The following is a 144,179-nucleotide window of genomic DNA, read 5'->3' as shown; positions in this document are numbered from 1 at the left end:
GAGGACAACATGCTGTTGGGAAGCCAGTGAAAGAAGCACAGTGAAGGCATACAAAGGACAAATGACGAAGATGGGGAATAGGATGGTGCTGAGAAGGCAGTGGTTGAAGTTAGGGAGATAGTGCAAGAAGAAAATATAAAAAGCAGCCCAAGGTTCACTGCTGTCACACCCATGCATTTCTGTATCACCTCCTTGCACAGCTTATCCCTTCCCACTGCTGTTCAATTCCCCTGCCCTCAGCCCTACAGAATTCCTTGCTCTGCCACCTGCAGGTCCCTGGGAAAATTCTTCTTTCCTATCTCTTAATCTGTGAATCATTTTCCAGGATGCGCCTCTCACCATCAGGTAGGTAGTATGAGAGGTGCTGGAACCTGTTCTGAGTGAAAAAGCCAGGGAAACAGGGAGCCTGTAGAGCTCCCATATCTACTACAAAGGAACTGCTTATTTAAAGCAGTGAGGCTGTTAGCAAGTCCCTTGCCCTCATCTTGTTTTGAGCTACCTTAGGACTCTGCGTTGGCTGCTGCTGTATAATCTGGCCATGCCCTGTCTAATCCCTCAGCTGAGCACAGGGACAGGCTCAGTGTGCTCGATACACACTGTGCAGTAACCATGATTGCACAGTTCTGCTGTTCTTCCTTATGTTAGCTGAGTGAAGAGGGGCATAGGACTGTTTGAATTTGTATCGTTCTCTCCTAGATGTAAAAATGTATTTGATGTGTCTGTTAACGACAGGGTTCAAATGTATTTGATATTTGGCACAGGGACAAAAAAATAGCAGAGGTAAAAAGGAAATAGAAATTTTTGTCTGAAGCAAAGTCATTCCCCTTAATCACCTGTAATTATGTATCTAACAAATATTTCAAACAATAATAGGCTGCATTTTGAGAGTTCTATAAAGGTTATTGGTAAAGAAAAATATTCATAAACATTGTGGTTTTAAAAGACTGAATGCATTTCAATGAAAGATATGCATTTACTGCCTCAATACCATTAAAGTTTGCTGGGTAAGAATAAATATCCAGTTGCAATGTGTCAAGCACATAAATGAGAAGGATTGTCATGCATCTGAAAAAACTTCATTGTTCTGCTCCTTCTGAAATAAATGACAAAAATCACAGAGTAATTTGCATAACTTGGAGATTAGAAATGTATCTCTTTATTCTTATTAATATATTTGCCCTTCTTAATTATAAAGATTTGAATCTTATTTTAAAATAATTTCCTACAAAATATTCTTGGGGATAGAAGCTGCATGTTAATTCAGAATGGATTATTTGCCTAACCTTACGAAACAGATAAATTGCTTCTATTTGATAATAGCCAATTTTTAAAAAAGTTTTTAGACTATCAGGCAAAAATACTGATGCCTGTATAGGAAAAGGGGACTCACATCTAGTTTAGCCACTTTTATCTGTCATGCATATACCTTTACATACAAGATTTACTTTTCTGTTGATGTCAGTTACACTTTACTGTATGTAAAAAAAATAGACAATACAGAATTTTAGATAAACTTTTTCCATATTTTTGTAAAACTCTTAATTTGGTTCAATGTCAGTTCTCCTGTGGGTCTGTAAAAAAAGGATCTTAACTGATTCACCCGGTCACAGAATAGTTTGGGTAGGAAGGGGACCTCTGGCGATCATCCAGTTCAATCACCAGCCCAGGGTAGGGGCAGCTACAGCAAGTTGCCCTCCTCTGTGTGCAGGCACAGTGTAAATATCTGCTCAAATGGAGACCTCATAACTTCGCTTGGCCACCTACGCCAGTGTTTGATCCCCCTCACAATTAAAAAAAAAAAAATTGTGCCTTGTGTTCCAATGTAATTCCATGTGTTCCATCTTGTGCCATTGCCTCTTGGTCACTACTGAGAAGAACCTGTCTCTGTCATCTTTTTTTCCATCCATCAGGTATTTAAATACCTTGGTAAACCCTTCTGATCCTTCTCTTCTCTGGGCTGAACAGTCCTTTCTCTCCCAACATATCCTCATATGAAAGATGCTCCTGTCGCTGTTGAGCAGCTAGCAGAGTAAAGAAAGCACCAGTTCTCAGTGGCAAGAAGGAATGATCTTTATTGTTTTGATTTCATCATATATAGAGAGTTTTCAAAAGTCACCCAGATTGGTCGGTCAGAAGCCTTCCCCCAGGCCTGATTGGCCAGGCCTGCACCGTCCAAGTTCTGGGACACTGTTCCAACAACATCCAAACTTTATTTATAAAACACAAGAAGAATTCTCATGGGAAAAGCCTGTGCTAGCCACATGCTCCAGTCCCTTAAACTTATTTGTTTTCTTTCAGTGGATTCACTCCAGCAAATCCTTGTCTTGCACTGGGCATTTAAGGGCCCAGATGTGGCCTCCCCAGTGCTGAGTTGCAGGTACAATAGATTCACTGGCAGATTCATCTGATGAATTCCAACAGGTTGCAGATAACTGAGGACAAAATCTCTGATTTGGGAGGAAATCTGAAGACTGTTTTAAGAGAAGAAAGTTAATGCATTAAATGGGAGGAAGCAGGACACATCCAAACACCAGTGGAACAAAATAGGATGAACATGCCTATACAATAAAGGAAATGAGTGGCAAGCAAAGCTTCTAGAGAGACCTTCATGCTCCCAGGAAGCCCTGGCTTCCACCCAAAGAAAGCCATTTTATCTGTCTAGGCGGTCAATAAAAACAAGACGTGGTGTGTCACAGCAAGTATCAACAGGTAAGCTTTGACACAGTGTAGAACACAGTCTGTTACTTAAATAAATAGCACCATTTCTGCTCTGTTCCCTGCACAGAATTCTGTCAACATTGCACTCAACTATTTTTTTTTCCTATGAACTGTAATGACATTAAAATAAACTCCAGATTGTCTTTACAATTTTGAGCTCGTTACTTCCCATCAGGGTAGTATGTTTAGTCATGGCAATGTCTCTGAATCCCAGCAAAGCAGAAAAGTGGGGTGGAAGATACTTTATTCTCCTTCTGTCACAGGACAGTTGGTTGCACATGTAGACTGCTGTAGTAGATGCAAAGTAGTTGTAAGAAACCTAACAAAATATGAAATACAGGCTAGAAATAAAAATCAGTAACTACTAAATTTGTCATTCTTAGGGGAAAAAATTCAAGTACACAACATTTGCAATACCAGTTTTATTCAGAATCCCCAAGGTACAGTAGTACTATTGAAAATGTCTCACTTAGGCAAGCTTCACTGCTTTTAAAAGGCAGAGAAAGTCAGTGAACATCTGGCTGAGATCTATTATCAACCTAATCCTTACACTGCTTTTGTCCCCTCATTCAGTTATCCAGTGGCTTCGTCTTCTTAGCAATATCTCCGTATCTTTGGTCTCCATAGGCTTTTCCATCTTCCTGTGGCAAAAAGGATGTGGATTCAAATGCCAGTATTCAATGATAAGAACTAAGTGTGGGTGCCATGTATAGATCCTTGAATTTCAATGTGGCTGACAGTTGGCAATTGGAATATCAGAAATAATGATGGGAACTGGGATGTTAGCAGTAATATAATTTAATTGATTTTATGATCTTAACTTAGGATTTACAGAGGCAGCTATATGCCAATGATTAAATGGATCTCTGCTGCTTTGTAAAAGTATTTACTTTCTATTTACAGACAGTGTTTACTTAGTATGGGGTTTTGTATCTGATAAGTCTTCATATTTTTCTTTAAAACAATCCTTCCTTCCCTAAAGAATGTAATCATGATCTAGTGGTGTCTGCATGATCAAATTTTAATCTAGTTAGTTTTGTTTATTCAGCTATTATAGCCTATCAAAATGAGATCTCGAGTAGAGCAATTATTCTAAAGGAAGATTGTCTAGCTTTTAAAAACTGATATTGCATATATTCTACTTGTTATTTGGAATTTTTATTATCTTGGGCATCTGCCTGGACTTTGACAAGCACAATCATGAATCAAATGACACAATAAATAATATTGCTATTTGATGGAGACGAGAAAAACAGAATAGCCATAATTAATTCCTAAAGAACAATAACAATTCGTAGTCTTTTTCCCTGTGGAGGGTGTGTGTGTAAATAGCTCCCTCTCCTGCAGTTACTTGCACTCACAGTTTGAAATTATTTGGGATTACTGGAAAGCATTGTTTCAGAATAAGCTGTTGTGGTGTTAGTGGTTAGCTGTGCCTCGTGCTGCCAGACCCTCGCTAGCCATGCTGGCCTGGTGCTGCCAAGGCTCTCTGACAGTCCTGTACTTGCCACTCTTCCATGAGAGTAGCCACTCAGATTATTGTGTTTAGAACAGAACATTGAAGAAGTCCTTCATGTAATTGTTCTAATTTTTCATACGTGTAGGTGCATGAAACAGTCAAATTATTTCTACAAGCAGGGAAATTTAAAAAAAAAAAAGGATTTAAAGTGTTTAGGAGATTGTTGGATACAGTGACGGCAGATACCACAGAATTACACAGATCCATAGGGTGAAATAAAATTAATGTAAACTTTGACCCTCACAGTTTTTCTTCAGTAAAGTCATTGGATAAATTTACCCTGAATTTACATTCCTAATGATGATGAGGTTTTTAGTTGACTGCTCATGCTTTTGAGGTAAGAAAGTTTTTTTCTGTCCTTTAAGGAAAGCAAATCCTGGTTAATAGTATATGCCAAGTCTTAAAATTTTTTATGTTATTGGCAAAATCCTGTAGGTATTCAGATATGAAAACTTTTATTTGAACTTTTTTTCTGTGCTGAATTTTGTCACTCATCTCTCCCTACTGCATCACTATTTTGTGTGATGTATAACAGCATTGCTTTCCCTGACAAAGCAAAAGAAATCAAGACTGAGAAAATAAATATGTCACATCTTGGAGGCAGAGCTGAAGGAAACCTTTCAGAAACAAGTTGGTTTCATTTAATTATTCTAGGTTCTTCAAGATAAAATCCATCATATTTTTATGTTCTGAGGTTATAAATGTCTATTTGCTGAGTGTACATGAAAATGAAACTTTTGGATTTAGCCTGAAAGGACAGAGATTTAAGAATGTCCTGATCAATGTGCTGAGATTGTTTGATGCAAGTCCAGAAAAAAACATCAGCTGTACGATTGATGCAGCCCATTCAGTGACTGGTGAGACAAATTGTTCTGCTGGCCAAAGAGAAGTTTGGGTCAGAAAGGTCTACCTCTGACATATTTTCTTATGATATTTCATTTTCAGCTTTGCCAACCACTTGACAAGTTAAACTCCCTTTGTTCTGTTATAAAATAGTGAGTTCAAAATGAAGATCTGGACCCATAGGCAAATTGGGCCATTATTTAAGGTATTACAAACTTGCAGTATCACAGACTGTTGTACCATATTGGGGTCAAATAATTTGCCTGAAGACAAATGTTCATCCCTATTGCACACACCTTGCACACTGGCCATGGGTAGGTGCCACAATTTCCAGTTCTAGATGACATCAATAAAATATTTTGTACTGTAATGTATTGTTTGGGTGAATTCCAGTTGGAAAAGATTGAAGTCAGCTAAAAGCAGTTACAATGTAATTGTAAATAGAATTTGTACTTGGTGGTAAGTATTTTTAGTGTGCTTTCTGGCTGCCATGTTTCCTGTTTTTATTTATCAGATACAAATTTTGGGAGAATAGGTACCTCTTCTCCCACATCACAGGATGACTTCATGAGTCTTCCTGTCTCTTTGTATTTGTGGGTGAAAACAGTTTTACTTTCTGAGCTGTGTTTTGCTACCTTTCCTTTGCCACATGGCAAATAGGGAGTAAGCAGATAAAAGGTTACAGCTGATTGGTCCTGATGCAAAGGAGATCTCCTACGCTGACTGTATTCAAGCAAGGCCAATTGATTCTTGCAGATTTTCAGTCTCTTAGGGTTGGCTTAATTATCATGATATCTGACACTAGACTTTCACATCAGGTTCAGATTTCCTTTCTACACATTCAGGCACCTTCATACCTTTCTTTGCATATACTCATTGGCTTTTTATGCTACTTTTTAACCCTCTGGCTTTGCAATAGCCATTTTCCTGCTTCCCTCTCATCCTAACTGCAAGCCAAATCCCATGTTGCAGAATAACATTTTAAAAAATGGATCAGAAGGCTCTGATGACCTTCTCTTCCTCCAGTTCAGTTCTTTCATGGGTCATACCAAAAATCAGCAGATATCTAATGCCTAGACTTGACAGCATTTAGAGGAATATCTAATTCATTAATGTACATTAAGAAAAGCAAAAGAAAATATTTTTTTTCATGATTTACTTTTGTCTGTTAAGTTTTAGTTCTTGGTTGTTGCTGCAAAGATGTCCTGTCCTCTGTTTGGTGCCTGCCGCACATTGAGGTCTCTTGTGACCACCCAGATGGCAGAGCCACCCAGAGAACTTCCCTGTGTGCCTATCTCCATGCTGGCACAGCAATGAGAGATGTGGCAGCTCATCTCCTGGGGAGAACATCCCTTACTCTTAGCACCTTGCAATTTAAAACCATTTTACTGTAATCTTGCACTGAAAAGTGGAGCACCCTCCTTTCCCCTATCAGTCTGCATGTGAAAATTGCCTTGTCAGACAGTAGATGGATTGAACTCAGGTGCTTCCAGTTCTTTATGCTGGTTTGGTCCAACAAGGTCCAACAATGAGGAATTGTGGCTGGACGAACCATTTCTTCTTGTATTTACACCATTTCTGTAATAGAGCTTAGGTAGTAGGTTGTGCAGTGACAAGGTTTATGAAGGTAAGGCAGGGAAATATGGCATTGATATGTCCCTGGAGTGTCATTTGAGACACTGTAGGATACTACCCTGATGCCAGTCACTATTACTAGCACCAGCTGCAATTGAGGATCTCCTGTAAGTTTTGTATTTTGTAAGTATTTATAAGTTTTGCTAACCTTTGGCTGATGTCTTTGACACCTAAGGGCATCATCTAAAATGAAACAGAGCAGCTTTGTGTGGGCACCAAATTAACCTTAGTTATCTGAGGTGAGACCTTGTGTGTTTAGTGCATGGGTAGTCACCTCTGTTTAGATATCCGTGGTCTGGACCTGAATCCTTCCCCACATGTGTTGCAGCTTACTTCCATGTCAATTTAGTGACTGCTTTTAAAAACTATACTGTCTAAATCTGTGTCCCACATCTGGAAGACTAAGTTTAAGACAGTGAAGCCAAGGGAGAGAAGCAGGAGCAGGAACAGTTGAGAGACCTTACCATGGACTTTCCCACTCCAGCTGGCTTCTCTCTATGCTGCTGAGGGGAAAGCTGAGTCTCAGGGCAATGCTGGCCTACGAGGTGCTGTAAACATCTGACAGTACATGTGTCTTGGAGCTACAAAACCCTGAAACCATTGGAAGGCATGGGAATGGTTGCACCTCCCTCCAGTACAACTACCTTTGCCTCTCAACAGGACTTCAATGGGATATTCGGCTTATTTTTCCCACTCTCCCCTGGGGCAAACACATGTGCTGTTGCATCTGCTTAAATAAACACACTTTCATTAAGACAACCAAATAGTTAGAAATTGAGAGGTTATTTGGGTTGAGCATTTGATTTTTTTCTTGTTTAACAGCATATAAAAGAAATGCAAGCCCATAAAGTACATTTAATTGCCAATTTGAAGTGTACAACAGATTTGTGCTAGTCCTACCATGAGTTTCTTTAGGCTGACATTTCCAGGTGATTGCCTGTTACCCACCCTGCTGCCACCAAACCATAGTGTGTATTTCAGTATTTAGTGTTTTCTTTATATATAACACTGTGACTTGATGAATACAACACCACAGTTTTTTCCATGGTGCTTATAGGCTGCTGAAAACACAGATTATTCTTTGGCATGAGCTCTGATCATTCTTCTAGACAGTACGTTTTCAGATGCCATCTTTAATTTGTGATATTAATACTGAACTTGATCACCGTTCAGTGGTTTTACTGAAGTATGTACATATAGATTGGTGAAGTATTTTTTTCTAGAGTATTGAAAGCTCTCCAGGCCAAATTGGAATCATAAACTTAACCACAGTATCTGTATGACATGAATATGATTTTTGCTTATGAAATTGCCTTGGAGGTTTACTTTCAAAGCAAATTGAGTGCATTTCCTCTGCTTCATGCATTTAGCTCTGAACTATGTGGGGAATGACTCGGCAAGTAAGTGTTTTGAATGAGCAGCAGTGAGTGTATTCTGAGAATTGTTTTTTTTCCACGTCAGCACCCTTCTAAGGAAGATGAACTATTTCAGTGAATTTTACTAAAAAATTACATTTTAAAATTATGAACTAATTAGTTAAGACATACACTACTTTTTTGAGGAAAAAGAAGCCTTTCCCAGAGTGATAGCTTAGTTACATAAAGTACCCTTTCATTTTATATTAAAATGGAAAGATAGACCTGTTACACAAAACTTGGACCACTACTATTAATTATCGGATTTCAAGATCACCTCTGGCTGTTAAAAAGATTTATATTAATCTGTACTTGATAGATTCAGAAGGATTAAAGGAGTGAAGGAGAGCGAATAAAAAGAGAACATCTTCCCGTCTTCATTGTTAGATGACCTTGTGCCATGGTACGTTTAAATTGCTTACTTCCTATAACTCTATAAAGTTCTGTGTTTTCATTTCTGGATTAGATTGAAGTGTCAACAGTTTTTGATGAATTACACTAGTAATATATGTTCATGTTCTTCTTTGCTCTTTTTTATTTATATATGTCCACTATAATTTAGTTCACCTAAAAAAGGTTTTAGGAAAGATTTTTTTTTAAATTAAAGTTTTAGCAAAGTATTTTTCTCAAATGCCTTTATTATTGTTCTGAAGAAATAAAATGTATGTTCAGCTGTTTAAAAAAACCTCAAATGAAAAGTTATTGTCAAATTCCCTGGTTTTCCATGTTCTGAAATTCAGAATACTTTATAGAAAAAAAAAAGAGTTGTGCAAAAAAAAAAAAAGGACAAGTTATTGCAATTAGTAATTTAAACCTTTATGTTTTAACTTGATCTGTGGGAAACACTACTGAAATAAGGTCTCCTTGCTAGAGCAAGGGATTATTCTTACCTTCAGGACTGGGGCCTTATTTATTTATTGCTGAAAGGTGCAGAGGGGAGCAGAGAGCTTTAAGTGCTTTACTTCCATTATTGAAGATTCTCACTGATGCAGAACTTGAAAGCAAATAAAATCAAGACGCATTTATATACAGTATGTGTGCTACTGACTGGAATTATAAAGGATGAGCCATACATGCACCCGTTTATAGACTCACATCAGAAGGGACAGAAGTATCTCTAGTCAAGTGTATTTTATGCTGATTAAGTGAGATTATTAGAGTTAAGTTATACTATTAAATCTGTATATTTTTCATGTTAAAGTTGTATAAAGAGCAACAGCTCTGATGTGTTCAACCGCAGTGAACATTTTATGTGTAACCAAAAGAACAAAGTAATTTACTATAACCATCAATAAAGGACAAGTTTGTATTTCTTCTTTAACATTGAGATTTTAAATGAAGATAGTTGTGTTGTTTTCAGGTTTTGTTTTGTCTTAAAGAAAACTCCAATCTGAGATAAATGTTTATTTTTCTGAAAAGACAGAGTGAGCTCAGAGATAGCTGAACACAGGAAATCTGTTGTTGCAATTTTGATATTGTGAAAAATACTTATAAAAAATCAAATAAAACTTCCAAAACTTCCAAATATTTTATATATATTTTACATATTTCCTTATTTTAGGGGTAGTCATGAGGGAATTAACTGCACTATACCGTATAGGGAAAGTGGTACCTTATGATATCTGTTGTATATGGGTCTCATAGTTTTCCCCACCGGCTCACAGGAGGGTGAGCACATACTACAGTGAGAATAAAAACACCCATAAGTTATAAAGGGTTAAGTATCAGAAGAAGTTTTATATCAGCACTTACTGAATCTCATGAATAACAAGAGCTTTTTGTATCCTTGTCAAACCAGCCTACACTTTCTCTTGTGGCTTTAAGCGGCTTCTCTGACTATTATATTTCTGTATCCCACTGTGTGCTGTGCCATCTCAAACAGAACTGGAGCTGCAGCTGTAGTTCCACTACAAATGCTGATAAGGAAGTACCTGCCCTCCTATCTGTTGTTTCTAAATACAACATTTGATTGACTGGATCGGTTCCTCAAACTGAACAGTATTTCTCCAATGGCCACCTGTCATTTAACATTGTTATTACTGGCTTTGGCTGTGTTATATTTTTCTTTCCAAAACAATAAAGAATCTTGATTGAAAAAATATGGGATCAAATTTGCTCACAAAATCTAAACTAAAGTGATTAAAGTAACAGCACTGTCCTATGCAATTTTTTATTGTAGTACAAATAGAGGACTAAATTAGGAGATGTAATCTTCTACTTTTAGCAAAAGATTTCCTGTTGTGGACTTCACTGATTAATACTAGAGGTAGTGTAGTTTTTATGCTGATTACTTGTCTGTTGTTCTGTTTCTTCTTCCAATTGTTTTTAAATTGCAACCATAGCTTTCTGACAGAAATATATTTCCATGGAGAAAGCACATAGGATGGTTTGGCTCTAGGAACACCACTTTGGACAGGTCAAAAGCCAATTGCTCCATTCCTAGGAAATGAGTTAATAAAGTCCTGTAAGACTCTATCAAGTAGATGTGAACGATGATAGTTGCTAATGCTGTAAGCTGTGATGCTGCCAAGATAGTACAAGTCCTCTGACCTGAACCACACTGTCTTATTTTGGTAGTATGAGCTTAGGTTGTTAGCTGGGGCATGGAGAAGGGTAGAGGCCAAGGACTGGCTTGGGGAGGAAGATCTGCTTAGATTTCCTCAGTTGTTGGTGGAAAGACAAAAAGAAGTGTTATTAGAAGGGTATTCTTCACAAGGGCCCATGTCAACAGTCTGAAGTAAGAGAGAGGAACACTCTGGCATGGTATCTTAACTGTAGATAGTTATCATTTTTCAGGATGCTTCTTGGGATGTTTTTGGCCAAGGCCAACTAGTTGTCCATCCAAAATTACACTCAAGGTATGCTTCCCATCTTACTGCATGAACTAGCCTGAAAGTATCCATATGTCCTTCTAGAACTGTAAATATATCTTCAAGCCCAGTGCCTCCTATAATTTCTAATTTCCAACTTCTGGAAAATGGAGGTGGAAAGGCAGTGAAAGAAGCACTTGCGTGAGCATCTTGCAGTGTCTGCTAAGGATGATATGTGGTTACTTTTCATTTACCTGGGATGATCTGAGAAAGGTGGGTGTGAGATAGGGATAGCAGGATTATCTTTCTCCTTGGGTGTAGTAAATGGAGGAAGCCTTGTCTAAAAACAAGTGTTTCCAATCATTTTATTGTTTCAAACCTTTCAGGAGTGGCAAACTCAGCTGTGAGGAAAAGGGCTTGAACCAGTGCATGGTATCATGCTGCTTTGGTTTCACCTCAAAAACCTGCTGCTTTCTTTGTAGAGTTTTTGTTACATCTGCTAGGCATATACTCTGATATTAGCCTATTTCTAATACAATGTCATTATCTGCTTGCACTTTTTGTACCTTTGTGTGCATTTATCTTAAATTAATTGTATGCATTTTCTGTTCTCCTTCTGCATCTGACATTTTACACTGCTTATGTATCCTCTTTATTTATCTCTCAATATCTTTTTCAATCCCTTTTCAATGTTTTTATTTGCTGTGGTCTTTTTCTCCTCCTAGTGTACAGATTGTTGGATGATACGTATCACCCTTGGATATGCTGTAATTGCTTTCTGAACAGTTTCCATTTCCTCCGTGTCCTTCCCTCCTCCCACTCCTCCCATTAGACGCTTAACCCACTGGATTGCCTCCAGCACTTCCCCATTCTTCTATTTTCAAAGTCCTTGGGGGTTCTTTATTCCTCTTGTAGGTTCAGTCTGCAGTAATGAATCCAACTGGATTATGGTCATTAGTGAGTCCTCCACCTCTGTCTCCTAACAGCTGCACTGCTGAAAGTCAGAACTTTTGTCTTTTTTTGCCACCTTTTAATACATTGAGGATATAGTACATGACTGATACTTGATTTATTTTTCTCATTGTGTCCCTGTTCCTGTGTGTCTGGGTAGCTGAAATGTCCTCTTATTAGTTTTGACATTTTTCTATATTTCATAATCTTCTTGTTCTTTCTGATCCTACTTTTTTCTGGTTTATATCCAGTCCGTACTGCCACCTTGCTCCCCCTATTGCCTCGAATTTTGAGCTATGATGATCCCTTCAAACAATCACAAAAACTTTTGGCTTCTTCAAAGTTTTTGCCTGTTGGAAAGAAAGAGTTTTGAACTAAGCCATTACTACCTGAGCAGTGCCTGCCTTAGCAGAGCACATTCCCCTGCCTGCAGCTCCCTCCCACAGCGTTCTTGGTGCTCTGGTCCCAAATCAAGCAATTAAGCACATGCTCAACATCAGTCACATGAGGAACACCATTAATTCACCAGGACATACATGCCTAAAGCTGGCACAAGACTAAATGCTTTGCTAAATCAAAATGTTGAAGCCATGATTTTAATGAAGGCTGTACATCCCTGAGACATGAAAGGTGCTCAGTAACTTGTTCTGGTAGACATTCGGTCATGGAGGCAGAGAATTCAATCTCACATCCAGGTCTTAACAGCAAGCGTGTCTGTGTGCATTTGCATACACACACAATTGCAGGGAGCACAGCTCTGTGTTTGAGAATATCAAGCACATTGTAAAAGCAAATGTAAAGAATCTAGGCCTTATTCATTGCCTGTAGACGCAGTAAAAAATTCCCATTGACTTTAGTAGGCTCAGTCTGGGGACGAAAACACTGCAACAGCATTTATCAAACAGCTCCATACCATGGACATATCTCTTACTGCAGTCTGACTCTACCCTGCCTTACACTCACTGTATGTACAAACTTTAGAGAGCAGTGGGTTGACTTAGTGTCTTTTTTCTGGGTTATGTTAATGCCTGAAAAAATATTTAATGAAGCATTTAAAAATCATCTAATTTTCCTAACCTTTATCCTATCTTCTGCTCAGAGTCTTTTAAACGTTACAGTGATAATCCTACTGAGCATTTAGATAATTATGTACCAGCCTTTTCCATCATAGATGACTTAGCAAACAGTGGGTTTGCCTATTGTATTTTAGTTGTAGGGTGAACATTGTCAAAATTAATATCCATATGAGACAAGGATATTTATTCTAATCCATGTCTTGTAGTTTTCAATAATGTTTTAAAGAAAATTAAATCACCTCTGAAAACTGAATTCTCAGGGTGAAATTGCATATTGTCATAGCCATGATGTGTCACATTCATTTTGTTACAAATGAATATATCAGCTTAGATTTATTTTAGCATGGCTTATGCTTTCCAAATTCAAGTTTTAAAGGTTCACTCTGAATAGTCTTTCAGCAAAATGCATCTGGAGAGACAGTTGGATCTCATTTATAAGCCTCTCTCCCTTTCTGCCTTATGCCATAATAAATGTTCTCAACTATAAGATTTTAGATGAGATCAATTGTACTTCCCGCTTTATCCCCTTTACTACTGACAAGTTTAAAAAAAAAGATGATTTCTTTTTCACAGCTTTTAAAAAGGGAGGACTCACTTGATTCATTTTTTAAAGTATATAATTTAATAGTCATGAATTCCATCTGTAGGTTGGCATTTATTACAACAAGCAAAAATAAGGGGACTGCTCACATCACAGCTTCTTTCTTTCACTGCCAAGAACTATTTGCCATATCAAACAAATTTGTTTCCAAACTTTTATATTTTAATATGTTGTAGTTTTTAATAGTTATCTTTGACAGGTGTCTGCAAAAACTGAAGTCCTGAGATGAATGAAGAGCTCTTGATGCAAAGTATTCATTTTTTAATAATTCTGGCTTGTGGAAAAAATTAAATCTTTGTCTTTGCATTAAATTGCTTAAAATATATACTATTCTTTTTAAAATTAGGTAATTTACATCTCATGGCATGATGAATAAGAAAATCCAGATGCAGACATTTAATGTTTTCCAGCCCTAGTAAGGTTGTAACAAAGAGGAGGAAACATCAGATCTTCTGGGACACACCATAAGAGATTTCATGTCCAGGGAGATCAGTAAGAAGCTCACTGTAGTGTCTGACTGGGATGGAGTTAATGTTCTTCAGCAGCCTGTAGGGCCTTGTGCTTTGCATCTGTGGCTAAATCAGCGTGGATCACATACCCAGTGTGTGTGGCTAGCAGTGCTCCTGCAGCAGCAAGGCTCTCTCCTGTTTGTTGTCTCTCACCTCCTCCCTATTCCCCCAAAGGTGAGTAGGCTGAGGGTGGGCAGGAGGGGGCACAGATCAGGAAAAGCTGACCCCAACTGACCAAACTGACCAAACCAAAAAGGGAAATAGTGAAAGATCGCGTTTTTCTGTGATTCCCGTGTAATCCCATGAAAACTTGTGGAAGTGTTGTAACAAAATAAAATAGTCTAGAATGGAAGGTGGCATAAAAAGCAGCAAGACCTTCACAATATTTGCTTTGCTGTTCAAATGCCAGTGCCCTACATAAATGTTCCTCAACTTCCAATATTGGCACTATGTGATAAGATGTATCAACAAATTGTTAAATGCTAACTAAGTAATGAAAGATTGTATGAAGGAGATCCAAAGGTATATCCCCCAATGACAACAACATGTCTGTGCTTTGTATGTGAGGCCATCACTGAACAGATTGTACTTTTAAAATTAATAGTTAACCAAGAGATATATAACTTAACAACACATTCTCTAAAAGAAAACTGGAGGGGGAAAGAATCCCTGTTATATGATGACAGGGTTCATTTTCCCAGGCCATCAGCAGAGTTTTAATGCTCTTTAGCCCTCATTGCAAATATCCAAAATCCTGTTTGCACATTCATTCAGGGAGGACTCTGCCCAAGCAAGTGAGGTTCCTGAAAGAGATTTTGTCAAGCTCTGACAAAATGTTAGCTAAGAGTTAGTGTGCAGTCCTTCTTTACCATGAATGGGGAGGTGCCAGTTGGCATCTTTCTAAGGGAAAGAGGTTTAGCTGCACAATGAGCTTTCTGAGATATCCAGAAATACAACATAGAAATGGGAAGAGGGCACAATCAGGTTTCTTCATTGCCAGGTCAAAGCCCTTTCCCTCTACTCATATAAATAAAGAATCTCTCTCTTGCAGATGAGTACCATAATGGAAAAACATCTCACAGTGTTTTTCCTAATCACATAAATAAGTATAATATACATCCCTGTTGACTGAAATGTCAACTTTATCCAAAATGGAATATATTTCGTATTTCTGATCATAATACAAAATTAATTTAATTTCATGTCAATGACACTGCAAGTGTGGAATGATTCCCTTCTAATAGAACCACAGTCACAGTTTTTAAGGCAGATTCATCAGAAGTCAATGTCATAGAGGTAATGGTGGTGTAATAACATCCAGCAGGTGGCCTGGAGAAGGAACTGCGAGGCATGGGGGAAACTACTAAATTGCCATCCTCTTCAATAAGAACAAAAGGTGGAAAGGGAGCAGGGAAGGGGAAACTTGCAGCAAGTGTCTTTCTGTTGAAAAATGCTGCCAGCATTTCTTTTAAATTTGCTACCAGTAATTGCAGTAAAAGAAAGTGCTAGAGAGACCATGGGGGGAGGGGGGTAAACTGTGTCTTAAGGAAATACCTTACATTTAAGTGATGTTAAATAGAATTTAATGTAAGAAGGTGTAGAAGCACTTTCTCCTGAGCAGATCATGAAAATACTCCTTGATAAAATCTTACAAAGCATTTCCCTAATTTCCCTTCATGCAAGGATATATGACTTGGCATCTCTTGATAAAAAGAGGAATGAGTATGAGTGTTGAGTGTTCACAAGGTCATTAGTCATTTTTAAATGACGATTCAAATATGGTTTATTTGTTAAGAGAAGGTAGAAAGATTTATGCCACCTATTCTGCCTGGGGTTTGCATGCCACTAATATAGTTAACCCTCAGCTCTGCTGCATGTGTCCAGGTGGTTTGTAACTCTGACAGGGAGAGCTGGCACGGGAGCTGGCTCTGTGCACAGGCTGTTGGTTCAGACACTGCATGATCACAACTGCACTGCTTCCAGGGTCAGCACTAGTAAGTCAAAAGCAGTTTTAGCTACTTCTCCATGGCTGATTGATCAATTCATGACTCCTGCAAGCCTGAGCCTGCTCCTCAGAGTGAACCGAGAGTCCTGGGGTGCCTGTTTCAGAGGCAATTAAGTGTCCCTCAGCAGAATCAGCCAGCCTCATTTGCTCTGGCTCAGTCCCAGCGCCCCGCTGAGCGCCACAGAGCCAACCTCACGGCTTTGCATCATTCCTCCCAGGGCAGTGAATTCCAGGAGGCTTATTAACTCCCTCAGCAGCACTTTGGGAGCAGACAGAGCCGGCTCAGATCTGCGGCCGTGTGCCAGAAGCCATTGATCAGAGGGTGCTACAGGGCACAGCAAGGAGTCTGAGTCTCTTCTGTTCCCAGCTCCATCTCATGCCGAATGCTGGCTGACTTCAGTGGGGCTTCTTCAGTATCCCAGCACTGTATTTCCTACTAATCATATTTTGGGGGATTGACATTAGTTTGTCTTGATTTACCCCAGATAATAGAGAATTCAGCTGTAATATTTTTTGAGCTTCCCTCATTGGCAGATGGAAGAGAGAATTTTTCCAACGGCGGTTGCTGGGTGGCTTGACAACCCTATAGTGATCTCAGCCCTAAAGCCTATAAAGTGGGAAATATGAGTTATGTTAACTGTACATAGGCCATACAGCCCAGTATTAAGTTTGTGCTATTTAATCCGATATTTAAGAAGCCTGCTGCTATTAGCAAAGACTGCATGTGAGAATTACCCCCAGGGGTGATCAAAGGCACACCTAAGGTGGACACGGAACAGGTAAGAGGAGTGTCCCACCCTCCTCTTTGATACTGCACACTCTGCAAGAGGAGGCAAAAACTGTCTGAGCTGGGTGTGGCAGACAACAAATCTGCTGCTTTCCACTAAGTGCATGCAGGTGTCAAAAAATAAAGCAAGGTACTGTATCAGCTATTCTATGCAGCCCCTGAATGCATCAAAGATCTGTAGGTCAAGAAGGCAAAGTGTATCCTTCTATTTCTTCTTTTCCCTGCCTTGTGTTAAGGGAATACTTCTTTCGTGTCCTGCCAGCTCATGAAAGCACAAAGAATGAATTTATGTGCTTGTGAAAAAAACACTTCTGGTAATACTTTCTGAAGCCTTAAAATGAGCTCCCAAATTGGTCTTTTATGTGAGTAAGTGCTGTCAAAGTTACAGAAGTGCTTTTTGGAGCAACTGTTGTGTAGAAACCTGTCGTAGTAAACACTCTTTTATTTCTGTTGCTTAGTTTTTATGTTGTTATGTGCAATAGGGAAGGTAATAAGAAAAGCAAAAGAATAGCTACTAGAACAATTATGACATTTAAAGAAAAAGGAAAACAGCAGTGAAAATGTAGCTAAGAAAGCTTATTTGGTGTCTGTACTTGCTTGCAAATATCCAGTCTATGCGTAACTCCATGAAAGCAGTCACAACAGTTGAATCACTGTCAGCAAATCCCTATTACTATGCAAAAAAAGGGAACAAAATAGTTATATTAAACTGAGACACAAAACCAATTTCTTCACCAATACAGGACTCGGAAAAAAAAAAAGAATCCCACTTTTTTCTTGTCTCAGCCTCACAACTGATTTTGACTCGAAGTTGGATTAATTTGATGATCTAAATCAAATAACCATCAACTTGCTGATTTATTTGCAACAGTATTTTTAATTTGTTTGTTGCATTGTCTCAGTTTTAGTTGAGTAATAAGTAATGGTCTTTATGTCTTAATGTGTTTGTTAAATCTTTATATTGCAATCTAAATTTCTTTTAATATGCAATAAGGAAAACTGTAGAGAGTAATTTATTCTTTCAAACTCTATCTGTTTCAGCATGTCAAGACTGAAATATATCAGCTATAGTGTTTGTGTACCCATTATTTCTCATCCTTGTAATGAAAATTTTCAAAAAAAAAAAAGGAACTGAGAGAAAGGAATTCTTAGTCTGGAGAGAAGAGAAAAAGTTTTCAGTGAAGAAAAAGATATCAGCAGACAAATAGTTAACACAGATGGTTTTGGGGAAAATCCCCTCTCACAGGAAATAGACAATACATTGGAGATGCTGAGATGGCAGTAATTAATTTGACAGGGCATATAGAATCAGAATCACAAAATCATAGAACAGTTTGAGTTGGAACGGACCTTTAAAATCACTTAGTGATTTTAACACCCTGCAATGATTTCATGGAACACCCTTCCACTAAATCAGGTTTGTCAGGGTCCAATCCAACCTGGCCTTGAACACTTCCAGGGATGGGACATCCACAGCTGCTCTGGTCAACCTGTTCCAGTGCTTCAACCACCCTCACAATAAAGAATTTCTTCCTCACATGTAATCTAAATCTCTCTTCTTTTAGTTTAAAACCATTAAAACAATTGCCCCTTGTCTCATCAATATCTGTCTCTCTTTTTTAGAATACCCCTCAGGTACTGGAAGGTGCTATAAGGTCTCCCCAGAGCATTCTCTTTTCCAGGCTGAGCAGCCTCAGCTCTCTCAGCCTATACTCATAGTAGAGATACTCCAGCCCTCTGACAATTTTTTTGGCCTTCCTCTGAAATCTCCATAACTGGTCCACATCTTTCATGTACTGAGGACTCCAGATTTGGACACAGTATTTCCACTAGGGCAGAGTAGATATTTAAGCTAAGTTGCTTAAAACACAGAAGGAGAAATGGACTTCTCCCAATAGCTATTATGAGTTTGTTATCGTTAACTTAGGCAGTAAGTATTAAAGACAGTTTTTGTCAGTGGATATCTCTGAGAAATGTCCCTTTATGTATTGTTGGCCAGGCGTGGCACGTGTGTGATTCCTTGCAGTTAGTGCCAGCTGACCTCCAGCTCTGTGCATGCTGGTGCCATCAGGAATAACCTCTTATGATCTGGATAATAAACTGGCTTTTAGAGCATTGCCCCCAGGCTTTTCAATGACTGTCCTTATTACTAACAAGTGAATGTACTACAAGTGGATCAGCTGTTAGCTGAGCTTAGCTAATTTGGACCCATAATGGGTCTGACAGAGCTGCTCGGTGCTCACCAGCACCTCCCACAGCCCATGCAGAAGTCATGGAAATGGTAGGAACCTGGTGCAGAGCAGAGCTGCCACAAGTCCTCATCATGGGTGTTCCCTCCGAAAGTAACTCCAGTTTTCTTCAGCAATTGCTTTTATTGTTGGTTTTTGTTGTTGGTTTTTGTTGTTGGTTTTTGCTGGGGGGTGGTTTTTGCACTTTAGGCACTGCTGGAGCTAAAAAAACGCAACAAAATCCACAGCTCTCCAGTATTAGAGGTCATCAAACTTATTTCAGCATTGGCTGTTTGAGTAGGCTGAAGAAGAATTTGAAAAGGAAAATAACTGAATGCAGGGAAAGTCAGGAGAGGGTCGATCAAGGAATGACCGCAAGGAAACCTCTTACCTTTTCTGAAGATGTATTTCTAGAACATGTTTCTCTGGCAGTTGAGTGTTTTTGTTTGTTTTCCCTGAGCAGGGCTAAAGGTTGATCATTTAATGATCTCTGCAGAAGTTTCACCTGTCTTCATCTTTCTCTAAACCTAGACTATTGAAATAATATATCTGATAGTAGTTTCTTTGTATACAGAAGTGGTTAGGTCAGTTGCTATTACAGAGCAAATAAATGTAATAAAGTCAAAGCAAAACAAAGGAAAAGCTGAAAGCTGAGTGCTGCATTAACCTGCCATGCTAGCCCAGATCCTGAATGCAATCTTAAAATTAAAAGGTATCATTTGTCTGACTGTAATTATATATGACTAATAGCAGAAATTTATTCTTGGTCTCATTCATTTTGGATTATCCCTGTTTGTAAAATGAGCAATTGAAAGGACCTTGATCAAGGAATATTTTAAAATTGTTTGCTTTTTAATGAGAGACGAGAGATCAAACGGTAAGCTAGTTGTACCTCAGTGAAATGAATATGTTAAGGGAGTGCAATGATTAGGGAGATTTTTATCTGTGGAGAGGAGAGAAATCTAAAACTGCTCATTCAGATTCCAGTCTACTTCACCTGTGCCACTTAGTGAGGCAAAGGCTTGATTTTAAATTTGGAGAAAATCTGCATTAATTTAAGCTGACTGAAAGGCCACAGTGGGGGAATTTTCTGTTTTGTTTATTGTTTATTGTAAATTCTTGATTGGGTTAGATCTAATAAATTGTGCAAACAATCAACACGTATGGTCAGGTAAAAAGAGCAGAATATTCTCAGTGTTTCACTGACACGTGCAGTTAGGTGGCCCATTAGTACTGTTATCGTGTGAGCAGCTGTCCCGTGGGAACGTCAAACAGTGAAATCTGCATTTTGACCTAACATAGCACTGAGTCACTCACTCAGACAGAGAGCTCCATAATCCCCTAAACCACTCTTGCATGTATCTTTAATATCAGTCCTCTCCATAGCACACTCGTACTGTATGTTATATTTTATGAGTAAATCTTCCAGCCATGGGAATTTACAATTAAAATAACCTTCACGTTGAGGATATTTCTAGTATCAGCTCTGTCCCTCATTATCCTACTTCTGTTTAAGCCTCTTAGATGGGAAATTGAAATGGTTAGTTGTACGTGGTAAAACAAGGGAAATCTATTTTCATTTTCAAATGATGAAACTTTCTGGTGCATTGGCTGGGACTAAACTTGAGGGTGGTAAATTTTCAGCATGGTATGTAGGGATTTAGCTACACGACTCATTAACATTAATTCCCATCTGTAAATAATTTTGAAATACTTTAACCAGCAGGGGAGCTATTTCATCTTTTATACTTAGCTGATTGTAAAAATGTATGCTGAAACCATCTGGCCTTAGTGCTTTTTTGGACTTCAGGCTTTTAATAGCCAGTCTGATTTCCTTCACTGAATTGGGGTTTTCTAATCCCTGGCTCAATTCTCCTTCCAAACTAGGCAATACAGCATTGCTATTTGTTTGTCAATCAATCCCTATCTCACCAATTGAGATGAATAACAGAGTTGCTATAAAAACTTAGGAAGGCTTTGGGCCTAATTCTCACTCATGCTAAAGTTACTTTACACTACTCCGGTTGCTCATTTACCAGGTGTAAATGCAATTTACTGCCTGAGCAATATAAAGCGACTGTAACATAAATGAGAATCAGGTCCCCTATGTTCAGAGCAGCTAACAAATTCAAATTGCTGAGTACTATTTTCCCACAGGAGCTAGTGTACTAGAATTTCAATGCATATAAAGAATGCAACAAGCCAATTAAAAATGAAGATATTAAACGAGAAATTGAATGGTTATTTCTAAGGTCTGTTTATAGATGGCTGATCCAAACAATGAGACTGACTTAGCCTGGCTGTTTCAAATACACCAGCTTCATCTAAAGTTCAGCCCTGCATGCTGCTTGGAGAGCTGCCACAGGGCATGGAATGGATTATCCTTATTACTTGGAGAAGGAGAGCTACATTTCAGAGGGGCATGCAGGGCTCCTTGACTCACCTGATAGCATTTCCCTCCCTGGGACTGTCTCTGAGATTCTACAGTTATTAAGTAGTGATGCACAACTGTGTTTTGATAATGGGTGTATGAGGGGATAATGGCAAAATAACTTGAAACTGCAGCTACCACAAATGCCAAAGAAGACATTGCTACCTCACACCTTTTCCAATACTTGAAGTAATGTTTTTTATTGCCTAAAATCTTAAAAAAATTGTTTTATAGTGCTCTGTAATGATAGTGATGATCTGAGCCAATGCTGGTCTGTAGTAAGGAATATATTTGATGGCAAGTAGACTGTGGAGTGGGCTGTTCCAGTTTAGACAGAGGTCAGTCATCCCCATGTTCTTACGCCTCTTACACCTCTCCTGCACCTGCATACTCATATCAGCATTAATACCCACTTTGATGCGAAGCCCACATTCCTGTCCCTCTCCTCCTTTTCTTCTGGTCTGCTGAAGACACTTCAACAACCCACATAGTGATAAGGAGTTGTTCTGTCATGGAAATCACAGATGCAAGGAGACTGATTTGTGATTTGCTAATACATGATACCGGATGAGCCAAAAGTAAATTGTCCTCTTTGCTCTGTTCACTACTTCAGACCTATAAATCTGTGTCTATTCTTCTCTCACCAGCTGCTAATCAGCTGATTTCAATCCTACCTTCACCTTGCTGAAGAGCACAGAGAATGTATTGTAGATACCATCTTATACAAAGATTAATAGCCTTCTGTGGTTGCTAAATAACAGCCTGGTTGCCTGACCTGGGGCTGTGTTAAGGTGTGCACACCACAGTTGGGATCCCTGCTCTGCTACAGCAGCACTCTCGGATACTGCGCTGTCTTTGCAGTGCTCCTCATGATGAGCAGCTCCTGAGCCTCAATTCTGTACAGGAAAATCCATGTGGTTCCTATCTAGAAGAAGCAGGCATGTTCCTGTTGCTCAAATAAACATCAACAAGCTTTGTGTCCATTTAAAAGGGACTTTTGCACTGTTCTGAGGAAGACCTGTGCCTAGAATTACTTTGCCGATTTTTAAATGAAACGTAAAACTCAGCCTCTTGCTCCTACAAGTACACAACAGGCTTTATGGGTGCTAATAAACAGAAAAGTCTTCTTATTCTTTGATACTGAACATTGTGATTTACACCATTGTAATTGCTAGTAGAATATTTTTGTAGTTCCCAGCTCAGATAAATCAGTGTAAGTAGTAAAATATTTTTGATATGTTGCTCCTTCTATTGTAACTTTCCATTTTGCTGTGAGAAAAAAAAATGTATGTGTTTTAGAGCTAAGTTGATCATCATATTTTACTTAGGCAGTTATGATTAGTTCTGCAAATGTTAAAATGCTATAACATTATTTAATGTTGTGGTGAATATAGGAATTTGTAGTGCCATCTATTGTTGGAAGATGAAGACTTGTAAAAGTTGATTTGCATATTCTATGGTAAAGGAGCATTAAAAATTTAATGTTTTACTGAGTTTTATTGCAAAACAAAATAGTTTATGTAATTGCATATTTGGAATGCTTGTACTTTGCATTCTTTGAAATTTGTCAGTCTTCACAAAGACTATCTCAGGGTTTTATTTTCATTACTGTCTTGCATTTGAAACCAAACTCTATTTCAGTTTTAGACGCTGAATAAAAGCTTGTAGTGATTTATTGTACAATAGGAGAGAAACCAAATTTTTGCTTGTTGGGTACAGTTAATTTTGATTAGAAGATTCTTCAAGAGTGCACAGTGATTCGAACCTGAGTGTCGTCATTCCTAAGCAGTGCTGTGGTCTGTTCAACTGATGGAGAGACATAGGTCCACACGCAGGCTCTTTCCTTCACATCTTTGTGGTGATTGAAAAGTAGAGTCCCAGCCTATACTTACAGCAGAGTGATGCGAGATGTACAAGATGTCTGTGCTGGAGGAGGTGAGGGGCTCCAAATAGACCTCAGAACACCTAAATGTCATTCTTACCTCTCAGCATTGATGCAAAAGGAGACCTTGGATGGGCAAAGCTGAAAGAGCAGATGTAAAGAGGCAGGGATTTTCTCACTCTCAGCATGCTTGGGAGCTGCAGCCCCTGGGAGTTGCAGTGATAATTTTTCCCTCAGGGAAAGGCAATAGCTGTTTCCTACCGCTGTTGGAAACCCTGAAGAATTGCTACAACCTATCTAGAGCTCTGTGGTATCTGGACACCAAACCAGGGAATATTTGTCTTGGTGACATTTGAGTGATGATATCTCAATGTTATTTTCCTGTATTGCAACTCTTTGTTCACCGTGGCTGCTGTGTTGCTATACTGCATAGGAAAAATCTTTGTCAAAACTGGGCCAGTTTTAACACTGGGCAGTGTTAATCTGCCTCAGAAACACCTCAGAAACACCTCTAAGCCACATACCTCATCACCTGGCCTTTTGGGGGCACTCCTGCTATTTGCTGCTGTTACTGTACAACAAATAGTAAAAAGATTTTAGCTATGGGAAGAAGGCAGTGGCTATCTGCATCAACAGATACATTTGAAGGATGCTGACATGATCAGAAAGAATCCAGTCTAGCTGAACCCTTTTTAAATGAGGCTAAAATTCACCTGTGTTGCTCGCAGCCATCCATTCCAACTTTGTCTAATCCCTTATACATTAGTAGACCTATTATTATTTATTATTATATAATCATTATACATTATACATTCTATATTATACATTATATACTCTAATTTGGTGGTGGTGCATTCCTGCCTGTCACTTCATGCTCCATTGCCATCCCCACATAAGTAGGCATTCCTTTGACTCGGCCCAAATCCCCTCAATATACCCTGATTTTCAGACACAATCACGTAATGACTTATGCATCATTTTACAGCTCAGCATAAAAGGATCATATGGAAAAGCAGAGAAGCAAAGCCTAAAATAAAGATTTGTAGATAAGAGAATCACACAAGAGGGAAGAGATTGCCAATTTCCAGACAAAGCTTCTCAAACAGGAATGCTTTACATTAAACTTTCTGTTTAATGTATTTGTTGAAAAATACCAGTAACCTTCAGAGAAAGAACCAAAACTTCCTCCCTGTGTTCTTGCAGAATGCCCTGAACACTTCCTGTTTTAGCACTAGGAGGTTGGGCAGGTTTTTTTCTTTTTTAACATGTTCTCTTGGTAAGAACAGAAATGTAAACTTTGAAAAGTCATTCTATTCCTTCACCACTGACAGGATTATTTTTAACAGTTAAAAAATAATAATTTTAGAAGAAATAGCTATATCAGAGAATGATCAAAATAACTCTAAAAAATATTCCATTTCTGTATGGCAAAATGGCTTTCTTATGACAAATCAGCATTGCTGTTTTGCTTGGGTAAATCAATTCATAAGAAAAATATAAAATTTAAATATAGAATGATTTATTTTTAAATTATAAACCATATGTTTTGGCTTTAAATGAATGTGCAATAATCCTTCATTGCCTCACAAATATATTTTTGTTTTTCCTTCAGTTTGTAACTCACAAATGATAACATTTTCGAAATAACACCCTTCTTTTCTCTTACAGGGCTATAATAAGAAAAATAGCAAGACACAATTCCATAGAGATATAGCTTGAGAAGTTAAGCAGTTTGAGACCTTTCAGACTGTTTTATTTTCTCCTGAAATTGATTTTGCAATCAGAAATGTATTTGTTGTAATCTTGTTTATTTTTGAAAAATGTACATTAAATCCTATTTTCCTGAATATGGTGGAAAATAAGAAACAGGAGACACATCTTTCACCTGATAACATTTTACCCTGAGTTCTTTCATTTGGGTTGCTCTCTGACTTAATTCTCTTGCTGTTTCCTGTGTTTTCCTTCTGGTGTACACACATGCAGACATAGTATTTTCAACTCTGGTCATCTATTGACACTTAATCTGAACTTTGAACACGAGTCCTGCTGTGTATGCTGTATGTCCTATGTCCTGTATGCAGCTGAGGAATTTGGGTTTGTCTAGTTTGGAGTAAAGGAGGCTGAGGGGTGACCTCATTGCTCTCTGGAGCAGCTTCCTGAAGATGGAAGTGGAGAGGGAGGTTCTGATCCCTTCTCCCTCAGACCCAGTGATAGGATAGAAAGGAATGGTTCAAAGCTGCATCACAGGACGTTCAAACTGGACACTAGGAAGCATTTCTTCATGAGAGGGTGGTCAAACACTGGAACAAGCTTCCTAGAGAAGTGGTCAATTGCCAAAGCCTCTTAGCATTTGGACAATGCCCTTAATAGCATGTTTTAACTTTTGGTCAGTCCTGAACTGCTCAGCCAGCTGGACTAGATGACTGTCTTAGGCTCCTTCCAACTGAACTTTCCCATTCTAAGGTACTATTGCTCTCTGTCATCAGTAAAACAATTAGAAATTGTATTGCTTCTTTGTTTGGCTTAAATGAAATAGCTAGCTTTGCTAACCACATCAGCTTTCTAAAATCTGTGCTTCTACATCAGCTAAAGACCTAACAGTCATAAACCATTCAGCCTCCTGCATAATAGATGAATTGTGACAAAACATTAAATTTGAGCTTTTCCATTGAGGTATTTGCCTTCCTTATGTTTTTATGGCATTTGGGGCAGTGGAAAAGATCGAGACTTGAGTGTGTACAATGCTGATTAATACTATGTCATGTCATACCATGTTTCAGAAAGAAAAGACTCTCACAGGCAAAAATGAATTATTAAACATTAAATAAAAAGACGTGGCAGTACCCTAACCCAAAAATCAGAACCTTTTTGAAGAAACTCAGCTTCAAACTTTAACTTCGTTTTTAGCACTAGGTTGAACTTTTTTACTTTGGTTTATAGCAATAGACGAGACACTGTCATAAATAAAGAGGAACTGTTTAAAAAAAAAAACAACTTATAAACAGCCACAGGCAATTTCAGAAGTATCATTCCCAACTGTTTTAATAAAAACATCCTAGCAGATTTTCAGTTGCCAAATTTGTTTAATGCCATTCTGAAATTGGGTAGAAGTTTGATTGAGTTTATTCTTCAGTCAGGATAAAATTAAAAACCTGTTAAGCACATTTTAGATCTGGTAGCTCAAATAATTAGGTTCACAAGGCAAAACACAGGTCAGTGAGGAGTTTTATGGATCAGATGTGTTCATAACCTTTGCAAGAGCAATCTACTTGACTGAACACTGCATGTGCAACAGATCCATTAGAATCATTTCCAGACACTGTAAATATATTTTGGAAGGTTTAAAGGTACTTAATATAGATGTTGTTGAAATGTCTAATACCATTTGCAGTATTCCTTGTATTATAGTGATACAGCTTTTATTAGTTCCAAAGTTCAACCGCACTACCTCTTACATACTGATTCCCAAATCTAAGAGCATTGTTTATATCTGTCACTGTCTGACATCTTGAATTGTCAGGATGCCAGCTGAATCCATGTATGTAATCATGCTTCATTGGAGGAGATAATGGCAGAGAGCCTGAGCTGCAGAAAGCAACAGGAAAAGACAGAAGACTGTTTCTGCACTGCTTGGCAAGTGTGATGCCCCAGCAATGTTTCAGGGACTCCTGGATAAGACATTAATGTCATTATGGTTATGTATTGACATCTTGACAAATGCTACTTTGTGCATACATCTTACAGACTGAACATGTAGGAAGAACAGGAATTCTTTTTCAAAAGTTATTCAGGGTAATTGGAATTAATTTCCGCCCTTCTCTGTAATTAAAAGTTAGAAATGAGGAAAACTACTGAGAATAACTTTTGAGAAATTAAAAAAAATTAGAAGATGTATATACATGTCTGTTACTGGAATATCCAGTTTTACCCACAAAGTGGCTAGGGAAATCTTTCTTATGCTCAGCTTGAGAACATGAAGCTACATGTTCTTGAGAACATGAAGCACATATTTTTTTAGAATTGTGACTTTTGGAATACTCTCATTTGGTATAGAGCAAATTAAGGATGCTACAAAGATGATACACAGCTATGGTGGGTTAAGCCATGGCTAACAATCTCCTACTGAGTTGCTCTCTCCTTGCTCCTCCTCAGGGGGACAGGATGGAAAAATAAGGAGAAAAGAAGAACTCATGGGTTAAGATGAGGGCAAGGAGACTGCTCACCAGTCACTGTTGTGGGCAACACAGACTTGATTGGGGGAAAATTAGTTAATATTAACAATTAAAATAGAGTAGGGTGATAAGAAAAATGAACAAAAAGCAAAGCACTTTTCCCACCACCCTCATCCCCCTTTTTCCCAGGCTCCACATCATTCTTTTATTTCCAACTCACTATTGCCCCCAACCTGGTGCAGAAAGAATGGGGTTTGCAGGCAGTCCATAGGAGCTACACTTATTCCACCTTCCTCCACTTACTTTTTCTCTGCTTCAGCATGTGCCCTTCCATGGACTGGAGTCCTTCAGGGTAAATCTGCTTCTGCATGGGCTCTCCAGGGGCTGCACACTCTACAGGGAGCAGGATCTCAGATTAACACTTCTGCAAGCATCTGAAGATAGAAACTCTGATATAACTTTTTATGTGAGCAAAGCTACAGATGATGCCATTTTGTGGCCATCTCTGTGGGTCTAGTTTTCAAGAGGGTTAAAAACTAATGGGGGTGGGATAATTTGAACATGTTTAATCACTGGTATAGTTGGCACTCCTTATGCTGCTATGGTTTTGTTTGCACACCTCAAGTTTGTTTGTTTGTTTGTTTTTAAATAAATGAAGACAGAAATTGTAGTCAATGAATGACGATCTACCTCCAGTCTTGGGTGGACCTGTAACAAGGAAGGGTGTTTGTTATGGAAACCCAGGAGGAAAGACACTTCAGCCTGTGAGAAAAGAAAATATGCTGGAAATTGGAAAAGGAGATGCTTACCAGCTGAACGGACTTACATAAATGCCCATGAGTAAACAATTATTCACAGTCTTTGAAGATGGCCAAGTCAGAGATTTGGAAGCACATGGTCATTGGAAGAGGATGTTTCTGTGAGACCAGCAGTGGCTATTTGTTCAGTGTGGAGTGGTTGAGGTTATGCTGCTTTTTTTGTCTGTTGACTTCAAAAAAATCAGTTTGGAAAAGTATTTTAACCAGTAATGGGGTGAAACATAAGTGCCTGAGGATCAGAATCAGACTGAGATTTCTTTAGCTGCAAGGACAGATCGTCTTTGTTGCTTGTCCATACATTTATTTTAATAAGTGATAGGGCCTCATGAATCCATGCGATGGCCCATGTGGAATATCAGTGTTATCCTTGCTTTCCTGTTCCAGAGTATGAAGCCATAATGTTGCCTTGACTGAGCACGTGGCAAGGGGTTATCTGCTGTAGTTATACTCTACAAAAGAGAGAATAAGATGATTTTGTGAGCTATCTGCCAGGTTGCAGAATTTAATTTGCAAGACCAAACTTCTGCAATATTGTGTTTATGTTGCAGTGCCATTTACTGTTTAATAGAAACATTCAGAATGCTCTAGTTCCATCTGTTATAAATAGTGAAAGCTGATAAACACTCTGCAAACACAAGATGCAGCTTTGTGGCAAATTATGTTTAGTACAGACCCCAAACATAAAGCAAGATTTATAATTTTTGCATAGCTCTTTTTTTTAATTTACTCTACAGTAATTACTCTAGAGCTTTAAGTAGATACATAAATAACACTCAAAGTTTTACATTAAGTTATTGTGTGAGAAGACAGGGACAAATATATGCACACTCACATAAACACATTTCACACCTTCAGCTGTACTGCAGTTACAAGTCTTATTATGGCTGCAGAATCTTTGATATTACTACTTGCAAATACATTTTTTATCAGATAAATACAGTTGAAAGACAAGCCCACAAGCTATTATGCATTGTATGGACAAAAATCTCACTTTTCAGTTAAGAAAATGGAGATGAACCAGATGAGTAGGAATAGAATTGCAAAGGACTCTGAGATGAATAGCCAAAGATGAAACTACTGCTGTTCCCTACTCTCAGGAGAAAGGGAGAAATTGTGTAGCAACAGAGAGAGTTGAGTCACTGAACAAGACTTTTAGAAGGTGTGGGTGAGCTGTTGTAGCAAGAGAAGGTTTCTGGTAATGCTATTTGGGTGTGATCACTTTATCACCTGCCAAGACTGAAAACCAAATCATTATACACATTTCAAGAAAAACAAACTCTCATTCTGAAACACCTCACACAGTCTACAAAGACACTTGAAAAGACAGAGTTTAAGTTTTCTTTTGCTCAAGCTGGATTTCAGCAGGTGACTCATGCATCCACTCCAAAAGTGGAAGAAAGACTTTTTGTTTCTTTATTTTTTTTAAGCCAATATATTTCAAGGAAATTAACTGGACAAACCTCACTGCAGCACTGTAGTAATTAAGACTAGTAGGTATTTCATCTGCTGCAGAAAATGTTTTTTTTTCCCAGTCAAGTTGCCCAGCTTTCACTTTGCTGCCCTTTCTAGGACTTATTCACACCATCTAAAACTTCCTGTCTGTGTGAGCAGATGATGCAATAGATTGGACTTTTTGAAAGCTAAGGTGAAACAGTTGCTTTGGGAAAGAGGAGTAAAAAGTTCTGAGATTAGGTTTACATATCCACCTCCTCAATTACATTTGATCTTGGAGCTATTAGCAGAAGACATATTTTTCCCCCTTCCCGGGGTGTCATCCCTGTGCAAGGCACTTTCATATCCACAGCCTTAGTTGAGAAACCTACACTGCACATACATTCAGTTTTATATTCTGTTTTCCCCATTGTTTTAAGTATTGACTTCTCCTGTCAATACAGAGACATGACTTTGGTGTGACCTTCAAATTGGAGAGGAAAACAGCAAAGAAGATGTATATATTTACAACACACTAGCCAATGTAACTGTTGTTTAATCCATTAACATGTTTATTTCTCACTTTTTGCCACAATAGAGTATATTTGGTTTCTGCAATAAAAGTGCAGCATTTTAGGAGTCACATGGAAAGGGGAGATTTGCTTGGCCTTTAGTGTTTGATTTGTCTGTCAGTGCCCCAGGAAAGCCAAGACCCTTGTGCCTGACCAGTCTGTCAGCGTCCTGTTGTGAGGACCTTTTACTAAGCAGTGCTGCTGGATCAGAGGGTGGTTTGACTGACTTGGTCAGGGACACACATGGACAGCATAAGGGAGAGCCCCCAGAGAATCTTCCACTTTATTCCAGTAGTTCTTCTCTGCCAGCAATTCCCAGTGCCCATGAAAGACTCACACCAACTGTTTATGGAATAACACCCTTTGTTAATATAAAATTGTGACAGGTTAATGTTTGGGGATTGCCTGCGATGGTATCTGACTGCAACAATGTATTCAAAGCAATGCACAGACAAATTCTAATCCCCAATAAAAGTATTCAGTACACATTGATTATGGTTCCTACACAATAGGCATCCCTGCAGGGGAGAAAACAGGCTCAGCCCATCAACTGATCCCAGCAGTTACTATGGAATCTTCCTTGACTTTTCCCCATTCTCAACTTAGTTTTATATATTTATTTATATTTAGGTGGAACTTGATTATTTATATTTAGGTGGAATTTGAGTGACTCTATTCATACCTACCTTTGTTACTGATTGGTATAAAATTCTCTCACTTTGCTCTTAAAGTTACAGGCAATAAAATATAGAGCACTTCCTCAGGGAGGGGTGGTGATACCTTGGGGGTGAGTAACTTTGGGATAGAGGTGAAAGTTAATATTACAATTAGGCTGTAATGAACCAAGTTGATCTGAGGAGAGTGATTTCACCAGAGTTGCTGGCTTGGCAGCAAGACACCTTCTCCTATTTCCCCTGACTAGGAGCTGCTGTGGGATTTATCAGCTGCAAAGCACCATAGAGTTCCCTTTCTGCAAGGGTTTCAGCAGAGTCTTGGCCACAGGGTTTTCACTCTGCTCCACCCTCTGTTCCAGCTCCCTCAGCAGGTGTTTATGGGTGCAGATTGGGTGAGTGAGGAATCTTGGTGGAATAGGTTTTAAGCATGGTGACCACATTCCATCCAGAGAGTAGCAGCTGCATTTTACCCTATAATTTCCATACTGTTACACCTTCTGTTAGGATGTGAATACAACTTCTATGTTTCCTCGAATTTTACTCCCAACCATCTTTCCTCATTAGGTATATCAAGTCAGAACATATAACCAGAAAGTGTCCTTAATCTGGAATATAGTAAAGTGCCAAGGAAAAAGATTTCTGTTGGACAGACAAAAACCTGTCTGTCTGGAAGGTTTTATCCCAGGTTTATACCAGGTTTTATCTGTCTTATCCCTCTGGCCATGATTTCTTTCTCATGGAATTTTTAAATGTGCATTCTTCTCATTCTTTCTTTGTGACCTTTCTCATAAGGACAAGCATTTTCTTATCTTTTTCTTCCTAGAGTCAAGTTAATTTAATTTACTGATCATATCAAAGGCCTAATTCTTATGTATGTGTATTTCACTAGATTAGTTTAACTGGGTGTAAAAGAATGTTAAGTAAAGATAATAGGATGATTCTTTTGAACACAACAGGTACAAATTAAGTTGTTAACTATATTATATACCTTGCATTGCTTATCATGTCTGATAAGCAAGCTCAATAACATTTAGCTTTGGCACAACCTGTAGCTTCATCAAGAACATAACTCTTCGGACCAATTTTTAGTTGCAATGAAAGCAAAAAGGAAGGCTTCTGATTCAGAAATTGGTTTTGCCCATGGTTCTGCTTCTTCTCAATCATCTGCTCTCCACCTGCCTTGGAGAAAAGTCAGTATTTTATGCAGGAGCTACCACTACATTGCTGGCAATTATGGCATGATCTAGTCTGAGGAACTAAAACTTGTCTATTGTGTAGAACTGAAATTTGCACTAGTTTATCATGTCAGATTGTGGATTAAGCGAAGTAGTTTAGTTCAAACAGTAGAGACAGGGATGGCCAAGACAAGCACAATGGATGCTTGGATGAAGTGGACATTCAGCTCTTGTCTGCTGAGTAGCATTTCATTTATATGAATCAGCACCCTGATAAAAATCTCTGTTCCGGCTGAGTATCCTCTAAGGTCTGCAGAGAAAGGTCTGCATTTCAAGCCTAAATTAGAGCATAGCTTCTGTTACACCACTGAATTAGGCCAGCCAAGCTAATTAATTAGTCATAGAGTCAGAGTCATGTAAACTGGAAGGAACCTTTCTCTGGAATGGATCAGGTCTAATCCACCCTTCACAGTAGGTCTGGCAGGTTGCTCAGGTGACCCAGTTGAGCTTTGAGTATTTCTAAGGGTGATGGTTCCTATCAGTGCAGATACCTGCGGCTCTCTACCTCCAGTAGGAGCAATTTTTCTTTTTTCTCTTAATATTTTACCAGAATTTCCTTTGTAGCAGTTTGTGTTCACTCCACCTCATGCTTTCACTCTGCACCTTCAAGGAAACTTCAGCTTCATCTTCCCTACACCCACCAGTGGGGATTTGCAGACAACAACTTCCCCAGCCTTCTCCTGGCTAAACAAAGTTTCAGTTCTTTTAAGCTTCTCCTCATAAGTCATATACTTCAGGATTTAATCACTCAGAGTAGATAAATGGTTTATCTACACTTGTATGTTACACATCATATTGAGTTCAGCTCTTGGAATTCAAGTCCTAGACATATAGCAAATTTATCTTCGTGTTCAGGAGACAGAGGAGCCAAAACAAATTACAAGTTTTATCTTAGATGCATGTAAATTTTCAGGATAACCTAATACCTGAAGTGTCTGAATTAATTGCTGTGATCCTTAGACAAATTAATGAAGGTGCATTTCTATGCACATATATGGCATTACTTCAGAGATGAGTAAGGAATAATACTATTTTCTTCTGTCTAGTCTTTAAAAATATACAGAAAAGACTTGTAGCTTTCTTCAAAATCTTTTTCAGTTTGGTGAGATTTTGAAATCTGTACCTTAAATCCGGAAGAAGTTAATGAGTTTAATTTAATAAGTTTAGGCAAGAGGAAAGTCAGTGGTTATTTGATTTGATTGTACAGTGGTATGAGACACATCAGACAACAGTAAGACAACATATAAAAGTTCTGTATTTGGAAGACAAATATATAAATTCAAGCTAAAATAATGTACATAATTTCAGCATGATGGCAATTTACAATCACAACAACATATCTTGGGACTTAATGAATTTATCACTATGTTAAGCTTTTAAATTATGATTGTATGTATTTCTAAGAGATGTCCTCCAGCCCAGTCAGAAATTATAGGTCAAGAGTTACTGAGTGAAGATTAGTGACCTCTATTATGCAGAAGCTCAGATTAAACTGACTGCATAGTTATTTCAAGTTTTAAGTCTGTGGACCTATAAAACAATCAAAACAATGTGCTACAAGGTTAATCCCCAATGGCTTCCTAGACTGGAAGAAGCACTTTCCTTTGGTGTTAGACACTGCCATCCTCTCCATTTTACAAATTTGTAATCACCTGCATTCATTATTGCAACATCTGTTCAAAAGATGGACTGTCTTCTTTGGATATTTCAATGTGGGTTGTATCTCCTATTGCAATGAACTAGATTTTTTTAGGGCAGTTTCTGACCACAAAGTATGATGAAAATGAAACCCATTAAATAATCTAGGTGGATTAGAATCCTTAATAACATTTCACTTTCAGATCCTTTGAACTTACATTTCATTTCTTGAATCTACTGTATATGAAATTCTACAAAACAAACAAAACTGATGCATGTAACTTCAGAAGAGAATTGTGTTCCAAATCTAGGAAATAATTTGTCTTTCTCCTCTTAGAGAAATGTGGAAGCAGAGAAACATTTAAATCACCCATGGAAAGCTCTTAGGGCAATTATGAGCTAAAACTTATGCACTTCATCTTTCAGTTCCTAGTCAGAAAAGCATTAGGTTTCAATTTTACATGGTTTTCTCTAGAAAACCCTCTCTTTTCCAATGGAACTCCTCCTGCTTTTCACGACTGGGCTTTATTGTCCCTGGAGCTGTTCCTTCACTTCTGGAGTAGCATACCATGTGCATTCTTCAGCCTCCTTACACAACAGGTTGCAGTAAATCTCCAATCTAATATCCTAAACCCTTTTTTTAATGAGGCGTAGAAATAAGTTTTCCTTCAGTAAGTGATCCTTCCTTAGCTTTCCAAAAGCACAATCTAAGTTGAGAAACCTAAAATAAATTGTATGCATGTTCTGTAGAAATCCTCTAAACAAAACCGACACTTTATAGCAGTAATAATTTCTTACTTGCAAGTGTTTCAGAAGACTCCCACAGCAGCAGGTGTTAAGGAAGTATCCATCTGTTCTTGTTTCTCTGCACAGAAGTATATTGAATAGATAAGAGTTTCTAAATGTTCAGGGTTGTCATTAAAATGGGTTAGCTGTGATCGTCACTTAAGGCATTCCTGATATTGAAATTAAAATGAAGACAATCTCTGGCTCTGTTGCAATTTGAGAATGCGATCAATGGTTCCCTGAAGAAACATCCTGTCAACTGAGCACTTTTTAAATTATCTTCTGAAAACCACTTCAATATTCCTGCGACTGAACTGGAAATGCTGTATCAGCAACATTACTGTTCTCTGAAAATATGGATCAAACCCCAGCTGTTGCAGATATGTTAATTGATGAATAAAGTTAAGAGATCTGAAGCCTTTATACTACACTTGAAACTTACGTTTCTATTTAAATATTGAAGGCTTTTCAGCTTTCTCCTCCAAATGCGAAAAATTACTTGAGTCACTTCTGAGGAAGGCTTCAGAATCTCTAAACTTGAATGCTACAGTATAAAGACCAGAGGACTTGGAGCTTCATCAACACAGCAGTGAAATCAGCATGAGAAAGGGGATATGGCAAACAAGCTGTGAAAAACAACACGTCAGTTCTTTTGGAGGTGAGACAGAAAATATACTGGGCAATAATATGAATGAAATCTACAAAACAGCTATAAACTTCTATACACTTCAAGGTGTTTTTATACCTTAGGTATTATATAAGCTACTACACTGTCATATATTCAGATCAGAAAATGGATTTTGACAAGTAATGTGGAAGTGTTAAGAATGAAAACTCCGTCTCTGCTCTTTCAGCATTGTACCCCACTCAACAGAAGGAAACAAAAGGAAGTTTTTGCATGTAGCACATAAAACTATTATAATATCTTTATAATTAAACCTAAAACAATACCAACTGAGGTATTAAGGCTTTGTATTAATGATTTGCAAAGTCTAGTAGCTTCCATCTAAGAAAATGCTAGCAGTATCTTGCTTGCCAAAGTTTGCTCTGCTTATTAAGTTTTCACATTCTAGATTTCAAGAAGGCACATTGCTTTAAGTCATTTTGCTATTTGTATGTGAATTACTTGGTCCAGATACTTGGCAGGCAAATATTCTCATACCATAATGGAGCAGTTCTGGTATTATCAACCACAACTGTCTACAGGTGAATCTATCCGTTAAGCTTCTGGATTTCAGCTTTGAAATCATCAGTTGAAAAAAAATAATACAGACCTCCACATCTCTCAAAGAACCCTCTCAAACAAATAATAGCTGGCCAGCCTTCAGTTGATATGAGATCTTTCCAGATTTGAAGTCCAACCTTAAATGAGTTGTAAACTTCACATTGAATTTTTGCGGTTTATGCAATCTTTTTCATTCCTTGTCTGTTAACTGTACTGAGATTGTTAGATCTACAGAACTGTGAGTAGAGGAAACTGGGGTTTTTTTTGAAAATAGTTTGTTTGCAATTTTATAGCTGATAAGTGGTAGAATTTTGAGAACAGCATTGTTATCCAGGAAAAAAAAAAGGCAAACAAAAAACAACCCACCCTACTGCGATCTGGACAGCAGAGCATGTGATATACTAATTTGTTTGATGGAAAAGTATAGATTGCATGCTAGGATTGTTTTGGCGCTCGGCATTTTGCTAAGCCACCTGCCAGGTTAAGCCACTCTAATCATGTAACCATGGCAATACTGCTGGCGTCAGCATGAAGAACTGATTTGTGCAGCCAGTAAGGACTGGGCACCTTAATGCATTAACTGGAGCTGTTAGGAACTGTTTGGAAATAAATATGTAAAATAGGTATAAAAGGTTCTTTTAGATTATTTAGTGTTTTGCTTCAAGCAATATTTGTTAACAGCAGGCCACCCTGTTTATCGGGCAAAGAGAACATGGTTGTAAGCACTGAAATAGATAACAAACTGCTGGTAAATAACTGCTGGTGGATTCTCCTCTGCTGCTTTGCTTTTTGTGCTTTGATAGGAAACAAGTATTTCATTTTTAGCAGGAAGTCTTAGTCCGTGTTTGTGCTCTGCTGAGGCAAACTGGCAACTTACAGCAGTAACTTTAGAAAATCTGAAAATAAGACAAACCCAACAAAATTTGAAAGTTTTAATTACGTTCTATAAAGACGGTCAGCAAGTTAGTCAAAGTGTTGCTACCATACATTATATCTCTTCTTCCTAGCCCTTGATTGTTTTCTAATGCTTTTCCCACACATACATTTCCTGTCCCTCTCACATTTGCCTTTCATATGCCCCTCAGCTATGTGTTTTCCTCACACCTTTAATTTGCAGCTACACTGCTCCACAAGTAATGGGTTTGTTTTTTTCCAGAGAGGCAATGATCTGATGATATACTGTCTCCAGCATCAGTGCTGACTTAATTAATTTCTACCCTATGTCAACAAGGTGCAGGACTGTAATGTGAATCAGACCAGAAAAGAGATCCACTTCAAAGTAAAAACTTCAGCACCCTTTCTCTCCAACTTCCCTTTTTTCAGCCAAGTGCCTGGTTCACACAGAAACCCCACAAGCATAAGCATATGTAAACATAATTAAAGAAATGTCTCAGTGAATTTTACAGAGGGTGGAACAGAGTACTGATTACTTCTGATTTTGTGGCCATATGAGGGAAAAAGATACTCATAAAATCTGTATTCACTCTCCAACCCAAAAGCCTCATTTGCAAGAGAAGAAAAAGGGAGTCCTTAATGACCTCTCTACACATTTTTATGTTGTGTCTACTTTGGTTTGCTTACTAGCAGCATTACTTGATGTATTATTTTCATTATAAGACATTATTTCCATTCACTGGATCTTATTTTACTGGTCTGAATTGCACTTGACACAGGTAGCCCAAATTGTTGCTCTATGCAGTAGCCCAGTTGTTGCCAATTTTTCTTTATTCTCCCAGTTTTTTATGGTCTTCCTCCACAACTTTTTCTTCTAATCTCTCATTCCTCCATTTTTTCTGCTTTTGGTAATTTTTCATGGTGAGTGCCAGTTTTCAGTGGTTTGCTAATTTTCCAAACAGCACTGTGCTTTCTGGAGTATATTTGTGTGCCCCAGACTGGCAACTGTTGGACTCTGTACAGAACAGTTGCTGCATTAACACATATATTGTTTTTTTACTAAATCATAATTTTTTGTAGGCTGTGAAAAAGTGCAATTATGATTATGTACTGAAATAAAGGAATGACAATTTTTAAAACAACAGTGCCAACAGGAGCCCACTTGAGGATGTAGGGCAATGAATCTTTTTTAGTCCCTGAAGCTCTTCACTTTGCTCTTATGCCCTGTTGCTGTATGGACTCCATTTGAAATGTCTGAGCTAGTCAGGATAAATATCCAGGCCAGGAAAGTTCCAAGTGTATCCTTGTAAATAGTGAGAAATTGTTCAGGGCTCTAGCATTTCTATTTCTTTTCATCCTTCATCTTTGAGAACAGCAAAATTTAATCAAAAAGTAAGCTAAGCATAGTTGGAAAAAGAATATGTTGCTTTTAGTAACTTAAAATATGTAAGCATGCTTTGAGGATGATTCTATAGTTTTGTAATTCCCTTCATAATACTGCAGTTACTCAGAAAATAGGGCCCAATTCCCTCCTGAAAGAAGATTAAAAACCTACCATGAAGATCAGATGATTCACATTCTTTTGGTTTCTTGTGTTTTGCTAACAGGCAGGAAAGAAAAAACACAGATGACAGTACAACCAAAATCAACAGAGACAGAAGAGTTACACAAATAAAAGCAGAATTGGAAAAGAAAGGAACTGAATCACTCATAAGTGAAGGTCAGCAAACAGCATGACCAGTTGTTGCACTTGATTGTTAGAAGGATTGATTTTGCTGCTTCTTGAAAGTTCTTAAGAAATCTAGTATTTTTCCAAACTGTATTGCTTTGGGCCTGCAGACTACAGGGGAAGGGCAGTGATAGGCAAAAACTGCCACATCTGAATAGGAAAGATGCCTAACAGTATATTTTTGCTGCCAGGAAATAACAAAGAAACATTCTTGCCTGTTTAGTGGGTATTAAATCATGGATAAAAGTCAACTGCTTATCTGGAGCCTGGCATAGATTTCCAATAACTCACTTTTCCTCAAGCACAAACATACAATAGCACTTGAGGAAAACCACAGAGTGAATATTTTATAATCCAAAAACAATCTTTTTAGATTTCCATGAGAAAAAAAAAAAACCACTTATTTATTCAGCCTTTTTCTCTCACCGTGCAATTAAGTCAAGTGCTGACACAGATTACTGGGTCATTTATGCCCCAAACTGTTCAACAGATATGATGTCTTCTGGTATTGTGGATATACAAAATGAAAACTTTATGGCTTTTAACAGTAATAATAGCAAACCCAACATACAGATTTACTACACAGCCATGTATACATGGTATATCAGTAACAGGTAGTGCTGTGTAATAGGTGGTCACAGTAGTCACTGTTTTGCTGCACAGCTGTGCTCTCCAATCTAATTTGTGTTTATAGTTAAGGACATACTCTGTTCATGTACTATGCAGGATGGTGGTGTCTGTGCCTGTGTGGCTCTGATGGGCTGATCTACAGGCTTCCATTACCTTGGTGTTTGGGGTGTTGCTGTTCTACCCTAGAGAATTTGGCTTAGTTTTAACAGGGATGTCCATGTGGCTGGACAGGCAACCCTACGGTGTTCCACCCATCCCCACCCTGCAGGTTGTTTACATCCTGCTGAAAGCCCCCTGACACTGTGTGAGGTGTCCTCTGGCATGGCACTCAGTCCACAAGACCCTTAGCACAGCTGTGAAGGCTGTAAAAGTGCTGTCCTGAACTTGTCTACTCATATATAGGCCGCAATTTCTCAGCATGCAGCCCTTCATGAACAGTTCTGCCCAGTAGTGCTCATAAGTATTGACCTTAATTTCACCAAGATGAGCTTTCAACTTGAAAGCCAGGGATGCACGAGGGAAGCAGAAGTCTGCAGAGAGGACCAGACATTCCCTACCTGCTCTCCTTCTATTTGAGGGCACTGTTCTGTCCTGTACATGGAGTGACTGTATAGCCTCCAGCAGTGTCTCCACTGTTACTGAGCTTTGTTCAGTTGCATCACATGTACTGATTTCAGACACCAGGTGACAGCCAGTGGCACATTGACTTCTCCATGTAACATACCACGTTCATGGCTCTGGGATAGGAGCTCTCAGGAAGCAGCAAGCATGGGCTGCCCCACAAGGAAAGGAAGCCAGGAGCTGAGGGCACTAGCAAGGCAGGTAGGGCAATGACCCCACCCAGGAGGGCACAATCCCAAAGTACCTGAGCAGTTGCCACACTGTGGAGCAGGGTGAGGCAAGTATTCAGAATTAAAAGACATATCTGCGGTGCTGAAGCAGCTGCAAGGTTAAGTCAGCAAATCAAATCAGTGGTTCAGGATCAGCAAGGCACCTGGACTGGCACGGGCATACCTAAGATAAGTCTAAAGGATGGAAGCCTGAACTTCAAGGCAGCTCCCCAGCAAAGAGCAGGAGGCCCCCCGTGAGGCTTCCCATAGCTCCTTCTCACACAGCTCTCTCCCCAGCACCCTGATCCAAGGCTACAGCTGCTCCATATCAGAGCTGCAATGGAGGATGGGCAACCAAACCCCAAAGAGGGGGGAAGGGACTGCAGAGCCTCTTGGTGCACTCAAAGCCCTGACAACAACATGCTTATTTCCAGATTTTCATCCAGTCCAGAAGGTATCAGTCTCTTAAAAGTAATCTTGTTAGAGACAAGGCACAGCTGTTCAGGGCTGGGATGTTTACTGCAGCCCAGTAAAGCCTGCAAAGCCATATGCTGTTTGATCCTCTGCTCCCTGGCTATTTACCAAGTCAGTGTCCAGAGGGGCAGTAGGTTGAGCTGTGCCAGAGCGGCTGACAAACACCAGCCCTTCCGCTGGCCCATGAGGGGCCCTGAAAGTGTCATAATTATATGAGATTACATTCTGCAGTACTCAGTGATCCATCATACCCTAGTGATCATTGCAGTGGTTCATCTGCCCTTTTGGGTTTGAACTGCTGACATTTTGATAAGCAGCCATGCACAGACCTGACAACAGCATCATCGTGCCACATATAAATACCGCCATCCTGCCTTGCTGAATGTCCTGACAGAGTGATGCTGTCTTCTTGACCGACATAATGCCAGTATAAACTATACCTTTAAGGTGCCCATGGCTTGGCATACACTTAGTGATTTGCAGGAGAAAGTGGGGAGTGTGGTCAAACTGAAGGATTCCAGAAAAGGACACTCAGGTGACAAAATCAATTAGAGCAGCCTGACACAAATGTTAGTCTTGGCCTTAGTGGAAATCATCTCTCCTTACAACACCACCTCAACAACAGTCTGTGGCTATAGGTGGTGGTATTATGTCCAAGACTTCATAATCCTTTACCCTTTCGGTGTTGCATATGTACTTGCTGTTTGTCTTTCCTTTATCCTGCTCCTTTACAAGCCTCTCTTCTTCCTCTCACTCATGAAAAAAAATCTTTACTTCTATAGTTTTCCCTTTTTCTCTTTAGTCTGTAAAAAGTCAATTCCTTCTCCAGTTGCCATAACAGATGACAGCCATTTGATTGCCATAAAATATGACAGGTCTGGTTCCCCACCCCATTCCCCCCAGCAGCAATCACCAGTGTGAAACACTTGAAGTAACCAACTATTCCCTTTATCTACAATTTAGGGAAGTGCACGACAATTTAGGGAAGAAGGATGAGAAGAAAGACTGAGTGCTGACTACTGTCTTCCTCCTTCACATAAAACATATGCAATATTTTGGCTGACATGCAACAACATAGGTAATAAAGCTGATCCTTCTGACTGCAGTCAAATTCCTCAGCCCATCACAGGATGTGGAGAGAGAACCACTTTTGTTGAAACTCCAACACACTCCTACAAATACAGTGACCAGAAGGAAAGGCACTTTACCTTCAGTGCCCTGTTACTTTCAGCTACAGATCCAGGATAAGGATCATCTGCTTCTGCGTTCAGTAAGCAAACCTGTTACCTTCAGATAATGTAATGAAGAAAGTATATTCTATGGAAGACAAAAATTGAGACCAAAAGAGCATTTCTGCTGTTATGGGGACCTCTCAGTGGAGCTGGTGTTCAGAGTCTTCATCCCACTGTTATTGCTTTCAGCACATCAGGTTGGGGTGAATGATGCCATAACCCACAGTAAGTGTTACAGGTTTCTGCTCTCGCCCATTTCTGAAAGGTGCGGTCAAAAGTTTCAGCTCCCCAGTTTGTGAGCCTACTGCTAACCAAGAGGATTGGGCAGGAGATGAAGGCAGTAAGGATGAATCAATACAATAAATCAAAGAACCTGCAGGGCTGCTTCAAAAACTGGCTCTTGCTGTTTTGTGCTGTATGCTGGTTTTTTCTGTTAGAGTTCTATCTCACCAGAGGTGCTTGAGTAGACCAATCCTTTCAGGTACTTAATATTACAGAGCATTGTGAAATAACCTCTGGTATAGATTAAGTTGTCCCAGGTCACATGGGGAACAGTCAAACAGAACTGCATTTTAGGCAATTTGGACAGAAATCCATGTGAATTTTGTGGACAGTGATGCACTGATTCATCTGGAGCAACAAGCATTTTTTGGAGAAAGCTCAGGAGACACAAAGCCCCTTACAGGCATGCAGGGGCTTAGGTCAGTCCCTGTATAGCCCCAGGTACTTCAGTGCTCATTACCTTCAGCAATGTCACTTATTCTAAAGGTGATCAACATAGAAAATATGCTCCAAGTATGTTTTACCATAAACAGCTGGTACAGAGGGTCTTGTCTGGGTTTTTGACTGCCTGGCAGGCACAGTTTTACAATGGAACTAATTGTTCACCTCAGTGCAGCACAGCCAACAGCAGCTACAAACTGCAAAGCTCTGCTCTCTGTAAGTAGAGAAACACACACTAATGGGGACTTCTCATAGACAAAAGGATGCACATGTGAATATATTTATATACACACATATCTCAGCTTGCATATAATGAATTTGTTAGAGCAGATGCCCGCAGACCTTTAAGAAGGACAGCACTTACATTTTCTTTATATAGATGGTGTTTAGTGCCATGAGGTGCAACAGCTAGCCCTGTGCTGGCATAATTGCCTGGTGATTTCAATGAAGATTTAAATAAGCAAAAGCCTCCATGTCTTAAACTAACATGAGGCAATGCATAAAGTCTCATTATCTTCTCCTAGGTCATACTCCATCCCTCACTAATTGGCTCTATGGGCACCCCATTTGGAGTTACAATGTTTACAACCTTTTCTTGATAATCTAATGTGCAGACAGGTCAGACTCCAAATGCAAGGTGTTTTTATTCCCATTTCTTTTGCATAATAAGTTCTGAACTGGAACTACACTTCCACCTATCTGTTGGTGCTTTTCCATGTCAGTGGCTGCTACTGTTCCAACATGGGTGTGACTTGGCCACTGACACTTCAGTGTGACTCTTCTGCTTTACGGTATTCCTCATCACTAATTCAAGAGTTTCTTAGGTACAGACATACAGTAGGTCTGTTTCAAGGCTCTTAGGTTAGTTAGTTCTCCTTGATATTATTTCTCTGGAAGCTCATGTTCACCTGGAGCCTTGTCCTGATATAGGACTGACTGCACAACCTCTGAAAATCCACTTTCCCAATTAATAATGCTCCCTCTGCTACTTTTTTTTTTGTTGTTTTAAGACCACCACAAGGATTAAAACTTCCCTATTGCTATATTTGTTGTTTCCTTCACCCGTGTCAAGCTTTTAGTAATTATCAACTTAAAAGACATATGTGCCTTCTTGAAAACAGCAGCCACACAGGACACCATACCTACTGGTGACAAAATCTTTGTCCTAGAGTATATAACCTATAGACACAGAAGAGAATACCAAGAACAAGCAGTGTGTAAATATCCTGAGTGATTTGTACTCCATATAGAAAAGAGAGGTTTTCAGGTGGATGAAAATAACCAAACCCCAAAAAACCAAGAAAACCACCCACCAAGCCAACCAAAATTGCAAGCTTTGACTTGAAGATGCTGCATAAAACTGAAACATCCCAAGGATGAGAATGACCCATGAAGAAAAGTCCATCTTTAATAGACAAACATGGCAGGTAAGTAAGTTTCAAAACCTCAGTGCTGTAAAAATATTAATTTTGATGGGTTACAGAAGTAACTGGACATGACTCACTAATGCAAATTGTCAGTGTTTTCTGCAGAGCAGCTGACCTCACCTGCAGGCAGCAACCCGAGCACCAAGCTCTTGATAGGCATTTTCTTAACTCTTGATCTGCTCATGTTCACCTTCACGTTCTGGCTGTTTTTCTAAATGCTGGAACAGGGTAAACAGGGGGACAGTACTCCCACCTCGCCTGTCAGCGGCACCTGAGGTCACTGGGCACTTGGAACAGCAGTAATGAAAGTGCTATTCTGTTAAAGTACAATTGCCATTAAAAAGGCAGATAAAAAACACTCAAAACGTTCATGTCAGTGCCCATCATTTTAGGGTAAATCATTACAGAAAAAAAACTCAAACAACAAGCCACCAAACAGAAAAGAAACACAGTAACAGCGTTCCTTTCACATAGAATGACTATTGTCAGAAAAGACCATTAACATTGAGCCCAACCATTAACCGAGCATTGCCAAGTCTACCACCAAACCATGTCCCTAAGCATCACATTACAGCTTTTCCGAACGCTTGCAGGGACAGCGATTCCACCACTTCCCCGGGCAGCCTGTTCCAACGCTTCACCCTTTCCGTGAAGAAATTTTCCCTGATTTCCCATCTAAACCTCCGCTGGCACAACTAGAGGCCGTTTCCTGGCCATTTCCACTCATCCTACCATTAGTCACTAGGGAGAAGAGGCCTGTCCCTAGCTGGCTACGAGCTCCTTCCAGGGAGTTGTGGAGAGCGAGCAGGAACCCCCGAGCCTGCTCTTCCCCAGGCTGAACAACCCCAGCTCCCTCAGCCGCTCATGTGCCCTGCGCTCCCGACCCTTCTAAAAATCCCTCCTCGCCCGTATCACCCGTATGCGGGCACGGAGGAGAGCCTTTTCCAGCACAACGCTATTAGCAATAATATTATTTGTAGAAAAAAAGCGTTTAGAACAAAGCCTTCCCGACCCCACCTGGCGGCAGGCCCCGAGCCGCAGGAGCAGGCCCGGCTCTCCCGCCCCGCGCTGCCCTCACTTCTTCCCTTGCCCGCCATGGCGCCCGCAGCTTCCAGGCAGCCGCCGGTCGCGGGCTTTGTTCGTCTCTGCCTGCGCCGCCTCCGCCCCTTCCTTCCTCTTTCCTTCCCTCCGCTCCCCTCCCTCCCCCCTTCCCTCCCTCCCCCTGGCCGGCCCGAGCGCCCGGAGAGGCCCTCGGGGCGGGGGAACGAGCGGGCCCCGCGTCCCTCCTCCCCGTCCGAGCGAGTGCCGGGGGTCCCCGCAGCGCCCGCCGGCCCCGAGTGCTGCGGGTGAGCGGCGGGGGAGGCGCCATGGCCGAGCGGGCGCGGGCGGCGCTCTCCGAGGCGGGCTGGTAAGTGGGGCCGAGCTCGGCCGCGCCGCCGCCTCCGCCTCCGGGGTGACTCCGAGCGGCGGGGCGGGGTGGGCAGTGCTCCGTGCTTGAGGCGTGCGGCGGCGGAGGGGCGTCCCCGCCCGAGCTCCGCTCGGAGCCCGTCGGCCGCGGGCAGGGGGCTGTGCCGCCCCCCGGTGCGCTCGGGGCCTGGCGCTGGCTCGCCCTGGGGAGCAGCTCCCGGCCCGTCCCGGTGGTCCTGCGGGGAGTGTCGGCACCCTCACCCTGGGGCCACCCCCGAGCCCCATCGGGATCGGCGATGGCCTCTCTCCTTCCCTCCTGCCCGCCTGCCCCGGGCCGGCCTCGCCTGCAGGCCTGGCGCCTGCCCGTACTGCTGGGCTTGTTAATTACACTGTGCGCCTCTTCAGAAGGGAAGGCAAGGCGGAAAAAGTGTGGTTAGGGTAGGGTAAATGAGGCACACATGAGGCTTCGACTCGGGCCCTTGTGTTTTCTAGTTAGTCCTAGTCGCTGGGCACACAATATCCATTTTGAAACAGCGTGTTTCAACGAGTTGCACTTTTCAAATACCTGCTGCAAGTGCTCATTTACTAGTCTAGAGGTGGGTTTGCACTGTAGGAAGTTTTTGTTTTGGTTTGTGTTTTTTATTTTTTGTTTGTTTGGTTGTTTTGTTTTTACTGGTTGAAGTAATTAACTTATTCGTCAACACTGACTTTTCTTTAACTAGTTGGAAGTCTTTCACCAAACTTAAAGTTAAGTGCCAACTGCTAAAGCACAGAGAAAATACTTAAGATGTAATTGAGAAAACCTGCTCAAATTACGCAAAGCAAAGTTATTTCCAAAGGTGTTTTGGGGATATTTCTGTTTTACTTTTTAAGTTAGTGGTCATCCTGGATTGTGGTTTCATGTATATCTAAGATAGAAAGTATTAAAGTGGGTGTCATGTGATTTAGAATAAAACAGGATAATTCACTTGAAAGTGATCTACAACAATCATCTAGTCCAATTGCTTGACCACCCGAGGCCTGACCAGATCTTGGTGTGTTACTAAGGGCACTGGCCAAATGCCTCTTAAACGTTTGACTGGCTTGGGGCATTGACTATCTCTCTAGGAAGCCCCTTCCAGTGTTTGACCATGCCCTCGGTAATGAAATGCTTCCTCATGTCCAGTTTGAACACTCCCTGACACAACTTTGAGCCATCCCTGTCCGTCCTGTCACTGGACCCAGGTAAAAGAGATCAGCACTTCCCTGTCCACTTCCCCCCCTCAAGAGGCTGTAGTGAGCAATGAGGTTGCCCCTCAGCCTCCTCTTCTCCAATCTAGACAAGCCAAAGTCCTCAGCTGCTCCTCACAGGACATGCCATCAGCTTTCTTGCCCTCGTCTGGACTTATTTAAGGACCTCCACATAGTTTTCTAATTGTGTGCACAGTAGTCCCGGTAAGGGCATGCTAGCACTGAATACAGAGGGATAATCATCTCTTTTAACCAGCTGTGTTTGTTAGCCCAGCTTGTGCAGTGCTACTTTGTGGTAATAGTAACCACGTAGAGTAATCAGGTGTCTTTAGGGCTGCTCCTTGGATAAGTGTATCAAGCTTCAAAAATGCTGGTCTAAGTGCTTCTAGAGTGCACAATCCCGTGGCTTCTGGCTATCTCTGAATTGAAATGATAACTCTTTGCTACTTTTTATAACATTAGTTTGTTTAACAGCAATTTTGGACTATGACTTGAAACTTGCTGCTTTCCTCTTCTGCACTTAATCCTGTCTGAAAATACAAAACTTTTCCATAAAAGTGGTTTTATTTTCATAGTTCGCTTTTCTTGCTTTCTATTGCCTGTTCAAAATTTTAGCACAGTTTTCAACTTAGTTGTTTTACTGCCTTTTCAGCTGAACGAGTGCCACTGGTAAATGGCTTTCAGGTTTTGGCAGTACAAATATGAGGTACCTCTGAAACAATCTGTTCCTTTGCAGTGTTTTCTGCCCTCCTTGGGGGTGTAGACTCTTGAATGGCTGTAAACGCTTGTTATTCTTGCAGTCCTGTAGGGTGGGAGCCAGAGGCTGAAAGTTGATCAGGCAAGTAATGGTCTGATTATCAGGTCCACTGGAATTATGCCTTGACTTAGTTGCATTGGGAAGGGTAGTATGAAAGAGTGAGAAATTATTGCATGTGCTTTTGAGGAATGTGAGGTGGAGTGGAAAATGAAATAATGATTCGGAACTCTTGTTTAGCTGTGTTCATGCACTTAAAAAAGGATAGTAACCTAAACATCCATGCTTCTAACTGCTTTGCTGTTGCTTTTACGCTTATGACTTTTCTCATATTATTAGTTCTTTGAGTTATTTAACACATCTGAGTGAGCCTTCAGGGGTGTTTAATGTAGTATATGTCTGACTACACTGGTGATTAAATAATGTTTTGTACCAAATTGGTTGTTACTGTTGCTGTCACCTGATGTCAGAATGATAAGTTTTCCAGTACAAAACCAGAAGTGAGTTTATATGTTAAAATCTGTTCCCACTTAAACTGCAGAAGCACCACATGGCATGTCAAGTAAAGAAAAAGTTTGACTTGCTTAGTTGAAAATCTGTTAGCTTGTAAAATACTGCCTGTACTGCTGGCTTTTACAATGTTTCTTAGTTTCTGCAACTAGTGTTTACATTTTATGATTCTGAATTAAAAATATTTTTCAAGTAAACCAGTAATTAACAGTGTAATTAATGCAGAACAGTAGTTATATATATATTCCCCTCCCCCAACTAGGCATTGTCAGAGTAATCTGTTATAAAATTATCTGGAAATTAGTAATGTTTGCCTTCAGTATATCAATTACATTTTTGTCAGCTTCTGAAAGGGAAAGTAGCCTTACCTAGTAAATGTAACAGTGGTCGGTAAAGCTGAGAGACCTTTATTTTTTTTCCTCTTTTGATGATAGCATTGTTTTATGAAAATGAGTAAAAGGCCCCTGTAGTTTGTATGCAGAATTGTAGTTTTTTCTGAAGACAGATCCCTGCAGCTGTAATTGAAAGCCTGCATTTTTTGATGCTAGTTCTTTTCGTTATTCACTACACTGTTCCTTGCAATGAGATATTGGCCCCAGCTAGGGGAGAGATAAGGTGTTTGTATTAAATGTCAGTGACAAGATTCTGTCTTGGAACAGAAGTTCTGTATTAACTTTTTATTTAATTTTCAAACATGAGGAAGATGGCCAAATGGCAGAATTGCCTTTTTGTATTGTTACAGTTACATTCATGAATTTTGGAACCAGTTTTCCAGTGTTCCCATTAAAATATGGATCTTAATGGAGCATGAGTTAGTGAATCTAGTTTTACTACTAGAAGTTAAGTCCAGAAGGACTGCAGAATACATGCTCTTATCAATGAGTTGCAAAGCACTTCTCACTGGATTGCGACAGAATTTTTTGTTTGTTTTGGTTTTGTTTTTTGTTTTGAAAATCTCCTGGGTGGCATTTCACAAGAGACTATGACAAGCCAAGACCTCTTCAGTGTTCCTAGATCTTTGCAGAACTTGGGAATTTATTACATAGGAATGCCAACATATTGTCAAAAATGAACAATATGCCATGGCCTGCAGCAGGTTTAGCTCGTGCTTCACAGATCTTGAGTCTGGTGATTGATCTCGATGGGAAAGCAAGAGGTGCAAACTGGATAACTAAAGGTTTTTTTAGTACAGATAAATGTACTTGTGAGTTACTTGTCAAGTACAGGATTTTTTATTGCAGTGTGTGATGCCATAAAAATTAGTAACTCTATGGGAAAAAAATATAGTGTTGTAAAACCTAATGTATTTTGAAGATTATGTAAACAACGTTGTGACTATGAAAGGTTACTCCCAGAGATGAGTAGGAAATGAAATTGTACTAGTTGTTTGGAAACAAAAGAGTACTGCTTGATAGTCCATAAGAGAACCCTAATATTAATGCCATTGTGGTTGTATGTACTTTTTAAATAAAAAATACAGAGCTGATGTATGACAAACTTTTAAACTGAGTTTTTGGTATTTCAGCAAGTAATGTGCTGCATACTGGGTAACTCTAGGTTTATGATTGGTCTGTTCATGTGCATTCTCCTGTAGGACTAATCATCTGATATGATCCAAGCTCTAAAGCAAAAGTACCTGTATGCCTGGAAACACAGGGATGTGGATGAATCTATCACTAAGAGCACAGCATGCATTTGGCAAAGTAGTCAGTTCCAGAATCCTGCAAGATGATCTGCTTTTCCCTCGTGTTTTATTGCTGTTCCAATAAAACATTCTTGGAAATCCCAGTTGAAATTGGCTCCTGCATATTGAGCAAACCCAGGCAGGATACAAGATTTTCCTTAGACACAAGCATAACACAGTGTTTCACAGGAGAGATACATCTGTTTTGAAATTCTTGACACTTCTTTTGTGATGCACATAATCTTATGAAGTTTGGTTGGTTCCATGAAATCTCAAAATGCCAGTACAAAACAAAATGCCACATCATTGCATTTTTTATTTGTTCAGGTGTATCCCTTACTGACTGATCTTATCGGTTTACATTTCTGCTGGGTCACAAGTAGTGGGTAGTTAGAACATGAATTCTTTGTCATTTTCGTTTTGGAAGAGTGTAAAAAGGTTTGCATTTTGCATTCTGTTAAGGGAAACAACCCCAAGAAGCAAATTCAGATGATTCTTTTTTTTTCCTTCTTTTTAAAGAAGATGCTAGGTGTTTGAAAAATGACTGTTAGTAGTTGGAATTGTTACAGCTTCTAGAAGAAACAAATTTAGGGCTATAATTAACTATTTAAAATATGCAAAGAAGGATAGGTAAAATAAGGAGATGGAAGGAGGTAGGGGACTAACATGTTTGAAGCACCTCAGTTTGCAGAAGAGAAAACTGAAGGGGGTGAACTTGAAGTTTATGTAATCTGCAGGCAGGACATAAAATGAAAGTACTTTTCTTACTCACCAAATCCTACACAATTACTGCTCACTGAATGCTGCAACTCTAGAATTGGACAGCACTTACTCTGTCAGTAGCAGATTGGTTTAAAAGTGGGTAAAATTTTTGACTAAGGACCTCAACCAAAGCTTATTTGCCAAAGACAAATGGTTATCCTGTGGTTTAGTACAGTTGGTTAAAAGATGAGAAACTCGATAGATAAATGATTACTTCATGTTGGAACAACCTACCATTAGCACTAGGTTTCTGCTGGGATTTAGGGGTTTATTAAAAAATATTCTTAAGGAATGACAGTACTGTGACACTGCAGCAGTTTGTTGATCTATGGGGATTGATAAAATCTGAACTAATTAGGTGTTTGGAGCAAATTCTTCTGAAGCCATTGTCCAGTTATTTCACATACAAGTGTAGTTCAGTTCTGATGAATGCTGCATGATGCTCATGCAGGGGAAAATAGTACAAACCTATCTTCACAGTGATGAGCTCTAAATTTGCTTCTGCTACTTACTCAGGAAGGGCAGCGGTCAGACAGCTGTTGGGAATTGTTCACAAAGAATTAAATCATTGTTAGGTCATTATGTTTATCAGTGGTGTGTCCAAATCATTAACGGTGTGCATTAATGTAATCATCCCAGCACAGCAAGGTTTTCATAGACAGTGAAAAAGTGGATGAGAGATGTGGAAGATACTCTGTGCTGGGAAGATGAAGATCTTTATTCTGAAAAACAGAATAGGGAGAGAGATGATAGAGATCTATAAAATCCATAGATCACACATAAATGATGAATAGAAAGCAAGAGTAGCTTTTTTCCTTAGGACAAGAATTAGGCCACATGGTGAATTAAACTTGCTACCTGGTGAAAATTAAAGTAGCTTGTCAAGTAATGTGTAATTAAATTGTGGAACTTATTTGCCACATGATGTTGTGGAGCAGAAAAAATATAAGTGAGTTAAAACTGTAATTAGGCAAAGCTAGGTAGGGATAGATGCGCTGAATACTGAACTCAACAATGAAGTTGGGCGAGCAGCTCTGAAATGGCTGATAGCTAGGAATTATTCCAGACATGTATGTGTAGATAGTTGCTGTGGTTTGCATTCTTGACCTGGATCATCTGCCTCTGGCCACCCTTGACAAAAATACAACTGTGTTAGACAGACCTACACTGCATAAGTTAAAACACCATTTATGTTCTTATTTTTATATTGTTAGGTAAGTGTCTTCACACTGTAGTTCTGCTGAAGAAAGGATTTTCTCCTCTTGATTGGAGATGAGGGAAGAAGGAGAGAGGATTTGGAAAGAAATGAACCAGATTGTTGAAAACAGGATAGAGAGAAAAGGTGAAGCAAGTGTGGCAGTGTATGCACTCCATCTCAGCAGTGAGCTCCACTGCCTTGCTGCAGCTCACTCTCCTGGTTTTTATTAGTTGCTGGGAGAGACTCTCCCTGCATCTTTTTATGTGAGATCTCATATCGATTTATGCATTGTCTTTGGGGACACAGTCTTCACCTGCTGGTTTCTCTGCTAGGAAGCTAAAGCACTAATATAAGATGTCCTTGATTTATAGAATTGTTGCAACTTAGAGTGAAGTTGTTGGTACTGTGAAACCTTTACTCAACAAAAGAAAAAGAAAAGGAGGAAAGAAAAAAGCTTACTCTACTTCCAACACATCTAATGTTAAAAGTCTTTTAAATTGCTGCAGACCTTTTTTTAACACCCACCTTTTCAGTGGCCTTACTTTTCTTGGTGTAGTGTGTCTCAGATTGATTCTTTCCAATCGAAGAGTTCTCTAGGAGTGTGTAGGTTTTCCATAGCTAGTCTCCTTTTTGGAGTCCTTTGAATTTTGAATGCATTGAGTCTTGTTTCAGCAGTTACTTAGCCTTGTAATTCTTAGGCTTTGCCTTCTTTATGGGACAAATGTTATGTAACGGGTTTGACTCAGTGACATACTAGGTTCCACCTTTCCACCTCTTTTTGTGGTGGTGCTCTTTGAAGAACTCATATCAAACACTGCACGTTATCTCCTGTCTGCCAAGTTTCATAAGACTTCCTATCAATTTGTCTGTTGTTAAACTAATTGATATCATCACACAAGCAAAGGTGATGGGGTGGAGCTTGTTACACAATTGAGATTTACTGTTCTGGGCTGATTTACCTCTTTCCTCAGAGAAATTTTGTTTCTCAGTGTAGTATAAGCAAAGCATGAAACAAATGGGATTTTGGTAGGGATTTGAGGGAAGGATAAAATAGCAGCATTCTTGATTATTATTTGCCTTTTCCAGCAAACTCAAATGAACTTCCCAATGGAAGGGTGAATTAATAAAAGCAGCACTGTGTTTAAGAAGTTTGTATTTTTCTGGAGGTCAGTATCATACAATTTGAGCAAAAGCAGTTCCTGGTAATTTAAATTATTAGTCAGAAAGCCTGTGTCATCTAGAAGGTGGAAATTTGAGGCATTCGGAGTAGATGTTGCATATAGATGAACCACGTCTCAGGAGAAAGACCTTTGCAAAGATTTTGCATTCTGAAATCATGTTATAAGACTCTTGAGATAGATGCTTTTTTCTCTCTTCAATTTCTGTGTGCTCACACTCCCCAGACCCCGAGTACTTGAGCACCAAGCTGGTGGGAGGGTAGCTGGTGATTTTGGAGTAGGGTGCTGTTATTCATACTGATAACAAGTGAAAATCATTATGATTTTCTGTGTATATTTCATGTGTTACTGCTGGTTAAAATACAGCTTTATGTAAATAGTACACGTAGGAGTACATAGAAGTAAGAAGCTGTACTGAAGTTTTACTTAGATAGAATTACTCTTGGAAACATTGAATATTAAATATGCTATACACTGGTTATTTTTTCTCTATGATTGTCATAGCAATACAATTAAAATAAATTCAAGGCTGATTCTCCAAGCTGTGCATATTGTTCATGCTTTCAGGAATAATACATTTTCTACTTCTTTAGAGCAAAAGGAGCATATTTAATTCCAATAAGAGTAATTCTAATAGAGCTGACAAGAAGAAGGAAAGGCTCTGGGGGATGAATAGTATGTGAATGTTTCTAATCACTTTTTATGTACTTAATGCAATGCATAGTCATGAAGTGTCAGAGTTTAGGAGGACTGGACGGCTCTCGGAGTGAAGTACAAACTTTGAGCTTCTTTGCACATTTAAAGAAAAAGAGAGTGGATTAAATAATCTTTATACCACTGGGAGGTAATTGAAGCATCATGGGCGATCTTTGTATTGTTGTTTTGCACCCTTCACTTTGGGAAATGAAGCCCAGGGTTTGGAAATGGGAGTGATGGCATTGACTGACAGCAAGCAAAGACTTACTGGAGAACTGATTACTGAACTTGCTTCTTTGTGAGGGAGCACTGTCTGGGGACTGTGGTCAAGACTGCCTTTTTCTTTCCTGTTGTTTGTCTCCTAGTGCTCCAGGAACACCTCAAGCTTCTAGTGCTGTGTCATATCTGAAAAAAAGCTGTTGAGGAAAGCCAGAGGAGAAAAAGCCATGTGTGTTCAGACAGCTTCAAGATACTCTCAGTGGCATGGCAGCTGTGTCTTTGGCACGGCCCCAGCCTTAGAATATTTTTGTTCAATGTTATGCTTTAGGGTGGCTGCCAGCATTTTCTTGGGAAAATGTGAGTGAGAAAGAGTGTTCACAGCTTGTATCTGAGGAAAAAAAAAAAGAATTTTGTTTCATGAACAAAGAAAACCCTCCACAGTGTTGTGACTTTTGTATGTCAAATTGCTGTGGCCTGTTGGCCTGTTATGAATCATGGAGTAGTAAATCTCAAGGAGCAGAAAACTTGCAAGAGCTCTTGTCCAGCAGTCTCTGACTGCAGGGGCTTTTTCTAGCATCTGCTGTTTTACAGCAGTGCTGCTTGCTGGAAGCTTATCTTATCAAAGTTTGGAGTTAGTGAGGTTATCTTGGGCACATCTCTGTGTGTTACCTGGAAAAGCATGACATTTTTGCATTGAAGCTATTACTGATAGATAAGTGTGCCTGTGGTATCACTAAATCTCTTCTATTAAGTAGTTGTTAGAGACTCAAGTTCGCTTGTTTTTTCCAGTCTGCTGAAGTTTCACTGTGTTATATTATTTTACTGTTGTAAAACACAATATGTTGTGATCTCAGTGTTTAAATACTTACAGATGTAAATCAGGAAACAGCATTAAAACACAGGCTAGAAGTGTACATTATCCAGTACCCTTACCAAGGGCTTTGCTAATATTACTCTCCTATTTAATGAGGATAGGAAATCACTTAGCTCTGATATTGATGGCAGTGTACTGAATGGGTAAAATATGTCTTTCAACAGCTGGATCATCTTGTTTCATGGTATTGCTTGTTAGAAAGATAGAAATGGAAATTGCTATTTATTATGGGAGCACATTTCCACTTATTTTGGTTGATGTTGCCATAATTACTGTTAGGCTCATTGTACAGTGGGATTGCAGGAGACTTTAAAAGGCATCAGGGCAGTTAAGTTTACCCAGAGCTTCCAAATACATAGTTTTGTAACTGTGATACTGTGTCAAAGACAGTTCTACATACAAAGCAGAAGTGAACTTTAAACTACTTTTCAGAATTGTAATGCTAATGAACATTACATTTTTTAACTTCTTAGCACACCTTCTGTTATATAGTTGAAAGTACTAGCAAGTGTGAAGTTTTCCATTTAACTGTTATTTGGAGAAGAGCATGAAGGGGAAAACATCAGTAAAGGAGCTGAAGAAAAGATGGGTGATTTTCAAGGGTCTGATTCTGACTGTGCAGAGTAGTGATTTCTGAATGAGGCACACTTTGTGTTGAAGTAATGAGCTGCTAAGGAATGCTGAGAGGATCCTTATGTAAAAATATGATCCATCAAGCTGCTTTTCATTGAAAACAGAATGTATTATGAGCACGGTCATGATTCTCAGTTTCAAAAACTTACTGAAAGTTGTGTTTTTCAATTCAGATGTAAGGTACAATACACAGTCATCTGTGTAGTACGCAGGTAGGTATTGATAGATTAGAGTTGTGGTTCAGCTCATGTAAGACACGTGAAGTTTCTTACACTTAACCAGCCTGAAGTTCTTAAAAAAGTTTGGCAAATACTTTCCAAAAACCTCTGCAACTTTTCACTTGAGTGCTGTCTACAATTTTTGATACAAAAGAATATCAGATTTGTTTGTTTGTAACTATGAAAATCAGAGTAAGTGAAGAAGTGGATGCATCATTGTTTATACTTAATATTTTAAGGTAAAAATGTTTGGGTTTGTTTAATAGTTAAATTATTCTCAAATATGTAGCATAAAATTATTTCAATCAATTTTTGTGTTATGAAATAGTAAGTAACAGTTTTTGGTAATTCTTTCTTAATGGCCAAAGAAATCACTGAGTTTGGTGTGAAAAATTTCGTGCATACATTTCAGAATTTTATTTTGAAGAATTATCTAAAATGGAGGGAATTGTTATGGAATATGCAAATGAGGAAACAAGAATTTGAAGGTGTTTTTATACTCAAGGTGTTCAGTTTTGTTAATACACCGAGTTTTCAGCCTTGATCAGATAACTATTGCAGAAATTTGCAACTGATGCTCATTTATGATTTTGGGTGCTTAGGCAAAAACGTTCTCTATTCATGGTTTTGAGATGGAAAAGATTTCTTTGGAGAATGCTGTTGAAGGTATGTGTGTAATTTTCTCTAGGGTTGGGAATGGGGAAGAGAAGGAAGGAGAATGTCTTTCTGAACACTTCAGTAGTCCCTGATCTGTTTTCTAAGTTTACATTTTAATTCCTAACTAAACCATGTCACCATATGATAATAACATGATGAAATAGAAAAAGCTTAATTTAGTCTAGAAGAGTAATTGCTGTTATGCTTTAGCTTTGGTCGTATTTTCTTCATGCTGTTGCACTACAGATGAATTCAGTGCTTCGTAACTGTGTAAGTCTACTCTTAAATGTCTTGAAGTATCTTTTTCTGTTCAGAATAACTACTGTGGGCCAATGTTTTTTGATGCTTAAATTAATAACATAATTTTAATCTTTTAATATAAGTAATAACTGATTCGACCTTCCTCCTAACCCCCCCCTCCAGCCCCTCCCTCCAGCTTACTGACAGAAAAGAAAGTAATTTTCTGTCAGATGAAACATTTTTGTGACTAACTTGGGAAGGAAAGGAAGTGAGAGTTTGAATTAGAGGATCATTCAAAAAAAGCAGGGAGGATAAAGACCGTATGTTGTTCTCTGGTTACACATCATCTGGCTGGGAGGTTAGATGAATCTCTTGAGTGTTAGAGCCCTTAATTTAAATCCTTTCTCTTCCTGAGCCTGCAGTGCCAAAATACTAAATTGAAAGTATTAATTAAACCAAAGAATATGAAAATAAATCTTAATAGTGAGCCACTTCAGCACCTGATTTTTACCTGTTACTTCAAAGAACATTTAAGTACGTAGTATGAAAGGGAACATCAATTGATGTCTTTCCATGGCAGATTTTTTTTACACTTTATTTATATCAGTAGTAGTGAAGGGCAATGCAGATTTTCTCTTGTGCAAAGTGGTCTTTCAATTTTTACTAACTTTGAAAAAAAAATTCTCTATCAGAAATTTCTCTATACTCTGCAGGTAAAATTACAAGAATTTTAATGAAAGAGTACTACCAGTTAGGAAAAGTATACTCCTGGTTGCGTGTTTAAACTGTACTTATGGATGCTTAACTTGGTTTTGCAGTAGTTTGGATGATCACCTTCATGTATTTTACAGACCTGTACTTAAATTTAGGATGAGAATACTGTTGGTAACACGCTGATGTTTTAGTTGTTGTCAAGCAGTGTTTGTATTTTCAAGGACTTTTCACCTTCTCACTCCACCCCACCAGCAAGGAGGCTGGTGGTCACAAGGAGTTGGGATGGGACACAGCTGGGACAGCTGACCCCAGTTGTCCCAAGAGATATTCCATACCATATGGCATGATGGTCAGAGTATATAGTAGGGGCAAAGCTGTCTGGGGCTGCTCCTTGGGCACTGGCTGGGCCTTGGCTACGAGTGGTGAGCAATCGCATTGTGCATCACTTGTTTTGTACATACTAATTCATGATGATAATAAATTTTATTATTTGCTTTTCTTTTTGTGTCCTATTAATCAATCTTTATCTCAGCCCAGAAATTTTACTTTTTTTTTTTTCCCCAGCTCTTTTCCCCATTCCACTGGGGGTAATTGAATGAGTGAGTGGCTCTGCGGTGTTCAGCTGCCTGCTGGTTAAACCATGACAGTCCTTTTTTGGCACCCAGAATGGGACATAAAGGTTTGAAACAGTGGAAGATCTGACTAGAGCATGTTAAAACAAATTTATTGTAGCTGTAGAGTCATAGAACGGCTTGGGTTGGAAGGGACCTTAATGATTGCCCAGTTCCATCCAGCCCCCTTGCTATGGGCAGGGACACATTCCACTAGACTGGATTGCTCAAAACTGCGTCCAGCTTGGCTTTGAGCACTTCTACTGCTTCTCTTGTCAATCTGTTCCACTGCCTCCCCACAGTAAAAAATTTTTTCTAATATTTCATCCTCATGTACTCTCTTTTAGTTTACAGTATTGATTTGTGTGTTCAGAGTTGTTTTGTCTATCGACAAGACTTGCTTTAAATGTGTACGTATATACATGTATATGCTGTTTAAGTAACCGTACTTGTTGTATATGTTCCGTGTTGCGCTGTTCATCATCTCTGGGGGCTGGGTTGAGGTTTTCATTGTGTTGAACTTGTAGCGCTGGCTCACGGTAACATTGCTATTAGAGACTGCTGTGTGCTCAGCACTCTGGCATCTCCGAGCTTCGGGAGCCATCTACGGGAACCTGGAATAATTGCACGGTGCGCCTTTTCTCAGACCGTCTTGGCTGCGGGGCAGATGCTTCCTCCATCTTCCCCGTCTCCTCTAGGCTAATTGCAGTAGCGCTGGAGAACTTTCAGTATCCTCGGCGTATTCAAACCAGCATGTTTCTACTGCTATGTCTGCTGAATGCGTTTCAGGTCTTGTTCAGGGTGAAACAGCTATTTAAGGATATCACACAGAGGTTTGCCCCAGGGCCTGGGTAGTTGTGAGCAGTAGGGTGTGTGGGATAGTACAGCCAAGTGCCTGGTACAGTGGTCACCTCTGAATTTTGCAGTTTTACCCCTGAACAAATGCAGGGAGTGAGCAAGTGGCTGTGTGATGTTTACCTACCGGCTGGATTAAACCACAACACTGATGAACTGCAATTTGGATATAATCATTGGAAGCCCTTTGGAATGCCATATATATGCAGTAGTATTTTTTTAGTTTTAGGAATATATGAATCTCTGTAGCTGTAGCTTTTCAAATTAATTGTAAACAAGTCTTTGTATGTGTTCTTTTACATTGCAAGAGTGCATGCCTTCGTGCTGTGTACTTTTGGGTGGTACTTTGTAAATATGCTATAAATCTAGTTTTAAAGGTCTGTAGAAATGGCTGTTTTAGCACAAAGTGGAATAAAAATAAACAAGACACCTTTGCAGGGTTGAAAATAACTGCTCCGTATCCAGAAAAAATTTCTGTGCTGAGTTAAAATTACACAATAATAGTAATAGGGATGTGTGTGTTTTAAGCATTGATGACCACAGCTGTAAAAGAAATTACTTTCTGCCTGGCATTTCAGTTTTGATGTACTTCATTGTTTCGGTAGTGATTGTCATTTTCATCCTTGTCTTCTGAGCAGATTGTAACTTCTTTTTTTGTTTGTGCCAGTTTTGATATGTAGGAGGGAGGGATGTGCCTTAGGTGTCTTGAAAATGTAAGTTGTTTTGGTTAGAGCACTTGAATCGATTCTATGAGAGCAGTACCCACTACAGCAGCTGTTCTAGGCATCGTTGTGGTGGTGATAAAATTCTGTTTTAAATGTTTCTAATAAAACTGAAGGTATTTGCTTAGCATCTTGCATTTTGAATCAGCAAACACTGGGCATGTTAAGCTTCTATTATTTCTGAAATTAATATGAAGTGTCTTGAAGCAGAAGTAGCCCAGGTCTTTGACACCGGTATGGAAGACATGCTTTAATAACAAAATACCAATTAATAATGTTTCCAAATTTCATTTTGTAGTTTTATGGTTCACTGCTGCTTTTGTGTGGTAATAAAGTAAGATTTTACAGCTTGAATTGAGAAATATTAATAACCTTCTTCATGAGTACAGCTGATAAGCTAAATAAGGTGATTAAAAATGATCAAATTTATACTTGTTCCACTAAAGATAGAGCCTTTTGTTATTTGTGTATAAGAATATTATGTTACATATTCCAGTCTCAACAAGCCAACTTTTAAGTATCCTTGCTGGGAAAAAAAATATAGCAAAGGTTACTTTGAGAAAGTATTTTTGGGAATTAATTCTTATAAAGGTGCCAGGTTTTGCCTATTTTGCTCAATATACAATTAAAAATAAAAAAAAAGAGTTTGCTTGTCCAGATTCTGAAGAGGCTATCCTAGTCCCAGCCCTTGCTCAGAGCAGAGCTAATTCAAGTTAGGTTACCTTGCTGAAGGTCTTGTTCTAGTTGAGCTTTGAATATCTCCAAGGTGGCCTGCTCTAGTGCTTAGCCTCTCTTTGGGAAAATTTTTCTCTCCCTCATGTTCATTTGAGATTTCTCATGTTTCAGCTTGTGTTTCTTGTATTTTTTTCTCGTTTTACTTCACCGTGCTTAGAATTTTCTTTGTTTCCTTAAGCCAAGTGCAGATGGTGGGACAGGGCAACAACTTCCTTCTTTGGTCTGCTGCTCTTTGGGATGAGCAATGATGCTCTCAGTGTCTCCCCCTACGAACATTGGCTGCAGCCCCCAATACATCTCAGTGGCCTGTCTTCAGTTTGTGGGTGTTCTCTCATAATGTGGACCCCTGAAACTGGACACAATATTTTAGACATGGCTTTGTGCTGCAAGCAGAGAAGTAATGACATTTTTTGATTTGCTGACAAGTCTTGCTGTTGCAGCCCAGTATGTCCTTAGGCTTTACCACTGTATGGGGACACTGGTTTGTGTTCAAATTGTTCTACACCATGAACTCACAGGGTTGTTTTCTGTTCAGCTACTTGCCAGCCTCAGTGGGTGGAAGGAGGAGTGTGGCTTGGCTCTTGTTGAGCCTGTGATGTTACTTTTGGCCAAAGAATTGCTATGGTGGTATATCTTGCATTGTCCAGTTTTCACTAGCATGTCATCCTCTATGCTCTCCCCCTCCCCACATTAAAAAAAAAAAAAAAAAAAAAAGAAAATTAACTCTTACTTTTTGATGAAAAGTTGTGCATCTCGTTTCAACTGTATGTTACAAACTGGGGTTATGTTAAAATTTTGACATGCTTATGCCAACACAAGCTATGCTGATGTGTAGGGAAAAAATGTAATGTACTACTTCATTATAGAACATGAATTACATAGAAAGTAAGTACTTTATAAGAACCATTATTAGAATGGCTTTTTTTTGGTCTGGCTGCTACCTAAACTTCTAATTTAATTTCTGAACTGAAGTGTGTGGAGACCAGCATGAAAGATCTCTTCATTTTAAGTGGAAGTGTTATTTTGAGTTGACTTTGCAACAGGTCCAAGAAGCTCAAATCATTCTGTTCATGCACATCTTTCCTTGTTTAGACCTACAGGGGATGGTCTTGTGCTGTCCTTTCTGTGTTGATCAAAGTTTCTGTCCCAGAACTGTCTCTAATCAAGTGTAATAATTTAAGTTTGTAGAGAAGCTTGAGAGTGTGACAAATGTGCAGAGATAATGTCTCAGAATGTTTCCCCAGCTTTTAACTGTTGAGGTTTTTCAGCAATTTCCTCAGCTAGGTGTTTTCTTTCTAGTAAATGTTTGATGAACTTCTTTTCCATGGATCTGTGCAGTTGCTTCTTGAACTTATGTAAAATTTTAGCAGCCGCAGAATAGTGAATAACAACTTCATGTGCTGTACAAAGCACCCTTTTCCTAAGTTTGCTCAATTTCCCACCTGCTAACTTAGAGACAGTGAGTAGCCAATCCCTTTTTTATCTCCTTAATGTCACTTGTAACCATATGGATATGTTAACTACCCTCTTTGGTCTTTTTCATGGTGAAGAAACCTGGTCTTTCTACTTTTCGAAAGAAAGGTGTTCTGTATTTTTGATCTGCTTTGTTGCTATAAAGTAGAGAAGGGCAGATGGGAGAGTTTAGGAAAAGAAGAAGGTGACAAGGAGAAAGGAAGAATAAGGGAGATACATGTTTGATCTCTGTCATTATAGAGGAGAGTACCACATGACTGAGAAAATATGATGTGATGGTGATATGGTATTATTCAACCTCCTACCCCTCAAAAAAAAGTTAATTAACAGCTTATTAAGCTAAATATAGTGCATGGTAAATTACATGAAAGTTTCAAAACTGTAAGTGTATGGCTTTTGCATGGTGCCTTTTAGCCCATCATGGACTTGTGATTTTGGGTAGAAGAGTTATGTGTAAGAGTGGCAATTTGCAGTTACAAGAGGTAGAACTTGGCATGCATGGTCCTGTGAGAATTGGTGACTGGATGTGGGTATGTTCCTATGCAGAATGAAAAAGTTTAGCTTTATCATGCCATCTTTCTCTGTGAAGATGATATACCTGTTTTACTACTTGGCAGATGGAGGGTGTCATCAGTTCCTGTTTCTTAGGGTGGTTATTGCTTGAGATGTCTTATCACTGCTGGTTCTTGCTTGCCTGCCTGCCCCCATCATAGACCTTTTCTACAGGATGCAGGTGTATATTTCACTGTACTTTTTAGCTTAATATTGCTTCCTAAATGTTGTGGCACAGATTTGATTTCATTTCATTATTTCTTAATCAGAATATTAGAGCATAAACTTTAAAACTCATGTATTAAAGAAAGTAAATAGTCCAGTTTTGATTGCTTGGCTCCATTGATGAAATGAAAAACAAGTCGAAAATAAGCTTTTCAGAGCTGTGGAAATCTGAAAGTGTGGTTGTCTTCATGCTCCTAAAACTAAACTAATTACTGTAAACTTTCCCCTTTGACTCCCATGAGGGGGCTGCTGCACTGCCCTTGGTATTCCCCAGCACCTGTGTACTATCATGCCTTCATTTCCTTCATGTGGTCTGTCCTACCCCAGAACACATTTAGTTTCGTCTCACGTCCCTCTGCATTTGGCAAGCACCAGCCTGTGTTATGGCTGGTTTGGAGCTAGGCAAGTGCTTCAATTGACCAGTTGATTGCTGCTGCTGGAGATGGATGACAGCCAAGTTCTGTTTCCTTTTTCTACAATGCAATTGCTAATTTGTATGTCTTGCTTCTACCAGGAGCTGATTTCTGCGAAACTTAGGGGAAACTTAGGTGTCTTTGAGACCTCTGTTTCTTTGTCAGATTTGGCTAAAATTGGCCTGCGTGATTAGAATTCATCTGTGTGACATGGCTGCTGGAGAGACTGCATAATGTATTATCATTGTTTTCTAAGAGTAATTGAACTGCATTTTAAAAACTCCTGGATTTGGTCACTAAAACAAAAATGAAGAAATGACTTCATGTGAAATGGTTTATCTATTTAATCTGTGAAGTGTTTGCTTTTTCCAAGTACTGAATACAAAAGGAGGGAAGAGAAATTTGGCAAAAGTGCCTGTCTCTGCCTTATGCTCGTTAGTTCAGCAGCTGGAGTGTTTCAGTCTAGGTAAAATGGATACCAGCTCAGGCCCTGGGGATTTGAAATGTGTATTCTGCCTCCTGTGCTTTGTGAATCTGTAATATACACCACTGCGAATAGTCATTCTTCTTTGATGCCATTTCCCATTTTATATATAATCAAACTTTCTTCAGAGTTGCCTCAGGATCTCAGGCAAATTACCCCTTAGGCTTAGTGAGTCAGTCTGAGGGTTTATTTGTTGTTTTGGGTTTTTTTTTCTCTTTGGGTGTATTTTAGCATTTAGAGCAAGTTCGACAGAAAGAAGTGACAAAGGCTCAGATACCTAGCAGTGAAATTGTGGAGAGATGGTATGTTTATGCAGTCCTCTTAGATGAATTCTAATTTTTGTGCATAATGTTATTTGTTGTACAATTATCCACTGCAGTTATTCTTTGCTAGAACAACATGCAGCTGTGGTAAAACGTTTTTTAATATCTTCAAGCTTTTAGAAGCAGAAGCTAAGCACTTTATTCAAGATAGGTTGAAAGTGACTGTTTCTTGAAATATTGAGGTAGATAAAATTTCAGCAGGATTTTATCAGAATTTGTCTGAAATAAAAATGGCTGAGAGGGATGATGTTCTTTTACAATTTATTTTACAGAACTTATATGGTTATTGGGAGATAATTATCCTGCGGAACAGGAGAGAATAATTTTTAAGGGGAACTATCTTCATAGCTTCAGCTGAACTTACCTTGATTTATTCAAAATAAGGAAGATGATGGTCCTGAGCATTATTTTAAAAATTTTACTTTTTCCGCACTCTTATGATGAGGCACCATAACTTGTCCTGACACCAAGCTAATTGTATTTTCTTCTCTTTGGAAATCAGAATGCAGGAGTTGGAATTTAACTGGAATCTAACTGCCTGTAAAACCTGTAAGGAAAACAGAACCTGAAGTAGCTGAGCAGGGGTGGGTGTGTATTAATGATGGATGGCAGAATTGCAGGTAATTAGGACTTTCAGGTAATCAGCAGTACACTGAATAGATAACAAGAATGTGGGTCTCCTCTTTCAATGTTTTCACTTGTGCTAATACATTATATCCAGTCACATAACCCTAAAGCAAAACCAGAAGAGCATTTATGAAAAGTAGGTGGTTATCTGACAAAATCACTGTCATACTGGTTACCTGTTCATGACAGTAAAGACATGCCTCATGTTGCTCCATTTTTTCTGCATATCCCTTCTGAATACTGCTGAAAGAACATCGCAGTGCAGAAAACTGAATGGTCTCAGTTGAAGTAATGTTTAAAAAAAATATGAGACAAGTTTACTTATTTTGTCATTTTCTTTTACCTTTGTTCTTCACCTTTATTTCACTTCTGTCACTTTTTTTAATCTGTGTCATTTGTGTTTCTGTGTACCAAAGCTTGCACCTTTCAGTTGTATTAGGAGTTTAAAAAGATGGTTTTGGTCAAGGGAAAGCTGCAGTATGTAAATGCTGCTCATGACTGGAGTTGGGTATCTCAAGCCTTAGTGCCTGTAGAACACCCCTCTATATCCCAAGGCTTGCTCACAAATTATCCCATATCACCTCATGGATAAAATAGGTGGAGCTATGAATACACTTCTAGTTATTGTTATATAAATTTTGATTATGTATTGTCATTTGCCTATAGAAGATAGAGCTGGAGTTGAGTTAATTCAGGTCCATTAAAATTTTCAGAATCAGGACCAGACTGTATGAATTTAATTCATGTAAGAATACTTGGATGTGTACTATTGTACAGTTTATTGTGAGGTGGGACTCTTCACAGTAAATTTTGTGATTGCAGTTGTTAGCACAGAGATCAGCAATTACATCTGCCCGTTAACCAAACTTCAGAGGTGATACAGGTATATGTGCAGTTAGGCAAAATGCATAGCAACAGCTGGCGAAGAACTAGGTGGTGCCTGGTTCAGTAAGAAATCTGTGAGTAAAGTGGGAGTTCTCTGATCAAATTTGTATGGGCAAAGCAACTTCATGAGATCAACACTGTGTGTCATATGGCTATTTGACCAGTCTGCGTGAAAGCCAAATTTTCTGTTGTCAAACCATTAACTTCTCTTAACTTCTCAGTAGTAAACAGAGTCTTGCAAAAGTGTAGGGAGTGACTTGATCTTTCAAAGGGTTATGAGTAATATCAAAGAAAAGGGAGCAAATCATGTTTGTGGAGAGGGATGTGAAAATGCTCTCATGAGAAGCATTTAAAAAAAAAAATTATTTTGAGCAGACAGCGTCCAGATCCTTAAATTGGTAAAAACAAAATAAATAGTTTGCCATAAAGGGTAAGTATAGGCTGAGTGTGCAGCAAGACAGAAGCCCTTACTGAGTTGTTTAGGTAGGCATTCACAGTTTGTCAGTGGAATATAGAGAGTGGCTAGTGGGGTGCCTTGTATTGAATCTCTTAGTGAATTACATCAAAAGTATTTTCTTGTGTTCAGTGTGAATTAAAGAGCTCTGGTGTATGAAAAATACTTCTGAAGCTTTAAGGTCATGAGGAAATTTTGTAGCATGCATATCCAACCAACTTCATGCCATTAATAAATTAATTGAATAGTTTGGGTCAGAAGGGACATTTAAAGGACATCTAGTCCAGCCCCTCTGCGATGGGCAGGGACATCTTCAACTAGGTCAGGCTGCGCAGAGCCTCATTCAACCTGGCCTTGAATATTTCCAGGAGTGGGGCATCCATCAATCTCTCTGAGCAAGCTGTTCCAGTGTTTCCTCATCCTCATTGTAAAAAAAAATTTCTTCCTTGTATTTAGTCATAATTCTACCCTCTTTTAGTTTAAAACCATTACCCCTTGTCATACCACAACAGGCCCTGCTTAACAGCTTGTCCCCATCCTTTTTATAAGCCCCTTTACTTATTGAAAGGCTGCAGTAAGGTTTTTCCTGGAGCCTTCTCGTCTCCATTCTGAACAACCCTAACTCTCTCAGCCTTTCCTCACAGGAGAGGTCTTCCATCCCTCTGATCATTTTTGTGTCCCTCCTCTGGACTTGCTCCAACAGGTCCACATCCTTCCAGTGCTGGGGACCCCAAAGCTGGATGCACCACTCCAGGTAGGCTCTCACCAGAGCAAAGTAGGGGTACACAATCACCTCCTTCAACCTGCTGGTCCTGCTTCATTTGATGCAGCCTGGGATACCATTGGCTTTCTGGGCTATGAGCACATGTTACCAACTTATGTCCAGCTTGTCATCCATGTCCTTCTCAGCAGGGCTGCTTTCAATCCTTTCATCCCCCAGCCTGAGCTGATACTGGGGGTTGCCCTGAGTCAGGTGCAGGACCATCTACTAGGCATTGTTGAACCTCATGAGGTTCCCATGGGCTCATTTCTTGAGCTTGTCCCTCTGGATGGCATCCTGTCCCTCAGGTGTGTCAACTGCACTGCTCAGTTTGGTGTTGCCAGAACAGAAAATTGGCAAACCAGATGCCAAGGTGCTTTGTCTGAGCACACTTAGTGAAGTGCTCTTTGCCTACCTCCCTGTACATGTTACTGAGTACCTCTTTAACAGTTCACTGATGATCTCCTAATTTTTGGACAGTGACTGAGAAAAGACTCTTTTCCATCAGATAGAGAAGGCTAAGAAATGAAAGGGTGGAAATGCAGACTAGGAATGAAAGCAGAGCAATGGAGAAAGCTGGAGTCAGGAATTTCAGAAGTGCAGGTTTTATGTTCACTGCGTATCTCGAAATTCTTATCAGAATGATAACTACTCAGACCAAAAACACTGTAGGTGTTTCAAGCAGGGCATTCAAAGTTAATGCTTGTCTTATTGATGTTTTTAACTAAAATTGAACTTAATTCCATTTTATGAAAGGAGCATAATGTCATCTCACCTTATGGAAGCCCTTGAAGGTGTGTTTAATTATTTCATTTTGTTGGCTTGGATTCTATGATCACAATATCCTTACAACAATAGCAACAAAAAAAAAAAGTCTTAAGCGTGGCATAATGGTGTATTTAGTGTGGACTGCAAATAGTAGCTATTGAAGATAAGAGTTACAGCATATTGTGGTATTGCCTATGCATGAAATGGTGTGAGTAAACACACATAAAAATACTGTTTATGAAATCTGTCTGACATTTAATGTTTGTATTTTCTCTATCTTCTGGTGTCTTTAATGTAATTTTTGTGTAGTAATACATAGGTTTTGAAAACAACATGTAGTTTTTAAATATAACCTATTAGATAAATTTCTGAGTGCTTTATTTTCCTATTCCTGAATTTTCTATCTACATGTGAAACTATAGTTGTAAAATCAACTTCAAAAAACTGCTAAAGGCAGTGCAAGATGGAAGAATTTTTTGTGGTGTGCATAGGATAAAAGAGCATAGAAATTGTAAGATTTTGCATTATTGCTACTTTGAACTGTCTGTATACCATTTATGGTAGATTTGAGTTTCACAAAATAAAAGTTTATATTATTTATTTACATAAAATAGAAGTTATGTTCAGTGAAAAAATTATTAGCAATTTTTTTTGGAAGCAGACACCTGAATTAGCAGACTTTCAGAGTCTTACAGTTTATGTGCATTATTCAGTTGTCAGGTATTTTTTCAATGTTTTGGCAATCATTTACTTTCTGGTGTAAAAATATTGTGCACTGGACTATGCAAACAGTTTATGTCTGTAGCTGTGCTGTTGGCTGTGAGAGTTGTGGTCCTTCATGTGCTCAGAGATGGTGACTCTCAGAAGGACGTCATTCAGTCATCCCGACTTACCCTGTCTCCCTTCTGCATAGATCTGGAATCTGTACCAGCCACTGGTGTTCTGGGTATAAGAGGAATTCAGTGCTGGAAGTAGCAGTTTCCCTGAAATCATCCAAATCAATTTGTATCATATTCCTGAATCAAGAAGTTCAGATATGGGTGAAGGGTGGTAAAATGGTTGGTTAACTTCTTGAGGAAGTCCTCTACAAGGACTTCCTGTTAAAGAGGAGGAAGCACAAATTTAGTTCCTCCTAAGAAGGACTTTTTTTTTGACATTGAGGAAACTAGGGGATTTCTTAGGATTCTCAGAAGAGTTTGAATATGGGTACAAATATTTTTATTTGCTATTTATAAGGACAGAATTTTGTTTTCCCTAGATTCTTCCCATTTTGCAGAAGCTTTATCTTTTCTGACAATACTGAAAGCTTTTCTTGCAGTTGTGTTCAAATAGTAGGTAAATATTAGCCTGTGCATTGCAAAATGTAGCTTCTGTGCTCTTGTCTTCATGCCCATTGTCAGGAATGTGTAGTCTTGGAGTTAAGCTCCAACAATAGACAAAAGTTTAATTCTCTGTCCAAATTTAATTGCCTAAAATTTAGATGCCTTGTTGAGCTGGTTACTCCTATATCTCCATTAAATTTACAGAAATAATTACCTCCAGAAGGCCATTCATCTCTTTCTAAGTTAAGTGTCCAAGATAAGAAAGATAAATTGCTGTGGTGATTGCAAATGGGGCAGCGACTCATTCAGATTCAAATATTCAGCCTACCCTCTGCAGTGAGGGTCACTGAATCTCATCAGAACTGTTCAGATGGCACTGGTTAGTTGCAGATTGCTTTTTCCTGTTTTTAGCTGTGTAGATTTTATTTATATATTTACTTATACATGTATACATGTTGGAGGTGTCCAAAGAGGAGGAATAAGGCTGGTGAAGGATCTGGAGTAAAAGTCTTAAGCGTGGCTGAGGAAACTGGGGTTGTTTAACCTGGAGAAATGGAGGCTCTGGTAACACCTCCTACAACTGCCTGAAAGGAGCCTGTAGCCGGGCGGGGTCAGTGTCTTCTCCCAAGTAATGAGTTGTAGGACAAGAGGAAACAACCTCAGTTTGTTTCCAGGGGAGGTTTAGATCGGATATTAGGAAGAATTTCTTCACAGAAAGGGTAGTCAAGACTTGGAGTGGGCTACCCACAGAAGAAGTTGACTCTCCACCCCTGGAGTTTTTTATAAGATATGGTAGATATGGTACTCAGGGACATATTTTAGTAGTGGACTTGGCAGCATTTCGTTTACAGTTGGATTCCATATCTTAAAAGTCTTTTCCAGCTGAAATGATTCTATAAATTTTTATTTGTTTTTGGAGTGTAAGGCTTCTCTTTGTGCTTGAAGCTCTGGAGTTTTGGATGAGTTTCTGTTATTTGCTTCACCTTTTGCTTCTGGAGGCCCAGTTCATAGGGACAGTGGTAGTTCATAAAATGTTCCTTTTCATCTGAGCCATTTTTAAAGTAGTATTTGTTTTCTGGGTTGGTTAGCCATAGTTAAGATAGATGTATGATACAGTCCAGTGATTTAATTTTTTTCACCATAGTGGACAATATTAATTGGTTTTGCTTTTTAATTATGTTTTTAATTATAGCATCAAATGTAATATATCACTGTATATAAAACAAATGTGCTTTTCTGTGTGGCATTTCCATGGAGGAAGATAACAGAGGAAGGACTGTGGTCTTATGTATGTGATCTTTGCAGTATTGCTGAATGCAAGGTATAATAACTATGTTGTTTCAAATGTTTAGTTGTTGATTAAAAAGACTCCAAATTTGCTCATAAAAATATCCACTTTTTGTCTCTGAATGCTTCCCACCTCAAATTCCGTTTTCCCTGCAGTGTTTTTGTGAGGCAGAGATGTTGTTATCACTCTTTTATGGATGGCAGCTGTGGCAGAGGCTTTGCTTTTCCAGAGTGGTGTGGGCAGCGTGCCCGTGTGAGCCAAGTGCCAAGTCCTGCAGGCACAAGGGCTCTGCTGCGCTACCTGACAGGCAGGTGCCTAATGCCAGGTGTCACCCTGGCCTGGGTCTGAGCTGGAAGCTGCTGCTGTCTCACATACTACTACTTTGTGCCTCCAAAGACAGCTCTTTAAATTGAGCACGTGAAGATTTCAAGGTCCTTGTTCCTAGAGTACCTTAATTTTTGGCATATTCCTGTAATGTCTGAATACTCCCCTTCCCTGGGGAAATGAAAATCTTCATTCTGAACTGAAATTCTTTGCATGACTTGTTGACTACCATTAGCTGGTAAATAAATCTCTTTTTAAAGTAGAAAACTTTGAAAACTACAGCTATTTATACAAAGAAAACAGCAATTTTTGCAAACATAGACTTTTACTTTTCATTTGTAAAAAGCATGTTAGCATTCTTTTGTGTTTAGACTTTAAGCATGACAGGTTGTTTATTGGGTTTGCCTGGCAAGGTTTGGTAGTGGGGGGCTACAGGGGTGGCTTCTGTAAGAAGGTGCCAGAAGCTTCCCCCATGTGTACAGTGCCAATGCCAGCTGGCTCCAGGACAGACCTGCTGCTGGCCAAGGCTGAGCCCATCAGTGACAGTGGCAGCACCTCTGGGGTATCAGAGTTAAGTAGGGGAGAAAAGTTGCTGCGCCAGAGAGAGAAGTGAGAATGTGTGACGGAAACATAGATACAATTATTCTTGATCAGCAGCTAAACTTTTACACTGAAGATCTATTGGGTGAGGGCATAAGAGGGAGGTGTCAGGAAAGGGAATTTAGCACTCAGTAGGCAAAGGGAGGAAAGGGTGGAAGAAGGAACACTCTTTCCTTGGAGATTATGCCTGAGTTTTTGAGGTGTGTTATTCAATTTATGAAAAAGGTTTTTCTTGGTGTCTGGGAGTTTTGCTTGCTCATTGTGTTACCTTTTCCCTGGTCCTAGAATTATGAGCCAGACATGGTTAAGGGATAAAAGGGTTTTATACCTTGTTATTTTCATAAGGATCCTAGGTGCACAGCTCTTCAAGGTGGAACATGCCGAGATGCACACCTCTATAACACGTATCAATTTTTATAGACCTTGCAAATTAGCATATCTGACAAAGATCCCCCAATAAGAAGCTTAATAAAATGGTGTGATATCCCTTTGCTCTAAAGAATTCCCCCCCCCCCAAATGACGCCTGAACCCAGTTTACAAAATATATTCCAGAGAGGTTTCAATCAAGGTTGAAGCCTCAATTTCTTAAGATAGCATAGGGTTTTGCAGCCTCCTACTGAGGATGTTTGGTCTCCCTACATAACAGAAGCCTGGGACTATGCTAGACTATCAGATTACAAAATTTACAAGTACGTAGGCTAAGGATATGGAGAATATATAAAAGGTATATACAAGAAAAAGGCAAAAAATCATCAGGCATCAATTGCTTGAATTTGTGCTGTGATGTACTATCTTAGTTTTGTGTAGGAAGTTTTTGCCTATACGTTGAGCCTCTCAGATGTGATTGCTCCTGTGCTTAGTATGTCTTGGCTTTACAGATTGATAAATTTTCATGAATGCTGCCTCTGTGGGTAAAATTGGGATACTCTGTTTTGCCATAGCATGATGTTATCTTCTACTTAACAGAAGGAGATGAATATTAGTATACAGCTGCATATCTCCAGCAATCCAAAGCTGTTGCAGTATGCTGAAAATGAATTTGCTTTTAGTTTATACCATTGCTGTTTTAGTAGGATGAGAATTGGAACAGACCTTTGCTCTAACACAGCTTGGACTAACAAGTGAGCACTTTTCTTCATGAGTAGCAAGAGGGTGGGTTAGAACCAGCATATTTCATAAATCTTGATTAAAAAGCTTGACAAATGTGTTTAAGAAAGTTGTGAAGCCCCTGTACTTCCAGTTAAAAGCAGGCACCTCCTGGGAGTTTGCAGGGACTAGGACTGGGGAAATGTGCTGAATTGCCTAACAAGCTTACAGAAATGTTTGTACAAGCTAAGTTATTTTTATAGCACAAATATATTGCTCTGTTCAATGAAGGAAAGGGATGGATTTACGTTTTGTAGCTAAAGGTGGTTGTAGCTGCTTGAACTACCTGCAAGCTGCTCTTTTGATGGCAAAAGCATTCCACGTCTCTATAGAAAGGATGGCGACTGCCACTGAGAGGTTCCAGATAATCTTTGCCCTTAATTTCACTACTACAGATAGGCAGTTGCCTTTTTTTTTTCCCTGGGAAATATATATTTATTCTTCTCTATTGTACTGGTACAGTCACCTGAATTAGTCATAGCAAAAATTTTGCTGTAAGATGCTGCCAGCAGCTACTTGGCTGCCATCCCGCAACAAGAACAGACCGCATCCAAATTCTGATGCCAAATCATGTGTAGGTTAACCTTTGTAACCCATCTCAAATCAACACGCGCTGTCTCTGGGGAATAAATCTGGTCTATTTATAGGAATACTCTGCCTGTATTCGATAGCTTGCATGCAAACTATGCAATTAAAGTCTCTAGCAGTTGTTGCTGAGAGGCTTCCCCACTGTGAGGCAATGTCTGTGAGAAACTACCCTTGTAGAAAGTAAATCCATTCTTCACCTTAAGATTCCACATGACTGAGTCATTGAATGTGAAAGTATCAGTAAGGTGTCTGTCTCTGCAATAGTGTCATGTGCAGGAACAAGTTATGGTTCCTGTCTGTTCACTTTCATCTGGCATGTGACATGAGTGGTAACACATAAGTGAAAGATGTTGTGACCTGTGATCTGGGACGTCATGCGAGGAGAGGACTGTAAACACTGGCACTGAAAGCTGACCTCAGTGAAAATTGAGATGCCATACTTAAATGCCAGCACTTGACATAATGGTCCAGCCAATAGCAATTAGCATAGAGGGAAAGTTTAAATGATGGTGTTCTCCAAAATCTGACCAGTAGGACAAGTTTTTTGAGGCAAGACTTGGTGAATATTTTGTGTTGCGATTTTGGTTTTTTGCTTTCTCTAAACTTATGTTCATTAGGTGTGAGAGACAGACTTCCTTTCCAGAAGATAATTCTTTATGTCCCCTTATATTCAAGAAGCATCACAGGGAACAGGTTAAGACAGGGATCTTATTTTATGAAGTACTCTTCCTTTCTCATTTTGCGTCTTTGATCTGTTCATCTGTGTTATCTCCATCCAGGATTGGGTTAAAATTGTGTGCCTATAGCTGGGTAACAAGATTGCTTCCAAAATGGCTGCTTTTTACTTTATGTAAAATTCAATGATTCACGCTTCACACTTCTGTAAATGTGGCAGCAGAAGAACACTGTGAGAAAATATTCGTGGGTTTTAGCTATTGTTACTGCTCCTTTAGTTTTTTTCCCTGTAAGAATGAGAATCTTAAAACACTCAGACTAACATGGTGTTCTGTAAACAGTTTAATAATTTTCAGTGTTTTTATAGACAAACATAATAGGATGACAAGCAACCACAAACAGAAATTTAGGAAACAACACATGACAAGTTTTGACAAGGAAAAAAACAATGCTGTCTTGCTTATTTAATGAAACTGTGGTGGTTTTTTTTTAGGTACTTAAGAGAAAATGTAGATTCTATACAGCAGACACAGTTGGTTGTAAAGATGGGGAATTACTTACAGTATGAGACAATGTCTAACCTGAAGGGTTGCAAGCACTTCAGCAGCAAGTCTTTGGAATTTAAAATTAACTTTGAAAAGAGTCTGGAATAGAAGGGTAACAAATGTATTTCAACAGGCTTAATGCAGATTTTTTTGTGGGTGTAGGTAGGAGTAGTCACCTGCATATCATAGGAGCTCATGAGAAGCAGTTCTACACGAAAATATTCTAAGGGTTCTTTTTTTGTATTTTGTTATATAGAAAGTATGATGCAGTATCATGCTGTTGAATGGGGTACAAAAAGCAGCTGTCCTGATTGTTAATTATGGTGTTTTAAAGATACCTGAAAAGGCTCTTTCAGCTTGGTCAGTGCTGTAAGGCATTAGCTGGAGTGTGTCCAGTTTGGGTAGAGTGCTGCATGAAAGCTGTGTGGTGGGGAGAAGGGAAGAGAGAAAAAGAAGTCTAAGTAGAGAACTAGGAAACAACATGACCTAGGGAAAGGCTAAAAGAATTGGATCGTTCAGTTGAAAAAGAGAAGCCTAGGAAATTCAAGTCTTCAAGTATTTAAAAACTGTAATCTCTTCCCATAGATGTCTGTAATACTTGAAGGGCGGTAATGCTTGAGGTGTAGCCAAGAAATGTACACCGGATTTCTGCACCTTATTCTTCATCTTCTTCTACAAAGTATCTGGGTAAATTTATTTTGCTTGTATGATTAATGTGTGTCTAATTCTGAAAATAAAAATAGTGTTGAGTAAATCAATTGCTATATGACTTAAAGGCTAGAATATACATTCTGTATATAAGAGTGTAATAATATTGCAGTGACATGGAGAATGGTGTACTTTCAGAGAAACCTATTTATGTTGTGGATCTTTTCAGTAAGAATATTGTGAACTACCCATTTGAAAGTTGGCATGTCATATCTTGGTCATAAAGCCCTGGTATCTTACATGCCTTCTTGCATATTATTATACAAGATCAGCTTCTTCTTTTTCTGCTGTGTTGCAGTTTAAGAATAAGAATTGTTTAAATCTGTGGGGAAGAGGAAGATAGAGAAGGGAAAGAAGTAGAAATGAAAAACAGTGATTAACTCATGGATGTGTTTATGTTGGAGCTGCTTTTCCTTTGTCTGAATTTTGATTTGGTTAATGGAATTGACTTTTTCCTGCCATGCTTTCATGTTTCAAATTTTTAAATATTTCCTTTTGTTTTGGCAGAGAACTAATTGTTGTCTGATGGTACACTTGGCTTTTCTATGCAGTGGAATGCCAGAAGCATCACAGCCTTACTTTGTACCTAGTAATAATAATTTAGCATAAACACTATAATTGCTGTATTTACCTTCATTTTATAAGCTGAAAAAAACATAGTTATAAATTACATGAATTTAGAAGGCAGTAACATCAATTTGAGTGCAGGAGGAAAAGAGAAACAGTACTAAATTCATTAAAAAATGAAATAACCAAGGTGGTTCTGTAACTAGGTATTGACAAATCTGTGCTTATGAAGATTCAACCCAGAATTTGACAGCAAGATGATGACTTAATTATATGGTTTTATGCCCAATCAAGAGGGTTTTTTTGGGTAATTTTATGTCATCAGGCTACTGCTGGTAATACTTAATTACTCAGTAGCCTTACTGTCATCTTTCTTTGCATCCTGATTGTAATCTTGCCCTTTTTTGTGCCTGTCTTGAGTAAGAGAACGGTTTCTCTGGATGAAGGACTTGTATCTGATCAAGCTTTTCAGTGTTGACATTTAATTAGAGACATCACAGATGGTGATATTCGGGGTGCTCTTCGTCATCAAACTGCAGGCTTTTGTCATTTGGTTAATTAAGTGGTAGTGGGATCTTAACTGGGATGGTTGATGATGTTGATAGACTACAATGAATTTCTGTGTTCCTGCCAGGGATTGAGCAAAGTCACCTCAAATGATCCAACCAGCTAAAATCTCTAAATAACAATAGCAAAATTACATTCCGATTCTTGAAAGTGGTTGTTATAACACTTAGAACTTGTAATTGGGACTCTTTTGGGGGCAAGTAGAAAAAACTCCATATTGGTAACAGAAAGACTCAATTTCCTACATTTATGTATGTGATAGTTTCTTACAGCTCTGGTTTAGTATTGGAGTCATTACTGATTCTCAATGCCTTCCCAATTTATTAGTTGATCAAAATACGTGCTAAGTTGCTGTACAGTAGATCACCACTTCATTGGTTGTGTTGTGTGCACTGAGAGCTGGTCTTAGTTAATTCTTGTCTGGCTTTTTATAAGAAGCTGAGGACTCTCATCTGTCATGTAATCAGCTTAGTTATACAGAGGCCACACAGGTATCAGCTGTTTGCTGTATGTCTTATAAAGCTTAGTGAGCTGGGACATTACACTAGGAAAGAATTGTAACATTTGAAAGCATATGCACTGAACCTGTGCAGAAGCAGCAGTACAAACAACACTTCATCAATGCTCTCAGAAGGATGGAAAGCCTACAACATATAGTGTTAAATGTACTCTGAACTGGAATTTGGTATCTGTCTCTCTTTACCAGTATTAGCAACAGACTTTACATTTCTCTTGTAATTAAATATAGAATGTATATGTTAATTAAGTTATTTGCTAAAGGATTACCAAATTAATTTATAGAAGCTAAATAGCTTTTGATTTAAGGTATGAAAAAGCATACAAACAAAACACTGATACAACATCTATGAAATTGTGCCGTAATTCGAGTTGATTTTAAAACAGTAGAAATGAAAGTAAATGTATGTATATAAAGCCAGCATGGAAATAAGAATAAGTTGCACTAACCAAGGACAGCATAACTTCAGAATTTTTAAAACTAAGCCTACATTTTTGCATGTCAAAATGTAATGTTCAGGTAGAGTTGCAAATTGCATTGAATTCTTGAAATAACAGAAGGTTTGATTCTAAGAAATCTCTGAAAGTTGTCCTAATTAAAGCTTGTGCTCCAAGAAGGGCTTTAGATTAGATCAGCTGTAGCTTTGCTTAGCTGTGTCTTGTAAGAAGTCCATGGATGGAGGTTCTGCAACTAGCCAGGAGAATCTGTGCTTTACAGTGTGACCTATGGTGGAAGTCTGTTAAAAATTAAGCAACTTGAAATTTTATAACAGAAATTTACATACAGCAACACTGCCACTTAGTAATTATTTGATTTGCTTTGTTTTATAATGAGTCTTGTGTTGTTTGCAGAGCAGATCCTAGTATTCTTTGTGATTTGGACTGCTGCTGAGCCATGACACTGTCCAGAAATAACCACATGACTACATATTTTTCATTAATGATAACTAAATTCGAGCTCAGGACTGTGCACATTGCATGAGGGTGTTTTCCTTATTGTTATGCAGTGCTTTATGTTTATTAATGTTGAAATTCACGTGATGTTTTATCCTTTGGTCCCAGAGAGAAGTAAGCTATAGATTTTGGTGCCATCTAGAACTATATAATCATCATCAATTACCACCTTGCTATCCAGTCCTTTGCCTTAAAATTTGTGGTATTCTGTGCAATCCAATGGAATATATTCAGTGTTAACTAATCCTCTAGAAGAGAGACCATTGTGTTCCTTCCCTTCCCGTGTTTTAGTATATGAGAAAGGATTCTTTCTTTTTGTTCTTTAATTCATGTTCTTTAAAAACCTTTCGTGAAGGGTCTTGCCAAAGCTATTTCAACATACTTCTGCTCTCTACGCGTTTTCTTCATCTTTCAGAAAAGTGTAATAGCTGTGGGTGGGACATCTTCTATCTGCCAGAAATACTGCCTTTCCCTGAAGCTCACGGGGTTTTCACGAGGCTACAAATTCTAGTTTATTATAGCTTATGTGAGCTTGTTCATAAGGGTCTGTGTAACTCCTAGGTTATCATGTGACCATCATGTCAGATGTTTTTTTGTTTTCCATTCTTCTGGTGGAGGTGTTCATTTAAAACATGTCAGCAGTTCTGGATTTTGGCTTCTGTAGAGCTATTGGGTGAATATTTGCTGATCCCAGTGGACTTTGCTGTCACTCCTGTATATATTCTAAGGCCTTTGATATTGTAATATCAGTTTGAGAAACTTGTTTAGATATGTATTTTAACAAGAACTTTAGTTTGGAAAACTTCCAAATCTCTGTAGATTTAGTTTAGAAATAATTTTAAAAGTCCACAACAAAACAACCAACCAACCAAAAACCCAAAGAAAACCAACATGCATAGTATAACCTTTTTTTATCAATCCTTTTGCAACTCAGTCATTTGTCATACTTGCCACCTGTCAGAATTCTTCTATCTGCTTTGACATATCTTTATTATTAGCTTTTATCAAGTTAATTGACCATAATATCTTGTTCAGTCTTTCCATTGAAAAAGAAAATGGAAAAAACAAGTTTGTTTTTTGTTTGGTTGATATAATTAACCATCCTTTTTCCTTTGAAAAATGTCCTTTAACGTGTTGGTTTTAAATACAAAATTCGCTACCTCTTTACTGTTTTGTCTAAGCCATCAGTAATAAAGGCGTTTTAATAAAGTTCTGTGGGAGGTCACAAAACCCTGAAACCGTTTATTTCATTGTGAAATAATGATTCCTTACAGTTTAAATACAACATTTTATTATTACTGAAGTTTCTGGTTTGTCTTAGGCTTTTGATGGTTTTCTTGAATTTGGTTAACCAGCTCATTCTCTCAGAGATTGTGTGTGTAACTATATGGTGAAGCAAGAGCTATATACCTTTTAATCTTCACCATAAAAAGAGTGTTTAGCCACTGAAGCAGAATAGCCCTCTCAGTTTGACTCAGGCACTCCTAGTCTTACATACATGGTGGTGAAATAAGTAACTCTTGTGTCTGCATTTTGATGTGATTGATGATTATGGCTGCATTATGGAACTTGGTTGGTTACTTCCAGCAGAGCAAGTTATGCTCTGTGTCTGCTGTGTTAATGCAGGGCTCAAGAAGTGGAAATGAAGTCATGAGTGAGATGGGCAAAAGTTCCTTCTAGACTGCTGTTAAGAAGCTGGTGATTTCATCTTTTATTTGGGGGAAATTCTGTTTGCTTTCATTCTTTCTATCTCCTTCATTCCCTACTTCATAACAAGTGCTTTCAATTTTGCCATCTTTAATATGAAAAATGTGTGCTTTGTTAGTTAAATTTTGAATGTAAATTACCTCTCACAGTATTTCTCAGTAGCTTTTGCAGTTGTTTTAAAGTGGAAAATTTAATGGCTCTTTACTTATGTAAACTTTGAGAGTAGTAACCTTTGCATATACTAACAGTGCTGCTAGTGCAATTTAAAACTATATCACAAATAAGACCTAAAAGTGCAGCTGTACAGTTTTTTAACATCTACCACATGGAGACTTGAGATCTTACTTTGTAGCTTTTTCCCTGACCTTCATTGATTTCCCACCCTGTTTAGAGATACCAGTGAAGAGATGAACATTACAGTACTCAGTGAAGTCCTTCTAATTTGACCGTTTCAGAAGCATAAGAAAGTATATTCATTGTCTGTGCAGCCCTTTCAGAGAATGCCCTGCTTAGTAGTTTTTTGCCAGTTCAAGCAAGGCTTTTCCACATGCATTTCTCCCTTGCCCGGTTGCCTGTTTGTAGAACTGTAGGTGTCCTGGTACCAGCTTCATGTAGAGTTGTGTGATGAGACATTCTGCAGTTTCTAGGATTTCTGACTCTGGTTCGGGGCTTTGCAAGTGATTATTTTGTATTCTTCTGTTGGGAACTGAAATGATAAAGGAAGATTGATTCTGGTTTTTAGTTTTGTTTACATAGCTTTCATAAAGCATTTGGTGAAGGGAGTATGTTGCATTTGGGAAAGAGCAAGTGGAGAGTGTGAGGTTTTTGATGGTGGTGTTGTTAGAGATGTGCAATGTGGTTATAAAAGTAGACAAGCTTTATGTTTGGTTCAAGAACCAAGTTTTGTTTTTTGGTTTTTTTTGTTATGAAATGCATGTTAAAGATGTGCTGCCAGTCTCATACTGTAAGTATTCCCAGCAGTAGGAGTTTTATAGAAGAAAATAGACTTAAAAAGAAGCACACATCACACTATGTATCACACTACGGGAGGTGCCACTGTGAAGACCTCACTAATGCAGCTGTTAAAATATCTTAAAATTCATATTCTGTGTGCAAGAACATGATGAAGAGTATGCTGAAAACTTACTTCTGATACGTAAGGTTTGGAACAGAGTAATTTCAGAGAGGCTGGAGAGGGAGAAAACCCCAAAATAATACATATGCTAGTAATTAAAAAGAGAAGAATGCTGTGTGGGTCTAGGGAGGTGTGAGGGAGAATGACTGACTGTCAGGCTAACCTAATTATAGACTTGCAGTTCTCTTTGCATGTCAAACATATTAAAGATTAATTCTAAAATTTTCACTGTTTACTCAAGCTTTTGTATGACAATAGTCCTTGTCTTTTGGAAACAGGTAAGAGGCTGGCTTGGTAAAGGTGACTAAAAAATCATAATAGAAATGCAACTTTAAAGCTCTTGAGGGATTGCTGGGGTGCTGTCTGCCTCTGACACCAAGCAGAAACCACCTTACCACCAAATCCTGTCTCAGGACCTACTGACCCAGGGGTAAGGCAGCTCTCTCCAGGGTTGCTGTTGGAGAATAAGAAAATGCTCCTTCTTAGGGAGAGCAGTTCCATCTGGGTTCTTCACCTCTCTGGTGTTGGTAGGTGGGCAAGGAAGTGTCTGTGCATCAAGATGGGGTAGGCTGGATGAGGAGTAGGAGGTTCCTGGAGGAGAAGCACAGTGGGTGCTTGTGTTGGGCCTCACTGTCAGCTGCTGGACTAGGGTTGCTTGTGCAGTGAAATAATATTTGTCGTGTTTGATATTGCATATATTTAGGACTGTAGTGCTTCTAAATTATTGGTCTTTACCCCATTCCTACAGAAAGTTTCAGGTAGAAGTAACCTGGGAAGAAGCTAATGCATCAGACCTGTTTAAGCACTGCACTTTTGGATTTTGTTTTCATTTTGTTTTTCTCCTTTTCCTTGGTTCTGTTTTCTGTGCTTTCCTTAGGTTGGGATTTTACTGGCAAAATACATTTTACTGCTAATTAACTTGGTTTTGCTTTCTCACATTAAAAAAAAAGGTGGGGGCAGTAATGACAGTCATTCCGCTCTTATTATGTAATGTAAAAACCTGTAACCTTTTTTGTTTGTTTTGTTCTAAAAATACATTGACTTTCTTAGTTCATGTTTTCATTGACAGTCAAGTGTCATAGGCATCTGAGAGAGGTTTAAGCCTTAAGTTTGGTCAGCTAAACATCTGAGAACATGAGCTTGTGAATGTATATTTTATGAGTTTCTTTCTGGGGTTTCAGCTTGGCTTAGGTTGGAGACTGCACTTAAGGAAGTGGTGTGTTCCCAGGAGTGAAAAGTTAGGTAACTGGGATGCAAGTTTAACTGCCTGGGGAACTGAGATGATACAGTGGCTGTGCACCAGTTTTAGAAATGTCAGTAATTTTTAAGGATACACTTTAATACCTTGGTGTCTGTTCATCTAAATGCTTACTGAGTTGTAACAAAAATCCTGTATTTTTTAGTGTGCTTTCTGGATGGTTCAAATAGGCTTTTGCTAGCATAAATCTACATAAAACTTAGTGGGTTTTTAATGGTGATACAGTAGAGTCCATTCTGTTATTTTAACACTTTGGGTTTGCATCTTTAAGGAGTGAAATAGGGAAACAATTTAGATTAAGTTCCTGTAAGGCAATTATAAAACTAGTTTGACTGTACTAGGAAGAATGGCTGCGGATGGTTCCCTGTCAAAATCTGAGGCTATGTGAAAACATCTTCAGGTCATGCTTGATTTGATACCTGGATGAAGTACTAAGCTCAAACATGAGATAAAGCTTCTTAAAACTGCAAAGCTGGGATTGCTCAGGTCAGAGTTCAAAGTGTTGTTAACAACTTGAAAAAGTGATAGGAGAACAAAAATACAGTTTATAGCAATAATCATTGCTGTATGTGCAAAATACAGAGGAGGGTATACCAAATATACAAGACAAGATGTAGGAAGTAAATATTTAGATGCAATTGCAAAAAGAAAGGCATTTCTTGCTGTGAGGATGTTTACAGTAAAGTTGCCAAGAATGCCACTTGAATCTAGGTTTGTCATTCCTTGCAGATGTTTGCCTTGTGGATAAAGAAACAATTGGCCCTAATTTTGCCCATTCAGTTCTTTGAACTAAAAGCTCAGAAGCTGAAGGGAAGAACGGTGTCAGTTGCTTCCCAGTAGTTGTTACGCAGGTTAAAGGACATTGAAAAACTTTCTTGAAAATCTTATTTTCATTTTTGGATAATAATGTCTTAAAATGTGTTTTGCTGTTCTTTTTTAAGCAGCTCTAATGGATAGCCCCTCAATGAAATTTCTAACATTGTAGTGTAATTCCTTTATACAACTGAAATTAAGCAAAACATTTTGAAGCCCTTATTAAGAGAAGTCCCAAGTTTTTAAATAGCTGGTGTAGAGATACGGTTCTGTTACGGAACAACACTGGCACCCAGTGGTGGTTTTGTACTAGTGCGGTCTTTTCGCTTGATTGCTTCAAATGTTCTCTCTTTTATTGTGGTGTTATCAAGTAAGAAAAATTTGAAAGCTTTTTGCGATTTTTTTTCCCCTTTGGAAACCTTACCATTTTATGGCACGATTGTATAAATCTGCTTCTGTAGCAAAGAAATGTAAGGAACATTCTGATTTTTGCATAAACACAGTGAAAATAGCTATATGAAATTTACTATGAAACTGAAATGTTGTTTTGTGTGGCTGGCACTGAATTAGAAGTGGTAATGCAGTTTGTGTTTGCTGCTAATATCACAGTGATTCTGGGAAGAGATGGGAATCTGAAATGCATAAATTTTATAGAACATTTTTATTAATATTAATTTTCCTTATTTATTCTTTCCTTAAAGAAAGCTTCTACTTAATAAGATGTTAATTCTAGGGATGGTAGGAGAAAATTACAGAGGATTTGTAGAAAAATTAAAATATGTGATAGGAAAATGATGGAAGATTAAAGATTTCTGTTTGTGCATGAACTGTTAATTGCAAAGAGAGAAAACATGCTTTTCAAGAAAGCTGCTCATAAAAAATAGGTATTATTAGGAGAGCTGTTTACATGGTGGATTTAATTATAGAATAAGGCTCTCATTTAAAGCCTTCTCGTGTGTGTGTATACATGTGCGTGTTTGTCTGCAGATGAAGTGTTTGATCCAGCAGTGTAGAGCAGACAAAAAAATGCATCTTGCTTTGATATTGCCAATTTCTTCAGTGTTTCAGACATGGGTAATAGAGTAGCAGTGCAGAAATCTGTCTATTCAGGCCACATCAGGTGTAATTTGTTCTTTGTGAAGTAAAGCAGAACATAAAGCGAGATAAGTAGAGGCACAGGCAAGATTGGTACTATGGCTATATCCCACAGCAGTGGGAAATACCAAAAAGGAGAATGTGCACACCTATAATGTGCAAAAGAGGGTTATTAAATTGATGTTATACTTGATATGAGGGAGTAGTGGGAAAACAGCTCTGCCTGTCACTGATGTAATATGTTTTTCTGTGTATTACAAAGGAAGAATTGCTGAAATCTGTTTTTCATAGAAGCTTGTTGAGAACATCTTGACAGAAAAATCGCAGATTTGGATTTATATGTGAATGGTTCATGTAGAAAATGCCAATTCATTGCTAATGGTTTTGTTTTAATGTTTTTATTTTCATTTGAAGGTGAGAATGCAGGTACTTTCTAGGAGATGTTTTTCTGACAAAAGCTGTTGCTAAGAGGATTGTACTGCTTCATGTCTCAGATGAATGGAGCTGGAGTGGGGGGAGGAATAGGTGAGATATCCCTCAGGTTTCAACAACCATAAAGCAAAAGAATTGCAGTAGAAACATTTACTTTCCTCTCTCTTCTGATCTCCTTTCTCTTGAGAATGCTCCACAAATAACCATCTCAACCATTTGTGGAAGCTTTATGCCCATTTGGTTGTAAACTGTGATTTTATTTCTTTTTTCTTCTAATTTGTATTAATGTTCCAGGGCCACATAATCCCTATGTGAGTCCTGCAGCACAACTTACTAAAACTCCCTTGAAATCAATTCAGTTATTTTCATTACTCCAATATATAACTTTTAAGATTGTTTAAAAACACGTGCAAAAAAGAAGTCTAGTGAGTACTTTATTTCTTGAAAACTAAAGGTGCTTGCAATGTATGTTAGTCTAGTTACCAGTCCTCATAGCAGACGGTTGTGTTGTGGTGCGTGGGTGTTGGTTTTTTTAGTTTTGGGAAGTAATTTGTGTCATTACTGTCTTTGTAAGATGTCAGTGGTCAGCCACTGGCTTGCTTTGGACTTCTTGGAGAGATTTGTAGAGCTTGGCTGCTGTTCACTCTACGCTTCTCACCCATTTATTTTACCTTTTATTTATTTCCTGCTTCATGTTAAGCAAAAGTGTTTAATTCTGAAATGTTTGTTTACAGAAGGACAAAGGGAGGTTTGTTGACTGTGGCAGCAGCACTTCTGTGCCAGGTTATTCCCAGTGTCTCCTTGCTTTATAAAGGAAAGGTGGCAGAGATAGCTTGGGATGGAGGTGTGGAGATCAAGAATTGACAGACACTGCTTGTACAGGACTGCCAGGTAGATCTTGGGAACTGGGAGCTAATGAGCACTTCCAGCAGTGGGATTTGCTTCATGGGTGGTTTAGGATTGCTTCCTACCACTTGGCAGTAGGAAATGTGTTGGACTAATGTAATAGGATCACACTGTAGGTCACCTTTTGTTATCTAAGGTCATGGTATTTTGCAGAATGGGCAGAGCAGGTAATGCAGGTGCTGTGAGACACTTCAGTGAATGCAGTAGAGAGACAGAGCTGCAGGGCTGTTCTCTTTGACTCCAGAGCAGGTTTTTACTGTCTTTGGTTTTGTTCAGGGTCAGATATTTTTTTTCTTCCTTCATCTAATACAGAGAACAAAGAATTGAGTGGTCTTATGCTGTAAAGGTCCTCCCTTCAGCATATCACACGCCCTCATTAAGAACAGATAGAAAAGGGGACTCTTTTCCTTCAAAGCCTGGAAAAAGCTCAGACTTAATAATCCTCATGTTGTGGAGGGAAGGATTATGCTATCTGAAGAGGTAGCTTTGTCTATTTTAACTCCCTTTTCATACTTGAGCAAGATAAATATATATGTGTTTCTGTATAATTGCATTTATTTTAAAATAAATTAATAAAAATACTTATTTTTATTTTCCTAAATAATTTGTGGGCCTGTAGCAGGAAATACTCAAAACTAAAACTTAGATGGTTCTTATAGGAGACTGTACAAACAGGAGAAAATAAATAATTTATTTTAAATAAGTTGCTGTAAAGTTGTTAAATCTAAACATATTTGGAGTACTCATTGCTATATGAAACAGTCTGTGTAAGACTGTTATTAAGGCAAAGTGGAAAAGACTGACATGATGTACACTGGTTTCAAGCTTCTGTTAAAGCAGGAAAAATCTGTGCTTTGGCTAACTCTGGAAATGTCAGTGTTTCCTGGTTGCAGTTTGCTTCCTGAACAATTTCTGACCATTCCTTACTAAATCTATAGTTTCGCATCCTGTTGCACAGAAGTGGAACTTGACACATTACTGGAAAGCTCTCTTTTTCTCTGTTGAAGTTCTTCAGCAAAATTTTGCTGGAAGAATTTTTTTTTTTCCTTGGAAGTAATTTTGATCCTGATCTTTTGCATGGAACTAATTTATACTGTCACGTAATAAGCATCTGAAAACTGAACCAACCAATCCCAAGCTATAAAATATCCTCCCCACATTGATATTCACAGATTTTGCTTTTTTGAAAACTGTTTTAATAACCAAGTCAATCATGGGTTTTTTGCTAAAAAGCTTTAATATTTGCTTAAATCAAAATAACAGATGTTCCCACTGGTATTTCATGATTGGTGCCTCTGTGACGTTGGCAGAGATTTTTTTCAGATGGGCAATGTTTTTGCTAAGTGCTGTTACTTAAATTGGCACAAGTCAAAAATTAGTGGTCTCCTCCAGTGAGTTTCTCTTTATCCTTCTGTCTCAAAAGCTCTCCTAAATAATGAGATGAACTAAACTGAAAATTCATATATAAATTTATATATGTATATATAAAAAGTTATAAACTGAAAATTTTGACTAAATCAGAGTGCTCTTTTGACAGCTGTGATTCAGTCTTTGAGGTGAGAAAGTAAAACATGACTCAGCAGTGAATTTTGTAATAGCAGAACTAATCTAGTCCTGTATAGAGAAAGTTAAATTGTAGGTCAGATTCTTGTTTACTCATTTTTTAAAATCACGTTTTTCTTGCTGGGGAATGGTGATGCTTATGTTAAAGTACTTGGCTTAAGTAACTCTGTAAGAGTTAGCAGTCCCTCTGGGTTCAGTAGAATGAAGAATGACTTCATTTGCATTTGGAGCCGAAGAGGAAGAATCCTTCCACGACTTAGCCAGCGGTCTAAAACTCAGCTTATGGATTTTGTACTTCCCCCAGCCCCTGCTGTTCAATTTATGTTCAGTTTTATGCTGAAGACGGCAGAAGGTAAACTTGCAGAGTTTATGATACTGCTCTTTCTAGGAAGTCTGTTGGTGTAATTAAGCCACACGGAAGCCTTGAGAGCAGGATAGTCTGTTGGATGTATCTGTTTCCCCTGGCACAGAATGGGAATGCTGCTCTGCTTTACCTTCTGACTCCAGCTAATGAGATCTGCTAATGCACAGGAGTTGCATAAATCTTCACATATCGTAGTACTGAAGCTCAGAGTTGCTCAGCTGGGAAATCCTGTATTCCTATGCAAGTCAACACATCTTTCTACCTTATTCTTCTCAAACATCTACCTTTTATTAAAAAAACAGGGTTGTTTCTTTTTATGCTTCTATAAGTATGCAATTTTTTCCCATCTGAATTGTTTCGTAATTGGTTTTTCTTCTTTTTGGTGGGCTGTTGACTCAGGATTTACTAGATCCCAGTGTCTGATGTGAACAGTTACATCCCATCAAGTGTCTGGGTTAGGGCACAGCTGGGACCAGTGATTAGTCTGGGGACACTGGCAGGCCTGGAGAGGGCAATGTGAAAGTTACCAGGGCTGGAATCAAAAAGGTGTGTCAGGTATACTTCCCTTCAAGTATTTTGCCTTGTTTATATGTTATACTGTGCATGTTATTTTCTTTAAAAAGGAATATTTTTTGAAGCACCCAGGAATATTTATTTTTAGTATTTCTTAGTGTATATTACTCTTTGTTTCTTAAATCATTCTTTCATTATTTGGGAAATGGTGATTTCTGGGTGAGTGGTTATTTAAATGTTGAGGAAGTACTGTGTTTCAGACTGGGTATCTATCAATTATTCAATGGTTACTGTGATGTATTTGGAAAAAATGAAGAGCTGTGCAGAGAGGGCAGGTTGCCAGCGACATAAAATTGAAAACTGGGACAACAAATAGGTTATACTAGGCAAAATGAACAACGAATGTCATAATTTCTGACCACTCAAGTTAAAATTATCCTTTTTTTAAAGTGTTTTTTGAAGGTTAGAATAGGTCAGCCCTTTTAAATGGATTCAGGTAATCAATTCAAAACTTACTTAGTGTTCAGAGGAACAAATTTATTGTATACTTAGAGACTTTTTTCAGGATACTGATCCTGCACTGCCACCATCTGTCTCACAAATACTCTTTCCAAATGTGATTGTGGAGGAGAATTTTTATTAGTATTTAATACTTTTCACCATATCTGACTATTTCTACTCTGTAATGCACTTTCATTTTTACCAGTTGCTTTGTAGCCCAGGCAACCAAAATACATTTTGTAGGATGGCAGTGTTGTGTGACCCAGGCCTTGAGGGATTAACTGCACAGCCTTGCTCTTTACAAATAGATGTGGTTGTGTTTTGAGCAGGATGAGAGTTGGTTGTTTTGTTTTCTTTCCTTGAAAATGCACAAGTGAAAATATTCCTCTTCCATCAAGTAAAGGTCAAAGTGTTGTTCTTGAAACCAGGTTCCTATAATTTGGGGGGGTGAACATGAGGAGTACAGTGTTACCCTGTTTGTGATGGCTCTGATTACTTTGTAAGTGCAACTTTTTTTCAAGTTTGCATTTTTTAAAATTTTCTTCTACTTAGAAATTATGAAAGAAGAAATCTTTTTCTTAACCTCATCTCAGTGCAAGGAAACTGATTGCAATAAGCAATTTTTCAAGTATATACTTCACCAGTGCAAAAGATAAGAACTAAAGATAATCTCATACACAGAAAAAATGTTTGTCTCATTGATACATCATGTAATATTCTAATTTTTTTTTTCTTTAACAGGTATCTTTCAGATGAAGGAATTGAAGCTTGCTTAAGTTCACCTGAAAAAGTTAATTCAAATGATATTATCCTAGTTGCCCTTAATGTAAGTTATGGTAGTGAATTTTTTTTCCTGAAAAATCATGCTAAAAATTAATGTATCTAATGGCTCAAGTATAAGTTTGTGTGTCTAATTAAGTGTACCATGTGTGATATATGTAAAGGACAGAGTACTTATCTCTCTCCTTGCCTGTATGAATTGTAAGTTTTATTTGGAAAGAGCACCTATTCCAAACTGCGAAACCTATAAGAGAAAAAATGAACAGATTTAGTAGTAGAAAAATATTTTTTGTTTATGGAATGTAAAACTAAAGTCAAACTACAGGCAGTAATACAACCAAAAGTGCTATGTAATTACATGAATATTAAATTTTAGTACCAAATAAGTTTATTGAGATCAATAAAACACCCTTACTTAGTTTGACTCCTGGATATGATACTCCTTAAATCACACTCAGACTACATGTCAGTGTTGTCTACATATTTATGTAACCACAAACAAGGTGTTTTCTTTACTGTAGAAATCTGGATTAGTAGTCGTAATTTCTGCCAAAAAAATTAACACAGAAATATCTTCAAAGCAATAAACCATAATAATCTTAAGGATATGAGAAGAGTGTGCATGTGAATCCCTATTTTTGAGAATTCAAGTATATGCATTGTTGGTAAACATTAGTAAGTCTGCTGCCTTTCTTAATTAATATATTTGTTATTTTCACATATTTTATCAAATCCATAATCACATGTTTAAAAGCTTGTCTGTACTTGATATGGTTTAATATAAATGTTGTCCTTTGTAATAACTATATGTCGTTTCAAGGGGGAAAACAATGTAGCTGAAGGCTTAAGAAAAAAAGTATTCTTCCTTGATGAAATTAGGAATAATAAAATAATGAAATTATGTGAGAGTTGTTGGGGATTATTTTGTCCACCCTCAGGATTCAACCAATAAAGGGTTTAAGATGATACTCTGAAAAAGAGCGGCCCCTCTTCTCCTTTCACTTATTCTTCAAAGCATATGTTCAATCAGTCATATGTATGCAGGCACCAATTCATGTAAGGAATGTGAAAAGAATGGAAACAAAATTACAATGCAAAGATGCAAAGAATGTAACACAAAACATGCAGAGTGTAAGCATTTGATTTCTGGACCATAGCAGCATGGCCGTATATTTGAGTATGCATTGCTGCTTTATACAAAACCCAAACAAAATACTTGAGAGTTGTTGGATATTACCCTGAATGTAATCATGTGCTGGGACAAGTACTGACATGATCATTTGTGGCTGTATTGTTATTTCAGGCTTGTTTGATAGCTAATAAAAATAAATCAGAAATGTTGCACAAGTGCTCCAAAGCCAGATTTAATTGCTTAGCACTTTTTATCATAAAGTCAGTTGTTTTTGAGCCCAGAAGATTAACTTGTCTGTTGGGTAAGTAGAGAGTAGCAGTGTGTCTTTAATGACAGGATAACAGTGAATTAATATTCCACTTCTTACAAATTCTTCCTTGGCTGCTAGAGGCACGTTTCAGGCAGAAGAAATGAAGAAGTCAACTGACCTTTTTTACCTTTTTTGAGTGTGTGTGTGTGAATTGCTTAAATAAGTATGAAATAGGCATGGATGTGTCTTCAGTCCTTCAAATGTTTTTATTTTGTATAAGAACTTCAAAAGAATTTCCAAAAGTTGTGTCTCCTTCCTGCTGCTCTCCAAAGCTGGAGACTTCACCAAGGGCAAGTCCTGCCCGAGCCATCCAGTGGCTTTCTGTGATGGGGTGACTGCATCAGTGGACAAGGGAAGGGCTACAGATGTCATTTAGCTGGACTTCTGTAAAGCCTTTGACACAGTCACTGAGAACATCCTTCTTTCTAAACTGAAGAAAGATGGATTTAGTGAAGCGACTGTTAGAGGCATAAGAAAGTAGTTGGACAGTCTCATCCGGAGGGCAGTGGTCAATGGCTCTGAGTCCCAGTGGGCATCAGTGACAGTTGGTGTCCCTCAGGGATCTGTACTGGGACAAGTCTTATTAAATATCTTAATTAATGACATAGATGAAGGGCCCAAGTACACCCTTAGCAAATTTGCAGATGACACCAAGCTGAGCAGTGAAGTTGACACACCTGAAGGACAGGATACCATCCAGAGGGACCTGGGCAAGCTCAAGATACAGGTACATGGGAATCTCATGAGGTTCAACAAGACCAAGTGCAAAGTGCTGCACCTGAGTCGGGGCAGCTCCCACTGTCAACACAAGCTGGGGATGAACAGATGAAGAGCAGCCTTGCTGAGATGGACTTGGGGGTGCTGCTTGATGAGAGGCTGGACATGACCCAGCAATGTGCACACACAGCCCAGAAAGCCAATCCTGTCCTGGGCTGCAGCAAAAGCAGCATGGGCAGTAAGGGGAGGGAGGGGAGTCTGTTCCTCTACTCCACTCTGGTGAGACGGTGAGACCCCAGCTGCAGTGCTGCACCAAGCTCTGGGGTCCCCAGTGCAGGAAGGAGTTGTTGGAGTGAGTCCAGAGGAGGGACATCAAGATGATTGGAGAGATGGAGCAGCTGTCCTGTGAGGAAAGCCTGTGAGAACTGGAATGGTTCAGCCTGGAAAAGGGAAGGTTTAGGGGTGACCTAATTGTGGCCTTCCAGTGCCTGAAGGGAGCTTATGAGAAAGATGGAGAGAGAGAGACTTTTTACAAGGACGAGGGGGAATGGCTTCAAACTGAGAGTAGGTTTACGCTAGATATTAGGAAGAAATTCTTTACTGTGAGGGGGGTGAGGTACTGAAACAGGTTTCCCAGAGAAGTCATGGATGCCCTATCCCTGGAAGTGTTTAAGGGTGGGATGGATCAGGCTCTCAGCAATATGGTCTTAGTGGAAAGTGTACCTTCCCCATAGGAGGGGAGTTGGAACTAGATGTTCTTTAAGGTCCCTTTCAACTCAAACCATTCTATGATGATTCTATGATACAGATGTGGAACACACAGGAAAACAGTTTATAGGAACAGTTGCCTGGGTGCAATTCAGAGACACACAACTGACAGATGACATAGTTTCCTCAGATGGGCTCAAACTGAAAACTGAAAGGGCTTCCTTATCACTACCTGGCTATCTTGTGCAACAGAGAGAGGATTGGGCATTTATCCCTTCTATAGATACTCAGTAAATATACTAAAAGCACACTCCTATTATTGTTGTTTTATTTGTAACATACCAGTGTTTCTCACTGAAAACCAGAATAAATCAATTATTTACAATATTTCAGATATTAAAATACAGTCATGTTCATTTCCAGATGAGGATGCCAGAACAATAGGCCATTGACATATATTAATGGCAAATTAGTATTCAAGTTCCTGTAGTAATTACATTTAGCATATTTTCATTTGGAAATGTTGTTTATGATCATAATACATAAGGATTTGTGCATGTAAAAAGACACAGACTAAAAATACTTTAAGTGCCAGATAGAGGGCAAAGAAAGATGTTTAGCTCTATTAAACCTCACAGTTATGTTTAACAATTAAAAATTGCATAGTCATTTGGTTTCATTTATTTAAAAACATTTTAATCAACATTGAAAATGTACTTAAAACAAGAATATAATTTAAAAAGCAAAAGGATTTATTTTGTAAACTTTTGAGTTAAATTTCTTTTTATCGCACATAGAGGAGTGTATTTATATAATAAATAGATGTCATTATGGGGGAAAAAAAAAAGATCTTTTTCCTATTTTATTATTTTTTAAGTGGATATTTTAAGTTAATATTCTCTTGTCTTCTGTATTAATTTCAGACAGATTTAAGAACGATAGGCAAGAAGTTCCTTCCCAGTGACATCAATGGTGGAAAGGTGGAAAAGGTAGACAATATTTTTACTTCACTTTTCTGTGTTCTGTGATTTCTGTGATGTCAGCCTTCTATGGCACATTAGTTAGCTTTTGTCCTTACTTCACATACAAAACCCCCGATGTTTGAGTATAATATAATGTAAATATATGAACATAAGCTTCATAAAAGAGGACTTTTTGTGTTTTATTTCACAACTTTGAAATGCTTAAATAAAAATCTGAGCAATCCTAGCAATTTCATTTGTTGCTGAAAAGTCATTGAACCTGTTTGGTCTTGACGTTGTTTTGGAAGTTTTTCTCCTCCATTATCCTGTGAGGGCAACAAAGCAGGTCAGGAATAAAGCACAGTAGCTGTGTGATCCATGTTAATGCTGTGTTACTTGCCTACTGACATTTGTGGCTGCAACTACACACTTTATGTAATTTTTCTATGACTGTGTATCCTACGGGTTATATGGATAAAAGATGTTAGATGGTGTAACACTTCATGTGCTAGAGAAGAGTATTATATTTGAAGCTTGGATGTGTTAGGTTTTAATACATATTGTGTGTTTAGATAAAAACGAAGTTTGTCCTCTTCCTTATACCCTTCCTGTTTTGCTCCTTACATGTGATTCAGAGAGTGGAAATAAATAAAGGAATTTTATTTTAAACCTAGCAGTAGTTCTCACTTCAATTCTTTATCCCTTACTTCAAATACTGACAGTCTGTATCACTGATGTGGAAGTTCTGGGGAAACATATTTCTTTACTGTTGAAATTCAGATAGTGGTAAGTTAAGGTGAGTTTCTTTCAAGAAAGCAAGACTGATTGATGAGAGAGGCTCTTAAGAGTTGTTTGGATTTGTTTATGCTGTTGTATAAGTGGGGTGGTCACTGCTGTAAGCACAGACTTCTACAAGAAAAAAAGCACAAACATTATTGCCATTTATGCTTAGCACACTTCAGAGAGAGTTCATTGAGGGATTATAGATTTTATCTAGGCAGCAGTCCATGCATGCACCATATTACTTAGTAAACTAACTTTATGGGAGGAGTTTGATGAATATAGATATTCATAGATCTTTAGAAAATTATTCTAAAAAACTGCAAACTTGCAAACCATTTCCTGGAGGGTGATAATCCTTCAGGTGTTGAAAAGAATGATTGCACAGAAAAAAATCTGTTTGAGAATTACTCCTATTTATGAGTTTTAGCTCAAGCTATTAGATAGTATACTGAATCCTTGCTTTCTTAACTGTAGTTTCCCTTTTTTTGATTAACACAAAGCAAATCTGACTCCTTAATCAGTGCTGCTATTTAGCTTGCAATGTCTGCAAATATATTATGTTACAGAGCTGTGTGTTTACGAAAAAAGAATATCTGCTTTATGGGAGAGGAAGGACTTCTTAATATAATCTCATAGTAGAAAGTAGTAATTTGTTGTTCAGAAATGTTTCAGTGAAAAATAGAAATTATGTGCAATTATTGTTTCTCTCAGCCAAGACTAATATCAGTATTATTTATCTTTATCTTGAGAGCCTATGATGTATTTCCATCTTGCATAGAAAATAACTTTATTTTGTAGTACTATTATAATAGGCAAATAGTTGCATAGAAGCTGGCAGGCTCCTAGTATGAAACATGGGTATTTGACCATTATAGATGGTTATCAACTTCAGTCATTAATACACAGATGTTTCATTCACTCATTAATATGTGTGTTTTGTATGGATTTAAAAAAAAAATCAATGTTACCAGCATTAGCCACAAGATGGCCACATTTGCATAGGATTTGGAGAATGAATCCTCCCATTTCTGTCTAGATTACTATATACCATATACATATGTTAAGTATTTTTAAAGGAATAAAAGTGCAAAGAAGACTACAAAGTTATAACATATAATTCAATAGCTGTTACATTTAAGGTATTACTGGTTTTCTTTTGAGAACTTAGTTTCATTACAATGGAAACATTAATTGCAGAAAAAGCATTCAGAAATGATTTCTGATCTCAGAGAGTTCCTTTCTGAGTACTGATGAATTGATGGTAAGCAGTTGAAAACATAAGGTGCCGGCAATTTAATTCCTGTATAAGGTTACTCTTATGCTTCCCAATTTCTGTTTCATTGTTTCCTACAGCCCTTTTTATTTAATTTATTTTTCAAAGTGATGATCAGATTTACTGTTCCAGTTAAAACTGATCTGCATTTAAAAAAGTCTCTTTCAGTGAGAGTCATTGCTACATCAGATCTTCTATTGCCATCATAGTAAAGCTACTGTGCTCCTATTCTCTTATTTATTCATTTCTCTTTACGTATACTTACCTACTGGTTATCTGCTCTCATTTTGTGTTCTTCTGGACTACCTATTCTGTTTCTTCAAGGTTAGAAATTGGTGAAATGTGCATATTTTTCTACTCTCTTTTAGGAGACAGAGGTCAGTTGAGCAGCAACTGACAATTTTTATTTTTCAGAGAAATCAAAATGACTCAGCTATAGCTGTAATGTGATAAAATAGTCTAGATGGTTGGTTTGGGCTTGGGCTTTTCAGGTGAGTTTATTTTTTTGGGGGGGTTGCTTTTTTATTATTATTTTTATTTTTTGTAACATAGACTGTGGTGTGTATAGTAGGGTATTCTGCATTTTTACGTAATCAAGAGACAAGTGATGTCCCTTCAGTTTGTTATGTTTTGATTGGACCAGTGTTCAAAGAAGCTGTGTTTCTAGTTGTTGCTACAAAGCAGTTGTACTTGAAATTTCCTCTTGATCCAAACAGATAGTCTTCTAAGCTGTTTTTTCCTTTCTTTAGAAGGCTTTGTCAGTGACACCCTGCAGTATAGCATGTGAAATCTTATCTGGACTCCTTACTGTGTTCAAAGTGACAGTATCTGTGCTTTTGTTTGTTTGCCTGTTCAACTGTTTTCATTCACTTTTATTTTATAATTGGTATCTCAGAGATGTGTGAAGCATCACAACTGTTTCTCTGAAAAAGCCATTTTTATCATGCTTAGAACATATAGTACATGAGTGATAGAAATTGAACATGACTGCCTGATCAAATTACACTTTTCTTTGCCTGGGGGCATCTGTTGGTGTGTCTAGATATTGCAGTGTGTTTGCTTAACAGTGCTAACAGTTTTGTCTTTTCTGTTTGACTTATCTAGCTGGAAGGGCCATGTGTCCTGCAAATACAGAAAATTCGCAATGTTGCTGCACCAAAGGATAATGAAGAATCTCAGGCTGCTCCCAGAATGTTACGTTTACAGATGACTGATGGGCACACAAGCTGCACAGCTATAGAATATAGTAGCATGTCAAAAATAAGGTGAAGAACTTTTTTTTCCATGTTTTGCTTTGATACTTAAATGTCCTTGAAATAATGGAAGTATCCTTAGAAATTTATTTTAAAAGTTGATTGACAAAAGATGCTTCTTTCTTGGATTTGTATAAAAAGGAGAAACTTAAATTCAACATGCAGAGGTATATATTAATGTAATTTACTTACTGTTTATGCACACAACATTTTGGGTATGTGTGTAAACTTCGGCCAAATTCCCAATTTTTAGTAGTAGCAGATCTTTTGCCTTACCTTTGTAGCAGGAATGCCACAGGTTTGACACAGCTAAGCCAATGCAACTAGTGGTGCTTAACCATGGGCAGGCCTTTAACTTGGATATTTCTTCAGTTGAAAGTGAAGGGTAAGAGAGCTGATTACTGCTGAACACGGGGATGTTTCATGTGTTCGGTTATGGAGATGCTAAAAATGATCTCTAGCATTTGGTCTGCAGAGTCGTGGTGTGCTCTGCACTCTTCTAGTTCAGGTAACTTTAGTTTAAAAAAACCTTCTTCCTCTGTCTTTCTCTGCTAGCTGCAACAGTTAGATAAAGATACATACTTAATTTTTGAATGTCATCTTTTAGTGTTAAATTGCTCCTTCTGAGCAGGAGCCAGGTTGCAGTTTAGAGTGATGTTGTCAGAACATTTAATGATATTTTAATTTTAGCTTGAGCCAGCAGAACTTGGAATATCATATTCCAATGTGAATATAAAGAGAGCAGTAAAGGAAGGCAAACAGACTCCTGTGTAAGTAGATTCTAGATCACAAAATGTTTAGAGATGAATTCCCAGTACAAGACATAATTTGAAAGCTTTTGATAAAATCTCAAAAATGTTAGAGAGCTCATCATTCTCTGAGTGATGTTGTGAGCTCTTCTTTTTATGTAACACTTAAATATTTGTGTTATATGTAATTGTTTCACGTTTGATATTAGACTATTAAATTGGAATAATATGCTGTTTCAGTACATAGTGTTACCTTAAATAAATGAAATTCACAATTTTCTTTTAAATTACAGGTTTTTCATGACTATGCTTTCCATTTTCCCTAACATAATTTTTTTTCTGTATTTCCTTTATGTCTATTTTTTTTATCTCATTTTCTTTGCTTTTATCAGAACAATCCAAAAATCTATTAACATTCCTACGATTAAATGCACTGGTACTGTAATTGGCTGACTCTGCTAAGAATGTTCCTCACCAGGTGGTGTGGGCCTGTGATTGCAACAGTAGCTGCAGCATATTTTAAAGAGATTATTGTCTCTCAGTTGAAAGGTTTTAGCTGTCTCAGTCCTGTATCTCTCAAGAAGAAGCAGTTTCCAGACTGCACTGCTTGTCCTGTCCTTCAATTACATGTTGGAAATACATGATTCTTTTATGCTTCTGCTGTTGCTTTTCCTAGGGTATATTCACATGATAAGAAGATAAGGTGGCTCCTTGTGGGAGCTGATCACAGAAAGTATTCATATGTTTTTAAATTATAGAATAATAAAGAGAAGAAGCACTACAAGATGTATGGTTTTTATATTTATACTAGTACAGTCCTAGCTCTTAGCAATGTGTTGAAAGGTTCCTTTCTAACCACTGTTTGTGTCTACTAAGTTAAATGTCTAAAAAAATTGAGATTAACAACTATCTGGAGATCACTCTTAACTGTAAATATGAGGAACTTACCTCAAAGTCAGTTGTCTAAGAATATAATCTGTTAGTCTAAACAAATCATATCCTTAGTTTGATATTGTAAAATTGGATTTTAACCAAACAGACAAATTGCCAATATTAATCTCTGTTAGAATCTAATTTGTGGTATGGCATTTTTGTATAATGGGTGGGAAGTGTTCCAATAAAGCTATTGGAAAGTACTGTGCTTTTTTGATGCTAATTTTTTATTATGGCATATGAAAATGTTGGAATTACAATAAGAGGAGGGTTTTATATGTTTCTTAGTGGCAGAGTATTAATAAATGCATTTGAATTATTTGGCTTTGTTTCTACCTCTAGCCTGAACACTCCACCTGGAACAAAAATTAAGCTATCAGGAATTGTTGAAGTGAGAAATGGATTCTTGCTGTTGGATGACAGTAACACAGCAGTTCTTGGAGGTGAAGTGGAGCATCTTATAGAAAAGTGGGAATTACAAAGGGTGAGGTAACACCACTGGAAATGCTTGTCTCACAAGTTGCATATTACATTTAAAGACATCAAGCTTAATGTGTTGAATGGGAAGTTTCATATGATAAGCTTTTAGAACTGTACTGTCCCAATAGTTTTAGGGCTGCAGCCAGATATATGAAAGTAGGTCTTATGTATAATGTTGCAAATTAAGAAATTACAAATGATCCTTGCATGGGAACTGATTCCTTTCTGTATTCTTCAGGGATTGAAAACATTGATCAAACATACTAAATTTATTTTGGTAAATGGTCATGGGTGGTTGCTTTCCTAAATAGTGTGTTTGGTACCAAAATATTACGGAGTTATGCCTTGTACAATTACTGTCTTCAGACTGTGTCTTTTTGAAACAAAAATAATAGAATAAATGCACAGAAAGCATTGAAGTTGGTAACCTCTGGTAGGAGCCCTGTATTGCAGATTTCATCAGTACTTTCAATAAATTGTTGTTATAAAGTCAAATTAGAGGTTTAAAATTCTTTTAACGAGGCATAAATATCTGTAAGCCCCTTTACTCCGGTTTCCATCCCAGTAGAACAAAAGTGGTGACAGGAATATTTTTTCATACATTTTCTCACAAATGGGCAGAAGTTCCTAGGGCAGGAAGTTGTGACCCTACTACCGTTAGTCCCAAATACTTGCCAGATCAACTATCACTACTACAACCATGCACATCTCTGTATTCTTGCATCCACATCTCTGAAACAGAGTAGCTGTATCTGTATGAAATTCTTCTTTTATTGTTGCTCCTGCTAAATTTGGCTTAGCAATTTTTTGTTAGAACTAGCCTTCTTTGGTGTTTAGTTGCACTTTATAGATTTCAGCAAATTGTCCAAAATTTATTTGAATGTTACAGTTACATATTCTAGTAGATTCTGTTTGGCATTCTTTTTGTGCTTTTATAGCTGAAAATAAGGGATATCTTAAAACACAGAAGCATTCGTGGTTTTAAATGAAGCTTTCAGAATAAAAAAGGTTCTGAGGCCAACAGCAGAAACATCCCATTTTATTATTTTTATTATTACTTAGTATTAAATCTTGTGAGTTCTCTGTTCAGTTAAAAAACACTGAGTTTTATTATAGATGGGGCAGAAGAGAGAATGTAGAGCTGACACATTCTAAGAGTGCCTTGTAAATCATAAGTCAAGAATAGCATTGGTTTGATTTCTTGGTGATATTTTGGACAGTCTGTTTTCATATTTCTTCTACCTGGACATCAACAAATTAAGTTTTGATGTATAATTATTAATTTGTTTTTGAAATCAATATCAAGAAATAACTTGGAACAGACCCAATTTACGAAAATAAAGAAAGCAAAGCATTTAATAACCAAAAGCAGGCTGCTGACTAGAACTTTTGGACTTGTTAGCGAGTTCTGTTGGCTGTATGTGGTATGTTTTAACAGAGGGTAGCTGTCACTGACTTGCTCTGGTCAGATACAGAAAGTTGACTATTGCCTGCTGCTATCCCATCAGCTCTCTGGTTCTCAAACTTTTGGAGTTTGCCAGGGTGTCATTTTCTTTTTCATTGACCAGCTCACAGCACATGAATGTGGCCATGTCAGAAAAGCTGTGGGTGACAAGAAATCAATTTGGACAGGTGAACCGTGACCACTGGAAATTGTAGTTCCAGTTCTGTATCCAGACTGACAGCTAGACAGATAATGCTCAAACAAGTCTGTAGAAGCCAGATGCTACATGATAGCAGTTTCCCCATGAACTTGATGCTTCTATCCTGTTCAGAAAGATTTACAGAAGTGAACAGTTGACAAATAACATGGTTGCTAAAATGTCTGAGAGGTGATAAGGACATTGGCACTCCTTGTCTAATCATGCCACAGAAACTTAAATAAAATTTTGAACTGTGTTTGTGTAAAAAGACATAAAACTTTTATTTGTGTGGCTATTTCAAATAGTTTTAAAGCTAGGGGTTTTTTAATTTTTGAAGGCAGATTTTTATTTTCTCTCCACTAGAAAGTCTGAGGTGTTTATTTGGCTTCTTGTGTAAGTGATAAAATAGGGGGGTTTTATACTTAGTGTAAAGTTAATGTTATTAAGCCAAATAACATTATGAAACTTTAGAATAAAATTTGTTTATCCAGTCTTAAGTTATTGCCCGTACACATACTTGTCAGCTTCCAGTTGTTCAGTTGTATTACTGTTCTGTTCCATTCAGAACAGTGTTTGAAATTGCTTTGAGGAAGAATCAAGTTTTAGTAATAAAAGACTCACACTACAATGTGGCATATGTGGAATGAATGCAGCATTATCACACTGCATGAGGAATAAATGTGCTCTTCCTTGTAGCATTCAATTTTATCATAAGGTAAATTCTTGCCTAGAAATTTTAGGTCAAGTGTCCCTTTTTAAGCAACAGTAAATAAATAAGGAAGGAGTACATGAGACTGTTAGAGTGAGATTTTTTTTTCTGGATTATTTCAAAATATAAGGTAAAGAGTCATAGACATTTTTAGGAAAAAAGACAATTGCAAATAATTATTGCTTTGTGATGTTCCTCATGATCTGATGGTGACTGGTGTTCCAAAGATAAAAGATCACTGTCTGTGAGATATTGCTGATACCCTTCTTATGAAGGAAGAGTATTTTGTATTGCTGTTAAACAAAACACTGGACAATATGTAAGTGAAGTCTGAAGCAAATCTGCTGAGATGATTGGTGAGACTGATTGGTAGGCTCTTATATTTTTAAAACTTAGAATTGCAGATAATCTAAAAGTGAAGCTCTCTTGTTGTATACTTAATGATCTTTCTATTTTGGTGAAGGTGAGGCTAAATATTGAGATTACCTCATGGGAAAAGGGAGTAGTTTTATGTGTACTTCAAATTACGCATAGAAAGAAGGGTGAGAGTACAAAAGTACATACTATCTAGCAGCCTCATATTGTAAACCTTAGTTTCTTAAGAGATTCTCTAGGAAATATGCTTTTAATGCCATGATGCAAATAGAGCAAAAACAGTAAAAGAAGCATACTAAATGTATTTATAACAAAGTGTATTCTAAATGATAGTTACTGCTGGGCTATGAGGAAATTTAATTGTAAGTTAAAAAAGATTGTTCGTCTTGCCTGTTTGCTTTTTATTTGGTGCAATGTGAAACCTGGTTTCTGAAGCAGTTGCTCTCACTTCTCAGCAGAGTGCTTCTTGAGAAGAAGGTGTCAGGACTCCTATTTACCATTAGATCATTAGAATTCTTTCATTATGGATAATATTTTTATGCAATAAATTGTTATGGTTCAAAATTCATGTAGCTAAGTAAATAAGTAGCTTAGTAAATAAGCAATCAGTTTTTAAGGGCATTTTTTTCCATTTGCCCAATTGTACTTTGAGCAGTAGATTGGAACAATCTTTTTCTTCTATGTGGTTTCTTGGTTCTCATCTGGGAAAGAAAGAAAAAGGTGTAAATTTAAAATTCAGCATGTACTTCCTGAGGAATTAATCCAGTACTTGAGTTCTTGGCTAGAGTATATTTATTTTTTTTTTATTATAATTTGATTCAGTGTGGTAGTTCATTGCAAAATTGCCTGCATTTCTCTAGGTACAAGCAAACAAGCAAATAAATACCAGACAAAAAGAAGCACCAGAATAAATGCAGAGTTTATTGGACCTGGAGTGCCTGCTCTGGTTGAAGTGAAGTGGCTTGGCCGTGAAATCACTGTTGTACTGTGCTGCTTCAGTTAATAGATACAGCGAGGTGTGAGCATGCTGCAGTTATCAGCCCTTGGTTAGCTCATAATTCTAAAGCAGCACTTTAGGTGAACTAATTGAAACTAAATCAGAAAAATTTTACGATTTCTGCACTTGTAAGTGCTTTTTTTGAATAATTTATAGAATACTTTATCAGTGTTTTTTGCTCCAAGGGATGAGGAAAAGGATTATTCTTTTTTTCAACCTTGAAAGAAATTAATAACTGTAAATTATTTAGAAAACAGTCTTTGGCTCCTGAATAAAAGTAGTTAACTTGAAAGGAGTGGACCAAAAGTTTTAATTTGGGTATGTATGAGCTAAATTATTCTATTACTTCATTTAAATTCTCAGATAATGTAGTGGCTTTAAACTTATTCGTGTTTATACTCCATTTCTCACATGATGGACTTAAATCAATTTTACATCAAGGTAATAAATATATAGGTAAATGTCATATATAGCCCTAAGTAATTAAAGCTGTCTCTGACAACAGGGAGTAGGAAATGATACATGTTGTCATGCATGACTGTTCATTGGGGGAAAAGAATAGTAAGAAATGAAGATGATAAATGAGATGCGCAATAGAAAATGTAATTTTGGTGCATTTTAACAGCATTAAGGACCTATCCCATTTTTTTCCTGGTAACACAGCATTTTGTTCCAGTAGTGGCAAAAAGGAGATTGTTTTTAGTTAGAGATCACAGTCTGAGCACTTAAACAGCCTTGGTATCCAGAATTGCTGTATTATATCAGGGGATACAATTCTGACATACCTTTCTGTGTTTGCTTATGCATGGGATGGTGAATTTCACAGAATGGTTGAGGATGGAGGTCATCTGGCTCAGTCAAGGCCACATAGAGCCAATTGCTCAGGACAGTGTGCTAGCAGCTTTTGAGTATCTCCAAGGATAGGGACTCCACAACCTCCCTGTCTCAGTCACCCTCACAAAAAAGTGTTTTGTGATGGAGGCAATCTCCTGTGTTTCAGTTTCTGCCCATTGTCTTTGTCATCTTACTGGGCACCGCTGTGAAAAGCCTGTCTCCATCGTGTAGATTGCTAAGATCCCCCTGAACCTTCCCTTCTCTGGGCTGAATTGGTCCAATCCCTTTTAAAACATGCTGTGTGCCTTTACAATCTCTACTGTCAGCAAGTTCATTGCACTCTGTATAAAGAAACATCTGCTACCTATTTTTGTGCTGCTTTGTTCTATATGTGTAGATTTTGGTATACTAACTGAATTTTCTACATTTGCTCTATGTATTGCCATAGTGATTATGCGAAATTCCAGTTTTCTTTATTTCTCTGCTTCTCCTCCAACCTTCTCCTTAAGTGATCCAAGATTTAAAAATATTTTTTTTCCTGCTAAAATGTGCATCTTGCAGGTTACATATGCTTTCTGAGATAGTGACATTTATCATATAATCTGGGTTCTGTTTGCAATTTATTAATTATCAGTTTTCTTTTACAGAGTTTGGCAAAACACAATAGGAGTAACATTGGAACAGAAGGTGGTCCTCCTCCTTTTGTACCTTTTGGGCAGGTATAGTGTACTTCTCTTTGTCACTTCATTAAAGTACCTATATTATGATATCTAGGTACCTTGTTCCAGTTAGGTAAAGGCTATCAAAACATCTTAGATCTTGATAACTTGGACATAAAAAATGTGCTGGTTTAAAACAAAACAAAACTGCATTAATCCTCTCTCTTTGTTGTGACAGTTTCCAGTAATATTTTTCCTCTCAATTTCAAACTGAACTTTATTTAGTGTGTGGAGCCTTTTCTGCTGGTCAGATAGTGTAGGCACTAATGCAGTCCCTTCTGAAATGCCAAATAATTTGGCAAGGATCATCAAATTTCCAAGAATCATTGTGATTACATCACAATGTCTTAGCTACATTGTGAACAAAGCTTAAAATGTAAAATTTTGGTTTTTATTTTTTGGCCTTCCTAGTGGACCAGAGTCGTGTGCTTCCAGCAAAGGCAGATCTAGATGTCCTAGGCATATGTTTTTGTGATCATATTCTTTTTCTGAGGGTCTGCTACTCTAATGGAATAATACTTTGGTCTTTTTCAAATAACAGTATGCTGAAGAATTAATTAAAAATTTCTTTTGCATTTTCAGAAATGTTCATCTCATATGCAAGTGGATAGCAGAGACCTTGATCGCAGAAAGACTCTGCAAATGACAAATACTGTAAAAACTGTTGCGGACAATGATGAATTTGAAAAGCAGAGAACAGCTGCTATTGCAGAAGTAGCAAAGAGCAAAGAGGTTAGAATACATCTGTTGCAGCATTTTACTTACAGTGATTGATCTTTTCTTGTTATTTTAAGTATTTCTCTCTTAAATGACAAATGCTTTCTGATATTTGCCTGCTTATAATTCTGCTCCTGTATCTTTAAAAAGATGAATCAGAATGAAGAGTCCTTTTGGATTGATTGCTATGTTCTTATTTTAATAACGCTAATAAATGTATCATAATGTTTTATGGTAGATATGATTTTGATACCACTACTAAAAAATGAGGGGTTTACAATTTAGCTAATAAGATTTAATTAATAAATGCAGGTTATCAATTTTCCTGTGCTTTCTTTAATTCTCAAAACCCCCATGATTCCCTGAACTTAGTCTGAAAGAGTAGCTAGGAGATTTAGTTCTAATGTATCAGGTTTTTATGTTCTCCTTTGGTCTTCCTTTTAGTTTATTTCTCAAATTTGCTTAGTAAGTCATAAAAGCTAGAATTATATACCCTTTTTACAGCCTCATTTGGACTCAGGGAGAAAAAATCCCTAACTAATAAATTTATCCTTTTTTGTGTGTGTGTAAATTAGTGCTCTAATTGTTGACCCAGAGCATAATCAAGCAAAAATACCACTGCAACAAAAGTACTGCACTTTTTTCTGCTAGATAAATATTGTGCCTTATTTTCTTAAGTTCTGTTTGCTGAAAAGTTATTTTTGTGCTTATCTAAAGACCAAGACATTTGGAGGAGGTGGTGGTAGTAGCAGAAGCAATCTCAGTGTGAGTGCTGGAGGGAATCGAAACAGGGAACTGTTCCAGAAAGAGAAAATAGCAAAACCTGAAGGGAAGAATGAAGGTGTCTACCGAGAACTGGTAAGGTGGAAAACTTGAATGGAATCTTGAATGTGTAATATTAAAAAACAAAAACCCAAATATAATGAGAAAAAAATTAAAATACCTCAAGGAATAATGACTTTACTTTCAATTAACTTTGAGGTCTGTTTAACATACTTATGTATTAGGAATACTTTTGTACTTTACCGAGATAGTTATGAGTTTCACTGTGATTCTTGGGTAAAATATTAAATCAAGTAAAATTTAAATATGTATCTTAGAGGTTAGATTCCATTAGGCTTGGGGCTTTTTGGTTTTTTGGAGGGTTTTGATATGGCTATTTTTGAGCCTGTAGACAAAATGTTATATTCATGGCATTCCAGTTAAGAATGTATTTGATTGCAGCTATTGCTGTAGATGGATGACTGATATCATTTGGGTGCAGGTGCAAGGTTATTTTCTGTATTTAATGCTTTGTGATTCCTGCTTTGCCTTTTTGTCGTCATGCTCTATACTGTTTGGAATAATGGAGCCTGCATTTCTGCAGAAGTAAATTGTTTGCATTTCTTTGCTTTCTTCTGCAAAATCTCTAGCCAATTATATTTTTTCCATGTGTTAAGAAGTAACTGGGTTTTGTATCATCTGTAAAAGTTGTGAAAGGATTTCAAACAGGAACAGATGGTTAGTTTTGATACCCATATTATTTTGAGATATTTCTTTCAGTTTTCATATAGACTAGGAGAATTTGTGCTTGATACCATGTAATTGTAGAACTGTAAACTAATGAATTAAAAAACATACTACTAATAAAACCCCTCCTTTATTTGCTGGGTCTTTTGAGATTGTATTCTAGATTTTATATAAAACAGAAATATTTATAATTAATTAAACAAGAAATACTGTTTCAATAAAAAATCAAAGAAAAATTTATTTAAAATCTGTTGAGTTTATTAAGTGTTGTATTTATTAGTTCTGTATGTACCTTTTACTTCAGGTGGATGAAAAAGCTCTGAAACACATAACTGAGATGGGTTTTAGCAAAGAAGCAGCAAGACAGGCACTTATGGATAACAGTAACAGCCTAGAGGCAGCATTAAATTTTCTTCTGAACAACAGTAAACAGAAACCCATTCAGGGACCACCACCTAGAGGTAAAACTTCCAAAGAGATGCTTTATAACAGTGTTTACAAGCCAAGGAATTTGTGTATGGTGGATTACTAATGTAGTTATAGAAGGGCATATCTGCATGTTTTCTTCCTGCAAGTTAGAATGCATTGCAAACCTGAAAACAAGTCCCTAAAAAAGGCCTCTGTGTATTATAGTCTTGTCAGAATTTTTGTATTGTAAGTCTGATATTTAATTATCCTTAAATGGGAAACGTGTATCCTAGAATCACAGAAGGACGTGGGTTGGAAGGGACCTTACAGATCATCCTGTTTGACCACCCCCAGCCCCCAGACAGAGGGGCCACACACTAGGGAAGGTTGCTCAGGGCCCCATCCCACCTGGTCTTGAACACTTCCAGGGATGGAACATTCAGAGTTTCTCTGGCCAACCTGTTCCAGTGCCTCACCACCCTCACAGTAAAGAACTTTGTCACATCTAATCTAAATCTCTCCAGTTTCTAGTTTAAAATTGTCCTCCTTGTCCTATCACTGCCTTTCTGTGACAGATTTTTTTAAAGACAGAAAATACAAATGTTTTGTAAATCAAATGAAAGAGTGTATTTGCTTTTTTATTTTTTTCCCCATTAAAAAAATCATTAATGCTTACAGGTAAGGGGAAGGGCCGAGGCCGAATAAGACCTGAAGATGAAGAAGAGCTGGGAAATGCCAGACCATCTGCACCAAGCACACTGTTTGATTTCTTGGAATCCAAAATGGGTACTCTAACAGTAGAGGGTGAGTTACTGATATTAATGTATCTGGAACAAACGTTGGACAGTGTTGATAGAATTATTTTTCCTAACTCTTTCATCTAAAAGTTGATTCCTAGACCTTCCTCCACAGTCAGTCATTAAAAAAAAAAAAAGAGTGCTTAGAGAACTGTTCCTCTCCTTTGAAGAAAGGTCAAATAAATTGCTCTGTGGTGGTTAGATGTCTAAAAGTCAGTAATTTGAAATAAGATGACATAAATCACAGTTCGTTCATCTGATTGTATTCTTCCTGCATGAGTCTTCACTCATGGTATCAGAAGTCTTCACTGTATTTATCAGAAATTTAACTATTCAAAAAAAACCCCTTACAAATACACCAGCATTCTGCATTAACTGATAACATTTTGTAAAGTGTTCAGGTAATGAATATAATTACCTTTTCAGAAAGCAGGTATAGGGAATGAGGTCTGAGGTGTTTCTTGGCAGCTCATTTTACTTACCAAAGATGCATTAGATTTTTTTACAGTGAACAGAAATGGAAACAGTGGTAGTGTTTTTCACTTACATTGCAAACATTGATTTTTCTTTGGATGCATTTTGTGCTTATATTGAGATGTTAGAGAAGGCTTTTGTGTTTGACTGGAAGACATTTAAAGGAAAATAAAAGAAATAATCCCTGTGGGTTATATAAGTTTCTTATTGTCAGTGATTTTTGTAGTAAGTAATACTAGTTTATCAAGACTTGTGAAATAAGTGAATTGCTTCTTTTAAAATTATATTACTGATTGCTTAGGGGGACTTGAATATGAATATCCTTTGAATTTATTACATGTATGTAGACAATAAAGCATAGTGTTATGTGAGTAAAAAAGTAGATATATTTGTTATATTTACATCAGTTTATAACCTTCAATATTGTGTTTTAAAGAAAAATACATACCGCTTTTATGAGGTTTTTTCCTCTTAAATAGAAATAAAAAGATTTCATAACTGTCATAAGAAGAAAAACATAGTTCTATTAAAACTTTTTAAAGGTTTTGTACTCCTTCAGTTACTAAAGGTTCTGGCATATTTCCTAGCCTGACACACAGGGTTTTCGGTTTTATGTTTTTTATCACTATGTTGGTTTTTCTCACTTTATCTGAGCGATCAATATGTAATCTAGTGTACTATTCCTGAATCATGGTTTCCTGAAGAAACCCCAAACCCATCTTGCTAGCATTTTTGAAGAGTTCAGAAAGTGTTCTGATTATTTTGTGAAATTCTTTTCAATCTTTCTGCCTTTTTTCTTCTGAAAAAAAGTAGATGTTGTACTTTGTAATTTGTAAGGCTTTGAAGTTGTTGCTTAGTTTCATGTTCTTAGCTTTTATATTCCTTACTGAGTGTTTGTAGCCCATAGGATTGCATCTCTGTTTTTATGCCAGGTTTTGCTTCTGCTTGCTGAGTCTTTTAAATGGATTTTTTCAAGAAGTACATAGGCATATGTATTTTTTTACTTTTACAAGTGTGTTTTTCCTTGCCAAATTTGAGAAAAAACTCTGTAGTCTGATGAATTCAAACACATCCTTAAAATCATGTATTGAAAGTTAATTTTCTGCCATTTTACTGCTTCTGTGGTTGAAAATAATTTCAGTTAAATTCTTGATTATTGCTTGTCTTAAGTTCCATTCAAACTGAGATAACAGAGTTTTAAAAGTATTTGAAGAGTGATCTATCTGCGTGATCATACTTAGCACTGTGAACTCTTCAGTCATGAAATCTGCATCCAAATGTATGCAGAAAACAGGAGATAGATATATATATATATTACTAGTACCTCTGAAGTTTCATTTGATCCTGTCAGCTGTGAGCAGGAAAGACATGTAGTTTCACTTAGAATTAGAAAAGTATTGGTCAGAAATGAAAGATACATTGGAGAAACTGATCGAAACAACTCAAATATGTAATGTTACGTAGCCAAGGATGTCTCTTCATTGATTTTCCTGCACAGTAATACACTAAGGAGCATCCAGGCTGGCAGGTTTTTCTCCATTTGTATTCACCAAACACTATGCTGTACTACATATAAAAGAAGATAGATTGTTCTGCAGTATTTCTGGCACCTTGCTGTCCTGTATGGTCTGTGACATCTTACACTGCTTTTAGGTATTCAGAGAGAAAGGAGTTTGTGTAGGGGCACTAGTTTTGAATAAATAAGTATGCCTGTACTATTATGTGATTGCATATGACCAGGAGCAGATGATTACTTGGAATGGCTATATTTATCATTATTGCAAGCATTAAAGTCTTGTAGACTTCAGACAGATCATAATTCCTTCTAAATGACTGAGAGTCAAGTGTAGAATCTGAAAACAAAAGGCAATTTTGCTGAACTGAGCTAAATATTTTTAATTCTGTGCTACACCAAATTTTCTTCAAAATCTTATGTGATCTTTTTCTTCTTCTGAAAAAAAGAATTATTTATCTTTTCAAGTATGCAGAGGATTGATTTGCTTTGTGCATCCCTCCTTGTATTTCTTATCTACCGTTGCTAATTGCACCTGAAACCTCAGCACTGTAGAGAATTTCTAAATTCACTTCTGATGAGGTGGTTCTGTTCCTGAACAGGAACTGCAGAGCTGTTGTTGAATTTTTTTTCTTTGATTTGGTACCTTCTCATACTTGCATTTAGACCAAGTAGAAAAACATTTATGAATTGAAATATTTTTGTATTTTTTAGGAGGTACTTAGATGAATTTTAAGATAAGACAAAACATCGACTTTCTTGTTGTTTGGTGTTTGTTTTTTTGAAGAACTACATATTAGTTATGAGAAAGAATGTCTGTCTTTTGCCCCGTAAGTGGTGTCTTGTGATGTCTTTTTTGTTTTATCTCCTCTTTTGAGTAAATGAAACACTGTTTTAAGTAATCACAGCTGTCAAAAGTATTAAATACTTGACTCCATGATCTGCTAGCTCTTTAATTGTAAAACACAGCATACTGTAAACATAGTTTTTTTAAATGAAATGCAAAGAATTAAAACAAACATATGCATAGCTTTATACTGCATGTTTGTTTATTTATTTATTTTTAACTGTGAATGGTTGGTGGCACCTGAAAAATATCTCTGTGTTGAAATTAAATAGTTTGAATTTGGCAAGAGAAGCCTCCTGACTGCAAGAGATAACACAAATAGTAGGCAAAATTGCTTTCAATTAGCTGCTATACTTGCACTTGGGTAACTTCTGCTACTGAACACAAAAGGTTTTTTCCATTAATCTCCTTATTGTTGTCTTTTGTTATGAGGAGCAGCTCATCTATCTTTGCCAGCTTAAATAAGTAAACACAAGAATTGTCAGAGAGAATAAGACAGTACCAAGAGCTCTGGCTGTAGGATTAAGGAATGAATATTATATAGTCCCAAATAAAAAAAGGTTTGAAAGCAACTGGCAATGCAATACAATATATTTAAAAAATATTTGTTTCATTTTGTGGTCAGTCACACAATTTATTTGGATACCTGGGAGTGAGGGTGCTGGGAGGTGGAAAACAAGAGTCTTGACTTTTTGGAGTTAAATGAAATTTGTAACATTGGAAATCTACCATGTAGTAGTCATGTTTTCTACAAACACGGAACGCTATTGGCAAGAGATCGAAACTGAATAATAGTGATGTTTCTTTTTCGGCTTTACTTCTAAAAATTGCACTTCAGTCAGAGTTAATTGTGACTATCAGGAAAATCACTTATATTTATTGTAGTAGTATGTTAGCATTGATGATATATGTTGCAAGGCTTGTATTTTTATTTTGTCTTTAAATATAAAAAATATAGTAAATTTCATACATTACAAAGAATAAAAAAAAAACCTATCAGTTTTTTCCCCCAGTCCTTTAATCCTGTTTATTAAAGTTTGTAGTGGATGCAACAGAAGAATGTTTTGGATTTTTTTGTCCACTTCTTTATTATCACTGTCCTCCTCAGCTTGTATTTGTTTTGTTCCAACAGAAACATGCACTCAGGTCCCTGTTCCTCTGTGTTGCTACATTTTAGAAAGAATTATATTGATATTTATTTAACTTGACAAAGCTATTGAGTAATGGGAATTTTACTTCATGACACAAAGTGTGTACAAATGTATCACTAATTTTCATCTACTTTTTAAAAATATTTTGGCCAGTTCAATGTAGAACATTCCCCGGAGGTAGCTGTCTCAAAGACATACTTCCATACAGTTACATAAAAATATTATTCAGTTTGAGAGGAGAAACCCAAAACATTGCTACCAGTGTGGGAAGGACCATGGTCTTTGAATTTAACCATGTTGTTAAACATGATAAAATCAACAGGAGAGGACCACAGGAAACCGTACTCTTTAAATTCCATTGTGCATTGAGCAGTGCTTTATAAATTGTGTTCGCTGGGAATTCCAAGGGCAGCAGGTCCTGCTGGCTTTTTGTAATCAGGGGAATGTGATTGGTCCTGTATGGTCTTCTTGCGTCATCACATACAAAAGCCAGAATGAGTAACGTAACTGAGCAAAGGCTCCCAGCTAACAAATGCTACTTGTCATCTCAAAACTTCCCAGTAGATGACAAGAGCCTTATCATTAATTTTGAACTGTATTTTTTTCTGGACCACGTTCCCAAACGTCTGGTTAGTGTGATGATGACTGGGTTAACTCATCTCGCTGTTTGAGAGTAGCGTACTAAATCTTCTTGTTTAATGCCAAATTAATATTTGTTATTGCCCTGTAGGAAGCATTACTTTTCTGGGAACAGTTTCTAATGGTTTGTTGGAGTTGGGGCAGGAAGTAGAAGCAGTTGTAGACAATCTGTTAATGGGATCCCTTCATGCTTTTTTTTGATCCTTGTTTCTCATAAAGAAACTTTAGGATCTCTTTCTTTTTTTGGTGGTCAGGCCAGACAGCACAAATACATGAAGAACCAGTACTATTCACATCTCCTGGGTTTTTTTCTTGACTATGGTTGACAAAGTAACATTTACTGTTACTTGGCAGTTTCCACTTGTGAGTGATTTATGCTTGAACATCAATCAATTGGTTAATGTGTCCTGCTCGTCAAGGCTTCCATATATGACACAGTCCCCAGGGAAGCTTTTAGCACAAGAACTGCACCTCTGTAGAAAACATAAGTTTATTGGATTTTGCATACCTTAAGGTTAGACTAGAAAAATGTCAGGTATTTTGTGTCAGCCTTTGCATGTCACGGTAAGGAGACCTAGAAAAAAGTACCTGTCTTCACTGTTTTGAAATTCTCTAGTTGCTTTACCTGCTGTCTAACATGTAGTAATATCTTTCTACTACTATTTAAAAAAAAAGAAATCTGTAATTGAAGGATCTAACACACTTTCAAATCAGCTTGTTGCTTTTATGTTATGATCACATTATGTTGAGTAGACAATAGCTAAAACCACTCATTATATGCTATGAATTGAATAGAAATTTCAGTAATTTTTTTCAATTATAGAAGAATATGTCTCTGTGTTGGTTTTTCCTTGAGGCTTTAATTAAACTGTAACTGTTTTGCATGCTTTTGTGTTGTATAGAGTTGTTGTATATGTTATGTATTGTCTGAGGTCACTACCTATTTTAGCTCAGGAAATATTTATTCATTTAGAAAAAGGGCAAGGGACAGCCCTCAAGAGGAAACATTTTGAGTCTAACTCAAAACTAAAATCCTGCCACCTAGCAAAGTATTACCATGTCCAGTGTAGTCATGAACATGTTTCTGCTTTTTTTCTGTTGAAGCAATGACTTTTGTTTAATGAATTTAATATTGAAAAATATTAAATAAGATGATTTATAGTGAATTAGGTGAGAATTTCACACACATTTTTCTTTAATGGTGTGTACAAGGGAGTAAACATTCAGTGGTCATCAAACAGTTCAGTCATTTCATGTGTAATTAACATCAGGAATAGACATAAGAGCTTAGGTTGGGCATGGGAAGAGTGGAAGCCTGAGCATTTTACTACCAGAGGAAAAGAGGTATAAATTAAGAATGTTATGAACAAAGACTGTTAATTAATTTATTAGGAAGTTAAATCTTTATGGATGATAGGAAGTCTGTAAGATTGGTATTATGCAGAAGTGGAAAAAGTGCAATGAATATACTTAGTGAAAAGTTACAGATATAAAATAAAGAAAAACAATATTTTCCTGTCTCATTTGTAAAGAAGCAATAAAGAGGTACTTTTAATTTTAAAGGCTTTAGTCTAACAAAAAAAATTTAAATTATACAAGATTTAAAGTCATATTTGCATTTTTGAAAAGAAAATGCATATTTATGAAACTCTTGTATCTTTCCAAGTAGTATATATTTACATATTAATGCATTAAAAACGTAATGGATTTCAAAGTAATAAATTATAGAGTAAGATGTATTTTTACCAATATCATGTTCATGATAAGCCTTATGTATGCTTATGTCATGTTAAAAAACAAAAACACTAGGTAATTTTAGTAAAATAGATGTGACTTCTAAAAGTTATGCTACATCAAATATATGTAAAAAAAGAGCTAGATTCTTATAAGGCAATTTAGTAAATTAAACTGATAAAAATTCTGTGAGCTACTGATAATAATGTGATGCTTGGAAGTATTTTTCTAAGAAAAAAAAACCAAAGAGGTAAAATTTACATTTTATCTTACCATGTGGCCTGTAATTATGAAAGTTGATACATCTGCTCTCAGGTATCAGCATTCATTGTTTCTAGTGGTACCATTCCTTCCCATGGGAGTGTATGAGAGCCTGAGTGCACAGTCCCACCAGGCCCATGGACACAGGCAAGAGAATGACACCTTTGCAGCCACCCACATAGCACAAAATGGCTCATATAAACATGAATCCCTCCAATGGGTTTATGTTTTCCTTTTCCATCAGGTTTAAAGTCTGCTAGCAGATCTCATGCCCAGCCACCAGCACACCCCCATGTGAGTCTCTCCTGGCCAGGAGACCCTGACCTCTGGTACCCACCTCAGATGCCTCTGGTCCAGCTTGGTGGCTGGTACAGCCTGGAGCTGGTAGGAAGGTTACATGAGGTACTGACATAGGTCTGGCCACTGTGTGAGCCTGGTAGGTGACCCTCAAGACCCAGGGTCTCTCCAGTATTCAGCTGCCAGGTCTTCCTTGTCTGTTACCAGCTTATCCTGCCTCAAATTTGCCAGTAGGTTTAAAAACATGTACCCTCACATACGCAACAGAGAACTTAGAATTAAAGGAGGAGATAAGACAGGTTACAGTGATCATATGTGGGAATGTGTTGACCAGGAACCTGCTTACTTGCAGCTCTCCTATTTAACCTAATTTCTTCTTTATTTTCCCTGGGGTCATCTTCCTTTCTCCCCTCCCTTTGCTCTTCACCTAAACAACCCGTTAAAAATTCCATGTTTGCCTAAAAAGCTCATAATTCCATAAAAATCTTCACAGATACCCACAGTGCCCCTCCTCTCCAGCAGACCATAGCTCATTTCCTCTTTCTCGTTATATTAATGATAATCTTGCCTTTATTCTCGTCAATTAAGAGTTCTGGTTGAAGCTCTGAAAGGTGATGCCTGAGCAGTTCCTGCTATGGTTCACTGATCAGAGCCTCCAGAATTCTGGGCTTTGCTACTGTTCCTGTTATCTAGATTTTGTCAGCTGGGTTCATTTTATCACTTCTATTTCTTGCCTTTCTCTTTTTTACTGAATAGCTGTTAAAAAGGTATTTTTAAATAAAGTTTCAATTCAGATTGGAAGTATTCCTTTTTCCTCCTCATTTTCCTCCCTCTTCCTTTCTCCATCTTGGAATTCTATTTTTCTGTCTTAAATGGCTCTTACTCAAGTGAGTTGTTGATGTCCATAGGGAGGAACAAGTAATATCCTGGAAATTTATGCCTGGCTTTTCTCTCACTCATAGGTAGTTTGGTTCTAAGTACAGCCCAGAGTAATGTATGTTTTCCAATAACTGGGAATATCAGTTGAAATATATCTGCTAAATTCTCAGAGTGTGTCATTCCATTTCCGTGTCACAAAGGTGCATACATTTCTAAGGAATACTGTTGCTTTATCTGAGTCTGAAACACTATTTCTAAAATATGTTTGTGTGAAATATGTTAATTGAAATAATTTCTTTCTTTTTAGAACCAAAATTGCAATTTCAGCCACCACATCAAGTACAGCAGAAAGTTATGAATACAGAACAGAATGGCATCAAAGAGAATCATTCAAGACACGTTTCTCGCAATGACATGAGACAACCGAGGAACGAGAAACCCCCTCGTTTTCAAAGGGATTTTCAGAATTCAAGGCAGGCTTTGGAAAGTGGTGGGTTACCAAGGAACAGAGGTCCTGAGAGGCACAGCTCTTTAGAACACTGGACAGATGAAAAAAATAAAAGTGACAGACATTATCCTAGAAATGATAGGTCGAAGGATTTGGGTTATCCCGTAACCACTCACCAGAGTGATCTTACTTTCAAAAAAAGGGATAACAACATGCAAAACAGAGTAGGAAAAGGAGTGTCTTTCACAGAATTCAAGGAAAACTCTGCTGCTCAAGATGTGACAGACAACAATAACCAGAAACGGGGGAAAAGGGAAAACCAAACACACAATTCTGAGAATTTTTGTGATAGGAAAGCACGAACAATAAGTAATGAAGCCTGTATAGTAAAAAGTGAGCAACATTTTGGTGTTAATAATGATTACCAAAATCCCAGTAGAACTGATAATTTTAGTGCAGTACCAAATGGAGATACTGAGCATCATCAGAAAGGAAGACGAGTAGGACCTATCAAATCATCAGGACCCACAACAATCCCATCTTTTGATGATAAAATGTTGTATTACAACACTGGTCCCAAAAGGAGAACTGGGCCCATCAAACCAGAGAAAATATTGGAACCATCAATTCACATGGAGTATGGAAAAAGTTGGAGACCAGGGGATGAATGCTTTGCTCTGTATTGGGAAGACAACAAGGTATGCCTTTGCCAAATGAGAAATATCTCAAATTGTCCCTCTGTTTTCTTATGCACATGTCGGAGATATTTAGCACAGTGTTACTGAGACATGGCCTTTATTCATAGGTGTGTAGTGTGCTTCTTGCCTAGCTCTGTGCTCTGTTTTTTCGATTTATGAGATATGTCACTTATATTCATTGCCTGAAACTTTTAAGTATTTAAATCAAGTCCTTGTTTCTCTCATATGGATGTCTTAAGCTCCTCACAGAAACATTTGACTTTAGTTCTGAAAATTTGAAGGGATGAATATGGATCTAGGTGCCCATATTCTTTGCTAAGGAGCAAAACCAGGATGCTGTGCTATCTAGAATATCTGTAATGGCAGATGTTTGATACCCTTTTCTAGAGCAAGTCAGCCTGTAACCTTTAGCAGTGCCAAGGAAGACCAGAGTCTGCAGGAATGGAGCTGTAAAAACCCTGCCACTTTATTTCAATCATTACAGAATGGAAACAGCAAAAGGCTTAATTTTGATCAGCACTAGTGGACTATTAGATGAAGAACTGGTGGAACAAATTAATTATGCTGCATGATAATTTTGTTTAACTGACTTTTTAAAAGTTTAAATACTTCCTTTTCAGCTCTTTTTCCCATTAATAAGATTTCTCCTGCAGCATGGCATTTTTATTTCTTCTTTGCTAAGAAGGTTTTAGACTGTTTTCTTAGATTTGTCATCACCTGTTCAGGAGTTCTCTGCCATGCTTCATGGGTAGTTTCTTTGGGTTTTGACCCTTTCTGATAATGTGAGAACTACCTGTAATGTTATTGTTCTTTGTGTATGTTTTGTTCACACCTTTTCCTGCTTTTTAAAAGTTTTTTGTTATGTCTATTTTATGTTATTTATTATAAGCATTTTCCTTTTTTTTTGTCTGTATTAGCTCAGCAGCATAATTTTTTTTCTCTCTTTTTCTTGGTATGATTAAAACTGAAGAAAAACCATGCAGGATTTTTTGGTAGGATTTTTTTATAGTGTGAAGTATACTGGCATATTACTGAATTATTTCCTATTTTGAGAAGCATACTTACATTACTGTGAGATGAGATTTTGAAATTTTGGAAAGTATAAAACTTGCAAGATAAATGCATATAATCCCAGGCTGTTACCTTGAGAGTACTGAGCAGGGTAGAAGGTGTGTTTTGGACAGTAATCAGTTTCTTGGTAGTTAAAATAAATGCTGCTACTCACTTCTAGGACAATTTTAAAATGTGATGATAAAATACAGTACTTAGTTTAACCATGTTAGGAGGCAGTGATTTCTTTGTGTTCAGTCAGATAAAAGTGATTGAATACCTTCAAGAAAGCTATATTTGTGTAAATGTAAAAAAAAAAAAAATCAAGTTTTGCATTTAGAAAAAGGACTTCTTGAATGGGAAGTTTTATCATATTTTCATCACATTTTTATCATGCTTTATTTTGTGATAAGAGGTTTAGGTATACAAGTACATACAATGTATATGTCGGATAAGCACTTTCTGGTGTATATTTTAAGTAAACATCGTACAATAGCACTTCTCTGTATACAGCAGCATTTGCATTAATGATGAATTTGTTCTGCTTTCAGAGAGATAAAAACAGATCTTTTTAAATGCTCAGTCTACTTTAATAATCTGCATATTTTCTCAATGACTATTCTAAAAACATTCTGCCATGCCCTTGGAGTCTGCCATGTGGCATTTTAAGCCATCTGGTTTAATATCTGGTACAAATTTAAAACAAAATATAATACTGACTAGGACTAAATATATATGCACACACAGAGACATATATGGAAAGGAAATTGTTAAGTATTTTTGGTATTTCTGGTAGTATTTTATGACCTTTGAAAATTTTTCTTTTAAGTTCTACCGGGCAGAAATTGAAGCTCTCCATTCATCTGGGACAACTGCAGTTGTTAAATTCACTGATTATGGAAATTATGAAGAGGTGCTTCTCAGCAACATCAGGCCTGTTCATGCAGACACATGGGTATGTGATAACAAATTGTATTAAAAAAATCTAAACTACATAGTCTGTACAAAATATGTAACTCTTAATGAATTAATGCCTACTCATGCAAAGAACGCTACCTACATATGTAGAAAAAATAGTTGCGCAAATACATGAACAAAATCTCAGATTTTAGTTGTCTATATGAAACCTGATAGAAGTGTATTATGATGTGGTATTCTTCCTGTATAATAAATTCCAACTGTATTGTTTGAAAATGAATAATTGATCTGTCAGCCAAACAGTTTTATGCATGTTTTCTCTCTTAAAAGTTGTTACTTACTCTATTTGACCCAGTTTTTGTTTTATTTCATGTACATTGTATGTTGTTCTGTAAGGATTAGGAAACAGTCATTTAAAACATATGTTCTGAAGCTTTTCACTACATGTGTATGTATGACTAAAAATAGACATCTGTATCCCTTTATTTTGTATCATGGTTTTATTCTTGTTTCAATGGTTTCTTCTTTGCCAAATATTGTGGTGGTCATGTATGCTTCAAAATCTGTTTTATGAAGTTTAGAATGTATTAGCCTTATGGAAGTTGGAAATTTCAAAAGGCTTTATTAGTGAATATCATGGAAAGAGAGACACATTTTGATTAAAAAAATATCAGGAGTGCACAATTCTTTGCTGTTTACTCGTACTATAAAAAGCTGCACAAAAATACACATCTGCGCATTGATTCCTTAATGATGAGTTGACTGTGCTTATTTTAAGTTTGTTCTTTCGGGTCATAGAATCATGTTACTACTGCTGTAGGGCTGAACAGTCAACTCCTGTTTCTTCCCAGTGGTCTTTTAACATGTATTGTTGCCTGTAGCTCTCAGGTGCCCTTATGGCTTCTGAGACTGCCTTTTTGTACTTAAAAAGATACCTGAAGCTCTTTCCAGATGATGCATTGCTGTTTTTATGAAAATTTAAACTTTCTTCCCCCTTTTTGTCCTACTAGCTGACCTGTAAGGTGCTGTGTGATTGTATTATTTTAACCCTTTTTCTGGGTTAATAATCAGACTTTTCTTCATGCTTTTGATTACAGTTTTGAGGAGTGGCTTTTATTTTACTTTAAGCCACTGAAAGTTCTCACAGTCTAAGAACTTGGCCTAGCATTAAGAGTAAGTTGATCCTAGTAGTGAGGTACCATTTCCTACTTAATTCTAGTAGTGAGATGGTAATTTTCCCTGCCTCTTCTGCATGTGTCTGACAATGTGTTCTTCCTCATCCCTCTCCTCCTGTGTTGGGTTGTCAGTTATGTAGCCACAGGATGAGTTGAATGAAATGGACCACAGTTGTGTTACCCTAGGTTGACTTGTTTTATTTCAAAGTTAAAGCTGACACAAGGATGGGACAATGTATGGAGAGGGGATTCTGACACTAAGCACCATAGTCCTGACATCCTGATCGAGTCATTGAGGTTTCCTCTGTTGTTACTGGAGACAAATGAGGAATTTCCAAGGACTTTCAGTCCATTCAGAAGTGAAAGATATCTTTCTCAAGGTTCTTTTTTCTCTCAAGGGAGCCAAGTTGAATTGCATAAATTCAAACAACTAATTTTCAGATTACACGAGATAAATGCCTATCAACATCTTCACAGTAAAGAACATTTTAATGGGTTTTTTTTCTGACAAATTACTGTTTTGTTGCTGGAAGGTCCTTCCGGCTATAGGATTTTTGCAGTGGAAAGTTGATTAGGACTTACCTCTTCACTTCTTTGTGTTTGGTTGCTAAGCATAATCCTCGTTATGCATTTGCAGTTCTTAATTACCCATTGGAGTCATGCATTGATACTCAGGTTTTGTCTTTTAAGCTGAACACTGTTGGTTATTTTTGCCTCAGTGTTCTTATTAATATATGGATCTAGATAGCATGCATAAATGCAAAATGAAGTTATCATGCTGCTCAATTCCTTGACTTTAGAATCAAGTAACTTTACTGTATTTCCTCTTTACAAGAGAACAAAACAGATTTTAAACTGACTTCAGTAATTACTTTTCTTTCACTGATCGATGCTATTGGCACCAAGGAGCATGTATTACTGGAAATATTATGGTGATTTTTATTTCAGTCCTTCCAGATAATTTCCAGATAGCTAAGGAAAGTCCCTCAGGAAAATATTTTTGCAGGTGATAAGGTCCGTCAGTGCTAGGCACTTTTTAAACATCACCTCCTAAAGCACAGGAGCAAGCAATTCCCAAGTGTTGGAAGACAAGCAGGCAAGGCAGAAGGCTGGCTTGGCTGAACAGAAATCTTCTCTTGGAAATACCGCAAAAAAGGAAAGTGTATGCCCAGTGGAAGTAGGGTCAAGTGACATAGGAAGAATGCAGAGATGCTGCTTGCCACTGTAGGGAGAAAATTATTGCAGCTGAAGCTCAAAAGGAGTTGCAGCTGCCAGAAATGTGGGGAGGCAATAAAAAAGAGGTTTTTCAAATATAATAATGGCAATAGGCAGTGTAAAAATAACATCAGCCTCTTATAGGATGAGGATGGTCACCTCACAAATAGCAACAAGGCTCATATGTGGACAAGGCACAGGGGCTAAGGACTTTCTTTGCCTCCATCTTCAACATGGATGATGGACCAAGGCAGTCTCAGTGCCCTGAGCTGGAGAACCATAACTCTGAGAATGATCAACTCTCAGTTGACTCTGGAATTGTGTGGAATCTGCTGGTCCAGCTGGATCCCTACAAATCTATGGGGCCTGATAGGATTCATCCAAGAATCCTCAAAGAGCTGGCTGATGTAATCACAAAACCTCTCTCAATGTTTTTTGAGTGGTCTTGGCAATCTGGAGAGGTCCTAGCTGACAGGAAACTGGTGAATGTTGTTCCAATTTTCAAGAAGGGCAAGGAGGACCCTGCAAACTGCAGACCTTTCAGTCTCACATAAGTGCCTGGTAAAATCATGGAAGAGATTATTCTGGGAGGTACTGAGAAACATCTGGAGGACAATGCACTGATCAGTCACAGCCAGCACGGCTTAATGTGGAAAAAATACTGCTTGTCAAACCTGATTTTCTTCTATGAGAGGATAACCCACCTGGATCACCTAGGAAAGACAGTTGATGTAATCTTTTTGATTTCAGTAAAACTTTTGATGCAGTCTCTCACAATATCCTTCTAGACAAAATGTCCAGCACACAGCTGGATAAGCACATCATGTGATGGGTGAGCAGCTGGCTCTCAGGTCGGGTGCAAAGGGTAGTAGTGAATGGGGTGACATCAGCGGTGTGGTGACTGGTCACTGGTGGAGTTCTGCAGGCTTCATACTCAGCCCTGTGCTCTTCAACATCTTCATTAATGACTTTGACATAGGTCTCGAGGAAAGTTTGCCAATGACACCAAATTGGGACAGCTGTCTACTCCCTTGAGGGCAGAGAGGCTCTTCAGAGAGACCCAGACAAATTAGAGGGCTGTGCACTCACCAGGTGTATGAACAGGTGCTGGATTCTGCACCTGGGATGGGGCAACCCTGTTTGTGTGTATACACTCGGGAATGAGAGGCTGTAAAGCAGCACTGCAGGAAGGGACCCAGGGGTCCTGGTTGATGGCAAGTTGAGTCATCACTGTGCCCTGGCAGCCAGGGGGGCCAGCCGTGTCCTGGGGTGCATCAGGTACAGCATCATCAGCCAGTCAAAGGTAATTGTCCTGCTCTGCACTGGTGTGGCCTCACCTCAAATCCTGTGTGTGCAGTTTTGGGCACCATGATATAAGAAAGACATTAAGCTATTAGAGAACGTCCAGAGGAGGGGCACAATAAGGTGAAGGATCTGGAGGGGAAGCCTTGTGGGGAGCAGCTGAGGTCACTTGGTCTGTTCAGTCTGGAGAAGAAGAGACTGAGGTGAGACCTCATTGGGGTCTTCAACATCTTCACCTGGGGAAGAGAAGGGTCGGGTACCCATCTCTTCACTCTTGTGACCAGTGACAAGACCCAAGGAAATGGCATTAAATGGCATGAGTCAGGGGAGGATATCAGGAAAAAATTATACACCCACAGGGTAGTTGAACACTAGAACAGACTCCCCAGGAAAGCACCAAGCCTGACAGAGTTCAAGCAGCATTTGCACAATGCTCTCAGGCATTTGGTGTGATTCTTGGTATGTCCTGTTCAGGGCCAGGAGTTGGACTCAATTATCCTTGTGGGTCCCTTCCATTCAGCATATTCTGTGCTTACGTGATTGTTAATCTTTCTTAGCTCTCTGTACTGAAAACTTGTAGAAATATACTGTATATGAGTTCTGATGTCCTAATTCAGACTCTTTTTTGAAAGAGTTGCTGATATTGAGAAAAGATTTAGTGAACTCTATTAAGGCATATATTTGGTTTATGTCTTAGAACTGATTATTCTTTATTGTTTGTTTCAATACTGTTTTTTAGTGTTCATGTGTTGAATTTAACTTTTTGTCCAATAAATATAAACAGATGAAAATATACCACTGGGAGGAAGGGAAAAAAAAAGGCGAAGCTTGACCAGTCACTTGAAAGAACAAACAAAGTACCACAGTGACCTTATTTTGATGACATTACATATTATTTAAGCACCTGAGCTTCTGGTCTGGTTTTGGCAACCTTTATAAGTGTTCTCTGGTTTGTTTGGGTTTTTTTTTTGTTTGTTGTTTTGTTGGGGTTTTTTTTTGGTTTTTTTTTGTTTGGTTTGGTTTGGGTATTTTTTGGTTTTTTGGGTTTTTTGTTTTGTTTTATCTTGTCTTGACTATAGATCGTCTGCCTCATATTCTCAGAATACATTGTGCTTAACACCTTAATGACAAAAGTATAACTAGATGGCCAAGATTCCATAATTGATTGTGTACTGTCCATTACCCAGTTTACCCAGAGTCCTTGTAAGTTTTCAGTCTCTCTGACACCTTCCATACAGCTATTTATCTTTCTGATGGCTAGATATAGAAGATAAAGCTCAATTTTACATTAGGCAAACCAAAAAAATAGTGGGGATTTTTTTTCAATAATTACATACAATACCAATATAAATACACTTAAGAACACTAAAACTGTTTATTGTTTTTCTTAGTGCCTGAAAAATATGTCCTAGGTATGCAATTCATAAATATTTTTAATAATAAAACTGCATTTGGATTCCACTGTTCTGGAGTTCTTACAAATGTCCTGTATGTAACACTACAATACTGTATTCCACTAGTTGCCTCAATGTAGCAGGGGTCACTTAATGAAAGTATTATAATCCAAATAAAAAAGTCACTGAAAAGCCATTGTAGAAGTAAGAACTGCTTGTTTTTTCTTGTAAACAATGTAAAATTATACTAACAACTGAAAAGCATCAAAAGGACCTTCCTGAATCACTTAATAATTTGTTCTGTGGAAAAAAAAATAAAAGTCAATACCTTAAACTCTAAGTCTTAATTTTATTCTCTAATTTGTAGGATATTTTTCCTTAATAAATTATGAAAATGTGTAATCTAAGTGCTTATCTTGTGACATTTTTCCCCAAAGCCAAGTAAGTCTTTGCTTTGTTTTCCATTCTCTATTTCCTTTGTAATGTCATAGGCCTTTTTCCACCCTATTTACTCTACAAGTACCTTTTTCTTTTTTTTCTCTATTACAGTATGAAGGAAATAAAGATTGTAGTGTTCCCTATATATGTTACCTAGTTTCACCTATATATATTATGACCTTATCTGATTGCTCTCAAACCAGGCTGGAATTCATACAAACTCTTTGCTTACTGTTACTTCAATTACTTAAAAATTCCAATTATAAAGTGAAGCCTATACTTTAGCTTAGTTTCCTTTTCCTGCAGTATCTTGCACTGTATTTCTGCATAAAGATATAAGAAGGCAATTATTATTAAGGCATATATATACATACTCCTAGTTTTTCTATAGTTTGTTTTGTTTTGTGGAGACTGAAATCCACTTTGCAGGTTTCTCAGCTCATTCCTCCAGTAAGGAATGAGCTAAGGAAAGAGAATAACAAAGGATCTTGGATTCCAGTTAATTCTTGCTGGCAGATAGTTCACAGTTCAAATTTGATAACCTTGTGCCTTGGCACAGAGTTTTAAGACCTTCTGTGTGAGTTGAATTACTTTAAACTATCATTCAGGTCTTGATTATATCTGCCCCACTTCTAAGTAAGGAGGTAAACTCCTGTTAGTTTTCTGAAGGTGTTCAAACCTCTCCCCAGCAGTGTAAAGAGCAGCACTGAAAACCACTAAATGTAAGGGCTTACAGTTGCTTCTTTAAGCTGAAGAAGACTTTTGCCTACCTGTTTTATGGAGGTTTTAAACCCATTTAAATGTCTTTATTTATGACAGGCTAGTAACTACTTAAAGGATTGGATGCCATTTCTTTATGGCCCTTCAGCCTGGATGGCCTTGGCATTGCACTGTGGTCTTTTTGTGTTGTGTGTCAGGCAGGTAATCTTTTCCACAGAATAATTAAGTAGGTGCAGTAGATAAATGTGTCCTGGTTGGATCTCTTATCTAGCTTCTGTCCTCACTGACTACACTAAACGCAAGGCTGGTGAAAGAGAATGGTACAGTCTACTTAATCAGTTCTAAGATTCCTGTAGAAAAGATGTCCCTGAGTATTGCAGCAGAGAAGACTTTGAAATCTTTAATTCTTTGGCGTCTGTATTGTAAGGAAAATCTCTAGAACAATTTTATAGTTCAAAATTATTCAGTGACTTAATTCATTAAATGAAGGCTGCGTATTTTGGCTTACTCATCTTCCTGACTGGTGGTGGATACTTGTTGAAATTAATCTAAAACATTACTAGTGTTAATTTAGTTTCCACAAAAGTATATCTTTTGGCTTTATGAAAGCACTTGAGATGTAGGCAGTAATTTTGTTGGGATGTGCCTTACTTTCCATCTTGTCAAGATGTGGTGATTTCAATTTCCCCTGTCCTGCTAGGCTGAAAAATTGCTATTCATAGTCTATCTTACACTTCTTTTTTTTACCTGAGACTTTTTGTACTCACTGGAAATACTGCCCTAAATTCCATCATATCTTTCACAGAATGTCATCATACACACCTTACACACAATTAACCTTCAGCTTCTGTCAGGGTAATTCTTTATGTAATTTATTTATTTCCCCAGCGTTCTTTTAAGGGGAATTATTTAGAGACAAACTTTTTGGAAACCACTTATCCTGATAAACTGCTAGTAAGTGTTTTTCTTTAGCACCTTTATCATCTGATAAGCTACATCGTTTTTCAGTCTTTAGCTTGTTGTTCGCAGACAGATGTTCACAATTTAGCTTTTCCTCTTAAAGTTACTAGCCCTTAGCTGACACATGGTAACTGACATTGACAGGTGGTTAAAGAACTGCATTTTGATTTTTAATAAACTAAAATGTGGCAAATTTCAGTTGAGGAGGTAATTTATACCAAGTGGGCATAAACCAGGGGCTTTCAATTTTCTGTCTGTATCGTTAGGAATTGTAAAATATATTTGAGTTTTCACCTTGAGTATTTCATATTCATCAGACTATGAAATACTGTTACAAATTATTGCCAGCTGTACAAATCAGATTAAGGACATATTCTTCTTGGGGTTTATAATTATTGAAAATAATTTTGACAGTTAAAGCAGCACACTTGGAACATTACACTGTTCTTCTCCTTCTCCCTTTTTTATTAATTATAATTGCATAATGATGATTCATTATTTGGAGATTGCATATGGGCCCTTCCGGTTGTTTATTTTGATAGAGACTTCTTCATTAAATGTTTTCCTTTTAACTGAGTTGCAATTTAGTTTTGAGATAGCATAGCTTCACCTGGTTTAAGTAATTGTTTTGGATCCTGCTCTCATGTGATTAAAGTTCTTCAGAATCTCATTTTGAGAATTCTGGAAGATTTTATGCTCAGATTTCTCTGTATTGTTGAGATTGACTATATTGAGTAAAAGGAGTTTGTTGTGTAAAAATGTCTGGACTGTTCTTGCCATCACTGATTTCCTTGTGTCTTTTACTTTCCCATGTTCTGAGTTTGTCCACATTTCACAGATTAATTCAGAAGATTTTAAATTAAGAGGAAATTAGAGGAATTGATGTAGTATTCCAGACTAGCATATTTCTAGGGAGGAGAGATGTGATACTGTTGGCTTGGTATTGCAGAATAGAAGCGATGATGAATATAAACTGTGGGGTATGTGAGGCATCAGTATGCCATTCCAGATCTTACTGATTGTTATGTTCACAGCATGTGTTGAATAGATACATTACTTGATGTACAGAAGTTTCCTTATATAAGGATGGTTAATATCTGGAATGCTTGAGGGTTTTTCTTCCTTGCTTGATGACCTACAGGTGTTATCAGTAATAATATCTTAAAAAGAAGTCTTTGATAATACAAGAACTAAAAAAGAAGTTTACTATGAAGGCAGGTTTTTCAGCAAGGTGATATGTTTTTCTTCATAAATATTAGAGCATAGGGAATTACTCTTTTGGGCTTTTTTTGTGGGGGATGAGGGGAGAAGGAGGAAGGCTGGGGAAGTTGCATTGTTGTATATTTTTTGTGGGGTTTTTTTCAGTGTCAAAGAGCTCTTTGCCAGAGGGGAATGCATGTTTCTCTAATGAGAGTTGGTTAATAAGAAAGCAATAAATATATGATGGCTATACAGGGGGCCTTTTTTCCCACGTTTTGTGCATTTAGTGTGGATGTCACACATACAGAACATCAAACATGGTAGGACCTTCTAGCTTTCTAACTCGGAACATGCTATTATGCATGCAGGAGCATATCAGGGACTATCTCATTGCTCAGAAATACAGTTTAAGATTCTCCTATGCTTTATGAAGCCCATTTATCAATGGTCTTTTTGTGGGGCTTTTTTGGTTTTGGTGTTTTGGTTTGTTTTTTTTTTTCCCTTTGGTACCTAATCAGAAATGTTATTTCTGACTTCTTACTGAAAATCTTGAGATCTTATTTCATGCAGGTTCCAGTTGATAAAATCTTTTGCTGAAAAGGTTTGTATAGCTGTGTAAATATATTCCTGTTTCCTTTTTGAATTTGTTCCTTGCGTTCATCTCTTTCCTGATCTGGTCATTTTTGTTCTTCCCCTAGACTGTATGTGCCCATACAGGACTTCCACTGTGGGTCACGTGGCATATAGGAGCAAATGAAAGCAGTGGTCTTTAGTTATTGCCATAGTCTTTGTTACTTTCCTGATGGAGCTCCCCCACTGTCCCATTTCAATGTAGGACACTGCTGATGAACATTTTTGATTGCTATGACTGACAGTAAAATTTTACAATATAGTGGATGCAGACTTGTGGGGTCTTGTTGCTTGTATTCCTTCCTGGCCCATTCCAGTCTTGCTTCTTTTCCTTGTACACATATCAGCCTTTTTGATATCGGAACACCCAAAGTTACATCAGCAATCCTCACAGCTGGGCATTTCAAGGCCCAGCTGGTGGAAATCACATCATAAGTCATAGAGGTTCATCAGTGTCCAGGGAGAAGAGTAAAGTTGAGTCTCCAGTGAGAGAGCTGAATCTTCCACAAGTCCAGGCCAGTTGAAGGAGGGAGCTACCCAAGAAAGGTTGATCACTCAGCCTGGAAATGGACTTCTCTCCATATCAAAGTGGGAAGGAAATTACTTGTGATTGTAAATTGATGCTGTGGCGTTATTATGCAATGGTTTTACTTCTACAAATGTAAAATTGTGTAGTTTTTTCTTTTTTGTTTTGTTTACTTTGTTCTTAACTTACTGAGTAGATGTAAAAATTACTGAAGGCTGGATAGTACAGCTTTAGAATAATAGAATCGCTTAGGTTGGAAAAGGAAGATCATCAAGTAAAATCATTAATCCAGCACTGTCAAGACCACCACTAAAGCATAATCTACAGGTCAGGTCTTCTAAATACTTTCAGGGATGATGACTCAACCACTTCCCTGGACAACCTGCTCCAAGGCTTGACCTCCCTTTCTGCAAAGACATTTTTCCTTAGATCCTATCTAAACCTCCCTTGGCACAACTTGAGGTAATTTCCTCTTGTCCTGTTTCTTGTTACTTGAGAGAGGAGACTGACCTGCACCCTGCTACAACCTCCTTTAAGATAGTTGTAGAGAGTGATAAGGTCTCCTCTCAGCCTCCTTTTTCCAGGCGAAGCACAACCCCGTCTTCCTCAGCTGCTCCTCACATGACTCGTGCTCCAGACCCTTCACTAGTTGTGTTGTCCTTCTCTGGTCATGCTACAGCACCTCAATGTCTTTCTTGGAATGCAGGGCCCAGAACTGGACACAGACAATGTGGTCTCACCAGTGCTGAGTACAGGCAGACAATCGCTGCTCTGGTCCTGCTGGCCACACCATTGCTGATACAGGCCAGGATGCAATTGGCTTTCTTGGCCACCTGGGCACTCATTGGATCATGTTCAGAGACTGTGAACAAGCAACTCCTTTTCTGCTGGGCAACCTTCCAGCCACTCTGCCCCCAGCCTGCAGTGCTCCCTGGGGAGTGCTCCCTTGTTACCCAAGTGCAGGACCCAGCACTTGGTCTTGTTGAACCTCTTACAATTGGCCTCAACCCATTGATTCAGCATCTCCAGATCCCTCTGCAGAACCTTCCTGCCCCCTAGCAGATCAGCACTCCCACCCAGTTTGTTGTCATCTGCAAACTGACTGGGGGTGCACTTGATCCCCTCATCCAGATCACTGATAAATATATCAAGCAGAATAGGTCCCAGTTTCCAAATGGGGAACACCATTTGTGACCAGCCACCAACTATTCTATCCTGTAGCCGTATAAAAAGTCCTGAATATTTTTAAGCATATTTTGCCCATCATCATCTTTTGAACCTATTGTAGAACTTGCAGGATGACATGGTGTATTTTTTTTTAAGTCATGTTTGTTAGCTAAAATAAAGGTGCAATTCAGCAAATTTTATTTTAAAATGTAAAGCATACAAGGTATAAGTAATGTAGAGGTCCTGATTTTCAAGTTAAGATACTCTCTTTTATGGGGCTGTTCTGTGTTGTCTCATGGACAGATTCTGTTTCAAGACTCATTTAGATTGCTGTGTCCTTGCACTACCTGTATGCAGTTTTGTTTTCATTTTTAATTAGGTTTTCGTTTATATATTTTTCATTAAAATTTTTCTGTATACTTATGGAAATAAATTTTGCCAGGTTTACTTTCTAATTTTTTTGTGTGCAGTCATTCACAAATAAGTTCACACTGGTGTTAGTTTACTGAATATACACCTCTGTGTGGGACTTGGGGGATTCATATGTCAAATTCTGTCATGGGTGAAGGTGTGCACACAACCTTCTTTTTCAACAAAAAAATGGTAAAACCAAAAAATTTGGTAAAATGTCACCAAAATTCCCTAATTCTCTGTTTAGATTTTAAGAGTGATTTTGTGTCCTAACAAGAAAGCATTAGATGATTTCTCATGGCATCACTTAGTGTTTTTTTTCTGAAATTTATGTTGGTAGGTTTTCTGTTTACATCCTAAAACAAGTTCAGCAATACAGGAAGTATTTCTGCACCACCCCCCCGCCCCAGCCTCCCCTTCTATGGACTTGTGTGGTTTGCCTCACAAGTGCACTTAGTGCAGAGAAACTGAGTGCTGATTTTTTCCCAAGTCTATGTAAGTATTGTTTTGCACTGTAGTTTAGGACTGTCTGTATTACCAGCCTGTTGAAAACACTTCCAGTTGGGGGCTTTCTTCTGATGAATTGAGAAAACCTGATGTGTCCATTGGTTTTGTGTTAATTTGTATAGAATATCTCACTTTAGTGTATCGACTTTTCTAAATTGAAAATAAACCTTTAAATATTTAAAGTTTGATATTGATACTGCTCAGTGAAGAAGCTTTTACTAGTGAAAGGGATATGGTCTGGATAGTATGTAATTTTAAGGAGTTTTTAAAATCCATTAGTTTTTCCTGTGTTGAGAATACAGTGACAAATTTGGAGGAAAATAAGTCTATTTCAAGCACAAACGTCACAGGAGGAGTTACATATTTATTTCAATATGTGCCAGAGGGGATGACTGCAAGTATGAATAAACTGTGCAATACCCTGAAGGGGAGTCAATAAGCTAGCAATATGTGTGTGGGATAATCATGCCCCAGGCTTACATTATCCTAGTTTTATGGAAATGTAATCGAAAAGTTGTCTATTTAAAAAACGAGTGAGTGCATTGTTTCCACAGTTGAAGCAATGAAGTACTGAGAAATCTCTGATTCCATGTTAACTATTGTGTTTTTAGTTGTCTTGAAGTGTGTAGTTCTTTTCCTTGCCCAGCCATTCATTTTCTTTTTCTTGATTTTTTTCTGAAAAATCTACAGATTTTCTGTCACTTGCTATCTAATGTTCATTGCTTCACTTGAAACTCAGAATGTGTATGGTTTTACCAGAATAATTTAAAAATTAGCTGCTTTTGAAGCTCATTTTTTATATTTTCAACACAGGAAAATTGAGATAATTCTAATTAAAATTAATAGTGTGAACTAATTTTTCTCAGGATTACCAAATAATTTTATTATAAATCTAGTACCTTTAATTGATGTGTATAAGGCATTGGTTGAAAAATTGCTGGTCCTGCAGAGTGCTTTATAGAATTTTACAAAAACTAGCAAGTGTAAAATTTTCTGAGGTTTGGTTAATGAAAGTCAACAAAAAATATTTATTATCATTAATTTGTTTCAGATGCTAAAGAAAAGACTGCTCATGAAAGAGTCATCTTGAAATTATTATTTGAAAAAGGGAAGAGCAATAGTTGTTAGAGATAGTTCCATGCCACTTAGTTTTACATACCATAGTTAGAAACATACTTGCTTGTGCCCATTTGTATTTGGTGGAGAAAAAGACGTATCCTCGTAAGGACAATTTCCTTTCTTCAAGTGTAAATAAGGGAAACAATGAGTATATGTTTTATTGTTTTTCTGTTTTGGGGTTTTTTTAATGCCATTACAGCAGTTTGTTGTCACGTGATGTCAGTAGCTATTGAAATCGACTGCTCCTGCATTAGGGAAATATTAACTGATTTTCTCTCTTGGATGAAAGGCTTTGTACAGAGCTTGAAAGTACAATGTAGGGCTTTATTTGTATAGTACAGCAAAATCTCATAGAATCTAAGAAACAGTGAAGGAGAAAGATGTCATTAATATAGTAGATTAAAACAGTATGTAAATGGGCAGGAGTTATTCTGGCTGCATGTAGCATAGCAACAAACAGTAATTGTGTAGCTGCAGTTCGAACTTGCAGGGTGCTTTTAGTAAATCATACAGTACCATACAACAAGTCAATTTCATCCCTTTAAGGACAATTAAATTTCCTAGTAGTTGCTGTAATACATTTGACATTTCCATTTCTGTCACCATGGTCTTACATAATTTATTTTACTGGAGTGAAGCTTGGGCTAAAAACTTCAGCAAAGCTATTGATGCTTTTGATACAAAAGTCAAATCAGAGTTATGTATAGAGGACTGTACATGCAGCATATATGAGTTTATACTCACATATCTGTACTAATTACCTAATTCTTGCAGAGTCCCATGTGCAGCAAGGTGTTTATTGGGTCATGAGTTTGCAGTAGGAGAAGAACTTGGATACTCTATTGATCCTTTACAATTGCTTAGCCTGCGTGTTCTTTCCAGACAGAAGATAAGGCATTAATATGGCTAAGAGTTTATACTAATGATCTGACATCAGTGAGGGGGTCAGCTGTATGCAGATCTAGCAGCATAACCTTGAACCCCACTTCCTCTTTTCATCACAATTTAGCTCAGGAATTTGAATGCCCATAGGCTCAGTTTAATATAGATGGGCTATGCACTGTGGAAAAAAAGTGAGCTTCTGCAGGCTTACAAAGATTACTCTGGGAGGAGATTACTCTGTGACAGGAACTGATATTTTAAGTAACAAGCCTAATTTGCAAAGAAAATTGATGAAGAGCAAATATGTTGAATTATTCTGTAATAGAAACTTCAAAAAAAGTCAGTACTTCGTTAAGACCCTTGAAAAATCTACATTAGTCATAATTTCTCTTTTACTTAAAATTTTTACTCCTCATTTCATAGTAATTTTTGAAATTATGGCCTAAAGCCACTCTAAAATTGTATAACAAACCTATTTTTTCCCCTGAAAATCCTGCTTCATTCTTAGTTATTATGGAGTTCGAAGAACCCATTTAAGTATTCAGATAAAGTAAAAGTCAAAGAGAATACTTCAGCAAATATTTTTTCCTTGCAAGTATAGGATATATAATATATTGCATATAAAATAATTAAAAATAATTACATTTAGCTATTTCTAGAGTACTTGTGAATGTATCAATATGGCCATAGTATGAGTTTTCTCTGCTTTCTTTTTTGATCCACGTGGAAAATCTTGCAGTCGGTTTTTTGTCGATCCAAGCACTGGTAAGTAGAAAATGCAAAAACCGAAACAAGTACTCAAGGAGCTCAACACTGGATGATTAGGCAAAAGAAGCAAATTCTGAGAAAGGAATTTAACCAGGAAAAAAGAGATCACTTGATGTGTTAACAGCAGGAGACAGCTGTTGCCTGCAGAGTGGGCAGTGCAAAGAGGCATTAAATCTGGATCAGGAAATGGAATTTGAAATGCACATGAAAGAAAAGGTTATTTTGCAAGGAAGCCAGCACTCTCTTCGTACTGAACCAGCAAGTTCCCCATGCATTCCGTGCGTGGGTGAAGTTAAAACTACAGCTTTACTGAAACAGTGGTTTGACACTACTGAAGTGGAAAATGTCTTCTGCCTTCTTTGCCTTCTGTCTCCTCTTTGTCCCACAGTCCCTGGCCCCATGCTGCTTCTTCATGCCTCCTTGCACTGGCTCGGGTGCTCATCCCTTAAAAGCCCACAGAGAGCTATAATTGAAAAGCCTCAGCAGAAGGGCCCAGTGAATGGAGCAGAATTTTCTGTCCGTAAGCAGTAATAGACAGAGGTAACTACTTTGTAAGTGGCAAAAGTGCAGGAGCTGCTCAGCTGTGACTTGCAACTGCTTCCTAAATATATGTGAGCACAGTATTCAGCAAAGCTTTTGTGTCAACGCATAACTTCCGTCCGGTTCTTTACTGAAATCCACCTATTCATTCTCAGAAGTTATGCAGTACATATTCACTTCAAAGGACTGTGTTTTCAAGAAAGTTTTTAAACGGTTCTTTTGAATGCAATGAAAGAAGTATTGATGTTGAAATTCAGAGACAAAGCTTTTGATGAAGTGTAAATTTACTCTGCTCTAATATTGTTCCTTTGAAGAGTAAATTGGTTGGTGAAGTATTTTAAACACTGGATTTATAACTATTCTGCAGCTATGAAATCCATTGAATTTTTTATGTAAAAGTAGGCTGGTAGTCACTTGCCTGGACTGAAGTTACTTGCTGATTCACTAAGCTTGGCTGGTCAGATATGGTGGTGGTACAAGCTCTTCAGGATATATGGGTCCAAAATAAAAGCACTGGGTGTGCATGTGTTCCCATTTTACCCTTGTTTAGTTCTCGCTTCTCTTATGAGGTGGAACAAAAGCATCAAAAGTAACAGCACATTTTTACAGCAAAACTTTGAATGGAAGATGAATTTTCAAATTACTTATCCCTCTCTGTTTGTCCTCTTTTTTAAAATACCTAAAGAGTGCTGGCATGCTCACCCTCTCTCTTCATTCTAACCCATTAGTGCAGAAATTTCTTTATGCATTTCATTGTTTGCATTGTGAACCTTTCCTTGCCTTTTCCTATGATCTGCCAGTTTTCCCTGTCTTTCACAGTTGTGCTTAATGCTATCATTTAATCTCAATGTTCATAGTCTGAGGTGGGCATTGTGTAAGTACTAACAAACTGAGTCCTCGATCCTGGAATTTTAGATAAATAATGACAAGTAAGCTGAAGTATGGAGATAATAAAATACATGAGTTTTGAAGCAGTGTATTAATATAAAACCTCTACTGGTAATAGAAGGAGAATGAAGATGCTCTAAGAGAGATTTGGAGCCACCTTTGCTTTATAAAATGTAATCTAGATTTTATATGGATAAGAAAAATTTAGAACAAGTCACAGGCGACTGATAAATTGAAAGCAAGCAATAAGAAAGATTGGAAAAGTAGAGTTGGTGGCAAGATATCTGACCTAACTGACTGTAGTTATAATGGCAGAAGTGTAGACAGATGAAGTTTTTTGGTTGAAAAATAGAAAAAACAAGGAAGTGGACATGAGACATATCTAGTTTTGCCTGCAAAGAGTCTGTACTGTTCCAGAAAATGCCAGTTTTGAGTGTAGGGTGAAGAGATTTTAAAGTAAATTGAGATAAAAGTCCATAAAATTGAATTGTTTCTTTAAGGTAGTAAGGAATTTCCTTAAAATAGGAATAGGGATAAATAGGCTGTGCCTGTTTTGCTTGAACAAGACAGACAGTGAAATCTTAACAATGTAGGGAGGGTGTCCAGAGGACAGACCAGACTCTTCTCGGTGGTTCCAACCAATAGAACAAGAGGCAATAGGAATAAACTTATGCACAAGAAGTTCCACTAAAATGTGAGGAAGAACTTCTTTACTGTGCAGGTGACCATGCACTGGAACAAATTGTCCAGAGAGGGTGTGGAGTCTCCCTAACGAGATATTCAAGAACTGTCTGGACACAATCCTGTGCCATGTGCTCTGGGATGACCCTGCCTGAGCACGAGATTTGTCCAGATGACCCCAAGTGGTTCCTTCCAACCTGACCCATTCTGTGATTCTGTAGAAATAAAATAGCAATAGAGGGTGAAAGATCAGCAGTAGTGAATTGAGGGTCAATGATTAAGAAATGGTGACAGAAAAGAAATTCAGTTACTTGTAAAGCAAGAAATTTTTAATAAAGATATGGCTTGGCAAATTGTTTTTCTGGAGAACACTAGATCCATTTAGGATCACAGAGGAATAGGTAAGACCCAAGAAATGACAATGTATCATGTGATGTGAAGATGGCAAAACTCAACAAGATGGTCAGTAAGTGTGTGTGGAGCCACTGTGCATAGAAGGGAATGAGGGAACACTTGAAAGGTGTTCTGTTACTCATTCATTATTACCATTTGCTGCCTTGCTCATTTCCACATTATTCAGAGCCTCAAGAAAGTGAATGTAATTTCACATTTCACTCTTGCCTGTTGCAGTAAAAATGCTTGATTTGGAATGAATGCATGTGAAGCTTTTCATTCTGTGTGAGGACAACTACATCAAAATAGAAGAGTGTAAGACAAATACTGTTTTTAATTTGAGTTTACAGTGTTCAAAGGATCAACATTATGTTTGAGATTTGATGAAGATTTGCTCCTGTAGAAATTTACTCTGGTGTTCTTACCCTCAGAAAGAGGTTGGCTTTTACAAGTGAGATGCGATACACTGAATTATTTCTGTAGTATTTTCAGCTACTCATGTTTCTTAGAGTATACAGAAAGAGCTAAAGGTATTTAGACCACTTCAGGCATTAAGCTTATCTTTTAATATTGGATGCTAGTGCAGCTTGCATTGTCAGTGATAGGAGATGCTCTCATATACTAAGTTGAGTGTTTGTACTAGGAAATGCAGTATTGGAAATGTGTGGACTTTTGTGTTAGACATCTAAAACTCTATTGATTTTTTTGGGGGGTAATCAGTGTCTCTGAACATCTTTATATGATGGGATTTATAGTGCTACAGGTGGTAAAAGAGGTACACTGAGAAAACTGAGTTTTATGCCAGAACTATGCATCTTGGCCTTTGGCTACAGTGAAACTAAGAGAAATAAATCAATTATGCTGTATTCAGTGCTGAAAATCTGTTTTCTTCCACAGTTGTTTCAGGCTCTCTGTAGTAATGCTTAATCTGGAAATATAGCTGTGACCACAGATGTGCCCTGTAAATAGGAGACCTTACCATGAGGAATGTGGTTGTTTGTATCTGTTGTTTTAAAAATGCATGTTTATTGATATTCAGGATAATGCAGAAAGAGAGGTTTCTTGAGTAAGATCTCACTTTTCCCAAAAGAAAGAAACTTAGGATGTAGGTTTTCCCTTCTGTTGCTTATAGTGAAATATTTTACTGCTGTGACTTGCTTACTCTGTTATGTGCATGCAGCACTCTGACAGTTCCTGAGTGTTGGAACTGTTGATGAACTTCCAATGAATCATTCAATGCTCTTGCTTTGTGTTGCTTTATATTCCTATGTTGTGAATAAAAGGGAGAGTTACATTTTCAGTACTTTTTTCCCAAAAGTGAATTTCTTCTGCCATGTTCCCACTGGACATGGTGTCTGCTACAATATAGTGTTAAGATATTAAAGAAATTAAATCAAAACTGTTTTTCTGAGAGAGCGTTTGACAATCAGACTCATTCTCAGGAACCTTTTTTTCATCCTACAATTTTTTCTTCTATTTCTCTTTGATATAAACTTTTAGACTCTTAAAATTTTTCTCTAACTTTAATGTGTACCACCTTCAAATATTCCACTAGATGAAGGATTTTCCATTTGATATTTCTTGACCAAAATATATACGTAATTATTTTAATCTTTGTAAGTAATTCTCCAGTATCTTAATTATTTTTGATTTTTTTTTCACCTCTGAATTCCACATACTTTGGGAATATCTTTCTGGTGTGAAAATGCCTAGGAGTGATTGAATATTGCAAATATGTTTACCTCTCCTCTCATTATTCAGAGCATATATTTATTATTGCTGCACGTAGCAAATACATCTCTAAATTGTTGTTCACTCTACTTGTAGGCTTTTTTCATTACTGCTGCATCACAGATTTTATCTACTGTTTCAGATGTGTGTTTTTAGCATGCATATATTCCAGATGCTGTTCCTTGTAATTCTATTTCCTAGTTCTTCTATTTCATTCCACACACATTTGTGAACTCCTGAGAGCTGATATTTCTCTTGATCTGGCAAGTTATTGAGGTTACCTTGCTTCTTGAGTTTGTTGCCTGTATGACTCTTGGAAAATAATTTTTCTTTAATACATATGATATTTTTCTTCCCTGCAAATATTTAATAACTTCTGCTGCTGCCTTGGGGATTGAGTTTTGAGATTCTCCAGCTTGATTCTGCTAGCTTTCCTAGATTTGAAAAGCCCACTCCTATACCTCATTTTATTAAGTGGTCATCAGCACAGAAGCAGCAGTTGCTACATGTACATGGATTCACCCTTACATGTATATGTCTGTATATGGTGTGTGTATGTATGTGTGCATATACCAACTCATGTGTAATGCATTTTCCTGCTCTTTCATTTAAAACAATGCTATTTACCTGCAGGAGGAGGAAGAAGAAACATATGAGCAAACTCTAGAATTCCGCAGAGGAGGTGATGGTCAGCCACGACGGTCCACACGACCCACTCAACAATTTTATCAACCCCCCCGAGCTAGAAACTGATTAATAAGGGAAAAAAAAAGGTAAATATAAGATACAGGTGCTTTATGTATTTGCTTTATGCATTGGTTTAGATTTCAAGAAAAACAAATCTGGATTGTTCTATACTTTTCTTTGGGATATTGGTGTATTTATGATAGAAGGTGGTATCTCTGTTTCTCTGAATTATGTGGCTTAGGAAGACTTAATATACCTGTGGGAAGAGGGAAAGCAATAAAAAAACTTCAGCAAAGAGCTTTTGACTTTTGCTTCATGTCAAGACTCGTGTAATCTCAGCAAACTTTTCCACCTGAGAGCAGCAGTGAGATTCTCTCATTCACATACATTGGATCAGCTTCTTCTCTGAAATAAGCGGCTGCAGTCCCTGCTGAACTGAGGGCTGTCTAGCTCTGTCCAAGGTCCCACATTCTACTTTTTATAAGCCATTTATGTGAATAAATATCTTTAAATGTAGGCAGAAAATCAAACACAGTCGTTTTCTAAATTGTTTTCAGCTTACCTGGACTTGTACAACAATGTAGCTTTAACGTCTTGACATGTAAAAGTTCAGGAATATTAAACGTCAATTCGTAGAAGTAGTATTCTAGATGGCTTTTGCCTCCTTTTCATTCTTTAGATCTTTTGAGAGCATGGCATATTGTTCTTATGGCAAGTTTTTGATAACCTGTTAAATGAAAACAAGATTTATGGGGGAAGTTTTAAGGGATTCAGTGAGACATAATTTTACCACAACTTTCTGCTGCAGGATGCTTTACCTCTTCAACAGATCATTTATTAATGACACCTTTACTTACTGGAAGGGAATACCTCTCTGTTATGTAAAGTAACTAAATGTCTTTTTCCTGAAGAGATGGAAAACCCTTGATGATTATTATGTGGTATTGTAAATTCTGTAGAATTTTAATATTGTACTTTGTAACATTTAAAATTCCAGGGCATCCTGTTCTCAAAGGCAACTTAGACAATACTAAAACTGAAGTTTGCTAGCCATATTTGTATTGATTATGATAGGGATGTATCAAAGATGAAGCATAAGTCCATACAGTCAACATACCACTTCACACCCAAAACCTTTTAGATCTACCTGTATAATCTTATATCACTTCACAAGGAGGATTTATTAGTGCAGTATTGCAGCAATGCAGAAATGAAGCTGTACTGCTTCCTGGATTAGTGTTCTGCACACTCGTTCAGGTGTTGAATTGGGGCATGCAGATCTGGAATTATGATTACCAAATAATTAGTTCAATATCTTCCTCTGCAAGCAGTTTTAAGTGTGAGGAGGTTCAAAATTTTAAAATTCTGAGTTGCTTTCTAAAAATGGAACTTGGATCCATGGAGCTGTTCAGAATGGGGACGAGAAGTCTCTAAAGGGACCTTATTGCAGTATTTCAGTAATTAAAAAGGGGACTTCTAAAAACAATGGAGAGGGACAAACAATTACTGCAGACTTGAAGGAAGTCTTGACCTGGTGATTTTTATGAAGACAGAGAGATAAAGCAGACATGTTAAGGTGAAATAACAGAAGTATGGAGCAGTCAGTACCTCACTGTGGTTGCAGTTGACCTAGAAATTATTCTTTATTAATATCCAGCAGTGTGAGATGGAGAACACTAACTCAGAATTTTATCAGAGGGAATTTTCTGTGGTTGTGAGTCAAATACTAGGTTTAACAGGTCTGTAAAATAACATGCTCCTCCTAGAGACTCAAGATATAAGAAAGATTCTAACAATAATAAAATACATCATGAGGTTACATTTTTTGTATAGAATGTCATAATAGTCTGAAATGAAAGAGGGGCAAGTAATCGGAAATGAGTCTTTTGAAGGGTCATAGCTTTTGGAGGAGATTGAAAGAACTTACGAGTGTGAACATCTAAGAGCTTGGTCCTTGTATGTTTTTTGGGTCTTTGCTCCATGACAGAACTAATCTACACCTTGTTACATTTGTTATAAAATCTGTATTGAAATTCTTAATAATGGAGAAATTGTGGTTTTGTAGTAGAGAAGTCTTTATCAGAAAGTGTTCTTTGTACTAGCCCCATCACATTTATTGCATTGAAGTGCAGCCTTCTGATTTATTCTTTTAAAGAATTGTGACTCCATAAGTACTGAAAATCAGATATCCACTCTTTTGGAGGAAGAAAATGAAGTGTCAGTGAAGCCCATGTTGCATAAAGAGCCTGGGGATGGGAGGTACTTATGGTTTCTTGAGTGCCAATATTTTTTGTCCTTATCTGTTGTATTTTAGTTTTTTCATTTAGAAACCTTCTCGGAGTCGGGGGAAATTCACTGGCAGCTCCCAACTTGCTGAACACTTCTTCTAGAAGAAATTCTGGGTTTTTCCAAGCAGCAGGATGGAACAAAGAAAGCTCATGTGAGCAGAAGGAATTTGGACCTGACACCACAAAAGACTTTTTTAAAGTTCTTAGTTAAATGAAGCTGAACACTTTTTACATATAAAAGAGGCAAATTGTCATTGCTGCCATCAATAAAACCACAGTGCACTATTCTATTCTTTGCCTTGTATTCTTTTTACTGAGCCTCCATTGTTAGTTAACGTAATAATGTATCATGATTTTTATTGATTTTGAACTGATTCTGCTTCTAATATTGCTTCTAGTAAAGTAAAATTAAAACTTATATTTTCTCAAAAGCTGACAGAATTGGTCATTTGATTTAGATTTTTGGCCAGCATTAGCAAAACATGTTAGAAAAATTTCAGCTAATTGTACAGTAAAATTCTGAATAGGTTTTGACTATGTTTTCTGTGTTTATTTTCCAAAGTTGCTAAAGGCCAAATTACAGATTTGCTTAGTACGTTTTCATGATCTGTGACCAGAGGGTCAAAGGGGAGAATAAAAGTAATCCATTTAATAGTCATTTTCTAAATAATTTCAGGTAAATATTTTCTTTATAGGAATATTTATATTAAAGAAATAGAAACATTTCTAAAAGGTACAGAAAAGTCATTTAAACAAAAAATACCAGAAGATGCACATTGGTATTTTAAACATAAATATGTGTACACATGCACATAGGTGCAAGCTGTTGGATAGTAGGTACTAACTTTCTTGTAGCTTTTATTGCTTCATATTACTAGAATTTTTTCAACTGTCATTAATGCTTGAAAGAATCTTTCATTCTAAGCTGTATCTTTGAATCTTATGTAATTATGATAAATAGTTGAAATTTCACTATTTCTTTAGCTGAGAAGCACTCAAAATCTAGGTAACATGTAAATCCCTTCTAAGCTTTATTCTGATGATTTAAGACTGAAATAGCACACGTGTTTTGAGGTAGTTTTGTAAACATAGAATTATTCCTGAGAAATGTATTGATGGTATAAGCTGTTCAGTTGATTCTGCTGAATTTCTCTCTGAGTGCTCATACAGAACTGTTTGAATAGCACATTGTTTATTTGGATGATAAGTTTTATATTGAGGATGTAATTGAATGTATCTGCAATACAGAATGTGGATTACTATCTGAATGCAGTCAAATCTTACAAATCACATAAATTTTTGCAGAATAGTAAGGAACTAAATGTTTTGCTGTCTTAATGGATCCTAAGCAGCTTCTTCATAATTACAATGAATCTTACTAATAATTCTAAAGAAATTTGAAGTATAAAACATGATCTGTACAATGTTGAAGCTCTTCACTATCAACTAATACACAACCAATCCTATGAAGCTTGTTAGATTTACGTTAGAAACCACTTTCAAAATAGTATGAATCATCCTGGTCAGTTCTGCTAAATTGTACCAGCAAATAAATAAACTGTAGATCTAATACATTGCATGTTGGATGCTTTACTTCCAGAATTATTGTTAAGACCTCTGACAGCTGCTATTCAGCTTCATGAAGAAATGCAGCCATAGCATTGTTTTAAAAAGCAGTTTTGTTTTTTCTTTGCAAATAGGATGTGCATTAAACAAGCCCTATAGTCCTGTGTACCAAAGCAATTTCTGAAATTAAAATAACTTTTATGTTCTTTTGAGCTTTCATTCTTTCTATGAACTAAATCACAAAATTCAGAAAATTAGTCTGATTTAGCAAACTTTAAAAAATAATGCCTACTTATGAAATGAAAAGACTTTACAAATACAAAGCAGCATTCCTCTGTAGTAGCTGTGCCATTCTGAGATTATTATACGTATGTGCAGCTGTAGGCAAATGAAACGTCCTTGAGAGTGTAGTTTTTCTTTGTAAAATAGTAAAGACTGTGTCCTGGTCTTTCCATTGGTGCTATGGATCTAGAAAGCCAGAGTAAGCAAACAACTCCAGAGTCTTCTTGGAAAGTCATGTAGTCTTTTTATATTTTATGATTATTTTCTGTTTTAGTTTCAACTGAAATAGCATATTTTGAAAGCTCTGCCTTTCAGGATCTGAAGAACTGTTGTTTGAGTAGTTAAAAACTTATTGCATCAACCTGTTTTGAAAAGCAAGAATTCATATATTCATGCTTATTGATTCCTGTATCTGGAAACAACATGACAATAAACGAGGTTGGTATATAAATTATACTCTTGATTTGCATAGTCCATCAAAACAAAAAATACAATAATTTGCCATTCATAGTAAATAGTAAAATAGTAAAATTTGCGTGCACAAGAGCGACATTAATTTATTTAGCGTTTGTGTTCAGAAGTTACCACGTGAAGTTACCATTAAAACTGATGTGAAAGTTAACTTCTAGTTTGTCAAAAGCAATCACAAAAGCAAGCTCCTGAATTTTGTGTGTCCACATATGTATAGTTAAAGGGAAAAAGCTGACAAGGAGCACTGGACCCTGGTCATGCACACTGTTTATTTACTAGCTTGATTTGTGGCTCTATTTTGGTGTGTTCTTGGCTAGTTGTTGCTAAGACAAACCTGTCACAGAGGAACTTTGCCCTTTGCAAGGTGGTCATGAGCCAGCCTGTGATTCTTGACCTGTGAATCAGTAGGTCCCTGGATCATGGCTTTCCTTTGCTAGGATAGATAGAGCTATGTAGATAGAGCATTTGAGAATTTCTGTGTTGAAATTAGGAGTGCAATTCTAATGAGATGTTTTTCTTGCCTTGGACTTATGTATAACATTTTTACCAAATGAAAAAAATAGAATTTCTTGTTTAAATTATTCTAAAAGTTATATGCCAAGTTGGTAATACTATCATTGACTAGGGCTTTTTTTTTTTTTTTTTCTCCTTTATATTCTTGAAAGATAAAATAATTTTGAAGCAAAAAGTGGAAATGTTGTGGTTTTTATCTTCCAGGTTTTCAGAATTTTGTATTAAAATCTGATTGAAATTGTCATGTTTTCATTTAAAATTCTTCCTTGGCCTAACATCTTCTGATAGATAGTCACATGTATATTTTAACACAGCTTTTCTTTTTGTCACTAGCAGGTACTTTCTTTTTAAATCTTTGGCAACAACTATACAAAGCATTTTGAGGATTACCTGTCAAGGCTGCTCTTCCAAGAAACACTGCTGGAATTTTCTCTGCAGAATCTCTTGGCTTGAGCCTTATGCAGTTGAAACTTGTTGGGAATATGGCTTTCCAAGGCAGTATTAACTACATGTATTTTCATTGGGATGCAAAATGTTGTTATCACAGGAAAGACAAATCTTATCCATAAGATGTACTTGGCATTAGATACATGAAGATTTAGCTTAAGGTGAATCTGAAGAGAGATTTTCAAGAGAACTCCCAAACAGCCAAATAGTTAATGAAGGTTGGTAGCTGAAATAATGTGGCAGTAGAGGGTGTACAGTCCATTTCTGGTTTTATGGTTGGAAGGAACTTGATACAGAGAAATCTCCAGCGTTTTTATGCAAATGCAGGATCATATCATTTGGAGTGATTCTCTACAGGTGCTTTCTGAAAGAACAATTCTAGTTCAACTGTCTTTTTATCACATGACTTGATCCAACTCTAGTAAAATACTGTAACTTTCTTAAGAGGTATGTAAGCCTGAAGAATGACCAACTGCACAATTCAGTTCAGTTTAGCTTTCTGCTTGCTGTACAACTGTTGGGGTATTTTCTTGGGGTCTTCTTCTTACTGGAATGTTTTTGAGCAACTTAGTGCAGGAGAGCAGCTAAACCATGGAAGGTACTCCAAACTTGTAGGCACAGACCTTCTCATAGCATGGTAGACACGTGAAAAGCTTTGCGGCGCTATCCTTAAAAACAATGGTAAAGACTTACAATGACTTTTATAATCTTATTATGTAAGTATGTATAATCTATAATATAATCTTATTTTCAGTATTTATTTCATATAGTTTGCTTATGTTGGCCTGTTCTGGCTTTAAATTGCAATTTCGTTCTGAGAATGATTCTAAATAATGTAAAGGGATAGAAATTATATCAATACCTAATCTTCCCACAAGATTGAGAGGCCATAAAAAGTCAGTTTCCATACAAGCACATGGGCTGTTTATGCACATAATTATATTCTGGAAATTATGGTGTTATGCGTGAAACCAGAATCTAGTATATATTGAAAATAGATCTTACATGTATTCAAATAAACAGGAACTGTGGGGAGGCAAATGATTACATGTATAATAGCAATAGAGAACTATAGATTGTCTAAAACAAATTTGGCAGCTGCTTCTAAGAAAAATGTTTGTAGTCATTTTCTAGTGCCTTGCAATTTTTCATGCAACTTGACTATTTCTATCCTAAAATGAGTGCACAGTTAAGTGTTGTGCAGAAGATATTAATTTAATTTTCAGACAGTTTAGTTTGTCATGGGATCATGAATGCTTTGCATTTATACCATGTGTTTCTAAACTGCAAAGGTTAAAGAAAATTTTAAAAAAATTATATTTGTTTTATAGTCAAAGTAATCTCAGGCATATTTTGTTAGTCATTAGATGAATGGCTATGCCTCTGCTAAAACAGCTGTCATCTAAATTACTGTTCACAGATTTAAGTCTCAATCTAACTGTATTTGTGCTGAATATTTTTCCGTAGCTGTTTAGCAAAGGAACTTGTTTACTGTAATAATAAAAGTGAAAAGCAGAATAAATAAGGAATGCTTATCATTTTGATATGCTGTCATGCATGGGAGACAGAAGCTTTATGAGTTTCTGCAATTTGCCAGGCTTTAGAGTAGCTAACTCCCCAAGACTCAGTCCCGTTCACAAGATAATTTGATATTTGGCCGATTAGTCTAAAAATACCATTTATTAGACACGGAAAATAACAAACATACAAACATAGAACAGATTGACATACATACACCCACAATGAATGCATAATTGCAACACTATAATAGCTAAAATGAAATTATCGGGTAAAAGCTTGCTTGAACTATAAAAATAGCTCAAAAAATGCAAGTTAAGAAATGCTTGCTTGAACTATAATGCAAGTTAAGAAAGGTACCTATAAATTAGTCGGAATAATACAATTTAGGAAACCAATGATCTTACCAAATCCAATTTTGGAGCTGGGATGCATTAGACTTCCTCACCCAGTCCCGCAAGAAGTAACCACAGGGCTGCGTCCAGACCCTGGGGAGAAACTTTCCCTCAGGCTCCAATGTCCATGTAGAAAAGCTTCTACCTTTCTGAGATTTCGTGGTGTTTTTATAGGAAAAAGAGTGTGGATTTGGGTCACTTAAAAATTTTCACATTCTCTCAGTGTCTCACCTTGACTGCCAGGTGCCAGTACTAGATAGCCAGGATAAAGCTATCAACTTAATCTGAACCATTCATCTCCAGCCAGCAATCAGGAAGAGAGAGAAGGGGGAGGGGGGAGCGTCCTGCCACATATGCCATGAAGGAAACCGTGGGGTTTTTTTTACTGGGGGACTAGAACAGCATATATGAAGTCCATGTTCCATGTGCTATTTGAATGCAAAATAGCTTTCTTCAAAATTGATTTTTTAAACTTTTTCCCCGCAGTCTGCTAATTAAAACATATTTTAGCCCAGTGTAATTCATGGGATAAGACAGATGATCTACTCTGATATTTCACTGCTCTTGCCATATCAGTCTCGTGATCAAATGCTCCCAATACTAGATATGCTTGATGGCCAGGTGCTACGTGCAGTTTTTACTCCAATTCATTGTATTAAAAAGTTGATCAAAATTTGAATTAACTTTGTCCATGGCAAAGATGAGACGTGTTATGCTGACTTTAATCACAAGTAGAAGCTACAGCTCAGTTTCACTCAGTACTCCAGCTGCAGAAATGACAATAGAATTCAATTGTGCTGCTCCATTTTGCTTTGTTGC

General features: G+C 37.6%; 1 protein-coding gene and 1 long non-coding RNA gene across 4 annotated transcripts; one reads left to right on the top strand and one right to left on the bottom strand.

Annotated features, from left to right (window-relative positions):
- Positions 1-27,317: 27,317 nt before the first annotated feature.
- Positions 27,318-40,099, bottom strand: LOC146444668 (uncharacterized). 2 transcript variants are annotated; one of them, XR_014850294.1, is made up of 4 exons: positions 39,772-40,099; positions 34,749-34,815; positions 28,409-28,849; positions 27,318-27,975 (listed from the first exon to the last, which is right to left on the bottom strand). It is a non-coding gene; the product is annotated as an uncharacterized LOC146444668 (long non-coding RNA). The 2 variants fall into 2 exon arrangements; XR_014850291.1 differs by lacking the exon at positions 39,772-40,099 and adding an exon at positions 38,411-38,699.
- A 4,982-nt stretch (positions 40,100-45,081) lies between these two features.
- On the top strand, positions 45,082-138,458 carry TDRD3 (tudor domain containing 3). 2 transcript variants are annotated; one of them, XM_085058756.1, is made up of 14 exons: positions 45,082-45,308; positions 87,591-87,675; positions 91,420-91,485; positions 94,619-94,779; positions 96,792-96,933; positions 102,135-102,206; positions 102,789-102,938; positions 103,641-103,781; positions 104,737-104,893; positions 105,519-105,644; positions 113,740-114,578; positions 116,458-116,583; positions 135,827-135,966; positions 138,195-138,458. In XM_085058756.1, exons 1-13 carry the CDS (start codon positions 45,268-45,270, stop codon positions 135,944-135,946), a joined length of 2,226 nt encoding a protein of 741 aa, XP_084914882.1. In that variant the 5' UTR covers positions 45,082-45,267; the 3' UTR covers positions 135,947-135,966; positions 138,195-138,458. The 2 variants fall into 2 exon arrangements, with proteins under 2 accessions (XP_084914882.1, XP_084914890.1); XM_085058764.1 differs by lacking the exon at positions 45,082-45,308 and having other exon boundaries at positions 91,424-91,485.
- The last annotated feature ends 5,721 nt before the right edge of the window (positions 138,459-144,179 follow it).

The sequence above is a fragment of the Lichenostomus cassidix genome, chromosome 1 (assembly GCF_008360975.1).
Source record: "Lichenostomus cassidix isolate B80296 chromosome 1, HeHo_3.0, whole genome shotgun sequence".
In the NCBI taxonomy this organism is placed as follows: Eukaryota; Metazoa; Chordata; class Aves; order Passeriformes; family Meliphagidae; genus Lichenostomus; species Lichenostomus cassidix.
The sequence above is the reverse complement of the archived record's forward strand: the minus strand, read 5'-3'. Positions and strand labels throughout refer to the sequence as shown.

Bases quoted from the DNA above. Each gene is read 5' to 3' on its own strand.
- TDRD3 (XM_085058756.1), top strand. From the start codon at position 45,268: ATGGCCGAGCGGGCGCGGGCGGCGCTCTCCGAGGCGGGCTG. The intron at 45,309-87,590 runs GTAAGTGGGGCC...TTTCTTTAACAG, and splicing joins GCGCTCTCCGAGGCGGGCTG to GTATCTTTCAGATGAAGGAA. The intron at 116,584-135,826 runs GTATGTGATAAC...ATTTACCTGCAG, and splicing joins CTGTTCATGCAGACACATGG to GAGGAGGAAGAAGAAACATA.